General features: G+C 37.2%; 3 protein-coding genes and 1 long non-coding RNA gene across 9 annotated transcripts; 2 read left to right on the forward strand and 2 right to left on the reverse strand.

Annotated features, from left to right (window-relative positions):
- The first annotated feature begins 2,877 nt into the window (after positions 1-2,877).
- On the forward strand, positions 2,878-81,523 carry LOC129751154 (cytochrome P450 315a1, mitochondrial). Of its 6 annotated transcripts, none has more exons than XM_055746529.1 (10): positions 2,878-3,088; positions 3,149-3,329; positions 3,378-3,595; positions 7,785-7,991; positions 8,073-8,272; positions 11,175-11,381; positions 11,439-11,575; positions 79,463-79,675; positions 79,736-79,951; positions 80,011-80,206. In XM_055746529.1, the coding sequence occupies exons 4-10, from the start codon at positions 7,882-7,884 to the stop codon at positions 80,119-80,121; spliced, it is 1,194 nt and encodes a 397-aa protein (XP_055602504.1). In that variant the 5' UTR covers positions 2,878-3,088; positions 3,149-3,329; positions 3,378-3,595; positions 7,785-7,881; the 3' UTR covers positions 80,122-80,206. The 6 variants fall into 6 exon arrangements, 5 of the variants coding, with proteins under 5 accessions (XP_055602504.1, XP_055602490.1, XP_055602497.1 ...); XM_055746515.1 differs by having other exon boundaries at positions 3,149-3,324; XM_055746522.1 differs by having other exon boundaries at positions 3,149-3,320.
- LOC129751187 (uncharacterized) lies at positions 53,176-53,758 on the reverse strand. Its single transcript, XR_008738642.1, has 3 exons — positions 53,603-53,758; positions 53,391-53,484; positions 53,176-53,322 (listed from the first exon to the last, which is right to left on the reverse strand). It is a non-coding gene; the product is annotated as an uncharacterized LOC129751187 (long non-coding RNA).
- A 2,253-nt stretch (positions 81,524-83,776) lies between the features above and the next one.
- LOC129737710 (uncharacterized) lies at positions 83,777-85,528 on the forward strand. Its single transcript, XM_055728869.1, has 2 exons — positions 83,777-83,958; positions 84,271-85,528. The coding sequence occupies exons 1-2, from the start codon at positions 83,777-83,779 to the stop codon at positions 85,526-85,528; spliced, it is 1,440 nt and encodes a 479-aa protein (XP_055584844.1).
- A 46,555-nt stretch (positions 85,529-132,083) lies between these two features.
- On the reverse strand, positions 132,084-132,854 carry LOC129756272 (UNC93-like protein MFSD11). The gene is made up of 2 exons (XM_055753097.1): positions 132,399-132,854; positions 132,084-132,338 (listed from the first exon to the last, which is right to left on the reverse strand). Exons 1-2 carry the CDS (start codon positions 132,687-132,689, stop codon positions 132,159-132,161), a joined length of 471 nt encoding a protein of 156 aa, XP_055609072.1. The 5' UTR covers positions 132,690-132,854; the 3' UTR covers positions 132,084-132,158.
- Between the last annotated feature and the right edge of the window lie 6,486 nt (positions 132,855-139,340).

Genomic DNA, 139,340 nt, shown 5'->3' on the forward strand with positions numbered 1-139,340 from the left:
TAGCGATGTTACTCCGCGGTAGTTAAGAACTTCTTGCTTGTCACCTTTTTTTGTGTACTGGGCTCATAAGCGATTTTTTCCAGATGGTAGGAAATTTTTGCTGTTGGAGAGACTGATTGAAAATGCGCGTAAGTGGTTTTACCAACAAAGCGCGACAGTTTTTCAGTACGCATGCCGGTATTCCATCCTGACCAGCTGAAGTGGAGTTCTTTAAATTATTGATAGCTTCACGCAGAGAAAACTTGGATTTTGGAACAAAATAAAACTGACTTTGATTCAAAACATTCATTTTTTGGAATCAAACTCCTGTTTTCTTTGAATCGATGAATTATAGATTTGATTCAAATGAATAATTTTTGAAAAAAAAAATATTTTTCGAATCGAATAATTTTGGACTTTGTTTTTAAAGAAATTCTTTGATTCAAAAGACATTTGTTCAATTGCATATTTCTTTTGAAACAAAGTAAATTTTCATTTTACCGAAGAAAAGTGTTTTCGAAGGAAAGGAATAATTTCTTTAAATAAAAACTTCAAACTTAGAGTTATTTTGGATTGGGCAAGAAGAGTTTAAAACAGAAAAATATAATTAAGTTTGGTCGGTCGTGTTAAAAATCTTAACCAGTTAATCGGAGTTAGCTATAGGACAATTCAGGATGAAGAATGGTAAGTGAATCCGTTCATAAGAAAGTTAATATTTAAGAATTTCTATAAACGCTTGCATTCTTGCAGGACCACTGCTGATTTCGCCCCAAATTCAGCGGTTAGATTATCTTCGGCCCGATCTTCCGCGGCAACTACCAGTCGGATGGCAAGGAAAGCCAGCAACGGGACTTGCATCCGGAAGTCAGCCCACGGAGAAATGCCTTTACGCCAGACTAGTAAACTTTTGTCACCGAAATTTAGGATCGGTCATTCAATTATATTGTGAAGTGAAGTGTTGGTGTTAAATTTGAGAATAAAAAGAATTAAGATGTTATATTTTTCTTTTTATTATTTAAAATTCCTGATAGAAACTTATGAACAACAGAAAATATTTCTTCCAATTGGAATAAATGGGAAAGGGTTAAATGAATAAATGTTTTTAAATCTAAACTTTTGTTTCATTGTAGCAAACGAAAACAACTTCGCATTAAATGAAACTGTTTTTTGTTTCAAATGATTAGGATTTTGATTCAAAGATTATTTAACAGAAAAATTCTTTGAAACAAAGGAAAATGTATTTGAACCAAAGTAATTTTTATTTATTCCAAAATCAAAGGAAAAAATCCTTTGTTTTTGCGGCACTTTTCTTTAAAATAAAAAATCTTTTCGCTGCGTGTTCTAAAACCATTTCCTCGCGAACAGCAAAAACATCCAGATCCAACACATCGATGGGTAATCGTGTTAAGCGGGCCATAGACTACACAACATTTGTACAAATGCGATGAAATTCGATGAAATTTTGTCGCTGTGAGCACGATTTGCATAGTGTATGGCACTGCTTGAATGAGCGCCCAAACGGTTGGAGTAAAATCGGTTGGGATCGAAATATTTTGTACAACACATTCTCCCAGCCGGGGTGGAGATGGTTTTTTTTGTTGCTGTTGCTGTTTTCGCCAGCAATCATTTGTGTTCGCGTGAAATATGTTTGTATAGTGTATGGGCGAGCATAGATCAAACAATCGTCGTGGAATCATCGAATTTGTACAGGCCAATTTGTGTAGTCTATGGCCCGCTTTACAGCGGCGTTTAATTGATCGGCAGTTGGCGATTCCACTGAAAAGACACTGGCGAAATGCGTCGCGAAAAGGCAACATTTATCAGCGGGCGACGTGGCAATGCGATTTTTTAATTTGAAGATAGCTGGAAGCCCGGACTCCTTTCGTTTAGAGTTTACAAATCGTCAGCGTGTCAGCGGAATTAAATGCAGTTAACAAGGACAAATGCCGTGAAAATCAAAGTGGTATCAGGAGAGTCTGTAGTGAGTCGGTGGTGCGGTGCTGGTGGTATCGGTCGGTGCTGTGTTGGTTTCGCTGCGTTGGTGGTACGGTGGTACCTGTCGATGCAGTTGCTGTAGTTGTGGAAGCATTGCGATGCAAATTTGAACTGGATGCTAACCAATGGTTAGTAACCATACATCTGTCCGTCGGCCCCATCCAGGTTATTCTGGATTCTACGCCGTTTTAACCATTCACATCGATGCCACCGAAAAATTTAAGTTTGTGTATTGAGAATTGCACCGCTTAAGAAAAAAAAACATCCAGAAACAGCAGGAAAAATATGCGCGGGTCAATAATCAAATTGAAAGTGACAATAATTCAAGACTCACCACAAAAAATAAAAGAATTTGTTCTTACACTTAAGTAAAAAATTGTAAAACACGATAAGATATCAAATAAATCATTTACCGTATTTTATCTAAATATCATGCAGAATTCAAAAACCTACTTTTTTTTAAACATCAAATGATTAACGTCGGGAGAATCTCAAAGCGGGGGTAGGGGGTTAGCTCTTTTTATCCGACCAACTTCGCTTATCCAGTTACATCTGTTGCTACCATTAAAACACAAAATAAACGCAAACATATCGAATCCCAACAATTTTGTAACTTATACTACCGAGAAATAAGTCAAAAGAATATTATCTATTATCGAAAACGGTTTTCGTCGATGCAATTCCGAAATCTTCCGTGAAGGAAATGCTTTTTTCTTCCATTCAATTTTTTTGACAGCAGAATAACATACAGCTTTGACAACAACTAAGCGCATTAGTGTTAGTGGCTGACTGTTCATTCAGCAGCCTGATAGAAACCGATCGAAGTCAATTGGGAAAACAGCTGATCAGCTGTCAATCCATTTCAATTGATTTCGATTGAGTTCTGTTGAACACACCTACTGTGAGCATCAGAAACAGAAGTAGGCCACCCTGGAGTTGGGGAACGCTCAAAATGGCCCCACAGCTGCAGGATCTGCAACCACAAGGCCAAATAATTTTGGAAAAAGGCCAAATAATGGTTGTTTCTCGTAAGAAAAACAATGCCCGAAAACGGTCGGCTGGAAGCGGCTTCGGTAATGTGTCGGATCTTCACCGCCCTATTCGAGATAACTGGGTAAGTCTGGCGTTTTATTTACGATTCCAAAAGCTCTACATATCTTCAATATTTCCATAGGTGCAGGGTTTGTTTAAACAGAAACCGCGGGGTCAAATTTTTTGCGAAGATGGTCGACGAATTTTTGTGTTGCTGATCATGCATAAACCATCCCATCCGAAGAACAGTTCTCCGAAATCCACGACAGCAACCGACTCCGATTATGTGCCAGGTCATCTGCACCGTCTTTTCCGTTGGTTAAGTGTTGCGTTTTATTCCATATTTTAAGCTCATTTCAATTTTCTTTCAGAGCAAGATAAGTTAGCCTGGAAGGACCCTCTGTAACATGCAATGAAAAAACCAAAATAAAAATATTGAAGCTAAACATTCTGGAGTTTGAAACATCCGCTGAAAGGATTCTGAAATTTGACCTAAGCTAGAAGAAAATTCGAAATCACAAGGCTCAAATCAAGGCCCAGATTTATTTTTTCGCTGGTAGCCGTTTGAAATCTTTGCTTTTCCAACAAGGTAGGTTGTAAACTATTCTACACTGCAAAAAATCGACATTTAAAGCGTATGTTTCTCCACACATACGGTTTTGAAATTCTTTTACTGATTGAATTTATTTAATTCAAATATAAACCAATACTTCAACACATAAATTTTACGTGGAAAAATATTTTGGGCTGACCATATTAAAATAAGCGTGAGTAACCAGGCGAAAAATCATCGAACTTTCTGTTTTTGTTTATAAAATGGCGCGAATTAATTTTCAACCGAAAGGAATCGAAACCGGTAAAGAAATTGTAACCCTGCCTAAAACCGCGCTCGGAAGGGAAGGATGGCCTATTCGGGAATTACTCCGCAAGCTGTCGATGCGTCGCAGGGGAAAAAACTGATGGACGGTTGGAAATAAACCGTGAAAGTGACCAGCAACAAGCTCGAGAGCTCGAGAACCAGTTGTTCAGGATCATCATTCTCCGATCATTGAGACGCTGAATTCATTCTTGCAGGGCAGACCCCGGTATGTACCCCTTGATGGAAATAGACCGATATCCAGACTTGAGAGTGGGCGGTGGAGAGCCTAATCCCGATAGTCAATCCGGAGAGTGCATAAATTCCATGAAATTTTCAGTGAGTAACATTGTAACATTGAAAACTGTTCTAGTAAAATGTGAATTACGATTCGTTTTACTTTTTCCAGGTCTGGAAAGTTCTTTTTAACGTCAGCTGATGATGCAATTACGTTCAACGATGATGGAAGTGAGGTTTTAGATTACTTTTACCGTGCATCATTAAAACACAATTAATGCTAACCAAGACCAAATCTGTAAATTTATGAAAAAAAAAATTTTCTGCAAAAGGTGCCTTGAATTTGAATTGGATGGATATCACTCTATTTCATAATTTATAACAGAATTGTAAATTGAAATAAATAATTCAGAGCTGAAAGGTTTTTTGAATTCATGTTTTTAACAAATTACCACTATATGCCAAATTTAATAAATTTTATTGGTCTGACATGCCCTTCATATGTGTCACCACACATAACGTTTTCGATGTTTTTCAACACACATTTTTTTTATATGTGATACAAATAGCAAAAATGTATATAGGCTCTCACATAGCCAAAATGTGTCGATTTCGTTGAGTGTAGAATGTAAAATGTTTTAAACACAAGTGTGTATTCATACGCACTAATCAATTTTTTTTCAAGGAATTTAACAGCAAGCTGTCATTTTTCCCAATCCCGGCACTAATCAATGAATTTCTTATCCTGTTTTCTAATGAAAATTGAATTCTTTTTTATCTCTACAATGACTGATTGCTGTTCTATCTTTCTTTATAGTTTTCACAAAAAATCTTCCAATATGTAAAATATATAATAAATTTTGAAAACTGTGGTGGAATTGTGGTACTAACTTAAGGTCAGTGCTTAAAGCTTATGAAGTAAAAGAAATGCAGTTATGATTAATCTTACAATCGATGAAAATCCCACAATAAAGTGAAGAACTACTTCAGATGGCTGAAAAGACCTTAATCTTAAATTGTCTTAACACAAAAAGCATTGCGTACAAATTTTGTAAAAAAAAATTATAAAAGAAAAAATAAAAAAATAAAATAAGAAATAAAAAAAGATTCCAAGAATTGATATAAAATGAGTTCATTTTACTACTCAAACAACTCACAGATGGCACTTGAGTTTCCACATCTTTAATTTATCTGACAATCGTTAAACATTTATTTTTGTTTAATTTGATGTTTGTGACAACAGTAGCCTCGGTAACCTCCAACTCTGAAAATTGACATCAAAATGATCTTTTTAAATCTATTCGAAAAAAAAATACGTTTATTCAGTTAAGTCCATTTGAAAAAAAAAAAATACATACTAGCGTATTATTGTTGAAAAATCAGCGCATGCTTTGATTGCTAAATATTCCATTACGCACCAGAGTACGAGGTGAGATTTTGGTTGCTACAAGCCTTCTGAATATCATGGAACCAGCCTTGTTAAATCTACGGATTTCTCCGTAGTTCTACGGATTTTAAGCATTTTTACGGAGCTATGGATCGATGCTCAAAATCTACGGACTTTCAGCAATTTCTACAGATTTTCTACGGATTATTGAAAAAATTAACTGGTTTCTGAAGAATAATTCTACCTGACGAATGAAGAATGATTCATTTCTTCATCAGAATTCAGATTCAGAATTCAGATTCAGAATTCAGATTCAGAATTCAGATTCAGAATTCAGATTCAGAATTCAGATTCAGAATTCAGATTCAGAATTCAGATTCAGAATTCAGATTCAGAATTCAGATTAAGAATTCAGATTCAGAATTCAGATTCAGAATTCAGATTCAGAATTCAGATTCAGAATTCAGATTCAGAATTCAGATTCAGAATTCAGATTCAGAATTCAGATTCAGATTCAGAATTCAGATTCAGAATTCAGATTCAGAATTCAGATTCAGAATTCAGATTCAGAATTCAGATTCAGAATTCAGATTCAGAATTCAGATTCAGAATTCAGATTCAGAATTCAGATTCAGAATTCAGATTCAGAATTCAGATTCAGAATTCAGATTCAGAATTCAGATTCAGAATTCAGATTCAGAATTCAGATTCAGAATTCAGATTCAGAATTCAGATTCAGAATTCAGATTCAGAATTCAGATTCAGAATTCAGATTCAGAATTCAGATTCAGAATTCAGATTCAGAATTCAGATTCAGAATTCAGATTCAGAATTCAGATTCAAAATTCAGATTCAGAATTCAGATTCACAATTCAGATTCAGATTCAGAATTCAGATTCAGAATTCAGATTCAGAATTCAGATTCAGAATTCAGATTCAGAATTCAGATTCAGAATTCAGATTCAGAATTCAGATTCAGAATTCAGATTCAGAATTCAGATTCAGAATTCAGATTCAGAATTCAGATTCAGAATTCAGATTCAGATTCAGAATTCAAAATTCAGAATTCAGAATTCAGAATTCAGATTCAGAATTCAGAATTCAGATTCAGAATTCAGATTCAGATTCAGAATTCAGATTCAGAATTCAGATTCAGAATTCAGATTCAGAATTCATATTCAGAATTCAGATAACGCACAAACATCTGATCGAGGGAACAGAATCACCAGCATGTGAAACATGTGGCACTGAGCTGACGGTGAAACATATTATGATAGAATGCCAAAAATTCGACGAGCAGAGACGAAACATACTACCTAGTGGCAGTTTCGCAGATAAACTGGAGAACAACCGAAAAAAGGAAAAGCTAGTGATAAATTTTATAAAACAGTGTGAACTTTTTAATGTAATTTAAATTTTTCCTTGAGGGTGAAAACAACAGGTTAATCCCTCGTTAAATAAAACGAACAAAAAAAAAAGAATTCAGATTCACAATTCTGACTCAGGACACAGATTTCATTCAACTGTAGAATTTTACTCATTTGTGAATTATTTTGTTGGATGAGGTATCCTCAAACTTGATATTGAAATATCTCGTTTCCTAAAAATGCAAGTAAAATTCAAGTCTGACTGAGAGATGTAGTGGATTGAATGCTGATAAGATAAGAATGATATTATTCAGCTGTACCTGGCTTAGATTCAATTGCGTCAAAGACATTGAAAAGCGTAATAGAAACCATAACAAATGCATAAAAATCATCCAAAGGAGTATCATGAATACAAAATGTTATCCGTTTTGTTTTTGTTGTCTGCCAGGATCGGTCTTACAGGCGGCAAAAGAAGCATTTTAGCCATATGCCTGTTTGTTTCATTTAGCCTCTAGGTCAAAGTCGAGCCTGATATGATACGAAATCAGTCTGGTTTTGCCTGAGGGAGCAGCAACAACTCGAAATCGCCGCTCATAAATTGAAACATTCAAGCGGTCAAACATGTGTTACGCATCAAATCGACTGAGGCATTATGTTAGGCACTTCGGAACAAACAATATTCATGGCAGCGTGGCAAGAAACGAGAAAAAACGTCCGTTTGCCGAACTGCGCGGCCCATCGCATATCCCGTACATTGGATTTATCAATGATATTTTAAATTTAGGTCATCCAAAAGAGTAAGTTTGACAGTGCATTGATTGAATCCACGACAAATCACAAAGCATTATACAAAGCATATTATGACATATACTTTCAAATAAGTTCGTCTACGTCATCTCGTATTGATTTTGGGTATTTTTTCTTCTTTCAGCCTCCACCGGACAATTACAAAATATCACAAGCAATTTGGACAGATTTTCAAGATCAAGATAAGTACTATAGATGCTGTGTTTATCAGTAATCCCGAAATGATGCGCAACGTATTTGCCTACGAAGGCAAATTCCCCAGGCACCCGTTACCAAACGCTTGGACCTATTACAACCAAAAACACAACTGCAAGCGTGGCCTATTTTTTATGTATGTAGAGCGTTGAAAAATGCTCGTTCATGAAGTTGGATGGTGATGTTTTGGCTTTGATTAATTGAAGCATTCTTGTAGGGATGGAGAGGAATGGCTTCATTATCGGCAGATTCTCAATAATCTCATACTGCGGGATGCAAACTGGATGGCAGGGCCTGTGGAAAAGATATGTGATCGCACTATTAACAGCATGCTGGATGACGTTGATTTCGCGGATGGAAAACATTTGATTCGAATTGATAACATGGAAGAAAAATTATACAAATGGTCAATAGAAGGTACGTGTCAGTTTCTACAGAGATTTTAATCGAAGAACGGAATTCAAAGGAATTGAAACAACGCAAACACATTCACGAATCAAGCTTATGTGAAACATTTCGCTTCAAGAACTTCATCTGAATTCTGAATCTGAATTCTGAATCTGAATTCTGAATCTGATTTCTAAATCTGAATTCTGAATCTGAATTCTGAATCTGAATTCTGAATCTGAATTCTGAATCTGAATTCTGAATCTGAATTCTGAATCTGAATTCTGAATCTGAATTCTGAATCTGAATTCTGAATCTGAATTCTGAATCTGAATTCTGAATCTGAATTCTGAATCTGAATTCTGAATCTGAATTCTGAATCTGAATTCTGAATCTGAATTCTGAATCTGAATTCTGAATCTGAATTCTGAATCTGAATTCTGAATCTGAATTCTGAATCTGAATTCTGAATCTGAATTCTGAATCTGAATTCTGAATCTGAATTCTGAATCTGAATTCTGAATCTGAATTCTGAATTCTGAATCTGAATTCTGAATCTGAATTCTGAATCTGGATTCTGAATCTGAATTCTGAATCTGAATCTGAATTCTGAATCTGAATTCTGAATCTGAATTCTGAATCTGAATTCTGAATCTGAATTCTGAATCTGAATTCTGAATCTGAATTCTGAATCTGAATTCTGAATCTGAATTCTGAATCTGAATTCTGAATCTGAATTCTGAATCTGAATTCTGAATCTGAATTCTGAATCTGAATTCTGAATCTGAATTCTGAATCTGAATTCTGAATCTGAATTCTGAATCTGAATTCTGAATCTGAATTCTGAATCTGAATTCTGAATCTGAATTCTGAATCTGAATTCTGAATCTGAATTCTGAATCTGAATTCTGAATCTGAATTCTGAATCTGAATTCTGAATCTGAATTCTGAATCTGAATTCTGAATCTGAATTCTGAATCTGAATTCTGAATCTGAATTCTGAATCTGAATTCTGAATCTGAATTCTGAATCTGAATTCTGAATCTGAATTCTGAATCTGAATTCTGAATCTGAATTCTGAATCTGAATTCTGAATCTGAATTCTGAATCTGAATTCTGAATCTGAATTCTGAATCTGAATTCTGAATCTGAATTCTGAATCTGAATTCTGAATCTGAATTCTGAATCTGAATTCTGAATCTGAATTCTGAATCTGAATTCTGAATCTGAATTCTGAATCTGAATTCTGAATCTGAATTCTGAATCTGAATTCTGAATCTGAATTCTGAATCTGAATTCTGAATCTGAATTCTGAATCTGAATTCTGAATATGAATTCTGAATCTGAATTCTGAATCTGAATTCTGAATCTGAATTCTGAATCTGAATTCTGAATCTGAATTCTGAATCTGAATTCTGAATCTGAATTCTGAATCTGAATTCTGAATCTGAATTCTGAATCTGAATTCTGAATCTGAATTCTGAATCTGAATCCTGAATCTGAATTCTGAATCTGAATTCTGAATCTGAATTCTGAATCTGAATTCTGAATCTGAATTCTGAATCTGAATTCTGAATCTGAATTCTGAATCTGAATTCTGAATCTGAATTCTGAATCTGAATTCTGAATCTGAATTCTGAATCTGAATTCTGAATCTGAATTCTGAATCTGAATTCTGAATCTGAATTCTGAATCTGAATTCTGAATCTGAATTCTGAATCTGAATTCTGAATCTGAATTCTGAATCTGAATTCTGAATCTGAATTCTGAATCTGAATTCTGAATCTGAATTCTGAATCTGAATTCTGAATCTGAATTCTGAATCTGAATTCTGAATCTGAATTCTGAATCTGAATTCTGAATCTGAATTCTGAATCTGAATTCTGAATCTGAATTCTGAATCTGAATTCTGAATCTGAATTCTGAATCTGAATTCTGAATCTGAATTCTGAATCTGAATTCTGAATCTGAATTCTGAATCTGAATTCTGAATCTGAATTCTGAATCTGAATTCTGAATCTGAATTCTGAATCTGAATTCTGAATCTGAATTCTGAATCTGAATTCTGAATCTGAATTCTGAATCTGAATTCTGAATCTGAATTCTGAATCTGAATTCTGAATCTGAATTCTGAATCTGAATTCTGAATCTGAATTCTGAATCTGAATTCTGAATCTGAATTCTGAATCTGAATTCTGAATCTGAATTCTGAATCTGAATTCTGAATCTGAATTCTGAATCTGAATTCTGAATCTGAATTCTGAATCTGAATTCTGAATCTGAATTCTGAATCTGAATTCTGAATCTGAATTCTGAATCTGAATTCTGAATCGGAATTCTGAATCTGAATTCTGAATCTGAATTCTGAATCTGAATTCTGAATCTGAATTCTGAATCTGAATTCTGAATCTGAATTCTGAATCTGAATTCTGAATCTGAATTCTGAATCTGAATTCTGAATCTGAATTCTGAATCTGAATTCTGAATCTGAATTCTGAATCTGAATTCTGAATCTGAATTCTGAATCGGAATTCTGAATCTGAATTCTGAATCTGAATTCTGAATCTGAATTCTGAATCTGAATTCTGAATCTGAATTCTGAATCTGAATTCTGAATCTGAATTCTGAATCTGAATTCTGAATCTAAATTCTGAATCTGAATTCTGAATTTTGAATTCTGAATCTGAATTCTGAATCTGAATTCTGAATCTGAATTCTGAATCTGAATTCTGAATCTGAATTCTGAATCTGAATTCTGAATCTGAATTCTGAATCTGAATTCTGAATCTGAATTCTGAATCTTAATTCTTAATTAATCTGAATCTGGCAATTAATTTTTAAATCGAATTGTTTTCCATGCAGTTCCTTGAGCTGTATGACTGTTCTTTTTTTTTTTTTTGAACAAATCATCACCATAATCTATCCTTTGCAGTGATACTAAGCATTATGCTAGGAAATTCTTACAGTGATGAAACCGCTAAGAGGATCGAAAATTTAGTCAAAACGTTTGCTGGAACAGTATACAATATTTTCCTGTATAGTTCAAAATTGATGACTGTTCCCCCAAAAATTGCCGACATCTTGCAGCTGCCAGCATGGAAGCGGTTCGAGCAAGTGGTTCCTGAGACGTTGGAAATTGGTATTTTGTGAGTTTTATAACTGAAAGAAAGATCTTCTTTATTTCCATTCATTACAGCTAGCACGATCATCAATAATATTCTTGATGAAGCTGAGCATGGCGATGGTCTTCTTGTAAAATTGCAGAAAAATATTTCTTCAAGAGAAGTATTGATTCGAATTTTTGCGGATTTGATGATTGCAGCTGGTGATACGGTAAAATTGAATTGTAGTAAAAGTTTGTTTTAAGTAATTAAAACGATATTAGGTACTTTTCAACTGTACTTGATAAATCCCGCAAGATTGTTCTTAAGAGACGTTTAGGGACAAAACTTAGCTGGGCATAATTCCTTCCATTGTGTTCTAGAGTTGAAATTGAGATATTATTCACGATTTTATTGTCACCACTTGTCCCTTATTTATTATTAACGATAATTGATTGTGAACTAAATGCTACCTCGTCTGAGTTTTTGAATATCAAAATTGTTTGTTTATCCTTGTACAGTGAGCGAAATAAGAATAGCAGCACTATGTGTTTTGCTTGTTCAAATATGAGTGTTTGAAAATCACCAAAATTTTCTTCTATAAATTGTTTTGAATTGTTTAACGGATAAATCAAGCATAAGTTTACTTTTTTTGGACGTTGCAATTGGCGTTGAGGACCAAAACTATAGAAAAAGGGTGCGAAATAAGAATAGAACCACTTGTGTTTTTTCAACAAAAACAAGATTATTTCTAAAAATTTGCTGTGTAAAAGTGAATATTAATGCTTCTACGAATTATTTGAATAGTTTACTGCATTTTAAGGAGTTTTCTAGAATTACAAAGATTTTCGAAGGTTTTAAAATGGTTTTTTTAGAGACGCTCTTCTAGAACTAAGGAATTTGATATTTGAGCTGTAATTCTTTACCAAACTACTTACTTTCTTCATTAAAATGAAGTGAAATGATGAATCAAACATTTTCGGTTTATTTTAAATCAGAAAAAAAACAGGTTGGTATTCATAAACTTAGATTTTTTGTTCAATAAACATCACTTTTTCCAGTTTCAAGTCATAGATGGCCACTATCTTGCCGTTAATACCAAATTAAGTCTCAATATTGATTTTTCGGGTTTATTTAGGCCCATATTCATCATTTCGATGTAGTTTTCCAACACAGTTTTGTTGGAGTACACGCTGCAGAAATCTTTCCGGATTTGCAAAATAAAACACCAGCACAAGAATATAACACCGCCAAAATTCCTGCTCATCTCAACTTCCGATTCAATTTTAAATCATACCAATAATACTGCTAGTTATCTGGTTCATCAAGCTCCATCGGAAAGTACAAAATTATTCTGATTATCGGTCCAAGAAATTCACTTTTATGGGTTCATGATGAAATTCTTAGTTTTTGATATTGTGATCTTAGAATTTCCAAGGCGGTCACACGATACCAAGCAATGGTCCGAAAATCAATCAAAACAAACACTCAGGATGCGTTTCCTGTTGGAAACATTCCGATTGTATAATGGGATAGCGCCTCTCGCTACTGCTTCGCCTGGCTGGTATGCAATCTCGATCAGCGCTCCTATCAGCTATGCAAACCGAGTCGCATCATTCAGAATCATCGGTTCAGCAAAGATCGCATATCGGAGATGAGTGAGATACAAACTGATCCATTCTGAATGTAGCTCACTCAGTATCTGCCTGAATTATATGAAATTCAAAATTATTTTTTGCAGGACGAGAAAAATCAAACAGTTGTGCGGGACACCATAAACTCTCAGTAGTTTTAACGTGACGTACGACATTTTAATAAGAGAACTTGTAAAAATTGAAAAACACGGCGAAAGTGAACATCTTTCCCTCACAAACACAACTGCAATTTGATTTTGATCATAGTGATGTTAAAAAACGTTATAACAACAAATAAATTTATTAATTTGCTTTATATCAAATCAAACAAAATACGCTAATGATCGGCTTCATGTATCATTCACTCACTGCCTGATCCATTCACTCCTGATCGAAGACCAACAAGATTCGCCATATGCATTGCGCATTGGTGATATTCCAATTTGATGATGGTGCTGCACTGTTTTGACAGCAAGCATCGTGCGAGGTGATCTGTATTTTAGCGATGAATTGAACGATCGATGATCGGGTAGGTCCAGTAGCAATCAATAACGAAACCCGACCGCTGTACGTTCAGGTGCAAAGTGCAATCAGAAACATTCATTGAAAATGAGTGATATTCAGAACACTGATACCAAGTACTTATTTCTTCACCAAAATCATCCAGCACATCTGAATTAATCACAGATATTCGAAAATGAGCATCAATTCGGTTTAATTGCAAGATAGTGCTGCCATCTATGACATGAAACTAGAGAAATAGCGTTTGACTATTTAAAAATATTAGTATTTTTGAATTTGTCTGTTTTTTTATTCAAAATCAGCATCAAATCTATGTTTCGTCAATTTGCATCATACTTCTGAGTGATAAAGAAGAAATAAAGCAGTTTGATAAAATATTATAGCTCAAGTATCAAATTCCTAAACGCTAAAGGAGCATATCTTGAAACCCCCTTTTAAAACCTTTGAAAATCTTCGAAATTCTAGAAAATTCCTTAAAATACAGTTATCTATTCAGATAATTCGTAGAAGCATTAATATTCACTTTTACACAGTAAATTTTTAGAAATAATCTTGATTTTGTTGACAAAACACAAGTGGTTCTATTCTTATTTCGCACCCTTTTTCCATAGTTTTGGTCCTCAACGCCAATTGCAACGTCCAAAAATAGTAAACTTATGCTTGATTTATCCGTTAAACAATTCAAAACAATTTATAGAACAAAGTTTTGGTGATTTACAAACATTCATATTTTAACAAGCAAAACACATAGTGGTGCTATTCTTATTTCGCTCACTGTATTTCTGTCCGGTACTCAAGCAACGAGAGCCAAACTCGAACATATTGAACATGAGGCCTGTCCAGTAGGTACATTCAAGTTGTTAAATACCTAGATGCAAATGTATCTACCTAACGCTTTCTTCTTTAGCACCTGGCGGTCAGTAGATGAACTGCTGAAAAGTAAAGTTTCAAACCGTTTGAGTTTCATACGAGAATTTATAGCGCAGACACCAGATACCCAGACCGATCAGAGGCGGTTGAGCCCATATAACTACAAATCGCCCAGAATAATACGCCATCTGACGGGGCATCGTGAAACCATTGTGCTTCATCAAGAAAAAAAATACACTTGATAATTTACAATCCAAATGAAAACTGTTTTGATTGAATCTCCTATTAGTATTTGGAATTCTATCTAAAATACTTTCATTTTGGTTTTTGTCTTCAATGTTAAATTGTTTACTCTTTTTTTCTGTATCATAATGTTCATGTTGTTCAAACAATGATTGTTGATTGATTTAGATGAAAAAATACAAACGATAGGTTATATCGGTCCTTAGTTGAGAGGCAAATAATTTTAGGATTAAGTTTGGATTTCAAAATTCATCCGGCATAGTGACAGTATGAAAATTATAATGTTCATAATAAATAACACTAGTTTACAGCATTTTTGAACTCAGTAAACTGAAGGTCATTTCCAATGTAAAATCGGGCGCTGAATCCGAAAATGAAACTCAAAAAAATCTTAGTAGAACCGATTTTGAGTTATGCTCCAAATATGAAATTTCGAAAAAATTAAAAAAGTTCTTGTACTTAGATTAAAATATCTCGGACGGCATAACAGTAATCTGAAATCCCTCTTTTGCATATTGAAGTTGAATAAATTTTCTATCGATCATCTCAACACTGTTTTTGCGTTTGACCAACAGTATTGTTGATATTAGTGACTTTATGAGAAAAAATATTATAAAAAACGCATTTTTTTAGAGAAAATTTTGTTTCAACGAAAGTTTTAGACTCAATGATAGCATTTAAAAAATCTGATTTTCTTTTGCGCTTGAATGTCAATTTAAAATAAAGATTTCAAGTGGTTATTTATCAAAATCGGTTGAAAATTGAAGAAGTTATGACTACTTTACCATAACTGAAATTTTTGGAGTTTTTAATAATTTAACAAACCGCAGTACACTTATCATAGTATAGGAAGAATGAAACATGGTAAATCTCACTCGCTCCAAGTCAAAATTATTTATTAGCTTACCAGAAGGTCACATGCCAAATTTCAGGAAGATCTGACCATAGGGAGGGGTTGCTTAAGTCTCAAACGTGAATAAAATTTTGAAGTATTTTGCCCGAAAGGAACGAAAAATACTGGTTTTTCATCAATAACTTTTTTCATCACTAGCTGATTGTTTTTTATGGTTGATTTTCTTAAAGCCTAAGTTGAGACAAATATTTCACCCGAAGACTGTAACTCGATTGGATTTGAAACAGAAAAGTTATTGCGGTTCAAAGATTGTATTTTGGTCGAAAATTGTCATATAAAACGCAATGGGTAAAAAGTACTCATTGCGTGTTGGACAAAATTTGCGGCCTTTGAACCGCAATAACTTTTCTGTTTCAAATCCAATCGAGTTACAGTCTTCGGGTGAAATATTTTTCTCAACTTAGGCTTTAAGAAAATCAACCATGAAAAACAATCGGCTTGTGATGAAAAAAGTTATTGATGAAAAACCAGTATTTTTCGTTCCTTTCGGGCAAAATACCTCAAAATTTTATTCACGTTTGAGACTTAAGCAACCCCTCCCTATGTCCAGATCTTCCTGAAACTTCGCATGTGACCTTCTGGTAAGCTAATAAATAATTTTAACTTGGAGCGAGTGAGATTTATCATGTTCCATTCTTCCTATACTATGATAAGTGTACTGCGGTTTGTTAAATTATTAAAAACTCCAAAAATTTCAGTTATGGTAAAGTAGCCATAACTTTTTCAATTTTCAACCGATTTTGATAAATAACCACTTGAAATCTTTATTTTAAATTGACATTCAAGCGCAAAAGAAAATCAGATTTTTTAAATGCTATCATTGAGTCTAAAACTTTCGTTGAAACAAAATTTTCTCTAAAAAAATGCGTTTTTTATAATATTTTTTCTCATAAAGTCACTAATATCAACAATACTGTTGGTCAAACGCAAAAACAGCGTTGAGATGATCGATAGAAAATTTTTTCACCTTCAATATGCAAAAGAGGGATTTCAAATTACTGTTATGCCGTCCGAGATATTTTAATCTAAGTACAAGAACTTTTTTAATTTTTTTCGAAATTTCATATTTGGAGCATAACTCAAAATCGATTCTACTGAGATTTTTTTGAGTTTCATTTTCGGATTCAGCGCCCGATTTTACATTAAAAATGTTGGTCAGTTTATCAAGTTCACGATTTTTTTAAAATTTTGTAAACTAGTGTAATTAATCGAATTCTGAATTGTTTGTCTTAATCTGAATGGTTGATTTATAATTAACTATGACAAACAAAATCAACTACATACAACTTCTTGAAAAACTTGAATTCAAATTTATCTTAACTGTTTTTTGGCTCATAGCTATAGATACATTTGAGGAGTGAAATAACTTATTGACATTTATTTATTTATTTATTTATTATTATTAATTCATCGAACAATTGTGTTTAAATGAATAACTTCACGATCACAAAGAATGAAACGATCTTGAGTGGTGTAGCCGACGAACAAAACGACTTGATGGCTCTCCGAACTGATGTAAGTGCTCAACATCCTGGAATATGCGCATCATTGCGCTGATTGGTTCATTGTAACCGTAGGATGTCCTATGAGTTCGACTCGACAGCAGCGAATGAGTTCGTGACATTCTCGACGGAGCCCTAAAGCTGATCATCCTAAGCAGGTTTGGTGATTGTACTTCTCCGTTCAAAATTTTAGCGACAAATGTGGCCTGTTGAGTTTTTCGACGACATTCGAGAGAATCTAGTCCTAAAAGCTGGCACCGATGAGGATAAGGAGGTAGATCTTCGGGATGGTTCCACGGCAGATGACGTAAGGCGGATCTGATAAACCGCTTTTGCACTCGTTGGATTCGTAAGATCCAGCTTAGCTGGTATGGGGCCCATACGATTGAAGCGTGCTCAAGAATAGATCGGACAAGTGCACAGTACAGTGACTTCAAGCAATACGGATCTGTGAATTCTCGCGCTATTTTCAAGATAAAGCCGAGTTGTTTATTGGCTTTATTGATGACCGCAGTACGTTGATTGTTGAAGGTAAGCTGATCATCCAGGATAACACCAAGATCATTAACTTCGAATACTCTATTTATGTGCTCATTGCCGATGTAGTGGTTATGTAGAACAGGTGATTTTTTCCGGTGAAAAGTTATGACCGAACACTTTGAGACACTAACAGATAGTTTGTTACGTCTACACCATTCATCAAAGTTGTCTAACAAAGATTGAAGGTATTCACAATCCGCAGCGCATTCTATTGGAACGAATATTTTAAGATCGTCTGCATATGCAATTTTTGTTTCATTATCTAAGCTAGCAATCAAATCGTTGAAAAACAAAGCAAACAACAAAGGTCTCAAATTGCTGCCTTGAGGGACGCCGGATCGGTTTGTAAACGGAAAAGAGATGCTATCATCAATCTTAATCCTTATGCACCTGTCAGTTAAAAATGACTTCAGCCAATGACCCAGACAACCATTTGGTGGGTATTTCAAATTTGCAACGCAAATATACGTGCAAATATACGTGTAAACATATCGTATATAATGTAGCAAAACCAGTATATACGTATCATTTTGGAGGCCATATAGGTATATTAGCAAACATATTCTTGATTTGGATTGTATTAAATTACGATTTGCACGACTTGTCATGCGCATCATTTACGACTACTCTGATTCTTTTTGGAATATACTATGACAATTCACATCATCATATAGATGATTGAGGTTGTAATATACGACATTTTTCGTAACAATATGGAAAGCTTGACTTATTTGGTCGTCTTTTGCGACTTGAGTGCAGGGCTCTCATTTTCCGTCAGTTGAAAAAAAAATTTTTTTTTTGGGATTTTAAACTAATTGGTTTATTCATCCCCAAAAAATAATAAAAATAAGATTGTTTCAAAGAAATGTGTTTTTTTGCTGTCAAATTCAAGTTTATATCGTACACATTTATTATTTTCCTGTTGCTGATTTTTTCCACGTTCATGAATTTATTGTTAGCTCCTGGACTTGATCCCCTGACGATTCGATCAGCAGCTCATGATGGTTCCTCGACGCTATCTGGAATATATAAATTCAAGGGGATTTGCTTCAAAGGCATTAAACCAAAAGCATATCGTATATTTCTATAACTTAAATCTTTTAAATCGTAGAACACGTCATCGATGATCTAAAATAGACCAACTTTTTGAAGCCTCCTTTAATACGATTCCAATCATCGATGTCCCATTATCATAAACGATTTTATTGAACTTTTTTGCATTCTCTTACGATTGAATCAGACATGCGAATTAATTTGCAAAGGTATACGATTGCAGGCACATTATTACGAATCAATGCAGTTATATACGTTTTCTATTTCGAATTATTTTATGCATAGCACGACAAAATCTCTTAATCACGGCTGATCACCGTATATTGGTCGTTTCACGGATTTTTTGCGAACTGTCGTCCACAAAGGTCGAGTTCATATGTACATAAATACTTCTTGTCGTAATAAAATCATGCAATGCTTTTAAATACGATAAAGAATATGCATGGACCGCACATTGTAGGTGCAGATATACGAAAATGAGTATAAATAACATTCTATACGATGTAATCTGTGAAAGAAAATACGACTTCTGGTTGTCTGGGGAATCATATTGTTGTGGACACCGAGCTTGGCAAGCTTTGCAAGTAGAATTCGATGATCAATCGCGTCAAATGCGGCTTTAATGTCGGTATAAACAGCATCAACTTGCTTCTTATTCTCAATTTGATTCAAACAGAAAGACGTGTATTCTAAAAGGTTCGTACATACCGATCTTCCAGACATAAACCCATGTTGTTCCGATGAAATGTATTGCGAAGAAGCTTCTAGTAAGGCTTGACTAACTACAATTTCGAACAGTTTTGATCCAGCAGACAAGCTTGTTATTCCACGGTATTGTTTCACGTTACGACGTTCGCCAGTTTTAAAAATCGGAAACATAAACGAAGTTTTCCACAGCTCTGGAAATTTCCGTTGTTGGAAGGATCGGTTGAAAATTCGAGCCAGAGGAGATGATACTGCTTCGATACATCGACAATAAATAACTGAAGGGATTCCATCAGGTCCTGGGGCAAAGGAGCTTTCTAGTTTTTTAGCAGCAACTTCGACGACATCTTGATTGACTTCAAAGGTGTTAAAGTCTATGGCATCCATAGGAACATGGCGAATGGCATCGAAACACTCGCGTTCTGAGGAGGTCTTGTCTGAGAAAACTGACCGAAAATACTCAGCAAACAAATCGCAACACGTATGTTGGGAGTTAGCCTCAGTCTCATGGAAGAACACTGATGAAGGAATTGCGTTGGATTTCCGTTTTGATTTAACAAACTTCCAAAAACGTCGAGGATTACTGCGCAGACCGGATTGTAAACGCATCACATGAAGTTTGTAGAGAGAGGTATTGAGTCGACGATATGCTGTGCTAGCTATTCTAAACTGTGCTTGACAGTCTTCTGTCCGATTCTTACGAAGTCTACGCAAACAAACATTTCTTTCACGCCGTAGTTGTCGGAGTGTAGGTGTGCTCCAAGCAGGCGATACAGGTGGCTTGAATCTTGGAACATGCACATTCAACCAGTTTCTGATTAAGCTACAAAACGTTTCAGTCATGTTGTCAATCGATGAGGCATTTAAAACTGCACCCCAATCAATGCCTCTCAGATAGTGCGAAAGAAGCGCAAAATTTGTCTTCCGAAAGTTTAGAGGTCTTATTCTACCTATCGACTGATTCGGTAAAACTTCTCTGGCGGTTGAAGCAACAGGTAAATCGAAAACAATGGGAGGGTGATGCAAATCAATCGGTACTAATACTTCAGGAGCGCTACTAACATCAATCTTTTCCTCACTCGGGCCGAAAACTAGATCCAATGTTCTCCCAGTGTGATTCCTGACTGCATTAAACTGAGAAAGATTTAATGAGTTTGTGCCATCGATCAAGCAAGCAGCAGCAGCACTAAGAGGTGTCACGTTCAACAGTTCAGCTCCGATGTCGCATTTTTCCCACATCAAACGAGGCTGGTTATAGTCGCCACAAACCAGTACGGATTCATCACGAGAGGCCCTTGCGCACAATTCACGAATAGAGGCCACGTGGGACTCAACAATTTGGGCACAGCAGCTCTTTTTTTTTTTTTTTTTTGTTAATTCTTTATTTGAAACGGCTCATACCTTTAGGCTTTAAGGAGCCAAACTCTTTTTGTTTTTTTTACAATAGTTTGCTTACTTCTAGTTCACTTTTTTTTAAAGAAAAGAAAATAGATAGGGAAATATGAAAATAAAAAGAATTATAGACGAAGATCAATAGCTTTAAGGAAAAGATATATTTCGAACATGTAGTCCAAGTCTATCACTGCCAGCACATCTCTCACTGGAACATAGGGTGGTTTTCCTCGGGCCCGAAGGGAGTCTATGAAATTCGTTCTAGCGACAAGATGGACCTCGCACGACCAAACAATATGCTCGATGTCGTGGTAACCTTGGCCGCAACTACACAAATTGCTGCCAGCAATATCAAAACGATAGAGTACCGCGTCTAAGGAACAATGATTGGACATGAGACGGGAAAATATACGAATAAAATCCCGACTCAGGTCCAATCTATTAAACCATGGTTTAAGGCTTACCCTTGGGATAATCGAGTGCAGCCACCGACCATCCTCATCCTCGTCCCATTTGCGTTGCCAGTTGACAAGAGAGTTTCTTCGAACTAAAAAGTAAAATTCGTTGAAGGCGATTTCACGCTGATACGTGTCGCCTTCCATCGCCCCCACCTTTGCCAGAGAGTCTGCCTTCTCATTACCCTCTATCGAGCAATGAGAGGGAACCCAAACAAAGGTGATGGTAAAGCGACGTTTTGATAAAGCACTCAAACTATCCCGTATCTTCTCGAAGAAGTATGGCGAGTGCTTTCCCGGTTTTATTGAGTGAATTGCTTGAACAGAACTCAGACTATCCGTTACAATAAACAGCAGCTCTTATCAGGTGGGATATAAACAGCACAGAATAGGAATCTTTTTCCATTTATTGTGGCAGCAACACAAACTTGTTCTAGCTCATTACCATTTTCCGTGTGGATAAAACTGCTGGCGTGGCATTGTTTTACTGCGATCAGGACACCTCCAAAGCATTTTTTGACACTGTTTCGAGGACTACGATCACAGCGAAAAACAGCGTATTCATTTCCAAAAATCTGGGCCGAATCGAAGGAGTCAGTCAGGCCGGTTTCAGTCAGAATGATGACGTCATAACTGCAATCATTCGTTGCCAGATACAATTCTTCGGTTTTGGTGCGTAAGCCACGGACGTTTTGGTAGTAACACCATGCTTCATAATGTGAACGGCTTGATGAAACAATTCTAGATGATTGGTCTGGCACACTCTGGGCGGAACTAGAAAGCAGAGATGCGTGACTAGGCGATATGGTAAAAAATGACGAATACTTGCCGTTGCATGGCAATTGGAAGTCTCCCCCTGAGCCACCTGACCGAGAAACGGGACGACTTAATTCAGGAACAGTCGGTCGTTGGTGGCCAGAGTAGAGAACTTCCAAATTGGCATGATTGGTGCGTCCCGGTGTCCAGTTACTTGTCGATGAAACATCACTGCTGGCCGAGATATCGTGAATTGAACGCTGCAGCACTACGTTGATATCAGCATTGTAACGAGTAGCCGGTGCATCGCTAGAAGGCAGAGATGGGTGACTAGACGAAGAGTTCGATAAAAACAGATACTTGCCATGACATGGCAATTGGAAGCCTCCCCCTGGACCACCAGACCGAAAAACGGGACGTCTTTTTACAGGGACAGACGGTCGTTGGTGGCCAGAGTAGAGAACTTCCCAATTGGCATAATTGGTGCGTCCCGGTGTCCAGTTGAAACATGAAGAAATGGATTCGTTAGTCAGCTCATCGTCTATAGTATCGTCAGCACAAATGGATGGGTTAAGGGGTAGGGGGGGCCAATGAGTCCCGCAACTCGTCGGCAGATGGGGCACATGGTCATCATTAAAAAGGTCCACGAAATTGACCATTTCGATCATAATTAATGAACTCGCGAAAACTCAAACCATTAGGCCAAGATTCCGGATTTAGCGATTCGTTGCATTGATTAATACTTGTTTAGACAATTTTCAGGAAAAAAAACTAAAAAACAGAATAATAAATGTAAAGAATGTATTGATAAGCTGTCTGATTCTATTTGCCGCTGGAATGGCTTGTGCTAGAATGCTGATTGTTTCACTAAAAAATATAAATTTTTGGAAAAATAATCTTAGAAACGACCGTGTCTGTCGTCCGGTTATTTTTCCCTGCTCATTTGTACACACACAACAAGTCTAGCGTAACATTTCAAAAGGGCGAAACTAGCAGTTTTCTCGAAATGAGAAAAACGCGTTTGAAAATTCGAAACACCTATTCAAATCCTATTTAAAAAATCGACCACTTTTTGTTCAACAACATTAAAAAATGTGCATTATATTCCCTTATTGTTCGATGGTTATCAAGAACTTTAACTTTTTTCGCTTAATTTCAGAGATTTTCGAGTTTCACCATTTTATTGTTTTCGATTCCAGTTACGCTTGCAAGTTTCGCCCAATTGATCGGCCGTTTTTGTTTTTTTTTTATTAATTCTACAATTAACTTAACCTCTATTACATAGCCGGCCAAGTGTTGACTATTTAAAAATTAATTGTTTTCACATATCTATGTTACATTCTATAAAGAAATCAGCGATACTTTTATACACATTCAAATTTTTTGTTTTTAATATTATTTGAAGATCAGGTGCAATTCGCTTTTCCATCAGCATTTTCCAAACAGCGGCCGTTTTTGTTTTGGTTTTGAAGTTTCGCCCATTCGTCCTACACGCAAAAACTAATTAGGCCGTTCTGTCACATACGGTCAACTCAGTTACGCCTATTGGCCCTACACGAATAGAAAAATTCACTCCATTTTGAATAGGCGTAACTTCACGTTCCAACGAAAATGCATCAACAGGAAGTTTCGCCCAATTGAATTTTATCAATTTTTTTAAAGTTTTAAGTAATTTTAAAACGAAACCGCGTTTAATAGGTAAAGAGCATCCGCGTGCATCCGGAATGACCGTTAACTCGATTTGTTTACATTTGGCAGTTTCGCCCTTTTTAAATGTTACGCTAGAAGTGTGTCTGAGAAATGTCAAAAACAATAGTGATGGCCTTTTTGGCATAATTCTGGACTTGGGAAAAATTAACTTGAAAAGCGACCATTTTTTAGACTATTTTTCCCAACTAAATCCGTACACGAGTGCAAGTGTGCGTGAGAAATGTCAACATGAAAATCTTTAATTTTGAAAAAAAAAAATGTTGTAAAACAAGGGCAAATATCAACTGAACTTGAAACATTTAATTGATTCAAAGTTTTGTTAAAACTCCAGTCCGAAAGTAATTAGTTTACAAAATGAATCCATTCTTCAAAAACTTATAATTTTGAATAAGGTTCCTTAACCGCTGCCCAGTAAATAGCAATAATTTCGCTGTAACTAAAATTATTTATCGAATTCATTCCTTTTCAACATCACCAAAACGATTTTTAAATGGTAAAAGAACATTACAATCTTGATGCAAACGAAGGTCATTTTTATTTTCTTGTCGTAGCATGGAATGTCAAATATCGTATGGCTGTGTGAGTGAATTCATTCAATGTTTTGATTTTGATGAGACGAATTCACGTTCATTTTTTAATGCCCATTGATAAAACCAATTACACGTGCGATATTCAGAATGGTTCGAAATTTAACTAAAAAGAAAAATAACTTAACAACAGATCAGGAAAAGCTAAGCTGTTCTCATTAAACAGACTCGGATGCTTGAGATTGTTTGTCAATATTCATCATATTTCAACCAACGCACTTTGTTAAAAATTGTACTAAATTTGCGGGAAAATGTTTACAATATGCATCATCTCGGAGTCCAAATATTGTTTCGAAAACTGCCTCGTCCAGTGGGCGGTAAAATGGCTCATTTAATATCCAAAATTAGTTCGATATTTTGAAAAGCAGACATTTCTCGAATGTGACCAAGATTTTCATCGAAAGGAAGGTTTCAGGATTTATTCGAGAAAAAAGTGAATAAAAATCTGACACCGATTTTTCGTTGTAGATGGTGACTTGATAGTATATTTCATAGTTGCGGTTTTCATTAGTTTCTTCTGTAAACTACACATTGCTTTTCAAATTTTGTAAATATCGCTATTACTTTTGTTTTATTTATTTGCAATATACAATCAGTTGATTTTTTTTTGTGTCGTTACAGTTTTTTTTGGGATACTTGAATTTACCCTTGACGGAGGTTCCGGGGGTTAACGAAATCTTGCAGATGAAAGTGATCTTCACAAATGAAGCAATTGTTTTGCAGCCAAGGCAGCTTTTTATTTCCACAGTTCTTCCTGTGAATTGTGTATGTGTTATTTTCAACCACATTTGGTTATGCGCTCTAACTCAAAAATGGTTCTTTTTTCTATCAAAAGTAGGTAACCAAAAACGACCGTGTTCATCGCTAGATGTAAAAAAAAAACAAATAACACAATGCAAATGTGTGTGTGAAGGGCGTTTCAATATGCACACAAAATAAGTTATGTTTATGTAAGATGTTTCCGTTTGTGTATGTGGCCGTTAGTTTCACGATAACCCGTAGATAGCGCTGCGGAACAAGCGCCAAAATCAGCCTTCAGTCGCAGACACCAGATACCCAGACTATCCACTGAAGGCTGATTTTGGAGCTGGAAACTATCGCCGCAGCGCACATGCTGGATTGGCAAAGGCGACGGAGCTCACCGAAACAGGAGAACTGGAACGTGGAATCGATGCAATGCATGGAAAAGGGAAACTTATTCTTTCCTAAGTGCTTGACCGTATACTGAAATTTTGAAAAGAAAAGAATCGAATTAGGCACAAAATTAGCAATAAAACCATTATAACAATTACGAGTTCCATCCATGCCACGAAAAAAAAACTCAGGCCAGCACAGTGACGACATTTTCAGTCGCCTGAATCTGTTAAAATGGCCGAAGGCAGCCACGTTTTCGCTCAACAAGATGAACATCAGTGTTGTACATAGGGGGTTCATCTTGTTTTGTATTATACAGGCATGAACTATCAAAATGTATGCAAATATGTGGGACGGGCTGATTTGGCGCCAATTTCTTTTACACACTAATCCAATTTAACTTAACTTTTACAGTTGTTACGCTGTGAATAATTAGTTCTACAATTGATGACAGAGACCGGGTGTAAACGCACTGAGCGAACGTGAAAACGGAAAACGAACAAGAGTGGTGAATAAGGCATTTCCCCACTTGTCAGACGAACAGCTGATTTCTCATGTTTACATTTTCTCGGCATATCGTGGTAGGGTAAATATAACAATAACATTACGTATGTTCAATGATCAGATAGTAACGATATGATATTGGCAATGTAATTGTAGTGGTTTTGCAAGCGCACCTTGGTGAGGAGCATATAAATTCTTTATTTAATGATTTGTAAATTCATAACAAGTTAAGACATGAAGGATTGTTGATGCTTTTAATTAAAGAAGTTTTTAAAAGAATCCATTGAACAGTGCTTATCATCACAGATCAAAATGGCGACCAGTTGGTGTTTACATTTTTAACAACAAAAACAAAAAGCTACCCTACCACAATTAAAGCCCTACAGTAAAAGTGCGGCAGACTGAATTTCGCACCGATTCGGCAGCACTGAAAAAGCTTCTGTAACCCTTCAACACTGCCAATAACGAAAACATTCGCATGACTTCTTGTTGATGTGCAACTGTGCCGCAGATTGTGAAGTTGATTTTCGTTTTGAGAATATTATTTAAGTTGTTCTCCGTTGTGTCAATTGTTAAAATAAAAATTAAGTGCTTCTTTCCGTTTTGCTCCAATGAATTTTCTCAGCTTTCTTGATTAGTTTCAATTAAAAATTTGAAAGTCACAGTCACACAGATTGCAATACCTGCCACGAATTTGAAATGGTAAAAATGGTTATGCTCGATTGGAACGACTTTTGACAGTTCGATTGGAACTCCGCGATGACAGTCTGCCGCACTTTTATTTTAGGGCTTTAACCACAATCTGTCTCAGGAAATACTCTATATCTGGGGGAGGAAGACTGAATAAAAAAAGGAAAAAAAAATTCAATCGTCAAATTTCTCTCATCAATCTACCGACCAGTGCGAAGGTTCAAAATTTTACTTTCTTATTTAGTAATTTTTAATAAAACTTTTTTCATGCTGAAAAGCACTTGTTTTGCATAAAACAATGATTTAATTAGGTTTTGTTTTGCTCTGGCAAATTCCTACATGATCAGGCGTATTATGTCGCTCAAATTTTGTCAAAGTTTTGAAGCTGATAAATAAAAATGGCTTGATTAATGGTTGTTCTAAAAATATAGCTAAATCTAAATTTAGCACCTAAACAACTGAGTTACATGACTCACTACACGAAACTGATCATCTAATGTTAAAATTTGAACGATTATAAATCTTTTCAACAATTGCTGGCTTTTTGCCGAACAATAAAAAAACGATGCAGAAAACGATGCAGCAAATTTCAGTCTTCCTCCCCCAGCTCTATGGGTCGATTCACGATGACGTATTCTCCCTTTTGTGGTGACAGTTCGCACGTCCTGTTTACAAAATTTTACGAACGAGAAATGGGGTACGGCGAAATTTTCCGTGTAGCTGCACGGTCAAGAAATTTTACTCAAAACTCAGTTTAAGGATAGCAAAAAACCAAGTTCCATTTTGTGAATTAAATTTAGCGCATTTTTTGGTTTCTCATGTTTATCTCTTTGGAAATGAACAGAAAGTTGAAAATTCGTAAAAAAAATCGAAAAGGAGGTTTGTTTATTAAAATTTTTCAACATGTTTTCAAAACCCTTCTTCAACAAATTTGTTCTGGACCAACCCACTTTGCATTGAATATTCTGGGAAAGCGCATCTACTTGAAACAAAAAATCCCATCAAATGTCCAAATGTTGAAACTTCTAAAGAATTCGAATGTGCCGAATCAATTGTCCGGAAATTTCATGTGTTATTAAGACCGGAAGCTGTAAAACAAATGCACATACTTAAACGACAACACTATTCAGGGACAGAAGAATATAATATAGGAAAATTCTCCGGAAAACATTCCGAAAGAAAAGGCTTCACTAATCACACTGACATGAGACTTATAGAAAAAAATTTCTCCCAGTTTTTGGCTAGAAGCCTGTTATCGTCGACACTGCGCGGCAGCAATTCGAGCATGAAAATTTTACTGGTATCGACATTTTCTTTCATTTTCGAGCAGCGCCAAAAACCAAAATCGAGTGTCCAGTCATTGGCCAGTGGTTTAACTTTTAAGTTTAAGTTCATCTGTTCCAGCTGGATTAACAAACAAAATGATTGATTTTTAATTATTTGATACTGAAAACATCTAATTTTCTTTTTAATTTTTTATATCCCAAAGTTGAGCTGAGTACTTTTGCTCAAAACGTGTGAATGAGAATTAAATGAGGACCGAAATGTTTGCTTTGCTTCCGCAGCGTGTAGAATTGGAAAATAAGGAATCAAAACAGGAATCGCGAAATGTCAAAACCAGAGAGGCCAGGCAGTGCGTGAATTCCACGTTCATTTTCACGTCCGAATCAGCGTTGCCACATTTATATCTGTATTTTTGAGGCAAAAAATCTTTTTAATCTGTATAAAATCTCAAAAATCTGTATTAAAATCTGTATCCAAAATTTTGATTCCGTATACTAACACTGCACATGGCGACCTTTTTTATAATGCGTTGCACACTAATTAAGTTGCCCTCTGTAGAGAATAAGATGAGAGATATAAATGAATTATGTAAATCCAACAGAAATGTAGTCTAAACCAAATAGAACATAAGTGGAAATGATAGAATGGCAACCCTGCGGAAACTGGAAACGAACGTTTGTTAAGTTAGGGTAAAAGCGCAGACACCATATACCCAGACTGACCACTGAAGGCTGATTTTGGCGCTTGTTCCGCAGCGCTATCTACGGGTTATCGTGAAACTAACGGACACATACACAAAAGGAAAAATCTCCATATATCACACACACATTTGCATTACACTGACAAATCATTTGACACTTTAGTGTGTAAAATTTCACACATTTTGGAAATAAGTAGACCAACACATTAAATGTGTGAAGGTACTGCTGCACATTAATGTAAAACACCCTGTAAGGAAAAGAGATGTGTGCGTTTCACACATTATGCAGGAAGCGTTGAAAACGGTAAAATGTGTGAAATGTACATAGCTTAATAAGAAAAATGTGTTAAATAAAGCAATGTTTCAATAATCTGGGATGATTCGGAACTGAAATTAAAAATTTGTTGCTATTTCAATTGAAATCACTTTTATTTAATCAATTAAAACATTCGCAATGGATTGGCCCTATTCAAGAGCTGGTGTGGGAATAAAAATTTCTTCCAGCGGAAAACACGGGTGGGATCTGAAAAAAAATGAAAACGAAATTCGATATAGTTAAAAGGTTTGATTTTATTAGTGACGGTTACTTACCAATAATTGACTATATACGACTCAAGACGACGATTTGGTCCTAGAATTTCTACGAATTTCCGTTCCTACGGCTCTTTCTCGATTCGTGCAAAACTGATGAAGGAAAATCTGAAAGAATAAGTTTTATTTCACACAGTTTTTCCTTACCCGCTTATTTCGCATAATGTGTAAATTTGGGAGTTGCATGGTGTGTAAAAATCACAAATCAGTTTGACAGCTCTATATATTTGCCAAAAATGTGTGAATTGTTTTTGTAAAATGTGTGAAATGATTTATCAGTGTATGCTATTTGAGAATTTTGAGAAAAATCAATATTTATTTTACCTGTTTCTCCGAACAGCACTCGCAGGAGCTCCGCGCAGCGTAGACCCCACCAGTCGCCATTTCAATCAGATTGATTTGTTCTCGATGAGGCAGTGATGCCAAATATGCAGTTTGACTATTTTTTTTCTATTTAAATAATTATTAATAAAACTCCCTGCAATTTTTTTTAATCAAAGATTTTGTTAAACAAATAGTAACAACCGAAATGTATAATAATACTTAGGTATATGCTTTTCAATGTCAAACTTATAATTGATCGTTTATAATTATAAATGATTTAATAAATATATTAGTAATTTAATTTTATATGAATTAATTATTCTTATTAATATATTAAATCATTTATAATATGATAATTCCCATTTATATAATTTAAATTAATATAAAGCGATAACAAAGTGAAAAATTGCTTTGAGTTCACATATTTCACAGTTCGTAGATCTATATTAGTGCTCATTCGAAGCTAGGATTAAAATGAAATCAAACTGTACTCAATGGTGTGATAGTAATTATTTTTCGATGTATGAAATTTGAATAAAAAATGTTTTATTTGGCGAGGCAGTATACAATTTCATACAAGTTTCAAACTTGATTCTAGATAATTTTTTTTTAAATTTAATTTTCATTGAAATATTCTTGAATACAAATGAAACTTTTAAAATGTAGATACAAACTATTAAGCCGAGTCAAAATAAAATTTCATACAACTTTCAAATCTGCTAAAATTTGTTAAAAAAATGTTATTGGAATCACTGCATCTGTCTGCCATGTTTTCGCAGTGAACAAGATCAACATCGGTGTTGTACACGGGGGCGGTTCATCTTGTTTCGTATAATACTGTATTTGTTTTCTCCACTCGTGGAGTGTTCCACCGTACCCGATAAAAACAAACACAAATCCTCGCCAGTGTATTGCTACCTCGCTCACTCACACGCTCTCTCGCAACACTGGCAAAATTATCGGTGGGCCACCGTCCGTAAGCAGAACTCCGACAGGTCAAAACCAGTGCAACACCGTCCGAATAAACAAACAGTTTGACAGCACCTAGTGGTGCACCAGTGCAACACTAGTGCAACACTCGGCATAAACAAATACGGTATAATACAGGCATGAACTATCAAATTTATGATAATATGTGTAACGCGCTGATTTGGCGCCAAAAAATATTTCACGGTCATCCAATTATACTCAAATTAGACAGTTGTTACGCTGTGAATAATTTGTTCTACAGTTTATGGCAGAGTCTGGGGTTTTTTTACATCTAGCGATGAACACGGTCGTTTTTGATTACCCACTTTTGATAGAAAAAAAATAACACGATATATTTCGAAAACCACTAAAAACCCGTTTTTGAAATTGGAGCTCATTAACTAAATGTGGTTAGAATTCAACAATAAAGCTTATAAAAAATACATCGACTTCGACAGAAATGAAAATTGAATGTGAAAACTTGGGGTTTTTATGCTCCACTTCCTCATTGCGTTGTGGTTGAAAAATAACCATTTTATGACATCTTTGGCTTCATTTGTGAAGACCACTTTCAACTGCAAGATTTCGTTAACCCCGAAACCTCCGTCAAGAGTAAGTTCAAGTTTTCCAAGTAGAAAAATATTGTGACGACCCAATTATTTGTAAAACGATCTAGGACTTGTTGAGAAAACTACAAACGACATCGTAAAAACCTTCCACTGATTGTTTATTGCAAAACTACAGTATATGAATGTGTGAATCATTTGAATGGACGATATTCTGACAAAATTTTGTTGAACAATCTGATTCAGTTAGTCAAAACCCTTCACCTATTCGAGAGGTTTACAAAAACTGAATAAAACCAAAGAAGAGGTGAAATTTACAAAATCTGTAAAGCAATGTTTTGTTAAGAGAAGAAACTAATGAAAATCGCAACAACGAAATATACCATTAAGTCCCGATCTACAACAAAAAACCGGTGGCAGATTTTTTTCACTCTTTTCTCCAATAAATCCTTAAAATTCCCTTTCTATGAATAATTTAGTCACATTTCAAAATATCTAACTAAACTTGGATATCAAACTACCCCTTTTACCGCCCACTGGAAGAGGCAGCTGTGGAAACAATATTTTGGGCTTCGAGATGATGCATTTTCCTGCAAATTTAGTACAATTTCTAACAAAGTGCGTTGGTTGACATAATGATGATTCTTGACAAACGATCTCAATCATCCGAGTCTGTTTAGTAAGAATAGCTTAGCTTTTCATGTTCTGTTGTTTAGTTATTTTTTCATTTATTTTTTTTTTTCATTAAATTTTGAGCCCTTTGTTGAATATCGCACGTGTAATTGATTTTATCCATGGGTAAAATAAAACAAACGTGAATTCGTCACAACAAAATCAAAACATTAAATGAATTCACTCACACAGACATACGATATTTGACATTCCGTGCAACGGCAAGAAAATAAAAATGACCTTCGTTTGCATCAAGATAGTACTGTTCTTTTACCATTCAAAATTCGTTTTGGTGGTGTGGAAAAGCATTGAAATTGATATATAAGTTTAGTTACAGCGAAATTATTTCTTATTTACTGGGCAGTGGTTAAGGAACATTATAAAATGGCTCTTAAGCCTAGTCCACACTAGGCAACATGAACTGCGATTTTTGTTATGAGATGAACTTTGTTGTCTGTTGTTGTTGCTGGAAAGCTAAGACGGTCTCAGTGTCTCCCGAAGAAAATGGGAGACGCTGAGACCGTCTCGAGACGAGCCGTCTCCTAGTGTGGACTAGGCTTTATTCAAATTTTTGAAGAATGGATTAATTTTGTGAACTAATTACTTTACTATGGTTTAACAAAACTTTGAATCAAAGAATTTGTTTGAATATCAAAGGTGAACAAATTTTGGAAGCAAATAGAAATGGATTTGAAACATACATTTTAAAATATTTCAAATTCCGTGCAGTTTATCAACAATTTTTTTTTAATAAAAGATTTTTAAGTAAACATTTCTCACGCGCACTTGCTCTCGTGTACGGATTAAGAAGATGGGAAAAAGTCTAAAACATGGTCGCTTTTAAAGTTAATTTTCCAGTCCAGTCCAGAATTATTTCAAAATGGTCATTACAGTTGTTTTTTGACATTTCTGACGCACATTTGAGCAGGGAAAAATAACCGGTCGACAGGCAAGTCGTTTTTGAGGTTATTTTTCCAAAAACTTATAAGTTTTATTTTACGAACACTTCCATCGGCAAATAGGATTAAAGATCTTATCTATACATTCATGACATTGAAATATTATTCAATTTTTTTCTACATTGTCTAAACACGTTCCAATCAACCCAACGAGAATTTTAATAACTTTTTTCACTCCTCAAACCTTTCTAGGTACTAACCAAGAAATAGTTAAGATAAATTAGAATTCAAGTTTTTCAAGGAGTTATATGTAGTTTGTCTTTTTGGTCGAAGCCAACCATTCAGATTAAGACAATAAGCATTTCCGAACTCAATGAATTATTCATAACAGACATTATAATATTCATACTGTTCCTCAGCCGGATAAATTAATTTTGAAATTAAAACTGAATCTTATAATTAATTGGCTCCGAACTAAGGATCGCTATAACGTTGCATTTGTATTTTTTTCATCTCAATCGATCAACACTCATTGTTTGTATTACATTCGACTCTTATTACTGTATCATCAGTTAAAGTTAACAATTAACATTGAAGACAAAACCGAAAATGAAATTATTTTAGATAGAATCCCAAATACTAATAGGTGATTCAATCAAGACGGATTTCATTTGGCTTGATAATTATCAAGTGTATTTTTTTTTTCTTGATGAAGCACAGTAGTTTCACGATGCCTCGACAGATGGCGTATGATTCTGGGCGACTTTTAGCTGCATGGATTCAAGCGCCACTGATCAGTCTGGGTATCTAGTGTCTGCGGTAAAAGTTTAAGACTAAAAATAAGCTTAAAAAAATTGTAATGACAAATGAAAAAAAAAACAGAACCAGCAATTATTATTAAACGAAATTTAACAGAAGAGGAGATTGAAAAATAAAAAAAAAAAAATTAGAAAGAGTAAAAGTAAAAAAAAATGTTGAATAGAGAACAAAAAAAAAAGGTTGACCCAAGCAACCAAAAGTCGCATACTTACTTAAACATGAAACTCCGAAGTTCGCATTTGGCTGAACTTAGGTTTTACGGGACTTTCAGGTACCCATATCGCGTAAAAGTTACTCAGAAACTTCTATCGCCTTCTAAAGGGCGAAAAAAGCGATAACGGAACTTCAAAGCACTTTTAATGCGACTTCTTTCGAGAAGGATCCTCAGGTTCGATAAGTACTTTCTAACGAACCGTCAATGAACATTCAAGTTACTGCACAGAATCTGTTTGAGACTTTTAAGCGACATGTCAAATATTTCTGTCAAACATTGCGTTTTGTTTACATTCGAATTATCCACAATCCAGCATAAAAAGCAAAGCCGCCGTAGGTAAGAACGAATATACAAAAAGTTTTTCGGTGTTTTTATCATTTTGTTCTTAAATTTTCAGACATTTTATCAATCATCGCGGAAACAGGCAGTGGATAAAATCGGTAGCCCGCGCAAAGTGCGAATGCAGGTAAGCCCGCGGAACATAAACGCCCAGCAGCACCTTCAAACATGGAGAAGTTCGAGGAGGATAGTTATCATCAACACCTTTTCGAACCTGTCCGGCTTTTCGATGGAAACCAAATAGAGCTGCGAATGGTTTGCAGCAAGTATTTTCGTATGTGCAACTTGCCGACCGATTGCCGATTCGAACATCACCACAATCTCATGCCGCTCCTCATGGTCACTGGTTTTGAAAAGAAGATGGGTCTATCTTTGACCCATTTTGTTCATTGAATTTTACGTGAATAAATAAAATAGAACAAACAATGTTGTATTTATTTCCTCATTCATGCAAATATCATACACATCTTCAAAAATCCAAATTACACACTAGGCTATCCTCTAATATTTACTAGCAAGGTAAAATTTTCAGGTTCAGTTTATAAACGGCTAGAAACGATAATGCTATTAAAGCCGGTTTGGTCAAGAGGCTATAGAGTTTCCCAGCAACCTAAAGAGCATTGGATCGATTCTCGAAGCGGGTAAGTTCATTTGTAAGTATAAATTTAGTAAACATAAAAGTCAATGAGATAAACATAGATAGACCGACAACCTTACAGTCTGTCATCTGGTTGTCAGAGCAATCTGTCAATCGGATTTTTTTTTCGGCGCGTAGAAGTTCCTTGACATTCTTTTAGAGGCTGAATAGCGTTCTCTACAGCCACCTAAACGAACTTGAAAGTAGCTTTAAGAACTTAAATTTTGGGCTGATTAGCATTCTCTAGGACCACCTCCAGAAGCTGATTAAGCTTCAATGGTACCTCGTTATGGAACTTTTGGTCGCTTGGGGAGTTCTGAAAAAAATGAGTGTGCAAAATGAAGGAAAAATGGTAAATGAAAAATCAGAAGGGAAAATTGAGGACCGAAAAAAAAACTGAGAAAAAGGAAGAACGGAGAGATGAAAAATAGGAAACAGAATGAGAATTCAAAGATTTCAAAGAACAAAAGTGCAGAAGGAAGTAACAGTAAAGTTGGAGTTGGAAATCAAGAATAAAAAATGTACAGCAGGAGATAATCATCATTAATAAGTATCATAAAAAAACACTTGAGTGAAAAAGAATGAAAAAAAAATTTGAATAAGGGAAATTTATAGAAGTAGAGATTAAAAGAAAAGGAAGAATTGATGCAGAAAGAGCTAAGAAAACCAGATCAGGTAAAATTAGAAACGGAAAATGGAGTTTTGAAAATATATATGGAAAATACAAAAAGAAAAATGAGGGGTGAATAGTAGCAAGCAGAATACAGGACTCAAAATTAGAAAAAAAAAATAGAAAATAGAATAAGCAATAAAAACTGCAGAGCGCAAAAAATTGATTACATGATACAGGGAGTTGAAAATCAGGAATGAAAAATGCACAGTAAAAAATGGGGCATGAAAAATGAAAGTATTAGTTGGACTAATTTATGATTTGAAGATGAAAATATGCAACAGAAAAAATGATAACGGATAAAGTGAGTATGGACCAAGGGAAAATGAAGGTGGAAATGTTCAAAAAGAATTATTTTGGGGAAATTGATAAAGTGTCTTAAAAAGAGGGCTGAATAAAGATAGAGATAGAAAGTCAGTTTCAAAAAATAGAATGATAAATAGAAGATGAAAAAAAATAAAAGGAAGAAAAAAAACAATAAAGAATTTTTGATAAAGGAAGTTTTACCAAGTGGAGTTTGAAATAGGAAGAATGAAAGTAGAAGAAGTTTAAAAAAGAAATAAAGCTGAATGGAGAGCAGTTGTTTTCATAAAAGAGTGTGGAAATAGAAAAAAAAATGATTAATGAAATGTAAGAAGATCAAATTTAGCACCAAACCAAAAATAATATATTCCAAGATACCTATAGCTCTTAAAATATTTCATATAAACGCCAACGGACAATCTTTTTACTAACCTTAACACCATCTACTGACAGAAAAGGTCAACATTTCTCGATAATTTAATTTTTCACTTGTACCCCTCGTTCCGGGGGGTTCAAATGCACTCTAATATGCTTTTGTTCAAATTGGGAATACATTTGCAAAATGTACTCTGACATACTTTCGCCAATTTTTGGAGAAATGCTATGCCACTGACTCAATTTAATCGAGAACCTGACTCGTTTTTGCGCATTCAGATTCCTCAATTAAAAATAATAATCATCAATTTAAACAGATAACTTATTTGTATTGCATATCTGGTTGAGCCTGATCATTGATTCCAAATTCCACGGAACAGTGCTGAGGATATTGCGGTTAAAGGTTTTGATGACTTGGCCAAGTATTTATTTTGATTGGGATCCTGATTTATGTTATAACATGATATGTAATTCAGATTGTTTTACCAAGGTTTTAATTTAATTTAGTTTAATTCATTCAGATGAAGATAAATTTTATCTAGTTTTATTAAAATGTTTAATTCAAAACCTTAAAATTGCAAAGTTTTCCAGTTTAAGTACACGCAGAAAAAGAATGGGGATGGTTTCAACAAAACGTTTTGTTATTTTATTTTATATTTTCCATGCACATTTTTTGATAACTTTCACAGAAAAATCGATTGTAATTAATAACAAAATTTTATTATTTGTACACTCAAATTTTTTATTAGCTGAAAATTAAATTTGATTTAATTTAAATTCAAAATTCAGTTTTATTCGTTATACGTGTACACGATAAGTCGGAAAAAGGAAAAAAAATATATCAAAAAATTCGAGCCGGTGACTGTTAAAAAAAGAAATAAAAGTGCGTGCGGAAATTTGTTTTTTTTTTGCAATCGAACGAGATATGGAGCTGGAGGTCTGGTCCGCAATTCGCAAAGGGTCCTTGGATTCATTCCCGACGGAACAGTCAGTTACGGTAAGACGGTAAAGCGATTTGAAGGTAATTCGAGATAAGTAATTTTCATTACATGTTTTCTTTTCAGGAAGATGAACGGCCTATCCTCACCGGCAGAAAAAAAGGACGGCTGGAAGCGTACCGTTGCTGGCCGGAGCAGTTCCTGATCAGGCCAAAAGAGATGCATTGGGCGCGCCAGTTCCGCGGTCGCAGACTAGCCATTCCACTGCGCGGAACAGGTCTCTCCTGAAGCAGAAGAAAATTCATCGTTTGTATGCAGGTGCCAGCATACGAGTATAATAAGTGAAAATAACGAAATAAATGAAGTATTTAAGTGTTTTTTTCGATGTTTTTAATAAATTCTGAAAATTCTGTAAAAAATTTTTAAAATAAATTTAAAACTATATCACATTTTCATTTTAATTCTTCTATATAACCTATTTCAAACCTTAAAACTGTTATTATTTTGAACCGGACATTCATTCTCTTGATCCCAGACATTTTTATTCGTTTTACACACTTAATCCACAGAGAACAGACGTACAAGCTAGCCCACGAAACTTGTGTAAAATTTCCAGCGGCATTAGTTTAATTATTAGTTCATATATACGATTACGCCTTTTCGAAAACTGTACACTTGAGAATTTGATTTGTAACTTTTGAACGGCGCAATAGGTGCCACTGTTTAAAGTCAATTTTCAACATATTTTTTGGATGTCTGCATTTGAAATTTTACACACTTTTTTGAAGATTTTTAGTTCGAGCTTGTACGTCTGTTCTCTGTGCTTAATCTTTTTCCCTGTGGGCGGGACGATTTTAACCTGTATTTTCAACAGCTGAAATTACAGGACGAGTTCAGGACAGCAAAACAGCTCAGGAAAACAACTGTCAAATTATCCTGTATGTACGAAACCGATTTTCCCTGTGACTTACAGGGACTTTTGAAATTGTCCTGTGAGCTCAAAATAGATTTTTTCTGAGATTGATAGGGAATTAAGGATGGTTTTCTTTCTCTTGTTCCCATTTCTTTCTAGTTTTAATATTGATCCCAATGCACAGTTTTAAAACAAAAACAATAGATTTATAAAAAGCTGCATATGTATTTTCAGTATTTTCAAGTGTGTAACATAAATATGAAGAAAATACAGTTTTAGACATGATAGGCACATTTCCGCTATCACAACAATGCGTCTAAAATCGTGAAACTGATTGGGTTAATTACTTACTGATCTGTAATAAGTAGTTGAATTCTTGGTCCGAAACGATTATCGATCTTGACACCGCAAATTGAAAACTCCAACTGGGGCTTAAATCCTCCGGTTTCATGCCGACCGAGTTTAGTTAAATAAACCAGCCAGGTAACAAACCTCCCGAACCGTGGATGGATATTTCACCTGCATCGACGTTAGACGGGTTGCAGAAACTAGAATTCAAAGAATAAGAAAAACGTGACAACTATTTTAGAAAATTATCGGTCAAGCCAATATTACCTGAATCTTTGAATGGGAGACGGTTTGATATGTGCCTTTTCCCTCGCATCGTATTTCCGGAAGTTAAATTTCTCTATAAAGTTCTGTTTCATATGTTGCATAGCCAAGTTCATATGAAACAGGTTCCAGTTGCACACGCCTACCGATTCGATAAAGTTGAGACATTCTTCGCATGAATAAACTTGAATTAAGTTTTCTATTGGCGAGAGGAAACTACAAAAACTTGAACATTTTCTAAAAATCAAAAGATTTGAACTCTGCGCGAAAAACAACAATAACAAAATGCATCCGAAGAAATGACAGAAAATGCACTGAGCGCGAAACACATGGTGAGAAAGAGATAAAATATCTTATTGTTTTTTATCTACGATAGATAGAGACAAGAAATTTTACGGAACATGTGCCTAACGTGATTCAGGAGACCGCTGTCCCGACTTTAGTTGATTCGTTCGAATTCCTGTACTCTCCTAACAAGTTTGTCTCGGATTTCAGGAGAGATGAAACGTTCCGAGATTCGGGTGAATTCCCATTCGAATTTCGTGTAAATTGAGTAACTTCCCTGTGGATCGGAAAGTCATTATCCCGAGCGGAATAATTAGAATCTAAGTGTGTACCCAAAAAAATATTTATTCTGATAGAAATTTGGAATCATTTTTAAAAAGGGTGCATTTTATTTCCAATCAATCGATAATTTGAAATTAAATCGATATTTTTAGTCAGGGTTACCAAAAATATATTTGTGCTTTTTCCCAACCAAAATTTTTATTATTTTCGGCCGAAATCTTATTGTTTTCAAAATATATTTTCCTGCGTGTAGCCACTTGAAAGCAAGTGATAAATAACATAATTAAGAAATTTAAAATTTTGAAATTATTTCATATCAGGAAATGCTATTTCGATTTTTTTCAAAATTAGCCATTTCTATAACAAAAAAGCAGAAAGTAGTGTTTTCTAACTGTCAAATGAGATTTAGAAAAAAAATCTAACCTGTCCACGTGGACATCCGAGGACGGGTTTAGGGTTTGCCAAACGTCCACGCTTGTCCACGCAGAGGAAGGAGGGGGTCTAAAATCGCATTTTTCTATCCACGTGGTATCTGAACAGCCCCCAAGTAAAAAAAAGCTTTGAATAGCGAATGACGACTCTGATACCGAAAAACCGTGCTAATTTTGGAGAGGCAAGACCACGTAGAGAAAGATCTCAGTGTGTTTGTTGTGCAAATGAACCTTCAAAATGCTAGTTATTTCCGACCGTGTAATATAAATTGTTTTTTTTTCTTAGCGTGTTTTACTGAATAGTTGCATTTCTGCCGCAGCATTTGATGGTGGCGCTTTTGGATTTTGTCCGTCGATTTCTGCAAGAGTTCCGAATCTTGTAATGGATAATTTTTGACCAAACTCTAAGAAAAAAGAAGACAGTATGAAAAAAACTTTAAACTCAAAGATCAAATATGGTATGAATAACAAAGAAATCAGAATGAAAAATAGTATGCAGAAAAAGAAAAAAAAAACAAAATAAAGATTAAGAAAAAAAAAGAGCGAAAAATAAAGAATTGGAGAATTAATATACTAATTAATATATGATAAAAGACATATTCAAAAATTAAAGAAAAAAATGGAGATAAAAAATGTCCAGAATAATTACAAAAAAATACTGTCAAAGAAAATACAAACCCGGAGCAAAAAAAAAAAAAGAAATTTGGGGCAGAAAAGTTTCACAAAACTGGAGAAAAAAGAATAAAAGCAAAAGTAAAAAGAAATTGATTTTGTGAATGGAGAAGAAAAATTTGAAAGTTGAAAAGCAACAATGAAAATCATAAAAGGAAAAATAATGAATTAAATATCGGAATTAAAATGGAGAGCAAAATAAAAGCAGATGAAATAAAACAAGATGTACAATAGAAAATAGATTGAACATTGAAGCCAAAAAAATAAAATAAATAAATATGGATTCAAAACGTTTAAAATCAATAAAAAATAGAGAAAATGGAGCATTTAGAACAAAAGTTTATTTTATTTTTTTTTTATTTACATAGTATTCCGTCTCACGACATAACTTGACGAACATAATTCCTAAAATTCACTCGGTTCATAGCAACCGTTCTCCAATTTCTCGGGCACCCCACGTTCGCCAGATCACGCTCCACTTGGTCTAACCACCTTGCTCGTTGCGCCCCCGCTCGTCTTGTTCCTACCGGATTCGTAGCGAACACCTGTTTTGCAGGACAGTCGTCCGGCATTCTCGCAACATGTCCAGCCCAGCGTATCCGGCCAGCTTTCACCACCTTCTGGATACTGGGTTCGCCGTAGAGGCGCGCGAGCTCGTGGTTCATCCTTCGCCTCCACACTCCGTTCTCCTGTACGCCGCCAAAGACGGTTCTTAACACTCGTCGCTCGAATACTCCGAGTGTACGCAGGTCCTCCTCGAGCAATATCCATGTCTCGTGCCCGTAGAGAACAACCGGTCTAATGAGCGTCATATACAGGTTACACTTCGTGCGAGGGCTAAGTCTTCTCGACCGCAGTTGCTTGTGGAGTCCATAGTAGGCACGACTTCCGCTGATAATTCGCCTCCGGATCTCACGGCTGGTGTCATTGTCTGCGGTCACCAGTGAGCCGAGATAGACAAAGTCTTCTACTATCTCCAGCTCGTCGCCGTCGATCGTGACCTTGTTATTACTGGACAAGCGGGTTCGGTCGGTCTCGGATCCGCAGGCCAGCATGTACTTCGTCTTGGACGTATTAATCATCAACCCAATCCTTCCTGCTTCGCGTTTCAGTTTGCGGTAGATCTCCTCCACCGCCGCAGATGATCTGCCGACTATATCAATGTCATCGGCAAAGCAGATAAGTTGACTGGATCTGTTGAAAATCGTGCCCCGCATTTCGCCCACCGCTCGTCGAATAACACCTTCTAGCGCCACGTTAAACATCATGCAAGATAGACCATCACCTTGTCGAAGCCCCCTGCGCGATTCGAACGAACTCGACAATTCACCCGAAATCCGCACACAGCACTGCGTTCCATCCATCGTCGCCTTCCCAGCCAACAATTTGGTAGGTATATCATAAGATATACGTACATCTATGTCGACAATAATCATCGTATATTACGTTAGAAAAAAGCATATACCTACCAAAAGTGGAGGCGATATACATACATGTTTTCGTAATTTTCTGATTTACGACTTCGACAACATCATGTATGATGTTACTACGATGTTCGAAATACTTTGGTACTTTATGTCGCACTGGCGGCATGTTGTACGTTACATTATAAGAATCGATTCATTCACATTTACGATGCTGGGACGATTGGCAGTTCCAACCACACTTTAAGCGATGTGTGTTTTATACTTTTACGACTTTAAACGATCTGATGATAAATTGACGATTTAAGTCACCCTTTATGAGAAGTGTTTAACAGTCTTATACGACGTTCAGAGATTTGAACATCGATTGACAACTTAAGTCACACTCTATAGGAGGTGTTCGGTACTCTTGTACGATGTGAAGTAATTTGACCTTCGATTTATTGTTTAAGAGACACTTTATGCGAGGTGTGATGTAATCTTGTACGATGTGGAGCAAAAAACGATTTTGCGAACCTCTGTATGTAGCATGTTATGTGTAGTATTGTGATTAAAATACGATACTCACCAAAATTTCAAATGACTCCATTTTTTTCGATTTTCAGATTAAAAATAATAAAAACAAATGATTTAAATTATTTATTCATTTTTATTGTATTGAATGCAAATATGTATACATTTACCTTAAATATAGTGTATCATCTCGTTCGATGGTGGTAGCGGTGTAATCGAAACTAAAATTCCACAGAACAATCGTAAAAAAAATCGTCTGATAGCCTTGCACACACTACGATTGATTTTTTCAACCATCGACCGGCTGCAGTTTGCTTATAACGAGTGCTGAAACAAAAATCCTGTTATTTACTTTTTTTAATGTCGTTAAATATTCTACCAAATTACCTGTCAGTTGGTTGATTCGGAACGTTTAGTCCCACAAAGCTTGAGGGTATCTTTCGGATGGAAATGATTTGCAAATCATCCTTCCCCGAACCCGAACAACCGACCGAAAAAGTCGAAAAACAAACAAACTAATTTTAATCACTTTGTGCGATGATGATTGCCCGCTCAAACGCTACTACTCATTATGTGACACAAAACGACATTGATTTGTCCTTTTATGTGATGATCGTTTGCAATACACAAAAGTGATGATAAACGAAGCTTATGTAAAATTCTTTACGATTATATATGTAATCAAGTGCGATTTCGATACCAAAGGAATTTATGAACGAATAGAATGTAACGCAGAAATTTTACACGATTGTTGTAAGATTTCAACTGACATCGGTCGTATTAAATACGACTTCATTCAACATATCGAAACTAAATCGCATTACATTTCGTTTTAACATCTTCTACGATGAATATACGATATGATCGAATGTTAAGTGTACACATTTACGAATCCGATTTGAGTTATACCCATATAAGAGTTTGACGATGATTTCTTTTACGATTTTATGTTGGCTGGGTTGATCAGTCTGATCAGCTTCCCGGAAAAGCCGTTCTCGTCCATGATTTTCCATAGCTCGTTACAGTCGATCGTGTCGTATGCGGCTTTGAAGTCGATGAATAGATGATGCGTAGGGACTTGGTGTTCACGGCATTTTTGGAGGATTTGCCGCAATGTGAATATCTGGTCCGTCGTAGACCGTCCCTCCATGAAGCCGGCCTGATGACTTCCCACGAATCTGTTTGCTTGTGGCGTTAGGCGGCGGAGTAGTATTGATAATAAAAGATCATGAATCATGAAAAGGGAGATGAAGATTTTCAAAAAGGATTATTCATTTGGGGAAAAGAAATCAGGGTTAAAAAAAACGTGACTGAACAAAAGAGAAGACAGAAACTAAAGCTAATAAAAAAAATGGCAAAAAGAATATTGAAAAAGAAAAAAAGAGATAAAAAATGTTTGGATAAAAGGAGTTTTACAAAAGAATAGATTAAAAAAAGTAGAAATATATAAAAAAAATGTGTTAAATGTAAAAAAAGGAAGTTTAAATAGTGAGTATGGAAAACAGGGAAAGAAAAATTCTGAAGGAATAGTAAGAAAGGAAAATGAAGGACAAAAAAAGTAGGAAATATAATGAGAAATGAAAACATAAAGATACAGTGAGTTGAAAATCAAGAATGAAAAATGTACGACAGAGGATAAAGAACGGAAGTATTGATAAAAAGAGATTGATTGAGAAAGACAGATAGAGGAAGATGAAGAAAAAATGTATCTTGGATACAGGAAAAGTAGATGAATGGAGAATCAATATAAGAATTTTTCAAAACGTATGGTATTAGTTGAGAATAAAAAAAAGACATTCTGTACGCCAAAAAAAAAAAAGTTTATGAAAAAAAAGAGAGACAAAGAGAAATCAGTAAACAGTGTTCATGCAAAACGGGAATTAAAGGAGTAGCTCAGAATTAAATCAGCAAAGTAAAAAAAAGGGAGAACGAAAGTGCAAACTTCTGCTTGGTGGCATTGCAAAAAAAAAGAAGACGAAAAGTAGTCAGCGTTTTATATGAAGTAAGAAATGTGAATCAGCAATTAAGGCAGTGTTTGTATAGGTTCAATAGGATCGTGGAACAATTTGAAACAAGGAATAAAAATTCACAAATAACGCTGAAGTACGTTAAACCCTATCATCTGTGAGAGTCCGTCACCTAGAATTAGGAGCATTAGGATAAAAATAGGAGGTTGAAAAAAAGATTGCTCAAGGCAACTTATGCACACCTGAAAAAGAGTAACGCAATGAAAAAATCGAAAAAGTAAGTTTAAATGCTTAAAGGAAAAGTGCATTTTGCAATTGGATAACACATAAAAAACGAAAAAAAAAACATCAGAAAAGAGAAGTATAACAAAAAATCAAAAAGAAGACTTTTTCAAACTAGCTCAGGAGTATAGAGGCGGAGGCGAATGTAGAGAATAAGATGAGAGATATAAATGAATTATGTAAATCCAACAGAAATGTAGTCTAAACCAAATAGAACATAAGTGGAAATGATAGAATGGCAACCCTGCGGAAACTGGAAACGAACGTTTGTTAAGTTAGGGTAAAAGTTTAAGACTAAAAATAAGCTTAAAAAAATTGTAATGGCAAATGAAAAAAAAAAAAACAGAACCAGCAATTTTTGATAAACGAAATTTAACAGAAGAGGAGATTGAAAAATAAAAAAAAAGAAATTAGAAAGAGTAAAATTAAAAAAAATGTTGAATATGATAGATTCCGAGGTGGACAGGTTCGCAGCGGAATCGGCGATGGCCGTACAGAAAGTGACTTGATGGAAACTGGTTTTATCCCGGGGAAATAAAACGCACGCGACTGGTGTAAATACGTTTAATCGGGAGAAAAGCTAACTTAGAACTAAACCGTCCGTTGGCGTACGACAGTGTAGCCAAACGAGACGAACACGCTAACATTATTTTAGCGACAAGGGGTACACAGTAGCACATATTCTAACACTCCTCCTCTACTTGTGCCCCTTGGCTACTCTCAAGACCGATCAGCTCCGTAACCTTCCTCGCACGTTCCTGCTACTGCCCCATACACTGCTTCTCTGGACGAGATGCTGACGCAAGATTTACGCCGGCTCGCCCACCAGCAGCAGCTCCTCCGACACAGCAAACCACAATTGCTGCGGTTGTCCTGCGAGAACCTGGGTCACTGGCCCATTCAGCATCGACGAACTCCTCGATATTTCGGTCCTTGACATCATCGAGTTTCAGCCTCAAACCACCAGTCCTATGGCGAATCATCGGAGCGACCACTCCGTCGGAATTCATCCCGCAACACTGCTCATTGCCTCGAGCCACGAGACGCGCCTTGTACCTTGCCGCCTCACCAGACTCGATCACCCGAGCGTTACGTTCCGGACAATTCTTTGCTTCGGCAAACGACACTGGTTCCACTACTATTTGAGCGACCAAACCAGAAACCTCCGTGCCGAACCCATCGGACTCCTCCTTCACGCACAAAGGATTTTCTGCTGACATTCCAGGAGTAAACTGCTCCTCCTTACTTTGAGCTCCTCCCACATTTTCAAGCTGATAGCTTTTCTTCGGAACACTAACTTTTCCCGCTCTGTAAGCGAACTCTAGCTTACGGCGTCCGTTCTTCCGGTGCCACTGGTGTTGAGAGGATTTATTTTGCTGCTTGATCTCACACTTCCCAACAGTCTCCACCATCTTCAGGTGGTACAAATCACCTGACCGTATGCCCTTCACCACCACTTTCCCTGATTGATCACGAATGTCACAATCGTTCTTCCTGAAAAGCACTTCGAAGTTCTTTGCTGTCAACTTTGGCACAGACAACAGACTTGTATTCAATGAAGGCACATATAAAACATCCGTCAGCGTAATTGTCACTGTTTCACCGCAGCCATCAACACCAGTCACCACAACCGTACCACATCCGGCCGACTTCACTACTGAGCCATCCGCGAGAACAACATCCCGAGCACACTTTTCCTTGAGCGACGTAAACGCTCCTTTCTCGTTCCACATATGGCTGCTGGCCCCACTGTCAATCACACAGCACTTTGGCGTTTTCCTCCCAGCCATAAATAAAACAGCATTTCGCTCTGTTGCTCGCTCGGCTCTTTGCGGTTCGCTTTTTCTTTTGTTGCCCTCCAAATCTGGGCAATCGCGCTTGTAATGGCCCTTTCCCCGGCACTGGAAACATCGCACTTCCGATTTTCCCCCAAAAGCTCTTCGCGAACCCGATTCGCTCTTCAGCACTCTCGCTTCCTCGGATGAATCGCCCGAACGTTCCTTTCGGCGCTCCCATTCATCCAAGAGTTTGGATTTCACCAACTGAATTGTCAAATCGTCACTAAGCCACCATACGATTCGGGCAAACTTCGCAAAATCATCGCGATTTTCAGCGAATCTTCCATTTCCTGCCCCGCACTTTGCAACCGATCAAACAGCTCTTCGATTTCACAAAGGTGCGATTCCAAATCGCCACCTTCCTGCAGATTCAAGCTACACAACTTTTTCAGCACTGACACTCTGGAAGTCACGGTGCACTTCTCGTGATACCTCCGCAAACACTCCCAAAAATCACGAGCCGACTGGGATGCTTTCACCAAACCGTACTGGTTCTCTTCTATGCAGAGCCCCATTGTCGCTCGAGCCTTTTTGTCATCCGCTGACCACTTTGCCGTCACCGGTTCCGGCTTCCGCTCCTCCACCACATAAAATAATCCTTCCCTGGTCAGGAGCATTTCCATCCGGAACTTCCAGGATGACCAGTTCTGATTATCCAGCTTCACGAATTTGCAGATTGCTTCCATTTTTGCTGCCACGGAAAAATCCAACCGCACACCGCAAGCAAAAAACGCACTAGAGCAAATTTCTTCTCCCGCACCGAAATTTCAAATTTCGCAAAATGGCGGACCACCGCAACACACGCAATTAACTTTTCGCGAATATTCCGATCAGCACAAATCACTTCCGGAAAACCTCCACTGGGCCCATAACCTGATAGATTCCGAGGTGGACAGGTTCGCAGCGGAATCGGCGATGGCCGTACAGAAAGTGACTTGATGGAAACTGGTTTTATCCCGGGGAAATAAAACGCACGCGACTGGTGTAAATACGTTTAATCGGGAGAAAAGCTAACTTAGAACTAAACCGTCCGTTGGCGTACGACAGTGTAGCCAAACGAGACGAACACGCTAACATTATTTTAGCGACAAGGGGTACACAGTAGCACATATTCTAACAGAATAGAGAACAAAAAAAATGTTGAGTTCTGAAAAAAATGAGTGTGATAAATGAAGGAAAAACGGTAAATGAAAAATCAGAAGGGAAAATTGAGGACCGAAAAAAACTGAGAAAAAGGAAGAACGGAGAGATGAAAAATAGATAACAGAATGAGAATTCAAAGATTTCAAAGAACACAAGTGCAGAAGGAAGTAACAGTAAAGTTGGAGTTGGAAATCAAGAATAAAAAATGTACAGCAGGAGATAATCATCATTAATAAGTATCATAAAAAAACACTTGAGTGAAAAAGAATGAAAAAAAATTTTGAATAAAAACTGCAGAGCGCAAAAAAATGATTACATGATACAGTGAGTTGAAAATCAGGAATGGTGTACCTGTTGGGAGAGTTTCTCAACGAATAAATGTAAACGAGGAACACGCGATTGGCCAGACAGAGCCCATTGAAATACAAAAAAACATAGATTCCGCTCTGTTTAAATGTGTCCTTCAGAAAAGCTAAGCAAATAATTGGAAAATTCATTTATTTTTTTCAAAAGAAATGTTTTTAAAAAGAATTTAAGAGCAGCATAACTGGATAACCAAAAGGGAAACGATGCACTTCGATTGTTTCATTTTGATAAAAGTAATTTTGAAATCATCATTGGCCATTTTGTAGAAATTAACTAATGAATAATAATTCATAACGTTTTTTTCAATCCCGCATAGATAAGGATTGTAACCAAACGATTTCTTAAATAGTCAAACGACGATTTGATGAGGCGTGAAAAAACTTTTAGCAAACGATTATAGAAACTGTAAAATACATTGCTTGAAACGTGAATTCCCATTTGATTGTATTTTGAATATGTCGTTAGGTTATGTAATTGTTTAAAACTGTTAAAGCACTTATATGGAGGAACGGTTCATCAAACAGTTGAGACAACGTCCAAAAATCGCTCATGTAAACATATTTTGCTTTTCAAACCGTAATTGTTAAAGTAATTCTTGAAGTACGCTGTTAAAGAGACATTTACGGTTGAAGTCGTGAAATGATTTGTCGTAACGTTCTCCAATGCTATGCGTACTTTATCTGGTATCGTTCGTGAATGGCAGGCATTTTCGGATTGAAAGAACCAATAATTTTTGGATATTTATGTTTTATTCACTTAATCGTATTCTAAATTCATACCTTTAATATTTTAAATGGAAGCTTCACATGTTTATAAAATTGTATCCTCCATCCAGTTCTAAAAGCTCTTACGGCTTTTCGACTACTCCGAAAGATGTGGTAGCAGCTGGTATCTATAACCTGGAAGAAACAAAAAAAAAAAAAAGTTCTCAATATTCTGTAACTTTTCTCATTTCTGTTTTGCTACCTGGCCTTGTATTGTTGATCTTTTTTGCAAAAACTCAATCCACCTACCTGTTACAAACAGCAATCCGATGTTTCCATGGATGCTTTGGAGGTGAAATTTCTCCCGGCATCGCCGCTGCCTTTGCCGGAAGTTTTGATGCTTTTATGAGCCTCCTGGCTCCGTAGTTAAGGTGTCCGCTGCTGAGCTGCTGGAAAGTGGAAACTGGTGTTCCGTTTAACCTTCGGAACGTCCTTGGTAGTCCGATCCTTTTTTGTTACGATCCGGCCGGCGAGATGCGAAAAAAAACAAGGCAAAAAAAGAAAAACAAATCGCGAACAACTTCAAACCGTCAGTGGTGCCAAATATGAGGATTTTTCATAACTTAGATTTTTTTATTCCTTTGTGTTAAATAAAAATTTCAATATGGTTAAAGGAAAAAATCTGATATTAGAAATCATGCTGTAAAATGCTCAGTTTGACAAGTAATTACTCGATTGGAATTAAACTGACACTAAATTCCAATCACAACGGCACTTTTTGACTAGATAAAAAGCATAAAAAGTGAGAAAAACAAAATTGTCAAATACATATTAACATTAACATTTGGCACCTCTGACCTGCTTTTCGATCATTTTTGACGTGGAGTTTGACATAAGAATGAACGCTGCGGGTAACCGTTGGTGATCATTTTTACGATTAGTGATAAAATTAATTAATCGTTCATACCATTAATTCACCCTTTCAGATACCATCACATTTTCACATGAACGTTCTTGTTCCGTTCTTATCATTATCGAAGTAAAGTTGAATATAATAGCTACATTTATAGAGACAATCACTTTTTGTGGAGCAGTAGATGTATTGTATAGACTGTTTGAGATACAGTTTTTAAGTATGCGGGATAAGTTTTCTAAAAGAAACAAATCACTAAAGCTCGTTACTTCTTGATCGATAAATACATTTTGAAAGTACTCAAAATTTATAATTTTAGTTTAAATTCATTGTATTTACAGATAAGAATTTTTTTATATCAATCGTTTTCAAAGCTGAATATTGTAAACTTTAGGAATTCACGGGTCAACTCTGCTACACTGGTACGCTTAGGAAAACAGTCAACTTAGTCCACGAATTGCGCTTCATCTTTGTCTGGCGTTTCACGGAGGATATCGGCTTGACTGTTCGTTCGGCGTCTAAGGATCGACTGACTGAATGACCGTTGAACCGATGAGCTTTGCGAGGGAGAGCAGAGATGCCAATGTGCCTGATTTTTCAGGGATTGCCTGATTTTTCGAGGCTCTTCCTGACAACCTGATAAGCCATTGAATTTCCCTGATTTTTGAAAGTATGCCTGATTTTGCCTGATTTATTCGAATGTGATGAAAAATGGGTAGTAACGAACTGGATTAGTTACCATTGCTGAAGTTACAGAGTGAAAATGTAGCTGAATCAAAGCAATCGAAAGATTTTTCTTTAATAATTATTTAAAAAAGGGAATGAATGGGAATCTTTCTATTGCTTTGGTTGAGTAGAATTATTCAACCAAGTAGGCTCACAACACATAAAGAAGTAAAAATGTGGAGTGATGACTAAAAAATGGTCAACACTTTGAGTGAAATTTCCGTTACTTACGTAGCCTGATTTTGCCTGATTTTTATTTCACCAGTTCCCTGATTTTTGAAAAAAAATATTGGCAACTCTGAGGGAGAGAGAGTCCTTGGCTCTTGGAATGCTGTCAGATGATTGCGTTAGTATGCGTATGTACCCAGTGCAATAAACATACCACAATCAAGAGTACGGGCTTCACATTTGCATTAGATATGTATGCTAATCCAGCAAATTAAACATGACTCAATTTAGCATACCTTACAAATATGTTTTGAAGAAGAACAATAATTATTTTTGTTGCTTTATATACCTATTTGTTAAGAAATTTGAATTTAAATTTGAACATCGGTTCGACTAGTATCGATCAAAACATTGGTTGAATGATCTGTCATTTACCGATTGAAACTAATTTCTATCTGTCATTGAACAAACCTGTTGCTTCACGCAGAAAAATATATAAATATTTTTTTTTTGTAATTTCTTTATTTGAAACGGCTCATACCTTTAGGCTTTAAGGAGCCAAACTCGTTTTGTTTGATTACAATTGTGTGCTTATATCTAGTTCACTTTTTGAAGAAAAGATAGAAGATAGATAGGGAAATGTGAAAATAAAAAGAATTATAGACGAAGATCAATAGCTTTTAGGAAAAGATATATTTCGAACATGTAGTCCAAGTCTATCACAGCCAGCACATCTCTCACTGGAACATAGGGTGGTTTTCCTCGGGCCCTAAGGGAGTCTATAAAATTCGTTCTGGCGACAAGATGGACCTCGCACGACCAAACAATATGCTCGATGTCATGGTAACCTTGGCCACAACCACATAGATTGCTGCCAGCAATATCAAAACGATAGAGTACCGCGTCTAAGGAACAATGATTGGACATGAGACGGGAAAATATACGAATAAAATCCCGACTCAAGTTCAATCTATTAAACCATGGTTTAAGGCTTACCTTTGGGATAATCGAGTGGAACCACCGACCCTGCTCATCCTCGTCCCATTTGCGCTGCCAGTTGACAAGAGAGTTTCTTCGAGCCAAATAGTAAAATTCGCTGAAGACGATTTCACGTTGATAGGGGCCGTTCACTTATTACGTAAGCACACAGGGGGGGTGGGGGGGTTTCACATTTGCTTACGATCTCTTACCAGGGGGGTAGGGGGGGTTTCCAAAAATCTTACGTACGAAATGTTACATTGATAATTCGTCACAGCCATTCGAAACCATATTACTCAGGTTTTCCTCACTGCCTATTCATTGGTAATTTGTGACGTTTTGTTATTTATCTTTTAATGTCTATTAATTAATAAAAAAAAATTGCTGGTTCTATAAAACTAATAGAGATCCAATTCAAACCCTTATGCCACCAAAACACTAAATCACATTAATAAAACAGATCGTCACTTTTTGCGTTTCATCATAACAATCTTTTTAATTGAGAAATTTATAGAAACAAAAAGAAAAGTGACACGTTGTGACACCACTATTTGAATCCATCGAATTTCGAAAACGACTTCATCAACAAATAATCTCCAAAAGTCAATATGAGTTGTTTAAGATAATTAATTTCTAAACAGATTTTCCGGTAATAGACACTATCAACTCTAAATTTTACAAACGATTAACCAAAAAAAAATCCTAATACTTTATCGCTCACCACTGAAATGAGTCTGAGCTTTAAGTTTAGTTGACACCGTAATTGTCGTTAAACATTTTTGCAAAAATTTTTGTAGTTTAGAATGAATTTTTTTTTATAGATTTTTCTGATTTTCAGGTAAAAAACATTACAATTTTTATGGTACCTTGTGCTAACCTGATCTCTAACCCTTTTTTTCATCGGAATTTATATTTTATATTGTTTATTCGATTGTGGGAATTTATTGAAGTTTATTGTTACCTCGAACATACTATATCTAATATGATGGTTTTTAAAATCGTTTATGAAATTTCATCTGTTGTTTTGTATAAATTGTGCTTTTCAAATGCAATTATTAAGTTTTCCTTAAAAAGTGCTATGCCTTGAAGCATGGATGTCACATTTTTAATATTTTCAAGCTATTTTTGAAAAAAAAAAACGTGTCAATTTCTCAAACAATAAAAAACGTAAGATCTTACATGGGGGGAGGGGGGTTTTTGAAAAATCTTACTTTTTCTTACCAGGGGGGGAGGGAGGGTTGAAAATTTCCAAAATCATGCTTACGTAATTAGTGAACGGCCCCATACGTGTCGCCTTCCATCGCTCCCACCTTTGCCAGAGAGTCTGCCTTCTCATTGCCCACTATCGAGCAATGAGAGGGAACCCAAACAAAGGTGATGGTAAAGCTACGTTTTGATAAAGCACTCAAATTATTTCGTATCTTCTCGAGGAAGTACGGCGAGTGCTTTCCCGGTTTTATCGAATGGATTGCTTCAACAGAGCTCAGACTACCCGTTACAATATAGTAGTGTCCATCTGGCCGTGATGCGATACTGTCCAAAGCCCAGTGAATAGCTGCTAACTCTGCTACATATATAGAGCATGGTGGCTGAAGACTGTGAGAGGCGCTAGATATTTCGTTGAACACTCCAAATCCTGTTGTTTCCTCTATAAGAGATCCATCGGTAAAGTACATTTTATCAGCATCGACGTGTCTATATTTAGCTTCGAAAATTCTTGGAATCAGAAGAGGGCAGAAAAATATATTTTAAAAATAATAAGATTTCGGCCAAAAATGATAAAAATTTTGGTTGGGAAAAAGCACAAATATATTTCTGGTCACACTGACAAAAAATATCGATTTGGTTTAAACTTATCGTTTGATTCCAAATAAAATACACCCTTTTTGAAAATGATGCATGATCCTTATCAAAATAACAAAATTTATTTGGGTAAAACGCATAAAAACTCATTGATTCGAAAGTAAAAATAAAGTAAGGTTTGAAGCAGTTTAATTTTTCCAATTAAAATTAAATCAAGTTATATTTCTTTTAAATTTATGTTTATTGATGGAACTCAGAATTTACTAAATGAAATCACACAAACATTATAAAAAATCATTTTATTTCGGAATCAGCTCCGATTTGTTATCACTATCAGAGCAGGACCTATGTATCTGCGAAGTTGGATACCCAGCTTGCGGTCCTCTAATAAATACGGCACCTCCACAAACCACTTTGATACGGACCAGGCGATGAAATTGTCCAATGATCTGCGGAAAGTTTGTTTTACTTTAAAATTTGTTAAAAAGTATAGGTACGATGGTTTCAATTGACCTACCTTTTATGCAAACTGTCGTCCAAATTTTAAAGGGGCTGCAACAAATGGCTCAAGGCGTACTACTAGTTTTTCGGTGGCTCTTGGGTCGTAGCATCTGAAAAATGAAAAAAAAAAGGTGTTGGAGAAATGATTTTAATTTGCAGTAGAAGAATTGTGTTTTCCCGGACGGGCTTGGGTAGTTTTCAAGGTAAATTGAAAATTTCGAAACCTACCTTGATAGCTGCTGGCCGATGGACATGCCGTTGCTGTTGGTTTCGGATCATATTTTCTGTTTGAGCCATGGCCAGGTGTACTCCGACCATTTTTTTCACTTTTGTTGTTCTTTTTCGGTTTGTCTTTTTTTCTTCTTTCCCATTTTTAACTTATCGTTACACGCTCATTGAAATAGACCTATCACAAATAACAAAATTGTTTTGCTAATTTCATTCGAATAAATGTAAACAAGAACCATGCGAATGGCCAGAGTCCATAAAAAAGTAGAATCAGCTCTGTTCAAATGTGTGCTTCAGAAAAGGTATGGACATAATTTGAAAATACCAATGTTCAAAAATAATGTTTTTAAAAAGAATTGAAAAGCAGCAAAATCACAAGCAAAAGTAAACCGATGCATTTGAATTTCATTAAAAACTTTTCGATAGTTTCATTTGATGTAAAAAGTAATTTTGATAACCTTTTTTTAGCAAATTTTTAATCAAGAACAAAAAGAATAGGCATAAGTTTTTTTGTCTTGTCTTTATTAGTGACACTTATTTGCATAAGTTTTTCATCACGTTTTTTCAATAAGTTTTTCAGAAGAAACAAATCTCTTAAGCAAGTTACTCTGTGACTGGGGGAGGAAGACTGAAATTTGCTGTATCGTTTTCTGTATCGTTTTTTTACTGTTCGGCAAAAAGCCAGCAATTGTTGAAAAGATTTGTAATCGTTCAAATTTTTTGCTTTAGATGATCAGTTTCGTGTAGCGAGTCATGTAACTCAGTTGTTTAGGTACTTAATTTAGATTTGGCTGTTTTTAGAACAACCATTAATCAAACCATTTTTATCTATCAGCTTCAAAACTTTAACGAAATTTGAGCGACTCAATACGCCTGATCATGCAAGAATATGCCAGAGCAAAACGAAACCTAATTAAATCATTGTTTCATGCAAAACAAGTGCTTTTCAGCATCAAACAAGTTTTGTTAAAAATCACTAAATAAGAAAGTAAAATTTTTAACCTTCGCACTGGTCGGTAGATTGATGAGAGAAATTTGACGTGTGAAATATTTTTTTCTTTTTTTATTCAGTCTTCCTCCCCCAGCTCTGTGATAGGTAAATACTTTTTGAGAGTACTCAAAATTTATAATTCATAATTGTATTTTGGATTTTTTTTTTATACCAATCGTTTTCAAAGGTGAATATGGCTTGAAGAAGAATAGGTTTTATTTTTGGTTCGTTATATATTTCTTTAGAAATTTGAATTTAAATTTGAACACCGGTTCGACTATTATCGATCAAAACATTGGTTGAATGATCTATCATTTACCGATCGAAACCAATTTCGGTCTGTCATTGAACAAACTTGTCGCTAATTTGGGAGATTTGACCGATTTGACATTTCACTGCGGAATATTTTTCCACTGCACTGACAAATCATTTGACACTTTAGTGTGTAAAATTTCACACATTTTGGAAATAAGTAGACCAACACATTAAATGTGTGAAGGTACTGCTGCACATTAATGTAAAACACCCTGTAAGGAAAAGAGATGTGTGCGTTTCACACATTATGCAGAAAGCGTTGAAAACGGTGAAATGTGTGAAATGTACATAGCTTAATAAGAAAAATGTGTGAAATAAAGCAATGTTTCAAAAATCTGAGATGATTCGGTACTGAAATTAAAAATTTGTTGCTATTTCAATTAAAATCACTTTAATTAAGTCAATTAAAAGATTCACAATTGATTGGCCCTATTCAAGAGCTGGTGTGGGAATAAAAATTTCTTCCAGCGGAAAACACGGGTGGGATCTAAAAAAAAAATGAAAACGATTTTAGATATACTTAAAAGGTTTGATTTTATTAGTGACGGTTACTTACCAATAATTGACTATATACGACTCAAGACGAAGATTTGGTCCTAGAATTTCTACGAATTTCTGTTCCTACGGCTCTTTCTCGATTCGTGCAAAACTGATGAAGGAAAATCTGAAACAATAAGTTTTATTTCACACAGTTTTTCCTTACCCGCTTATTTCGCATAATGTGTAAATTTGGGAGTTGCATGGTGTGTAAAAATCACAAATCAGTTTGACAGCTCCATATATTTACCAAAAATGTGTGAAATGTTTTTGTAAAATGTGTGAAATGATGTATCAGTGTGTGGTGAGTTCACGTTCACGTTCGAGTTCACAAGAACTGTAAACCGGGCTTAAGGTGGTATAAGTGGATGGCCGGAAGTATTGCTGTTCCACTCTTTTTTTCTATTTCTGCGATAGCTGATTTGGGCTCCCGGAGGGTACCACTGTAAAAAAAAAAATTATAGTATTCAAGAAAAAAGTGAGCATTGTTCTACATAGGGTTATTTATCGCCTCAAATTAAATCGGCTGAACGAGCGAAGAACAGTGAAAGATGATTCAATAAAAAGTTGTAAAAAAAAAAAACATTTATATCAAATATTGTTATCGGATTATCTATTGTTTATAAAAAAATTGTTTGCATTGTGATTGGTCAATCATCGATAAAAATCACGGAAAAAATGAATAATATAAAGTTGCCAAAACAAACATATACACTACATATACTTATCCGATTATCTATTGTCTATAAACAAATGTTTGCGATGGGATTAGTCAATAAGCGGAAAAAATGACGAAAAAAAATGTAAACCTGAAGTTGTTTAACCCTCATCCGCATTAGGGTGTCATTTTGACACCATTGCAAGTTTGAAGGCTTGTAACTTTTTTCAGAAGCTCCAAAATACAAAAATTTCTTCGGGGACCTTAAATGAATTCAAAAGTTCTTCAATATTGCATCTTTACTTTTTTTATGGACGAACCCTGGAAGCCTGGACAAAAAAAAAACTCCCTTTTCCAACTTTTGGTGTCATTTTGACACCACAAAAGTAAAATCTATTTAAGTCGTTTGAATTATTATGAACTTCATATAATACTTATATCAATAGAAACCTTGTAATGTCAGTAAAATCTGTTTAGAACATTATATACAGCTAAAGCTACTAGTTTTCTCGTTATTCAGCATGAAAGAAAAAAAATCCGAAAAAACATGCCTCACGAAAACTGCTGTAGTTCATATGTTACACGTCCAAAAAATATTTGCCTTATGCATATGAAAGCTGAAGTTAATGCCTACATCATGGAGACAAGAAATATTTTTTTAAATTTTTTTTAATGAAATGGTCACAAAAAGTTTAAAAAAGGGGTCTAAAAAACCTACTTTTCATTCGATTGCTAGTAAATACTGTTTGAGCGATGGTAGAGTTTTGAAAAAAAATATGACTACAAAATCTATTAAAATTCCAACATTTTGCTGTCTTCGGATTTTTGATGCAACAAAAATTGAATTAACTGGAATTTTTCAAAGTTCACTACTTTGCGCGATTTTTTTACAAATTGAAATTTCATCTGTTTTTATGGTCCACTGTCAGGTTGTACCCAGATAATCAGTGCTTTTACTTTGTTTGGACCAATCAAGAGTATATTCATTGGAAAGCACATTTAATCTACATTCTAGTGAGGTGCTACAATCCACGCTGTGAGATTTCACAAAAATATGAAAATTATAAACGTAAAATCATTCCTGAATTTCTAGAACTACAAGCACCGCGTCCAGCAAAACGTGTTTGATTGCTCTCCGAGTAGGTACGGTGAGTGATGATTCGGCCAAGCCGAGAGACGAAATAACGATGCGTGTCGGTGCAGAGAAATATTGGATTTTTGCAACTCTTCCAAAAGAAGAAGAAAAACTACCGCAAGACGTCAAAGCTGTTGCACTGAAACAAACAATTCAGATTATATTTAGGAGTTTTTGCAGGCAAAAAAACTATTGTTTAAAAGTCAATTATGAATGATGCAGTGACATTTAAATCCGTTTTCAATGCATTTTACCAATTCTTAAATGATTTATCACATTTATTTAGAAAAGAAATGTATCTAATCATTGATTTGAAAAACAAAACGGGAACCAATCTATTTCTTTATTTATAAAAAAATTATAGTATTAAGGGATTTATTTTCATTCCAACTCAATCGCTCAAGCAGAACGGTTGTGTTCTCCCAACGTTTCGACCGGAGTGTGTTTTATTATAACTCGCTGCTTTTGTGAAATCGAACAGTGCAGTTAGTCCGAACGTGGTGGTTTGTTTTTCTACCGACCAAATCGTTTGCCGAATTCCAGAGACACGAAATCGAAATTGGCGTGAGTTTTATCTGGCCATAATCATCGGTACGAGTGTTGTCGCCATCGGGGAAGTGTTAATTGTTCCCCCGACAAACCCGAGTGTGGATAACGTGGGAGCTGTTACCGTTGGTTCCGGTGCTGTTTGCCGTGGGTAGCAGGATACAGGACGTCTCGGTGGATCGGTCGTTTGCGTTCGAGAGCGTCATCAGTAGCAAAGACTCAACTTGGTCGCCATCTTCTTCCAAAGAGAACCACGTGGTTGCTGAACAAAAGAAGATACATGCAATTGAAAAGTGCAAGAACCATTGTAAGTCTCTTTTTTCATTTTTTCACAATTCTCTGGTCTATTTATTTCCTTGTACATTTTTTGAATTTTGGTTGTTTCGGTCATATTTTAAACACGGGCGACATTCGTGTTCCCGTGCAAAAATATGAACGAAGGCGGGGGGTTTAACTCGTCATCGGTGGACGAAAAGGAAGCCATGTACGAGAATGAAGAGCATTTGGAGGATTCAGACGATGCTGGTCCCTCAAGTGCTAATCATTCTCGTACGTCCAATTATTCTTCATCACCCACAGATGACAGTGTAGCTCCTCGACTCCGAACCTACACAGATGGTTTGTCTTTTTCTGGGCCATGGGTGGTTTTCATCCGGCCCAAAGCTAACAGCAAACAGCTCAATGTAGTGCAGATCACTAAAGATCTGGCGAGGTGGCCCTCCGTAACCAGCGTTACTAAGGTGCGACCCAACAAGTTGCGCGTTGTCGTGGACAATCGAAAAACCGCTAATGAAATTGTTGCCAGCAAATTCATTAACTTAGAGTACCACGTCTACATTCCGTCTCGAAACGTAGAGATAGAGGGCGTGATCTCTGAAATGAGTCTGGATGCGAACTACATTAAATCCCACGGCGTTGGTAAGTTTAAGAGCCTTGATTCGACTTCGGTCGAAATCTTGGATTGCCGCCAACTCAACACTACCACCGTCGTAGAAGGAGTTAAAAAGTACTCGCCTTCAGCCTCATTTCGAGTGACCTTTGCGGGTACCGCCCTCCCTCACTACGTCTTGATTGGCGGAGTTTTGAGGCTTCCTGTGCGGCTCTTCGTGCCTCGCCCGATGGAATGCAAAAATTGCATTAAATTGGGGCATACAGCTTCTCATTGTTGCAGCAAGAAGCGGTGCCCCAAATGCGGGGAGGTTCATGGGGAAGGAGCGTGCTCAGCAATAGAACAGAAATGTATCTATTGCGGGGGCTCACCCCATGATATCTCCTTGTGCGAGGCATTTAAGAGCCGCTGGGATAGTCAAAAGCGCTCTTTGAAGGAACGTTCAAAACGTTCCTATGCCGCTATACTAAAGAGCGCGGCGCCTCCGATCCAACCGCAGTCCAGTAACATTTTTACAGCGCTGCCAGTTGACAACGAGGATACAACAGATGAGGAGAATCCGTTTATTTTTGTAGCGAACTCACGGAAGCGTGCTAAAACAAATATCAAGACCCCCAAGATCCCGAATAAAATCCCGACAATCAGCCCTCCAAACAACATCATCAAGAAAGCGATTGCTGCAGAAAAAAAGAAACAAATTCCTCCTGGATTCCGCGCGACCTTTTCACCACAGAGTAATTCAACAGCAGCGGGGACTACAAACGCCCCCATTACTGATGCGGTTTTGCCAGAATCAGCTCCTCACCCAGGACTTTTCAAGTTTGCCGACATCCTTAATGGAATTTTCTCGTTTTTCAACGTAACTGAATCCATAAAAAGCATTGTTAGTGCAATGCTTCCTGTTGTAAAGACACTTTTGAAGCAATTGATGCAAACTTGGCCCCTTCTTTCAGTGTTTATCTCTCTCGATGGCTAATTTACGCCGAGAGGTCGGAGATATCACTGTTCTACAGTGGAATTGTCGTAGTTTAATCCCTAAACTGTGTTACCTAGTGGATAGATTTCCCTTAAACTTTTAAGATGCGAATTTACCGCAAGCACTTATGCGCCAACCGCTATTGCGGATGTGCTAGCGGACCAGTTAATTTGCCCGGACTCTTACCCCAGGGGGGGGACAGTTTTTATTTTCGCGCTCTAAAAAGGGAAGAAGCGAATTGGCAATATCGTTGGGAATCAAGATCGGCTCTTTGAAAATTCGTGTAAGCGCATCTCAATCCCAAAAACTTCAAGAATGTCCAAAAAGTAAAATGACTTACCAACGTATTGCCAAGTTACGTCCTCCGGGTGTCCACACATAGGTCGTCGTAGTAGCCTCCGCTGGGTCCACGACCAGTTGGTTTCCTGCGTGCGGTTTCCACTTTTTACTTTTCACACTACCGCGATCTATTTTCTTGATCTTTTCGCGCTCAACATATGACAATCAGATTCAAGTTATCTGATCAATTGCTACGACCGACTTTCAACCGACAATTTTTCAAGTATCTACTACGCTTTTTCCACGACTGGCTTCTAGCAAGGTTCAAGAAATAGAGACCATATCAAAGTCTTCCTTGTTTTCAGGAAAACTTCCCCAACCGCTTCCCCTAGGAGGTTTTCCTAAAACCGTCCGCATAGACAATGCAAAAATAACGCAATTTCAGCATTCTTTGGGGAACGCAGCCGGCCATACGTTAGTTAGCCATTCCACTTTAAGGACGCCCTCTCTATCTAAGGTCAAGAAGCGCCGCTTACACTAAGTTTCCAAGAATCTCAAAGAGTTTCACTTATATTACTAACGATATTGCCAATAAACTTCGGGGGCATATTTTGCCACGCAACACTACCCCTCCCTTAAAAAAGAAGGACTTTGGGTTTTTCTTTTAGGACATTAGTGATTTCTACTGAGTAATTCAGGAGCAAAATTTATAAATAATTAAAAAAAACTTAATTTAATGTACGCTATTTAAGTAATGACTATATTTTAGGGATAAAAAAAATCAACATGAATACAGACGCTACAAGCTGATTCAAACATTCAGAATCTTCAGTTATATACTAACGTTTCCATGGTCAACTAAATGCTCAATTAACCATCGAAACGCTTGTATGACCGTGGTTCCCTTGTTCCAGGTTTGAAGACCGACCCCTAGGCGATGATCGGTTCTTGCAAGCATAGGAATACTGTCCCCTAAAGATCAGCTTAATCCCAGAAGGGGTTACACGCACACGAGCCCTAAATGATTCCGAATTATTGAATGGCTACATAGACATCTTCCGAGTTTCCTAATTATTCACTTCCACTATTCTACTTAACCCAACAACACCCATTTGTTTCACACTGAAGTTTCTAAAGCATAATTAAAATTAAAACCTTCGAAACTATTATGCGGCCGTGGCTCCCTTGCTCCAGAATTTAAGACCGAAGTCGAGGCGGTGATTGAGTCTTGCACGCATAGGAATACTTCCCCCAACATCCTCAGCTTGATTCCGAAGGGGGTGACACACACACGGACTCAAATTGGTGTTTTTGAATAAGTGAAAAAGCAAAAGCTAATGCAAAAGAAAGCGGAAAGACATTAAAATAATAAGGTCTTCATTGCCTATTCAAAATCTACATCCTCCAGTAGGTAATTCAACGAACCCATTTTTCGAAACGCAACAAATTCTATCGGTTGAAAACTCTAATTGCAATCCATGTAGACCGGTACCAATTTTCCTTTATTCGGGGTCATATACGATCATCGTGGTAAACCACTCCGTCTCTATTTCAACCATCGGAAGTCCGAGGTGTTACTGACCTTCAACGACTTTGACTCAGGTCTCCAGCAAATAATTTCCAATTGGCCAGCGTCGTACAAGATTTCTTTAATTCAACAGTATTTAAAAATTCATTAAACTATCAATTTAAAGGAGATAAAATGTTTTCTTCTCGGAATGCACTAATTCAATTATTTTTAAAGTATAGAACACTAAACTATAACGAAGAAGGAAAAAAAATAACCTACATATCTACAAAAAACCCGACACCTGGATAAAACTATTTACTTAAGACACTATTTTGTATGTATTAAAAAAAACTACTAGGTACTTAAATTGATCGGAAGCATTGACACTTCATTGACACTTGAACAAGCGCCTGCTTAGTGGCGTGATCCTAATATTTTCCAACGAACTCTGGGAAATTTTACCTAGCTTGAAAACAATGTTCGGCACTTATCATGAAAAAAAATCACTGTTTTTTTTCACTTAGGTTATTTTTTTGTTTTTCTTAATTTTTCTTCATTGCTTCCGTACTATACGCACCAGTTTTTTCCGAATCTACAGTACCGTTCATAATTGTATAGAAATTGGAAGCACGAGCACTGTCACTTCGACTTTGAACTTCCATTACTTTTTACTCTGATGATATTTTTTAATCAAATTTTCTGCAAAAGATAGATCAACTATCACACTATTTTATCACAAAACTTGAGCTTTCTGGAGTTTGTGTGGCCTGAGATACAGTAATTGTACGAAAATCGGACATTTTGGACTTTTCTCATTCAAACTGCAATATCTCAGAAACTACGCTACATATTTTGCTTAAATTTTGCAGAGTGATTGTTAAAATGTAAAGCTATAATGTCTGAAGTTTTTGAAAAGTTTTATCGATGGGATCAAAAGTTACGCGCGGTACAATATTTCAGGCATGAACATAGAAATTCGATTTCTATAGAATTTTGCACGAATGTTTCCATAGAAAAGTCCTATTTTATGTTTAACAACCAGTAAACCTATTTCAACCAAAAAATCTAAATAATATCACGAGATTTTGATTTCAAAACACAAATAGATCATTTATTCCATTTTTCTTTTCTTTATTGCTTTCACCAGACATTTTTTGACTGATTCGTGGATGGAAACGATTTGGTTCTCATGAATCGTCCGAAATTCTATAGAAATCGCATTTCTAGGTTCATGCCTGAAAAATTGTACCTCCCGTTACTTTTGATCCCATCGATCGAACTTTTCAAAAACTTCAGACATGCTTACTTTATATTTCAACAATCACTCTGCAAAATTTCAATAAAAAATGTTGCGTAGTTTCTGAGATATTGTAGTTTGAATGAGAAAAGTCCAAAAAGTCCGATTTTCGTACAATTACTGTATCTCAGGCCACACAAACTCCAGAAAGCTCAAATTTCGTGATATAATAGTGTGATAGTTGTCCTAACTAACGCAGACAGTTTGATCAAAAAATATCATGAAAGTAAAAAGTTATGGAAGTTCAAAGTCGAAGTAGCAGTGCGCGTGCTTCCAATTTCTATACAATTATGAACGGTACTGTATATCTTCCAATAAATATGTACTAGTTCCCATCTTCTTCATAACTTTACACTTTATATAAAGGGGACCTAATTTTGCGCAAAAATTCTTCGATGCATCTGACAGAGCAAAGTTCTTGCGCCACACAATTTCACCAACACTGTAACTTATTACGCGAGTTCGTAGATCATACCGAGATTTAGAATTCTCATAGGCTTTGCGAATATTTTCCTTCACTACTAACCGAATCTTAGAAAGCTTTTCTATGGTTTTCTCATGATCTCGATCTTCGGGCGACGGACGTGGGGAATCTTCTGATCTCATTTCCCTTCCAAAATTCAAATAGAAAGGAGTGAATTTTGTACTTTCATGGACTGATGTATTTATTGCACACACAATCTCCGGTATTAACAAATCCCACTCTCTCTGATCAGCACCCAAATAACACCTTATCGTCGTCCCTATTATTCGATTTGTCCTTTCGGTAGGATTTGCTTTAGGGTGGTAGAATGAATTTTTCCAGTGCTTGATATTCAATTCGGATAAAAGCTTAGTAAAATTTTGCGATATAAACTGTTTCCCATTATCTGTCACAACAATTTCAGGTATGCCAAAGCGACACTTGATTTCTTCCCGGAAGAACTGAATAAGGACTTTGGAATTTGCGGCTCTGTATGGTTTTGCAATCACCAACTTGGAAAACCAGTCCGTGACCACAAGAAGCACACAATTCCCGTCTCTAGATCTTGGAAAATGTGTGATAAAATCTAAAGATATCACCTGGAAAGGGTAATTTGCAGGTTTTTGAGCTCCCATCGGTGCTACTTCACAACGGTTGGTAGACTTAGAACGCTTACACACCTCGCATTTCGAAACATGCTTACAGACATCATTGTACATTCCTGGCCAAAAGAAAAGTTGAGCAATTCTTCGTACTGTTTTAGTAATCCCAAAATGACTCCCATTGGGGCTATCGTGGTATTTCTCGAGAATTTCCAACCGGCGGGACTCTGGGACAACTGTCTTCCACTCTAAAGAATCATCTGGGGTTTTGGTTGTGCTTTTAAGCTGTAAGCCAGAATCATGTATTCTAAACTTTGGATGCTTACCCGGGCACTTAACAACATCTTCCTTCATACCGATGTACCAACTATCCGAAGGAGAGAATTCCAAGGCAGAAATTTCAATCTCTGGTATTCTAGACAAAGCGTCAGGAACCACATTCGAAGATCCTTTTTTATAAACTACGTCGAAATCAAACGAACCCAACTTGAGCGCCCAACGCGCCAACCGACCATAAGGATCTTTTAATCTATTTAAACAAGTCAAGGCTTGATGATCGGTTACTACAACAAAGTGAGAGCCTTCAATGTAATGACGAAACTGCTCAATAGCCTTAACCACTGCCAAGCATTCTTTTTCCGAAACGTGGTATTTTTTCTGAGAACCTGTTAACTTTTTCGACATAAAAGCTATCACCTTTTCTTCCATGCCTTCGCCTTGACACAGAACTGCACCGATCGCGCCTCCACTGGCATCACACTCGATACGAAAAGGTTTAGAATAATCTGGAACAGATAAAATTGCAGCGGAAACCAAGGCAGACTTCAAAACTGAAAACGATTCCATTGCAGCTTCGGTCATTTGAAAAACATCGCCTTTTTTCGTCACATCTGTGAGAGGGGCAGCTATTTGTGAATAATTTGGAACAAAACAACGGTAATACCCCGCCATTCCCAAGAATCGTCTTACTTCGGTACAGGACTTGGGAACCGGGTAGTTAACTACGGCCATTCCCAAGAATCGTCTTACTTCGGTACAGGACTTGGGAACCGGGTAGTTAACTACGGCTGTCACTTTTTCAGGATCAGTGTGAATTCCTTCTTTGTCCAAAATATATCCTAAATACCGAACAGAAGGAACACAGAAAAATGATTATCCTTGTTTATCGTGATTCCAGCATTCGAAAGTCTATCTGCCACTATCTTGATCATCTGAATATGTTCTTCGAAAGACGAGGTTGCTATGAGGACATCGTCTAAAAAGTTCCAAACTTTGGGCTGAAGATCTACTCCTAGAATTTTCTGAATCAAACGACTTAATGTTGCTGGGGCATTAGTCAGTCCAAAAGGCATAACTTTAAACTGATACAAACCACGGCCCGGAATAGTGAACGCAGTCTTACATCTGTCTGTCTCTTTGAGCGGAACCTGCCAAAAGCTGTCACTCAAATCGATTGTTGAAAGAAACGCAGTGCCTTCTATTTTACTCAAAATATCATCGATATAAGGTAGCGGATACGCATCTTTTCTAGTAACCTCGTTCAGCTTCCGAGAATCCAAGCATAAACGCACCTTCCCGTTTTTCTTGGCCACACATACCAAAGGATTATTCCACGAACTAGAAGAGGGTTCAACAACATCTAACGACAACATCCTATCCAACTCACGGTATATTTGTTCCAATCTAAACTTAGAAACCGGATAATAACGCTGTTTAAGCGGCTTAGCCCCGGAAGTATCAATTTCATGTTCCATGATGTTAGTCCTACCTAGAATTTCTTCCGTGGTGTAGCGAAAATTTGAAACAGCAACTGACAACAAACTACGCTGGTCATCAGTTAATTCATTTGACCGAACTGGCTCAATTTCTGTACATAACGAATCACAATGTTTAGATTGCTTAAGTAAATTAACAAATTGAGGCATTATCCCATAGGCTTTCCAGAAATCACTTCCTAGTATTAATTGTTTCTTTATGGAGGGAAGAATCAAAGTAGGTATAACGCAAGTTTTTCCTTCGACTTGAAACGGCACATTGACATATTCAACCGCAAGATGCTTTGTTCCATCTGCTGTAACAACGGATTGATCTACAGGGTGCTTGGTTAACGCTAAACTGTTAAGTCTCATCAAGCCATCTGAACCGATAATGGTACACATAGCACCCGAATCGAGTAAACCTACAAACGATCGACCTAAAATACTAACTTGCAAGTGGGGACGATTATCGTTCGCCACATACGTGATTAAGGATTCTACACAAAAAGATGAATTTCTTCTGAAATTCCCAAGAAGAGGTTGAGTGTCATCTGCGAAACCCGAGGCCTCTCCTATTTCCTTGGTCCCGCTGGTCCTTTTCCCGAGGGGTGATCATCCCGATTAGGACAGTTTCGAGATATTACTCCCTTGTAGCCACACTTGTAACAAATTATCTCTCCTCGGGGACGTGGACATGAATAAAAGAAATGGTCTTCGGATGCACAATTCCAGCATTTGGCTCGCGGTCTCTGTTTACCTGATTCCAACGAAGCTATACCAGCCGCTTCATCTAACTGCTCAGGAATCTCAACTACCTCTTCAGAACAATTTACATTCGCCCCTGGGGACATAGAAGAAGTAGGGTTCCCATCACCACCCCCCACATCTAAATATGAAGTCTGAATAGAGTGAACAGCTCTAGATCGTGCAGGAGTAGAAAGTGATGGTTCCAGCATACACGAGTATGGCAATCTTCGAACGTAACGCCCTCTGTCTAAGAGGAATTTGGCCGACTCAACTTTCTTACAAACTTGCGATAGCTCTTCTGTTGATTTCGGATCTTGCAGCATCACCTTCTCCATATAAAAAGAATTGAGATTTTTTTTCAAGTAGAACAATTTCTGACGATCTGACAAAGGGAATCTTATCCAACGAAAAAGAATATTCATGGCTGAAAAATACGACGTGAACGACTCCTCCTCTCCCTGAAGTCGAGCTTCTATCTCTTCCATTAAGAGTTCGTCGTAGTCCTGCGGTAAAAACTGCTCGCGAAACTTCCGCTGAAAATCATCCCACGAGATAAACGACATATATTTCTCCCGGTACCATCGCTTAGCCGTTCCCGACAACAAATACACCACAGACGATAGCATTTCCCCATCAGTCACTTGAGCTGCCCTTTTATACAACGCCACCGTATCCAAAAAATCATTTGCACTTAAACCATCATCGTTACTAAACTGTACATTCCACTGATGGATGGGTTTGGATTTCGAACGACCAAATGAAGAAGGGGGTGTATCCTGAGCGGCTAAGAAATCGATTCGTTGCTGCCTGTTCACAACAACGTTTTCCAATGATTGTAAAGTTGCCTGTAATTGGGCAATCCGGTCAAAAATCGCAGTGTTTTCGGGAGGACTCTGTTGAACAACATGTCTATTAAAAGCCGACTGCCTCTCCGGTGGATTAGGAAGATCTGCGACATAAGTTGTGGAATTCTGCCGAGCATGAAAAGGTTCACCTCTAAGATTTCGATTCGGTTTTGGTACCGCACCTAAACGTACGCGCGGGGTAGGCGGGTTCTCGTATGGGGGGAGATCATCATCGGAGTTATCGAAAACTCCCGCCGTAGAAGAGCAATGGGCTGCTAATCTTGAAATTCGATCTTCAAGATCATTGATTGTTTGATTTAACTCAGGTTCTTGAAATGTAATTTGTTTTGGTTTTACTTTATTAGTTTTCAAAAGTGATTTTTGTGTTAAATCACCAATTGCAGAAGGGAATAATATCCTCTAAAATGGTTCGAGCTTGCAAAAGCAATATCTCCCGTGATGATTTTAATGATGAATCATCAGTAACAATTCTCTTAACGCGATCAGCTAAATGCACAAATTGGGAGAAAAAAGGGGAGACATTATCAAAATTTTTGGTTACCATTGCCTCTTCGAGCTGAGGGTAGAGAGTATCAAAGTATTCGCTCATTTTCTCTATTTCCTCCTTTACATCAACAAATGGGTCGAGAATTGGGGACGATATTTCCCCACATTGCTCCTTGTGGAGAGTATCATCAAGAATTCTCTCTCTGAGTTCCCTACTCATTGTGTTAGTTATTTTCCTGATGGAGCATTCGTAATGGAGCTGCTCATCGCTAAGATATTTTACCTCCATGTTGGCTAATTTCACAAAAGTAGAAGTTCAACTTACAAAAAATCAGTTGAAGCTCCAAAAATAATTTATTAAAATCAATTGAAATGAACAATTATAGAACAACCGGGAAAATGTTTCTTACCTTTAGTATTCCTCTAAGTGTAGATCTATTATGAAACTGGATAGATCTAGTTTCAAACTTTTAAGTTCACTCCACTTTTGCTATTCAACAACACTACCCAGATTTTAACCTTCTTCTTATTCCAACCATCAATTCTTGATCACACTTTTGATTATTTTTTCCACTTAAAACAACCAAACCCACCTAAAACGGAAAAGGATTTGTCACGCTAAACTAGGATTTTAAATTTTTTCTTCTTTTTTCAAGTAATCCACTAAAAAAATATTATTTACACAATCACATCAAATTTATATTATTGGAAAAAAATAAACCTTTTGAAATCTCACACTTGGAGCATTAATTTAATCTTGCAAATTTTCTTCTGATTCCACACGTACCTACTTTTGATTTACTGGATACCAACTTCACAGGATTCACTTTTTACAGTAAAAATTTCTCCACCTTTGCATTGAAATGCTTACAACAATTCAGGCACAGTCAGTCAACTTGATAAGGTTTCTTCTTCTTCACTCCACAGAATGGGTTCTGCTCCAACCAAACTGGTTAGCAAATTCTCCAGGGGTTTTTATAAATTTGCAAAGATATAACCGAAACAGAGTTTAGAGAAATTTTGACCGTGACCATACGAAGTTTTGTTTAATAAGAAATTATCTTACGATTTAATAGAAAAGTAAGATCGCATGCCACCGAAACTAATCTAAATATTCCACTAATAAACTACTTCTAGTTTTCGACTTAAAGTATTTCCCGACGGTAAGTTTGCAACTGCTGGGATCTGTCGAAAATAGAATTCTCGCACTCTCCTGCTATAATTTTGAACCAAAGAATTGAATATATTTTATCTCCAATTATTATTTAGTGCTCTCCAAATGATTATGGCAAGGTTTGACTTCAATTATGAAAAGAAAATTTCTTTTTATTTTATTTCTGAATAAATGATGATTTCGAAACAAAATGTAATATATAATAAGAAACAAAATTAAATTAAAATTAAGCCGATTTATTGGGCGCCATTGTTACCTAGTGGATAGATTTCCCTTAAACTTTTAAGATGCGAATTTACCGCAAGCACTTATGCGCCAACCGCTATTGCGGATGTGCTAGCGGACCAGTTAATTTGCCCGGACTCTTACCCCAGGGGGGGGACAGTTTTTATTTTCGCGCTCTAAAAAGGGAAGAAGCGAATTGGCAATATCGTTGGGAATCAAGATCGGCTCTTTGAAAATTCGTGTAAGCGCATCTCAATCCCAAAAACTTCAAGAATGTCCAAAAAGTAAAATGACTTACCAACGTATTGCCAAGTTACGTCCTCCGGGTGTCCACACATAGGTCGTCGTAGTAGCCTCCGCTGGGTCCACGACCAGTTGGTTTCCTGCGTGCGAATTCCACTTTGCCGCAGCCCGTGGCGTAGAGGATAGCCTTCAAGTCTTCTAAGCCAGCGGGTATGAGATCGAATCCCGGTCACGGCATACATAGTACACTTTCTGTGGGTTGGTGGTTTTAGCATTTGTAAGATGCTAGCCATCATATCCTCGAAAGATGTACGTTTAGAGTTAAGAAAAAGGAATCTCTTCGAGGAAACATCAAGTTTCATTGAGATCCTGTATGTGTTTGTGTTCGTTAAAAAAAAAAAAAATTTGTTTTTCTCTTTAAAAAAAAAGGTTCAAGGAATAGAGACCATATCAAAGTCTTCCTTGTTTTCAGGAAAACTTCCCCAACCGCTTCCCCTAGGAGGTTTTCCTAAAACCGTCCGCATAGACAATGCAAAAATAACGCGAGAGCAATTTCAGCATTCTTTGGGGAACGCAGGCGGCCATACGTTAGTTAGCCATTCCACTTTAAGGACGCCCTCTCTATCTAAGGTCAAGAAGCGCCGCTTACACTGAGTTTCCAAGAATCTCAAAGAGTTTCACTTATATTACTAACGATATTGCCAATAAACTTCGGGGGCATATTTTGCCACGCAACAACTGGATCCGTTCAAATTTCTTCTTCATGAAACTAGTTGCGATATTTTTGCCCTTTCTGAAACATGGCTTTCTTCTCAATCAAACATCTCATTCCACGATTCTAACATTATCCGTTTCGATCGCAACGATTCTTATGGAGGGGTGCTTTTGGGGATCAATAAGCGCCACTTCTTTTACAGAATCCACCTCCCTTTATCAGGAGGAATTGAAGCTGTTGCATGTCATACAACTATAAGAGGTAAGGACTTATGTGTTGTCAGTTTGTACTGGCCTCATCGAGTTACAGTGGATCGAAGTCACCTAGAGAACCTGTGCTCAGTGCTTGCTGAGCCAAGGTTGATCCTGGGTGATTTCAATTCGCATGGAAATGTCTGGGGAGAACAAATTGACGATAGTCGTTCTACTCTTATCTATGACATTTGTGACAGTTTCAATTTAACAATTTTGAACACGGGTGAAAAAACACGGGTACCTAAACCTCCTGCAAGACCAAGTGCAATTGACCTCTTACTCTGCTCAAATTCACTATCATTGGATTGCCAGTGGAAGGTAATCCCTGATCCCAATGGTAGTGACCACTTACCAAACAAAATTACAATCACCAATGGGGCCAGCACTTCGAATCAAACAAATATGGCATATGACCTTACAAGACACATCGATTGGAAAAAGTACTCGGACGAAATAACAGATGCCCTTGATTCTATGAATGTTTTACCTCCTTTGGAGGAGTACCACTTCCTTTCACGTTTGATCCATGAAAGTGCACTTTACGCTCAAACAAAACCCATCCCAGATTCATCTATCCTTCGAAGACCCCCAAATCCATGGTGGGACCAGCAGTGTTCCAAGCTTTATAAGGATAAATCAAAAGCATTCAAAGATTTTCGAAAACATGGAACCCTCGTCCTTTTTGAATCATATATTTCCCTTGAAAATCAGTTTAAAAAATTGATCAAAGGGAAGAAAAAGGCGTATTGGAGGAATTTTGTGGGTGGTTTATCACGGGAAACATCTTTGAGTACCTTATGGAAAGTTGCACGAAGCATGCGTAATCGATCATCTATAAATGAAAGTGAAGAATATACACATAGATGGATATTCAACTTCGCACGGAAAGTCTGTCCAGATTCTACACCTGTGCAAAAAAAAAATCCGGAACGTGCCTCCTGATAGGTGTGGTCTGGATTCCAGCTTTTCGATGGTCGAATTTTCACTTGCCCTCCTCTCTTGTAACAATTCAGCTCCAGGAATTGATAAAATAAAATTTAACTTGTTGAAAAACCTTCCGGACGCCGCAAAATTTCGCTTGTTAAATTTATTTAATCAATTCTTGGAGAACAACATTGTTCCTCAAGAGTGGAGACAAGTGAGAGTTATCGCTATCCAAAAGCCCGAAAAACCAGCCTCCGATGTGAATTCGTACCGTCCTATAGCGATGTTGTCTTGTATACGCAAGTTGATGGAGAAAATGATTTTGTTTCGTTTGGATAAATTGGTAGAAGCAAATGGTCTCCTTTCAGATACTCAATTTGGGTTTCGAAGGGGCAAAGGGACAAACGATTGTCTTGCTTTGCTGTCTTCAGAGATACAAATGGCGTACGCAAAACGTGAGCAAATGGCTTCAGTGTTTCTAGACATAAAGGGAGCTTTTGATGCAGTCTCAATAGAGGTGTTGTCAGACAAGTTGCACTCCCGGGGTCTGCCTCCACTATTGAACAACATCTTTTACAGCTTGCTTTGTGAGAAACATCTGAACTTTGCTTACGGAGATATTGCAATTAGAAGAACCTCCTACATGGGCCTCCCGCAGGGTTCATGTTTGAGTCCACTTTTGTACAACTTTTACGTAAGTGACATTGACAGTTGTCTCTCTGAAGGCTGCACGCTAAGACAACTTGCAGATGATGGCGTAGTATCTGTAACAGGTAATACTGAGTCACATCTGCATAGACCTTTACAAGATACATTAAACAGATTTTCATCCTGGGCTTTGGGGCTTGGGATCGAGTTCTCTCCAGAGAAAACTGAGTTGGTGGTTTTCTCTAAAAAGCATAGACCAGCTCAACCACAGCTCCAACTTCTTGGCAGAACGATCACTCAATCGAGGTGTTTTAAGTATCTTGGGGTTTGGTTTGATTCCAAATGTACCTGGAGAGCACACATTGAGTATCTGAAAAGAAAATGCCAACAAAGAATCAATTTTCTCCGATCAATCACTGGCACCTGGTGGGGAGCCCATCCGGAAGATCTTTTAAAATTGTATCGAACGACTATTCTTTCAGTGATGGAATATGGTAGCTTTTGTTTCCAGTCGGCTGCCAAAACTCACCTCATCAAACTCGTGCGTATCCAATACCGTTGTCTTCGCATCGCTTTGGGCTGTATGTCCACAACGCACAACATGAGTCTTGAAGTTTTGGCAGGAATACTTCCTTTGAAAGATCGATACAATCTACACACAAAATTTTCGAGGCCGGAATTTAGCAAAATTTTGCTCAAATTTGACCAGCTAGAAATTTAGCAATCAATTTTGCAATTTTTTTCTACTAAAATTTCAGCAAACCAGAGAAAAAGTTAGCCGCCGGAATGTTTTACTAAAATTTTAGCGAAAATCGGTGAAAAATTTAGCGCCGAATCTCAAATCTCGAAATTTATTTATTTTTTCTCTACAAAAGCGGAAGGAATGTTTGATTATTAACTAAAAAGCACAAATCACTTTACTTTTAATTTATTTTCCAAATTTTTTTCGTGACAATATTAAACACTTTTTTTAAAATGGGTTTAAATTAGTGCCGTTCTTTAAAATGCACCTTCCGGCAAGCGAAATGCCAAGTTTCCGATCTTCACTAACTAATTCACCGGATGCAACCCTCGAAATTTCCGGACGGTTGAAAAAATCCGTCTTTGTCGCTGGCAGTTGTAACCTGTTAGAAAAAACAAGAAATTTAAAATCCAAAATTAGCACTTTATATGATCAGCCCTTACCTGTGCGCATCCGGTGTCGAATTGGCTACCATTTTGTCGTTGACTTAGCCACCACAAGAACCGTCAGCATCGAACTCCGGAACCGCACTTAATCGCGTCAGGTTGTTATTTTTTTCTCAACCGGCGGCGGCTTCTGCCTGTAAACAAAGCGGCTAGAAAAACTTTGTTTTGCTAAAATCAAGTAAAATGAACCTTTTTATTGCTAAAATCAAGTAAATTGAACTTTTTGCTAACTCAACAGTAAAAAAACATTTCTGCTGAGGGAAAGTAACAGCCAAATTTTGCTAAATGGAGTCCCGAAAATTTTGTGTGTACTATCACTTCGGTTCCTCATCAGGTGTGAGGTCATGAACCCATTGGTGATCGTTAATTTTGAAAGGTTACTAGAGCAAAATCTTCATACCAGATTTATGTCTATATACCATGTCCTCATGTCAATGCAGGTAAACCCTTCTTCGTACTCTTCAACTCGTGTTTTCATCCCAGACTACGATAATTCTTCTGTCCAGTTTGATTTGTCTATGCAGCAGGAAATTCGTGGAATCCCGGATTCGCATCGCCCACTTCAGATTCCAAGAATTTTCGAAGCTAAATATAGACACGTCGATGCTGACAAAATGTACTTTACCGATGGGTCTCTAATTGAGGAATCAACGGGATTTGGAGTTTTCAACGAAACAACTAGCGCCTCTTATAACCTCCAGTCACCATGCTCTGTATATATAGCAGAGTTAGCTGCTATTCACTGGACTTTGGACAGCATCGCCTCACGGCCTGTTGGGCACTACTACATTGTAACGGATAGCCTAAGCTCAGTTGACGCAATACGCTCAATACGACCGGGAAAGCACTCGCCGTTCTTCCTAGAGAAGATACGGGATATTTTGAGTGCTTTAACAAGACGTCGCTTTTCCATCACCTTTGTTTGGGTTCCCTCGCATTGCTCGATAGTGGGCAATGAGAAGGCAGACTCTCTGGCAAAGGTGGGGGCGACGGAAGGCGACACGTATCCACGTGAAATCGTCTTCAACGAATTCTACTTCTTGGTACGAGGGAACTCTCTTGTCAACTGGCAGCGCAAATGGAATGAGGATGACAAGGGTCGGTGGCTCCACTCGATTATCCCAAAGGTAAGCCTTAAACCATGGTTCAATAGATTGAACTTGAGTCGGGATTTTATTCGTATATTTTCCCGTCTCATGTCCAATCATTGTTCCTAAGACGCGGTACTCTATCGTTTTGACATTGCTGGTAGCAATTTGTGTAGTTGCGGCCAAGGTTACCATGACATCGAGCATATTGTTTGGTCGTGTGAGGTCCATCTTGTCGCCAGAACGAATTTAATAGACTCCCTTAGGGCCCGAGGAAAACCACCTAATGTTCCAGTTAGAGATGTACTAGCTGTGCTAGATTTGGACTACATGATCGAAATCTACCTTTTTCTAAAAGCTATCGATCTTCGTCTATAATTTCTTTTTTATTTTCATATTTCCCTTTCTATCTTACTTTCTCCTCTCACAAAGTGTTAAGTTAAGAAAACAATTGTAAACAACAAAATCGATTTTGGCTCCTTAAAGCCTAAAGGTGTTTCAAATAAAGAATTGTTAAAAAAAAGGGATTTATTTTCTAACTTTAACACGTTCGTCGCCACGCTTATTTTGGTAGTTTTACTAGCCGGGCCCAAAGAAATTTTCAGAGAAAGAAAGCAAAGAGGGAGAACTCCCATATTTGAAACGTGTGGCGAAGCTGAGCGGTAAACTCAAGTAAGAAAGCGTCACACACTTTTTGATGTGACGGGGCCCCCAGGAAATACACCCGTCACCCGAATATGGGGGCCGTGGCGACGAACGTGTTAAGGCGAATGGTATAATAAGAGCGACACGTCAAGAAACGCGACGGAACAAACATCACTTTGCCCATGTCATAATTACAAAAAAAATATAGTGAAGGGATTGTTTTCGACGTCTCAAGAAAAAATCAAATTCCATTAATTTGCAGTAGAAAAGTTGACTTCAGCCTTACATATTTACCATTCCGTAACAAATTGAGTTATAAAAATATGAACTCTTATAGTTGTAGAACAAAATATATTTCAAAAACTAACTCTTTAACAATTAACATGAAATGTTTTTTTTTATTACCTATTTTCGTGATAAAACAACCTGAAACAACCACTGATTTAAAAAAAATGGATGCCTAAACCAACCCAAAACATTTTTCAGATTTTTTTTTCAATATCTTTTTTAAAGAAAACCATTAATATTTTAGAAACATTTATTTAATTAAACAAACAATTTGAAAACATTTGGCTACTTTATTTCTACCGAACAACATCCAACGGAAGTAAAAAATATAAAAATATTAAAATGGAATCAAATGTGATCGACATCTGTGCAATCGGGAATTTCATTGACTACTTCTAATGAAAATGAATTTTCCGATGGAGCAATCGTTGTTGTTGTTGGAATTGTTGAACGATCCACTTCCGCTCTGTTTCGGAAAATTTTAAAAAGATTTTTTCCCTGTTGCATCTGTTAACCGTTCCGTTGAGTTTAAACTTGCTAACCCCATTTCCGATTGTTGTTGTAAATTTTGGCAAGCTCTACTTTTTCCAGTCCCAAAAATAGTACCCAAACAAACAATTGTATTAGGAGACGCATGCTTCTCCATTTCTGTTCTAAAAAGCGCCATACCTGAAGGCGATTTTGATTTTGAATTTGCAAAATCATATTTCACTTCTACCTACCTTTTTATTCTCATATGCTACTCTTTATCATAGGACAACAAAAAACACCACCAGAAAAGAAGCCTCAAATATAAGATGATTATTTTCTTCAGTGTTACTCGGTCACACTGACAAAAATGCAGCCCATCAATCGAGCTGTCAAATTTCGGGTCTAACTACTGTTGCGTGAATCCAATTTTTCTCTGAATACGCAATACCGTTTGCGCGGTTAGAAAATATTCCAGTAACCGCAATATTTTTGTCGTGGAATAGCAACCGCCGGAGGAGGAGAAATAAGTGCCCGCGATGGCATTCCGATAGCCTGATGTTGCTGACGTACATATTTGAAATTGTAGTGAAAATTATGAGTATTTTCATTACAAAGGGAGGGACGGTGTTGTTTTGAAAGTGATTAAACTTGAACTTTATAACCAGAAGAAATGTTTGGTGATTGTGGATGTATGTATGTATGTATGTTGGTTATCCACCATGGGTGCACGGATTCACCGCAGTTTCTGCCTAAGTATGGGCTCACATGCATTCTTAGATTATTAGGTTCGACAAATTTCCAATGCAGTGCGCACACCATACCCGGACCCCATGGCTTCGTATGAACTGTTATGGGGTGAGTGTATTTTGTTGATGTGATGTATATTTTGGAAGAACGAGTCAATCAGGTGGACTAGTTTACTTACAGGTATTCCGGCATCCGTGTATATACCTGGCCAGCTGGCAACTGATTGAATATTCTTATTATATAGTCAAGGAAACACATCTTACCTGTCGGCCACTTATGGGATTCGAACCCAAAAGTTTTCTCGCCGATACCGGGAATCGAATCCAGTACGCCTGGCATACCAAAACCAGACTCGCACCAGTCTATCCGCTAGGCCACATCGGCGCTTTCAGAAGAAATGTTTGGTGATTGTGAAGCCAGAAAATGATTACCAAGTGATTATAATTAATGAGGTCGACAAGAGAATATGTTTGTTTCGATTTTTCGGGGTTCCTTTAATCGTGCAAAACCTTGATATGTTGAACTATTAAACAGGGGTGCCAGGTGGTTTCGTCAAAAATCAGGACAACGCGAAGTAAAAATCAGGATTTTTCAGGACACCTCTTGATTCATGAAAATAATAAGGATTTCTGCTTAGATTGCATGAATAAAGGTGCAATACAGGTGCTGTAAACGCCTTGATTTATGCAACAACAGTACGCAGTTTGTTTTCTGGCCGGAAGTTCATATCGAAAAACACCATTTGAATATCATCTGAACCGAAGATTACCATCTGTTAAATGGGTTTAACTATTTTATTACATATTTATTCGATTTTCATAGTTTAACTACAAATTCGATCATATTTAAGAAGTTTTCATGAAAATCAGGACAAATCAGGACATTTTAGGGACAACTTTTCAAAAATCAGGACAACTTGAGAGTTTTTGAAAAATCAGGACGGTGTCTCGAAAATCAGGACAAATCCTGATAAATCAGGACATCTAGCACCTCTGCTACTAAATGCTAAAATTTCACCAGAGATATGTCCGGTATTAGGTACATTTAAGATTTCGAGTGGTGTTAATATAGCAGCAGATGTATTTAAAATGAAAGCTATAATTAGCAAAAAAAAAAAAATAGTACGTCGAATGAGAGTTAGGTACCTCATGATGGTCCACGTTTCTTCTGTTCCTGTGTTCCAGATTTCTAGGAGTTCTCTGCCCCACTTAATGTTTTCGATTATTTGTAACCTTTATGTTAAAATAAATGAAAACATGGACAAAGACAAGAAGAATAATTACATTTTTATCATTATTTGGGATCAGACATATCCCAGCCAACATGAAATCGTAAAAGAAATCATCGTCGAACTCGTATATAGATGCAACTCAAATCGGAATCGTAAATATGTACACTTACCATTCGACCATATCGTTTATTCATCGTAGAAGATGCAACTTCCCAATGAAATACGACTTAGTTACGATATGTTGGATGAAGTCGTATTTAGTTCCGCCGATGTCAAATGAAATCTTATAACGATCGCATAAGATTTCTTAAGAAGCATTTTATTGGTACACAAATTACTTTCGAATCGAAATCGTAAATGACTTCGAATAAATTCGTAAAGAATACTACGTAAGCATCGTCTTTCGTATCACGTTGTATGTTTACTAGAATGTCACATTAGTAGGCAAATTAACACCGTGTCTTTCCGATATAGCTACAAATATTTTAACAAGTATAATTATAATCGTATAATCGGTCACTTTACCCACGATATAAATATATTTATTGCGATCAAATCAGATTCGTATTAACAGATACTTAGCGTTCGCCCACATCTCATCATGATATTAAAACTTCATCGTGATAAATCGTGTTCAGTGGATGTGCAATTTTGCGATCGTGCTTGCAATTTTGTATCAGCATTTGAATTTTGTGAAAGTTGACGACTAAAGCAAACAAGCAAACGGATGAAAAAAGGTAGGTTTTGGAAAAACAACGTTGGACAGAAACCTCACTAACATTTTCCTTTAAAAAATAACAGGATTACTCTCCCCTACTAGGCTCAGATAAAAAACCCGCCGGATAATAACCCGGCGATTTGCATGTGCATACTACGAGTATCGAGGAATGTTTAAGGACAAAATTGTGGCCCGGCAATTTCCGCTGTAAACCCGGAAGAAAGAGGCGTCAAAGATCCTGAGGGAGGCATGGAGGCGGTGGCAGTTAGGAAAGTAGCGACAATGCCCAGTTACGATACCTACGAAAATATATGTAGTGCATTTCAATGTTAGTTATAATAAAAATCAGTTAAAATCATCAATTAATTTTATTTCTTCCTAGCGTCGTATTTCAATCACAATATTACACATAACATGCTACATAAAATGGTCTGCAAAATCGTTTTATGATACAAATCGTACATGAGTACATCCCAACTCACATAAAATTTCGTTTAAAGAGTCCATCAAATGTCAAATCGCATCATATCGTACAAGCTTACAACACACATCTTATAAAATGTGACTTAAGTTGTCAATCGATGTTAAAATCTCTGAACATCGTATAAGACTGCAACACATCTCGCATAAAGGGTGACATAAATCGACATCCCATCGTCAGATTACTTCAAGTCGTACAAGAGTTCGGCACACCTCGCAAAGGGTGACTTAGATCGCCAATTCATCGTCAGATTGCTTCAAGTCGTACAAGAGTTCAACACACCTCGCATTAAGGGTGACTTAAATCGCAAATTTATCATCATATCGCTTCAAGTCGTAAAAGGGTAAAACACACATCGCATAAAGTGTGGATGGAACTGTCAATCCTCCCATCATCGTAAATGCGCATGAATCGAATCCTTTAATGTAACGTACAAAACGACGCCAATGCGACATAAAGTACCAAAGTATTTCTAACATCGTAAATGACATCACATATGATGTTGTCGATGTCGTAAACCAGAAAATAACGAAAACATGTACGTATATTGCCTCCACTTTTGGTAGGTATATGCTTTTTTCTAACGTCATGTACGATGATTTGTGTCGACATAGACGTACGTATATCTTTTGATATACCTACCAAATTGTTGGCTGGGATGTAAGTTCTGGCTGTTGAAGTACGATTAGTGATTAGTGAAACATCAAAAGCTTTTATTTTAACTTTGAGACGGTTTCATTCTCGAACGATTTTCTTTTACTTCCAGACTGCATTTTCAACATTATGGAGCACTTATTTACTGGCAAAAAATTTAGAAGTTCAGGAGCAAGTGAGGTCTGGCATCGGCGAAGGTGAACTCGAATCATCACTTATTCGAGGAACAGTGCGCGAGGCTTTGCGATTGTACCCTGTAGCCCCATTCATTGGACGTTTTCTGGATAGCGATGCCGTGATTGGGGGATACTGTTTACCCGCCAATGTATTTTAACTGAAGATGATACAAACAGAAAAGATACAACTATATTTTTTTTAATTCCAGACTTTAGTGCTGCTATCGCTGCATACTGCAGGTAGAGATGCTGATAACTTTTACTCACCTCTAAAATTCCTGCCGCAAAGATGGGTGAGAGACAGCAACAAAGGATATCCGTTTTCTCCATGTTCTGTCCATGCGTCGTTACCGTTTGCTATTGGAAGTCGCAGTTGTATAGGGCGCAAAATCGCTTTGTACCAAATGCACGTACTATTGACCAAGGTATCAATCTATTTTCGTAAGTACCTATATTTTTAATCATTAAAATATATCAATTTTAGATATTGAAAAGTTATCGTTTGTTGTTAAAAAATGAAACCGGCGTACATTCTGAATTAAAGATGGTTACAGTTCCTAATACCACAATTCAGTTGAATTTTGAAAAGCTGTGATATCTATTATTGGTTAATACCTAACCGAATTGTTAATAAAATTAAGCATGCAAAACTTCCTTACAATAAAAACCTTTAAAAAATACACTCTTTCGAATCAATCTGTTAAAGATATCTATTTGACAAATTCCACGCGCCTTATTATTTTTAGTTTCGTAGTATTCCATCTCACGACATAACTTGACGAACATAATTCCTAAAATTCTCTCGATCCTTGGCAACCGTTTTCCAATTTCTCGGACATCCCCCATTCGTCAGATCACGCTCAACTTGATCTAACCATCTGGCTCGTTGCGCCCCTGCTCGTCTTGTTCCTTCCGAATTCGTAGCGAACACCTGGTTTCAGGACAGTCGTCCGGCATTCTCGCAAAATGTCCTGCCCAGCGTATCCGGCCAGCCTTCACCACCTTCTGGATACTGGGTTAGCCGTAGAGTCTCGCGAGCTCGTAGTTCATCCTTCGCCTCCACACTCCGTTCTCCTGCACGCCGCCAAAGATGGTTCTTAGCACTCGTCACTCGAATACTCCGAGTGTGCGCAGGTCCTCCTCGAGCAATACCCAAGTAACCATAGGCCTTAAGCCATAACCCTCAACATTAAATCAACATTTCTAAAGGGTGTCCACGGCGAAATTGCAACACATAAAATTGACAAGCAAAATTCGAATTTTCATCTGATTGCCACCAAATTTTCAGGGATTGAAAAATAACTATTAAACTTCATTTTAAAATTTAACTCGTATTTTATTTACAGTCCATACGCAAATGCCCGCACCTTGGCCTTAATCCCGGCCATAAAATTCTGCACAACCTGTGAATCAACCGTTTTTTGCATGTAACCCATAATAAACAAGATAATGCGAGTGGTAATACGATGCAACCGATATACTCCTAGTGCTCTTATGCTTGATATGTTGCAATGGTTGTCAGTAAAGCAGAGGATTGCGTATAACAGTATGATTTTTATCTACAAAATTAAAAAAGGAATGTTACCATCTTATTTATTGGAAGGTCTGCAGTACGGAGTTGACATACACGGATACAATACAAGGAGAGCCCAAGATTTCAGATTACCAAATACGAAAAAAGAGATGACCAAACGATCTGTGTTCTACAATGGACTGAAAATGTATAACAGCCTACCACGGAGCATCAAAGACAGTTCAAACTTGAATATTTTTAAGAAGCTGACAATAGATTATATAAAACATACAGTTTGAAACAAGGACTAATCCTAAAAAGGATCATACAATAGTGATGAAGATCTGGCGGAACATCAGATAGAAATTTGTACGGTGATGGACATACGCGGGAGTAAGACGAACAAGTCGTACAGAAATTGACAACATAAGTAAACAAAACATATTATCCTAAGGATAAACTGTCTCTCCTTCTTCAAAAGATGCGTATGGGGTGGAGGAAGGACCCAGTTGGGCCTGTGGGACCATCACTAAAAAAAAAATTTCTCGAGATTCTCAATTGTCTTCACTACCTTAGGTCGTTTAAGAAGGTGCTGCTTTATAATCACCCAGTTCAACAAGGCCAAAACTAAGGCTGGGCTTCGAACGTTCAAAGTACAAAAGGCCCCTGATCGCGACGAGAAGCAGAACAAGTCCGCCAAACGAGGAATTTCTTCGCAAATTTGGGCAACTTCTGAGGGCGGCATGCTCCGGAACGCTGATCTCATCCTTGGCCGTGAAGAAAAGGTTACCGGGGATCTTTTTGAAGTCGGCCTTCACATATCTTTCGTCAGCATGTTGGAGTACAACTTCCTGGCACGGGTTTTGGCGGACTTGTTCTGCTTCTCGTCGTGATCAGGGGCCTTTTATACCTTGAACTTTTGAAGCCCAGCCTTAGTTTTGGCTTTCTGGAACTGAATGATTATGAACAGCACCTTTATAAACGACCTAAGGTGGTGAAGACAGTTGAGGAACTGAAGAAAGTATGGGTTTACAAGCAAAAAAACGGTTGATTCACAGGTTGTGCAGAATCTTATATCTTATGGCCGTAGGAACGGGGGGGGAGGGGGTTTTGGGGGTTAAACCCCCCATGAGGGTCCAAAAATGCAAGCGAGCTATTCTACTCTACACTCAAAATTTTAAATTCATAATCAAATTATGATATTAGAGCAAAGATATTCAAGTGTAACTATCTGAACTAAAAACTAATACCGAAGCCTCAAAAACCCATTCCAAGTTCAAAATTCTGCTACAGATTTTCAAATTTTCTCACTTGTTCATAGAATAAGGTTATCAGATTTTTTTTTCCGCACGTATCCGGGCCGGACAAATCGGGATGTTTTATAAAAAAAACCTGGCAAATTCGGGTATTTGATTTCAAAATTGTCGACCAAATCCAGGCAAAAGCGGTCAATTTTGGTCAATTTTGGAAATTGCTCATCAAAAATCTAAAAAAAAAAAACTTTAAAAACCTTACATGATAATTTTTTTAACTTGCTGCAAAAACTTTGGACGCATAAATAAAAAAAAAAATTACAACACAATTTGTTTATTTTTAAGTTTGATTTAAGAATGATAATGAGAACAAACCCATGCAAAATCCGGGCTTTTCCAATGAAATCTAGGCAACCGGGTCAACCGGACTTTTCCAAAATTGAATATTAAATATCCGGACCAATCCGTTTAAAACCGGGCAGTTTGGCAACCTTATCATAGAAATCCAGGTCTGAATATTAAATTTTCAATTCAACCCATTTTGGAGGTCCTGGTTCCATATTCCTATAACCAAAATTGTATTTCTACATATTTTCGTATTTCTAATTTTGTACCAAGTTTTGATTTTCAGTTCGAATAATCATAAGAAATCTATATATATAAAAAGCAATTTCTGTATGTTTGTTTGTTTGTTTGTCCTCTATAGACTCAGCCGTCTTAAGAGCTAGAGGTCTGAAATTTGGCATGGATGCTCATTAGGACCAGGAATGATGAAAAATGTTTTCAGATTTTCGGGTGATCCCTTCTGAAGGGGGTCGTCCATACAAGACAAATATTGTTTTCGCGATATTGATGTTAGTTTTTGTCGGATTGTGTTGAAAATTTGCACATGAGTGTTTTGAAAAACGAGAAATCGATTTAAGGTGTCAAAATTTGTGTAAGGGTCAGCCAAAGGGGTCGTCCATATAAACTGTTCACTGTTTATAATACATCAAATTCAAATGAAAATTTGCGCAGTGACGTTTTGAGTGACGTGCAATCGATTTCAGGTATCAAACTTTGTGTAAGGGGCCGGCAAAAGGCGTCGTCCTTATAAACTTTTCCATATCTTTGTGATATTGACGTTTTTATTCATCGGATTGGGAAGAAAATTTGCACATAAAAGTTTCAGTTAAAAGGGACAAACAATTGATTTCATTTATCCAAATTACAATCAGGGGTCGGCCAAAGGGGTCGTCCATATTAACTATTCACTGTTAGTGCAATATTGTCGTTATTATACATCGGATTCAGATTAAAATTGGTACACGAGAGTTTTGAGGGACGAGCAATCGATGTCAGGTATTAAATTCAGTGCAAGGCCGACGATTGTGGCGACGAGGTTCTCCAGCCTGCATCTTCAGGCAAGTATTCATCTGGTTTGATAACTTTTTCCCTGTGTGATGAAGTTTCACCTAGCCACAGATCCTGCATGCGCTGTCAACATGCCACGCCCGTTACTTCACCTGCCTTTACTTGGGGTTCAACACCAGGACGCATCGAAAGGAGCCTTTTGGAGACCCCGGAGCCCTTCGACTCAGTCGCGCTGTTTCCTGCCCGCGTCATCAGTCATCCTGGCCCTGAGTTCGTTGGAAGGCGACGGGGTTCTCCAGGCCTTTTTCTACAGGCAAGTACCAGTTTATGTCTAGAACTTGCCATTCGCGTATCCTGTTTCCGTTCCACCACAGATGCATCCCGCTAGATCTTCTGAACCTTGTTAATCCTACGACTTCTTCCGGGCCTCCAGCACCGGGACGCAACGAACTAGGAACTACGGTGACCCCTGAGCCTTCGACTCAGTCGCGCTGTTTCCTGCCAGCGTCATCAGTCGTCCCGGCCCTGAGTTCGTCTGTGGCGAAGGGGTTCTCCAGCCAGCGCTTTCTGGCAAGTATGATATCACTAAGAGTTTTTCCCCGCGTGATGGAATTTACCTTTCCAGTGATCATCGATCCCGCGCTACGTTCGAATCGTCCGAACCCTTCAACATTTTCTATCAGAACGTCGGTGGTGTTAATAGTTGTTTGATTGACTACTTGTTGGCGACTTCATGTTCTTGCTACGACGTCATTGCCTTCACCGAAACCTGGCTCAACGACCGGACCCTCTCTAGTCAGATTATCGGCCCAGATTACGCAGTGTTCCGTTGCGACCGTAGTCCTCGTAACAGCAAAAAGTCTACTGGTGGTGGAGTGTTACTCGCCGTGAAATCTACGTTTCCAGCTAAGCCAATTGAAGACGATTCCTGGGCCAATTTAGAACTTGTTTGGATTCGCATTGATTCTGGAGATCGGAAACTTTATTTGTGCGTAGTGTACGTGCCCCCTGACCGTTCTGGAGACTTGGCTTTAACTAAATCTTTTCCGCTCTGCCTCTCTAAAGTAAGCTCGATTTGCTCTCCGGCAGACGACATACTCATCATCGGCGACTTCAATCTACCCGGTTTGAAATGGTGCTCCTCCCCAAGCGGCTTTTTATTTCCGGATCCTGCTCGTTCTTCATTCTCAGCATCCTCTAATATCTTCCTTGACTCCTTGAGCACCGCGACTCTACGACAGATCAACAAAATTGAAAATGAAAACGGCCGTATGCTTGATCTCTGCTTCGTGAACGAAGGGATCAAGAATCCGACGATCGAATCTGCTCCTGCTCCTCTGGTTAAAACTGTCCCGCATCATCCAGCCTTAGTGATTTCACTCGATATCAATAAAATACTTGGCTCAGAAGAGAAAACTGCGTCTTTCTATCACGATTTTAAGAACGTTGACTTCGAAGCCATATCCCTCGTCCTGCAATCCATTGATTGGGAGGCTGAGCTCAATTTTTCTAATCCCAATGCAGCTGCCGAGACGTTTGCGAACATCCTGAACTATATCATCGATCGACATGTGCCGAAACGTAGCACGGCTACCAATCTATGGACCGCCTGGGTTACTGGAAGTCTTCGTAGACTCAAGACGGCTAAACAGCGCGCACTACGCAACTACAACAAACACAAGGCCCTCTACACTAAGGACAAATATCGCAAATTGAATTCTGCCTATAAGAAAGCCATTAAGCGTTGCTACCAGAATTATATTAATCGGTTACAACAGAATTTCAAGAACAGTCCGAAATCTTATTGGAAGCACGTGAAAAATCAGCGGAGAAGTTGCCGAGAAGTTCTCCAGCATTTTTACAACTGGATCCATTTCTCCTGAGCAACTGGCTAGAGCTGTGAGAAATATATTGCCTACACCTTCTTCGTTTAACGGTATCACAATCGACGATGCATCCATATCGAAAGCGACAGTTAAGCTGAAAAATTCTACATCTTGGGGCCCGGATGGTATACCTGCTACTTTTTTGAAGCGTTTTATGCCACTTCTGCTGTTTCCTATTCGGCATATTTTCCAATCATCGCTGGATGTTGGAATCTTTCCCTCACTATGGAAGGAAGCTTACATGTTTCCTGTTCACAAGAAGGGTGACAAGAGAGACGTTAACAACTACCACGGAATTTCAGCTCTATGCGCTATGGCCAAATTGTTTGAATTGGTTATCCTGGATCCCATTAATTCGTTCTTCAAGCATCAACTTTCCAATGATCAACACGGGTTCATACCTAAACGATCCACGACTACCAACTTACTCACCTTCACATCTTTTGTGCAAGACAGCTTTGCTATGAAAACCCAAACTGATGCCATATATACAGACCTTTCTGCTGCATTCGACAAGGTGAACCACGATATCGCTATCGCAAAGCTGGAACGTCTGGGTTTCTGTGGATCCCTTTTGCACTGGTTCCATAGTTACTTAACAGGTCAAAAGTTATCCGATCGTATTGGTGACTCCTTTTCAAATCATTTTATAGCCTGCTCCGGCGTGCCTCAAGGAAGTCATTTAGGACCACTAATTTTCGTGATATATTTTAATGACGTACTCTCGCTCCTTGACTGCAAAAAACTTGCATATGCCGACGACCTGAAACTCTTTCACACCATAAACGGCCAAGAGGACATCAATTTTCTGCAGCAGCAGTTCATTGTGTTTGCTCAATGGTGTGACCTGAACTGCCTGCCCCTGAATCGCAGTAAATGCTCGGTCGTATCATTTTCTCGTAAGCGACACCCTCTTTATGCGGAGTACGCTCTCGGAGACGGAATCATTTCTCGGGTGGACCACATCAACGATCTGGGCGTTATTCTCGATCAACGGCTGGAGTTTAAGACTCACACAAACTACATCGTCGACAAAGCATCCAGAAACCTCGGATTCTTATTTCGCATGGCCAAAGACTTCAAAGACGTGTACTGCCTGAAGAGTCTTTACTGCTGTATAGTTCGTTCCATCCTCGAGTATGCTTCAGCTGTTTGGTGCCCTTTCTACCAGAATGGGGCTGAACGAATCGAGGCCATCCATCGTCGCTTCATGCGGTATGCCCTACGTCATCTGAACTGGCAAGACCCGTTCAGTTTACCAAGTTACGAGAATCGCTGCCGCCTCATAAACCTAGATACGCTTCAAGCTCGCAGAAACGCTACGCGCGCTCTAGTTGTTGCTGATCTCTTAACGTCCAGAGTCGACTGTCCCGTTTTGCTGGAGGCCATTCCTCTCAGCGTGCGTCCCCGAGGATTGAGAAACCAGCTTTTGCAGCTCTATGTACCTATTTGTCTCAACAACTACGGAGCGAACAGCGCGTTTATCGGCATATTGAAAACGTTCAATCGCTTTTCTGAGCATTTCGACTTCGATGTTTCGAGGAACGTGTTCCGGACAAAAATTTTAACTGTTTCAAGAACTGTATAGACCTGTGTTAATTTTTTATCTTGTATTGTTATTATCTACTATTAAGTTATCATTAGGATCTACATATGATCCTGTTGAAAAACGCAGGTTTCAGTGGTGGAATAGAGTTATCTTTATTCATGTTTCGTCTGTGAGGTCAATAGTGTAGAGTTTGGATGTACTTGGTTTTATATTAGCTTTCTATTTCCCCTGCTATTAGACCGAGAGAGAATCAGATAGTAAGAGAGCGTCGGGGAAATCAAGTAGCTCTGGAAGCGACTTGGCTTTAAGTGTTAGTTGCTAACGAATCTCGGTATAGGACAGTGGTAAATCCTTCCACAGCCATGTGAAGATCGTAGGATGGTTTTAGATTGTTCCCGCGGATTCTACAATTGGCGCAGTCGGTACGATGAAGTATGTAAAATAAAATTGAACGGAGTGATTTTTTTCGCATGGGTTACGTGACAAATAAACCGAATGTTTTGCGTTAAATTTTGGTGAGCACATTTTGAAAATGGCGGCTTTTAGAGAAACGCGTGTATCAGATGATGAGCGACGTTGGTTGCTTACGTTGTCGTAAGATGTTCGACCGATCGGAGTTCAAGTTGTCTGGAGAAGAGCAAGTCTAGGTCACCAATACCAATGAGAAAGCCGGTTGAGGACTGTGCTTTATAGATGATGATGATTTTGATGATGCTGGCTGAGGGCCGCAAAAAAGAGGATGTTGAGGAAGATGCTGGCTGAGGGCCGCACTAAAAAAAGAGGATGATAAGAATGGTGCTGGCTGAGGGCCGCATAAAAAAAAAGATGATGATGTTGGCTGAGGGCCGCAAAAAAAAAAGAAGATGATAATGATGCTGGCTGAGGGCCGCACTAAAAGAGGATGATGAGAATAATGCTTGCTGAGGGCCGCAAAAAAAAAGGATGATGAGAGTGATGCTGGCTGAGGGCCGCACAAAAATAGCGAGTCTGACTTCGGTCAAAGCGCCAATGATGATGATGATAGTGCTGGCTGAAGGCCAGACAAAAGGAAAGAAGAACAAGTCTGACTTCGGTCAAAGCGGCAATGATGTTGATGATGATGCTGGCTATGAGGACCGTACAAAAAACAGTGAGTCTGACTTCACTCGAAGCGTTCAGTATAAGGGAAGTGATGTCATCTGAGAGCCGCGGAAGAAAAGAGCGAGTCTGACTTCCGTTAAAGCGCCATTCATGTTGATGATGCTGGCTGAGGGCTGAGCAATCCTGAAAAATCGAATCAGACTTAAAAGCGTCAAAGCGCATGAAAGCCGGTTGAGGACCGCGTCATTAAGATAAGAGCGAGTGTGATTTCGGCCGAAGCGCATGCATATTGATGCCAATAGTTGAGGTTTGAAAAGAGCGAAGCACACCAATACGAACAAAAAGTTGATTGAGGTTCTAGTGAGGAAAGCAAGCAGCCAAATGTAACGATAGTGATGGTGACTGCGGCCTAAGTAAACCAGAGTGAGAGCATTCAATCTTACGAGTCAAGGCGACGATGGATGGAACGCAGCGCTGTGTGCGGATTTCGAGTGAATTGTCGAGTTTATTTGAATCGTGCAGGGGGCTTTGACAAGGCGATGGTCTATCCTGCATGATGTTCAACGTGGCGCAAGAAGGTGTTATTCGACGAGTGGTGAGCGAAATGCGGGGCACGATTTTCAACAGGTCCAGTCTACTTATCTGCTTAGTCGATGACATTGATATAGTCGGCAGATCATCTGCGGCGGTGGAGGAGATCTACCGCAAACTGAAACGCGAAGCAAGAATGATTGGGTTGATGATTCATACGTTCAAGACGAGGTATATGCTGGCTTGCGAATACGAGACCGACCGAACTCGCTTGTCCAGTAATAACAAGGTCACGATCGACGGCGACGAGCTGGAGATAGTCGAAGACATTGTCTATCTCGGCTCACTGGTGACCGCAGACAATGACACCCGCCGTTTGTGTTTTTGACTAATTTGAACAGAACGCTGTGGAAGAGTCGGGATTGTCAATGAAGATGAAAACACGTCATTCAACACCAGGAGGACCACATTTGGCATTCAAACAGGTTAAAACGATGAGGGCTAGTAGAATCTGATGGGAGATCACAGTATTACTATATTATTGACATCTTAAAAGTATTATAAGTTTTGTTGACCTTTTCAACATTTTGACGCAACAAGTTCTACCTAAATTTGTTTGGTTTGCCGGTTCCAAAACTTTGCAGTGTTTCTAAGCAGGACCGATTCGTTAACTTTACAATGGAGGGTGCATCAAGCCATAGACAGTTTGTGCATGGCGGTGGAATAGAAATGTTACTGATAGAACAATGATTATTCTGGCCCCGGAAATTTACTGCATCGATCGAAGATATCAGGATGTGAACAGCAGGGATATGTAGTTGATATCACAGTCATTTTGGTGGTTAATTGGGATCATGATCATGATTTATGCGATGAGCAGGCAATGATACAGTGCCAGTTAGATCTTTTGAAGGCGTGTTTTTTTTCTGGAAAATTTATTCCGATACATTTGCCAGCCATGACTGGATGACATATTCAAGCAGGGTGCATTGTGGTTTATATGTTCATGAAGGATATTCCAGAGATTTGGAACTTAGGAGATGGTCAATGCTAGAGAGGAGATTAGAAAGGTTGATATGTGTGTCTGAATAAGCTGTTAATTTTGGTTGGGTTTTGCGACGTGTCTTGCCGGTGCGGTTGTGCGGAAGCTCATTGGATTTGGGATTATGCACAGGAAGGTAGCACAGGATGGTAAGCATCTTGGTCATCCAGGTGGTTGTACTCAAGTCTTATTGAGTGGCAGCAGCCCTTGATCGGAGGACAAGTAAAAGTGGTACACCACCAGTGGATTCGATACATTTGAAGTGTTGATGTTATGTGGATCATCTCGAAAGACAGGTTTTTACTTTCCATGTGGCTGATGAGATGAAGCATAAATTCGAATTTAATAAGTGGGTGAAAGGATGGAACCTCTTGAGAAATATTATGCCTGCTATAGTCGTAAGAAAATAATGATTTCTTCAGAAAATTGTAAGATGCACTTTTCTAAAGAAAAGGCGCAAAAGAGCTCTTAGAGGATTAACAAATCAATGTTGTAACAGAATGAAGGTTAAAAAGAATTTACAACTAAACGCACAGACCTGGTGGCACCACCTGGTGCCTGGTTGGATTTAGCAGTATTTGTGTCGTCTATGATCAACCTGTTTTTATTTTGGAGCAGACAAGGGATTGTAGAGTTTGGATGTACTTGGTTTTATATTAGCTTTCTATTTCCCCTGCACGCTAGAAATTATTGAACCATTTACGATTCAAAAATAACCATTTTTGACCTTTTCCCTGGAAATGTTATTTTATGAGTTCTCCATGAGAACCCATAAAATGACTTTTCGGGGAGAAGTAGAAATATGGTTATTTTTCAACCTCAACAAGAAAGAGCGGAGAAGAAAAAAATGGTTATTTCTTAAAGCAAATTCAAATTTTAGAAGCCAAGCTGCAAAAATGTTTTTTATTTCGTCTTCTTGCATCTGAAATTGAAAAACATGATATTCAAGAATCCTGGAATATATATTTCTGCCAGATAGAAATTTTGAGGGCAAAAATTTAATGAGAACATGTTTTTAAAATAATTTTGATTGCGTGTTCTTATATATGATATCACCTGCTAGCTGTTATAAAGTTCTGAAGTTCTCCCACGATTGTCACCGGAAACGGAATCTAACGACGAATCGGGGCAGTGCCGGAAGTGGACAGATGTAGAATTCTCTTGCTAACATTTGTTCATCATTATAGGCCATAGCCCTAGCTGAATTTAAGTACCAGTTGCACTAATCCGCTGTTTTCCAATTCCGGAATATTTTCAACGTGGGAATCCCGAATAGCTAAAATGAAATCAAATATATTAAAGGAAATACTAAAAAAAACGTCAGAAAAAGAATTACCTCCACCCGAGCTTGATACCACTGGAATCGGAGTGGATTCATCCATTCGGTGCATTGAAATTAAAAATTTTGTTTTGTTTGGTTGGGACCGTGGCAATCTTCTAAATCAGGCACGGCAACTTGATTCAACCATTTCTTCGGACTGAAACGGTAAACGTGAACATGTCCTTGCCTCGGTCGCTCTCATCGAATCGGTTCGAGGCAGGTGCGGATCCGGAGCTAAAGCCAAGCGGTAAACCTTTGCCCAGTGATTCACGACCCGCTCCGATGCCTTCGTCCTCCAAACTAAGTCGGGGGAAGATTTTGGCCGTCTGGGATCATCTTCGCTGTTTGGTTGCCATAGCGGTGGAGTTTGTTACAGACCTGGAACTTCTTTCGTCCATCCACTATTAAGAAAAAATCGGTAAGATTATCCGGTTCCGGCAAAAAAAAAAAAAATCAATTTTTAAAATTAATGTTATTATATAAAATTAATGTTAGAAAATGATAACTTACCTTGTCCATTAATAATTGCTCCAGTTTACTCTTGGAAATAACTGTTACGTTTACAGCAAATTTTAAAAGAGAAGATTCGCTTCAAAACGATCTTTCGTACAATTGCGAAAATGGACAATGTTTTTTCTTTTTTCCGATTGAGGTTAAATTTTCATCCTTTTTTTGGTTAATACCCGAAAACTAGGAATATGGTTAAAATTGTACCTTAAAATATTGATGAAAAATAACCATATTGGCAGTTCTGCAGGAAAAACCAGAAAATGGTTATTTTTCATTCAAAAATGGTTAAATAAAAATGAGCGTGTGCTATTAGACCGAGAGAGAATCAGATAGTAAGAGAGCGTCGGGGAAATCAAGTAGCTCTGGAAGCGACTTGGCTTTAAGTGTTAGTTGCTAACGAATCTCGGTATAGGACAGTGGTAAATCCTTCCACAGCCATGTGAAGATCGTAGGATGGTTTTAGATTGTTCCCGCGGATTCTACAAATAGAATACAACTATATTAATTAGCGATAGCTAATTGTCACTCTCCACTTCTTATATTCCCTAACCGGGAAAGTACTCATTTCTCAATGAGTAATTTGATACTCTTACCCAGAATATCTGGCAACACTGCAGTATAACTGCTAATCACAATATGAGTTAGCATCTGGTTGCGTGTACGATGATGACATTTGTATCGTGTACATCATCATCAGCCTATTGTTCTCAGCAATCATCAATTGCGAATTGAACAACAAGAAAGAGGAACCAAAACAAACAATGTTTTGGTTCTGCTCGCAGCAGAAATCAGTTGCTGCTGTAAACCTAAAGGTCGCCGGAAGGAAAACGTAAGTTTCAACACCTCCCCTCAATTCGTAAATTGAGAATGCTTAACAGCTTCGCATGCCTCGCCCTTGGTAACGCCTTCCTGAACCCATCAGCTGGCTGATCCTCAGTGGAGATGTGTCGCAAAGCGTCATGTAAGCGTGGCTCGATGCAGATCTTCGGTTATCGGTGTGGTAGATATAGCCTGAGGGAAAGATTTATAATAAAGTGGTACTTAAAATATAAAAATGTAATTATAATAACTTCGATTGAAACTTAATATTATATTTGTCTCAGTAGTCTTGATTGCTATATTCAATTGCTTGTAGAGTATCCACCTTACTTGAATGTGTAAACGGAAATGTATCTTATTAAGTTCACAGATTATGAAAAAAAGTTTGAAGTGGTTTAAAAATAATACAGTTTTGCACACGCGATTGGAATGTGTATTCCGAGTTCCGCGTGAGAGAATGAGTGAACGGAGAGTGAACTGAGGAGATCGATGGATTAACGAACGGACTGTTTTGATTATTCTTGGTTCGAATTTTTGAACGATAGCACGTATTTTGCTAGGTTTTTTAAGTGGTTTGAAAAAAAAAGGTGTTGAATAGTTTAGAGTAGTAAAATTGAGAAGTAAGGTGTGTAGTGAAAGGATGGTTACCACAATGGCGCAGCTTACGCTCCCATCGGGTGAGTACAATGTGTATTTAATTTGAATTCACAAAAATGGCGTCGCTTGCGAAATAATTGTAAAAGAATAACTCAAGCTACGATTCACAGGCAGGGGTGCCAAGCGTTAAAATATAGTTGTGTCTGTACGGATTATGTTGATATTATTCAGATGAACATTTGAAGGATTAAAAAAAAAAAATATTGCAATGAATTTGTAGTTTTTATTTTTTTTAATTGCACAGTGTGCTTTGTAGGATGTAAAATGTATAGACCACTAGAATATCATCTAAATAATTTGTAGAAAATAGACATTTTGAATAAAATTCATTGGAATAAGATTTATTGAAAAATGATTATGAAAAAAAGGTCATAGTTGGACTTGAAATATTTCACTTGGCTTTCGAAGAATTACACAAAGTATATTTTGGGGAGTTTCCTCAAGTGTTCATATTAACATTAATATCTTGTTTGTTTGTTACCTTAGTTACAGCAGTTAATTATTCTTGGTCAAGATTGTGAAGATAAAGTCAAAATTAAGATGGTAATTTATAGTTAATGCTTCAATAAATTTCATAGTTGTATAATAGAAGTATATTAATTCAGTACATAACATATCAAATATTCATTCATTCAATCATTTTGCAATGTAAAAGATGGAGTTTGGTGATATGTTGTTTCTACAATTTATGCCTGAGCTCATGTTTTATTGGTAATTCCTATTCCCGAACATATATTGAGTGGCGATCATACTATCAGTTTTATTATACAATCCTGCGTACTTTATGATACAATCCTGTCTTCAAGGTATGATTTTTTATTTGTTCGATTGAAGTTGCGATTGGGTACACATTTTTACTAACACTCTAGTTTACTCCATGATCTGAAAGTTACAGTTGAACATAAATGATGATATATAATTTTTAAAAGTATATTGACTAGATAAAATTGAATCACAAATAATGGTAATTTAAATTTAGTAAAATTCATTTTGCTAGACATCAAGTCGCATTCAGTTTGGGCGAAAGGTCACAAACTAATGAGATACGATAAAGAAATGTAAAGTAAATGATCACTGAAAGAATTCATCAAAAGATGACTTACGAGAGGTCAAGTCCCCATTAAGTTTGTGCGAGAGGTCACAAACTAATGAGATGAAATAAAGAAATGTAAAGTAATTGATCACTGAAATAATTCATCAAAAGATGACTTGCGAGAGGTCAAGTCCCCATTAAGTTGGTGCGAGAGGTCACAAACTAATGAGATGAAATAAAGAAATGTAAAGTAATTGATCACTGAAATAGTTCATCAAAAGATGACTTGCGAGAGGTCAAGTCCCCATTAAGTTTGTGCGAGAGGTCACAAACTAATGAGATGAAATGAAGAAATGTAAAGTAATTGATCACTGAAATAATTCATCAAAAGATGACTTGCGAGAGGTCAAGTCCCCATTAAGTTTGTGCGAGAGGTCACAAACTAATGAGATGAAATGAAGAAATGTAAAGTAATTGATCACTGAAATAATTCATCAAAAGATGACTTGCGAGAGGTCAAGTCCCCATTAAGTTTGTGCGAGAGGTCACAAACTAATGAGATGAAATAAAGAAATGTAAAGTAATTGATCACTGAAAGAGTTCATCAAAAGATGACTTGCGAGAGGTCAAGTCCCCATTAAGCTTGTGCGAGAGGTCACAAACTAATGAGATTAAATAAAGAAAAGTAAAGTTATAGATCATTGAAAATACTCATCAAAAGTCAAGTCCCATTAAATTTATGCGAAACGAGGGGTTGCTATGTAAATGAAATTAAATTAAAAGAAAAAATTATGTAATTGATCATTATAGTGGATTTTTCGAAAAATTTCTTGCTAGATGCCAAGTCCCCAAAAAAAAAAAATAAATTATTGAAAAGATGAAACTTCAAGTTGGATTGCTTGTAGACAACAAGTACTTGACAGTAGAAAAGAAATATTTCACGTCATCCGTCAATTATTGAATGGCCTTACTTTTAAGTGTTTGATTGGTGAAAAGCGGAGAACAAAGCAGCCTAATTTTATGTGACGTGGTTTGAAGGCACATCTGAAATGAATACGGTGGGCTCTTTACATTTTGTAATATGCACCCTGATGCCCAATAATTTTGATTCGAATTGAGCATTTAAACTGATTCGGTTCACCTGATCAGAAAGAAAAGTCAATTTCCTAGTTGGTTCATGGTAATTGTAGAATTTTAATTGTATTCTACATATCAGATCAAAACTCGATCACGTTGTTCCAATATACATTGATAGATCTACTCAGAGTACCGAAGGTTGTTTTAAATGTGTTGAGTTAGCATAAAAGTTATGAAATCGATCATTGAAAGTTTGTTGAAAGACGACATCCAAGACGTCAAGTCCCATTTGGTTTTGCGCGAGAGGTCAGCAAGTCACAAACATAATAAAATGAAATACCGAAATGTTTCATGTTCTTATTCAATGATTTTTACGATCCAAAGAAAATGATGAAATGTAAATAAGAAATTAAAAAACAACATACACAAACGGAAGTCAATAGAATTTGAAATTTCCCTTTTTATTATTTGTATTCTTCATATTTGACAATTTCAAATGAAATATGCAGAAAAAGAAAAATGGTTAGAAACAAGATCATAATTCGGAAAGACGGATACCACACAAATAACACAAAAAAATAGACTACGGATCGAACTATGATTGAAGTTTGTATAACAATTCGAAAGTAAAAAAAAAAAAACTAAACGGTAAAAATAATCGTAAAATGAAATATAAAAGACTATTAATTGAAACAATTATCAGTAAACATCTTATGTTAAATGACACAACACAGAACATACAAGGATTGGAACAAAACTGATTTCTTCTATGAAATAGTTGCATAACGTTGCACTAACTCAATTTTTCAGAAACCATATTTCATAATTCTCCAACTCCAAAAGTTGGTTTACATTGCCAACACAGGCAAATCTATCAAGGTAGCCACACAAAAAAATTTAACTAAGCTACTGACTTAGAAACTGTTTCCAAATTTTAATTTGATAATATTTTGTCATTTATTTCGATTTCTTAACGGGTTTTGATGCAGTAGCAAAGCACGATTTCAATGCGGATCGTAAACATCGGGTAGAGTACAATAGTCCTATTTGCCGCTAGTAGTATTCGTGTCATAATTCAGGAAGCGTCACTAATACTTTTCGATTTTGGGAACATTAACCTCAAAAACGACCGTGTTCGTCGACTGGCTGCCCAATTTTTGCACTGAAATTTGTACCGAGAGTTTTTGAGGTTAATTGTCCCGACCCATCTGTACACGCTCAGCAAGTGTGCGTAAGAAATGTCAAAAACAACTCTATATAAAATTAAAATCTAGGCTTCATGTTTACTACAATGTTTACTCTGAAGTCTGATTGAGGCAAGCTGATTGTCGTATGGTGTGTTCAATTGTAGGATCCTTTTGAAAGATATCGGTACCGAACAGAAATAAATCCATTCTCTGAATCGCTCTATAAATTCTTCTTGATAGAAGGTTGATTCGTTCTTGTTCGCTTCTTGTAGAATGTGAACTTCAGTTGAGATTTGTTGTTGTCGTTAAAGAGGCCGTCAAGGGTAGTTATGAGTTTGAAGTTTACACACATCCTTTATTAAGCAAGTTGTTTGAGCCTCCAGGTTGTTCCAGAAAGGAGCCGCTAATAATTGTCCGTTTGCTTGAATCATCGCCTCGACTATGACATGTTCCCTGGTTTTTTTTCATAGTTCCTGTGGTTTGGACTCTTAAGAGTTTTCTTACCCAGCTGATGTCTGGATCGGTTTGTTACCTCTGGCTGGAGTCGCTTCTTCGGTAATCAGTGGAGTTTCCGGACTATACCGCGGCTTTCTAAAAATATTTATAGATTTGGAAACTGTTGTTTTACAGACTCTTCATTTAAGTATAGGGTGTTTGAGCAAATGACTGATTGATGACATCGGTTTAGGGCAAAATTTACATAGCCAATGGTCAATCATAGATTCACTTACCATCCTGCAGCGGCTTATTCAATTCTTCAAATGGCAACACTTTGTTTAATAGGTTTCCTCGAGATTCTTTTAAAGTTCCATTGTCGCCCGAGTGGTTTTCGTGTGTAAGGGGACCTACAGTGACAGTCGTATAGAACTGGAACGGGAGACATTTTATATCCATTTATTTTTTGCAGGCGTAATTTTGGCCGGAGGACTTTACTTGTCCTGATTTGTGTGGTTTCTGGTTCTCGATGCATTCTGGGATGGTTCCTACTTCTGCTTATCCGCAAATTTTGGTGACGCATCGGAGTTTCCTTGTTCCTGATTCCACTAGTGGGGATTCGAAGATTTGTTTTTTGAACAAACAGAAACAAACAGAAAATCATCTTGTTTACCTGTCAAATGAGTGAGTGACTGAGAACGGCAGAACTCATGCACTCAGCGAAGTATATGATTTCAATGAGGTATAAAGAAAGGTGACGAACAAATTAGCATACTATTCCAGCAAATTAAAAAGGTCACTTGCGAGTATGTTTATGTAGACGAGAATCGTAAACAGCAGTTGGCAATGATTTTTTCTCTAGTTTTTGCTGGTACAGCGATGATGGTTGTTTGTTTGAAAATGCAACTGACGTCACGAATTGTCATAGTTACAATGTTTACAAAAAAAAAAAAATTACTAACACTTAGCATGGGATTTCCATCGCCACCTGAGATGTGTATACAAGGTTGATTTGATTTGACTCGATACGTAAAAAAAGGAATAAGATTTCATAGCGAGTTATGAAAATCATATACAGTTAGATGAATAATTTCAATTGCTTTCGTAAATATTTTTTACATTCCTTTTACAGTTATTTTTTGGTCGTTTTAGGAATTCTATAATTGTTAATTCTATAAGGTTATTTTTATCTTTTGGTATCCCTTTTTGTTAGTTAAAAAAAGAGGTTTTAATCTGATTTTATCCAGGATATATTTTCAAATAAGAAAATTGAATATTAGAGAATAAAATGTCTAGCATATCTTTTTCTTTAAAAGTAGAGTACAGAAGGAGGCGAATGTGGTAGATATAGCCTGAGGGAAATATTTATAATAAATTGGTAGTTAAAATATTAAAATGTAATTATAATAACTTCGATTGAAACTTAATATTACATTTGTCTCAGTAGTCTTGATTGCTATATTCAATTGCTTGTAGAGTAGCCACCTTACTTGAATGTGTAAACGGAAATGTATCTTATTAAGTTCATAGATTATGAAAAAAAGTTTGAAGTTGTTTAAAAATAATACAGTTTTGCACACGCGATTGGAATGTGTATTCCGAGTTCCGCGTGAGAGAATGAGTGAACGGAGAGTGAACTGAGGAGAACGATGGATGAACGAACGGACTGTTTTGATTATTCTTGATTCGAATTTTTGAACGATAGCACGTATTTTGCTAGGTTTTTTAAGTGGTTTGAAAAAAAAGGTGTTGAATAGTTTAGAGTAGTAAAATTGAGAAGTAAGGTGTGTAGTGAAAGGATGGTTACCACAATCGGCATAATCTGCATCTGCATATCCGATTAGTGGTTCCGGTGTCACGTTTCTGCGGTATACCAACGCCATAACTGCCAAACGACGAAGGTATCGCAGAATACGCTTCAGGCCTTTCCAAAGCCTATCAGCTGGGCTGGCCTGGTATTTACTCAGTGCGCTAACCACTGCACAAATATCTGGTCTCGATGATGTCGCTAGATACTGCAAACAACCGATCAACTCTTTGAACGGCTTTTTCGGTGATAATCTTACCATCGTTCAGCTTCGTCCAGTGCACGTTCATGTCACGAAACCTGTGATCTAGGGTAAGCCAACCGCCTCCCATGCCGCATACTTCTCCAGGGCTTTTTCGATAGCTGTCTTACAGAAGACCCATTTGTACGAGAAACGGAATGGGTTTCCTGTAACATGGGTTAAGCTAACTGCTTCCCAAATCTCGCTGTCATACAGGGCTGCTTGATAGTTGCTTAGTACGCTAACCGCAGCATTGATTTTCGGCCTCGAAAACTGCAAACAACCGATCAAATCGTTGAACGGCTGCTCAGTGATAACCTCACTTCGTTCAGCCTGAATCTCGTTCTCTTTCATGGCTGCGGTGGTCTTCCGGAAAAAGCAGTCCCTCTGGCCCTTGAGCTTGCTGACGATTTGAAGTTGCTCTTCCTCAACATCAGCGGCTACGTTAGCCACGTAGCGTTGATAAGCTTTTCCTGCTCGATGACTGCGTCTCTGGGCCGGTTCGGGATTGACGGAATCTAGATCATCATCGTCATCTTCGCCATCGCTACCGTTGGAGTCGCTCTCGTTTCGCGCCCTACGCTGACTGGCACCGGAACCGATGATTCGCTGATTCCGGTGGCTGATAACCTCAGCACGCGAACGAAAAGCATATTGCTTTCTCGAACATTGTTTTCTGGTAACCCCAGATAAACAACCTCTTGCCGCTTTCTTCGCGTTCCCTCTCAAAGCCTTCATTTCGCGATGACTTCGAGAATCTCCACTCTCGGCAGGAATCCGAAGAAAGAACTGGTTGACTGCGCTAGCAACTAACCGTCGCCGAAACCACCTCTTCCGGAACACCCGAAACATCAACCATCCGCCGAAAACAAGCTCGCGCATGCTAACCGCAGCGCAGCTACTAAGCACGAGATTAATCCACTCGACTAGCAGCTTCATGGCTTTTCGCTCCGTTGCATCAACGCTTCGAGCGCTCCAAAAAGGCGGAGAGCAACGTTCAGCAGCATGAGTCCGATCTGGCTCTGATGCGTTGCTGAAGTTGCTGGCAACTAACCGTCGCCCAAAACACCTCCAAAGCCACAGAAAAATTAAACTGCTGGCTCGGATGAGGTCACACATGCTGATTCCAGTATAGCTCCACATCCCGACAACCAGCTTAATCCAAATTCCGATCCAGGCTAATCCTCCATCTGGAGCATTCGGACCTGACCAATCCTGGTTGCAGATCCCGGGCGTCGTAAATGAACTCACGCTGCTTTCCGCAGCGCGGTTTGCATCGAGAGTAACCCTCTCGGAACCCGACTTGCCAGCCTCGAACTCCAGTGACACCTTCTGGCTGACCTGGAGCATCTCGTGGGCTTTGCACTGATGATCCTCTGCGCTGGTGGTCCTCTGCGCATGGGTCAGCTCATAACTGCTGACCATAGCGCACAACAAAAGCACGAGAGTAACCCTCTCGGCTATCAGCACCACCCAATTAATCAGGGATGTTGCTGCAGCTGGACCTGTCCATCTCTGCGCATCCCGGTTGCGAATCCTGGAACTCCTCCCGGCCGTCGGTCGTGAGCTCAACTTGCTAACCGCAACGTGGCTCGTGACGGCATCGAAAGTAACCCTTTCGATCCGCGAACCTCCCCGGACTCTGGCGTTACCTCCTGACTGATCGTGGACTTTTGGCGGCCTGGCCTCTGCCCTGGCTGGTCCATCTCCATCTAGGTTGGCTCGTCTCGGCGCTGGCTGGTCCCTCTGGCTAGTGGCTCTCTTCCGGGTGATCCTCTGGCTGCTGGCTGCTCCACTTGCTAACCGCAAGTTAAATATACTTGAGAGTACCCCTCTCACTAACTCGTTTTCCATTTTTTCAGACGTATCTGGGCCCATAACCTGTTTTTTTGTGTTGATTTTATTCTAATAAACAAAGAAGGGCCGGCAAAGCGGGTCGTCCATATTAACCTTTCAATATTTTTGCAATATCGTCGTTATTATACATGGGATTGGGATGATAATTTGCACACGGTAGTTTTCAGGGATGGGCAATCGATTGGTGTTTTCTAACCGCCAAACGAACTTTCTTGTTCACAGTTTAACGGGGCGGAAGCTCGTCCGGCGGTTAGAAATCACCTGGCCGCTCATTGGTACCGAACAACGATTAACTCTCCTTTCGCGATTTTTCTCGGGGTTCTTCTCGTCATCGGGGCGGCCTCAAAAGGGCCAAAGTACGGATCCATTTTTCAGAAACCCGTCCGCTTCTTTCCCAAAACGGGAATCAAAAGGAACTCGCGACCGAGTCTCATTCAGCTGGGCAAACAGAGAAAGGGTGGGTGGTCTTCCGATTGGAAGTGGCGCTTAAGCCACCTGCTTAGAAACAGGAAGCGTGTCGGGGCTCTCGTTATATTCGTACCTGATCTTCAACTAAAAAATCATAAGTTTAGTTCAAGTTTGCATCAAACGAATATGATTCGAAAATTTTTTATCTCTTACTGTTTTTTCTAAAATTTTATTTATTTGACACAAAACACACGACGTATTACAGGACACGACACTTAACGTTCTTACTTAACGGTTAAGTAAGAACGTTAAGTGTCGTGTCCTGTAATACGTCGTGTGTTTTGTGTCTAGTAAAAGTTCTTACGTGAGCGCATATCATTTAAAATGAGTTTTATTTATTTCCATCAAAGGTTAGAATCTTGGAATTTGCAAACGAGTTTAGAAGATTGGGCTTGTTTGATTTGAGTATAGAATAAGTTTATTTTTAAGAATTTGAAGGTTTACCCTAAAAAAAAACTTATTTTATGCTCAAATAAAATAACCAGACTTTTAAACAAATACAAGAATTTCAACCATTGATGAAAGCAAATTTCATATTCCGTTTCTAGAAGTTTCATTAAAAAAAATTAGCTCACCCTTTGGCTAAGGACCACTTTTCTAAAGTTCCTTTTTTTAAGGTTATATTAATGACACTTTACCATCCTTGTGGCATTCGTGTCTTCTCTTAAGTTACAATTTCATACGAAAACTATTAATAAGAACTTAAAAAAAAATAATCATATGGTTACAAACAAAATTTGATTTATTTCTTTTATTTGTGCGTTTTCAGACAAAAAATCATAGGTAAGTGAAAATTAGTCACCAAACGTTTTGATGGTGCTCTAATTCAGCATTTGTAATGTTTATTAAAGTGTATGTTGAGATAGCATTGATTCAGCCCGCTATTTGTCCTTTTTAGCGGTTGTACTCCATTTACCCGAAAACCATTGCCCAGAATAAAAAATCCCCAGAATTTCAATCGCCAGAAAAAACCATTCCCCAGAATTTTTTTCCCCAGACGAACCATTCCCCAGAAAAATTTTCGCCAGAATGTACCATTTCCCAGAAATTTTTTCACCAGAATGAACCATGTTCCAGAAATTTTTTCGCCAGATGAACCATTTCCCAGAAAATTGAAAACATTTATCCTTACTAGAAATTATTTAAAAAAAAATAAATGTTACAAAAAAAATGGGGTTTCATAACTTTATTCTTTTGCGGCAAAGCCGCAACTAACGAGGATGAAGGGGCTGAGGCGGCACAAAGCCGCCGAAGCTCCCAAATCCGAGGAGGCCGCCGACCCGCCATCGGAAGCGGCGGCCCTAAGACATTGGTCTAGGTCTGCCGGGGCTTCCTAGGTCTGCGTGAAAGCTAGGGGTGATCCCTTAGCCCCGTCCGCCACGCGACAGCGTGAAGGACAAAACGTCTTTCAAGTTCGAACGCGCAGCGTGAAGAGTCGGATACCAAAACGGTTTTTTAAAGGACCATGGTAAGCATTGAATCAATTAAAGTACCCAAACCATAAACAAAGCACAGTATTGGTTATAAAATAAATTTCGTTGGAAAACTTCAAAGTCGTAGTTTCATTTAAAAAATCATTTTGAAAAAAAATAATTTCGAATCATATGAAATATTTAAGAATTCATTAGAAAAAAAAAACAAATAAAAATACTAGGGGAAAAAATCTGGGATTTGTGCCATTCTGGTAAATGTTTCATTCTGGGGAAAAAAATTCTGGGAAATGGTCCATTCTGGGAAAAAAAAAATTCTGGTAAATGGTGCATTCTGGGGAATTTTTTTCTGGGAAATGGTTCATTCTGGGGTTTGATTTCGGGTATTTGCTATTCTGGGAAAAATTCATTCTGGGCAATGGTTTTCAGGTAAATGGGATACAATCTTTTTAGCATTAAATCTGCATTATATACGCATAAAACAAGCATTAATTCAGAGTTATATGGGAATATAGTGTTGATTGAGGGTTATGTTTTAGTGCTTATGGTTACTTGGGTATCCACGTCTTGTGCCAGTAGAGGACAACTGGTCTAATGAGCGTCGGTTATGTTAGAATACACGGAGAAAAATATATAGATTTATCAGTTATTTTACGCGTCTACATGAACATAAATATGGTTGTTTGGTTCTGACCCTAAAAAACAATCAAGCCAATAATCTGATTATACGTTGCCACAAATGGATAAATGGCTGATTTAGCGTGTTCAGTTTTACAAAAGGTAACTCTTGGGTTAGGGTTCCTCCCATCCGAAAACTCCCCCAGCCTAACAAACGCCCTGAGACCCAGGAACAAAAGAGGCCTTGGGCGCCCAAACCCATTAGTCCCCGTGGCTTTAGACCAGGGACTGGGTGTTGCTGGGCAGCCCCTTCTGGGCTGAACCCGTTCCTGGGGAAAAAGCAAAGTTTCACCTGGCGCCCAACCAAAAAGGTTCTCAGGAGAGGAAAAATATTCTTTGAATATTTTTCCTTTCACCTGGCGGAGGGGGAGTTTTCTAAATTTAGCTTTGTAAAAGTAAATGTCTCCTCTGGTCGCATCAAAGGCTTATTGAAGTGAATTTTTGATTTTCATTTCGCGGTGGGATACCACAATTAACAAGGCTGTTTATTCGGGTAATAGGAATTTTTAAACAAGCGGTAATTTTGGTAATCTGAAGTTGAGTGACACGTGAATGTTGACCTTGAAGTGAGCAGGGTGTAAAAGTGATTCGCTTTCTATTCATTGGCTATTTTAGTGAAGACAGCTTCCACGTGCATTTATGATTTTTCGATAGACAAAAATGCGTTCGCGCCGTTCTTCGGTTTCCGGTATCGATTTCGCGGTTGTGCATAGTGCTATGTGCCCAAACGATTTACAATCGGAGGAGCTCGACTATGAGCTTCTTCTTCGCAAAGTTATCGTCGCGGAAGATGCCTCTCGTCAGAAACGCGTGAGTTTGCTTAAGCAAATTTTGCGAGATGAAGGCGACGACGTGTCGAATGATAAATAATCACTTACCAACAGTTGCTCGTTAAATCATCGTAATAAATTTGGATTTCGACAACGATATCAACTAAGCAAATTCGCTAGTATAATTATTTATCATTAACACCAGCTCCAGGTATGTATGGGGTGTCTATCAGATGGGCTAGACCGCCTGAAACTATCAACATAACTAAGCGGAAGAGCCTTATGTACTAGTCATATTCCATGATTGAAGTCTGAGCTTCCATTCAAATCATTTACCTTTTGTTGGGAGCTTGCGATTCCTGCATCATTCGTTTTTTTTTTTGTAAATTCCTTATTGATTAGCCATTCGTATGAATTGTTATTCTTCGAGTCAGGTTTTCATGCTCAGTATCATCCAGACATCGGATCGAAACGGTGCAAATTTGAGCAACCTTAAACATCAAGCCATCCGGGAAGCGTGATCTTAATCTTAAAAGTGTGATCATATATAGGAGCCTCCATTAGCAGTTATTCAGTAATGGCCAGATTAAGTGTGAGTTGAAAATAATTAATCATCGTTTCGGAAATCCATTAATCTTCAATTCGTCAAGGTTTCTCCTCATTGATAAAATAATAAAAACCTTCAATATTTTATTCATTATAAATATAACATAATATAACATATTCATTTTAAAGAAGCATTACTTATTGTTAATTATATTAAAATCAATTATGGATATGTTTATGTGTGGTTGTGATCAACAAAAAATAACATTCAACACATGTGCTTCAACTCGTTAAACTTTAATCTCGAGTGCTGATTTACACCTTAAGATCAAGGGAGTTTCAGTTAAAAATGCCGGCTGGCTGACTAACAGGTTTTTCACTCACGTGGTCATTAATTCTAACTGAATTCGATGACATCATCGATAATCTGCATTAAAAGCCAACACCGGAGGAATAACCTTTTATACATAATCGGCGAAATAAAGATGGCACGATGAGTTCAGGATTTTAACAGTATCTTTTATTTCGAAGGGGAAAAAATACTGGACCATGGATATTTTGTATTAATTGATCAGACATTATTTAAAATAACAGCAATTTTATAAAAATTAGGTTCAACTTGTAACAAGAAAGCTAACTAAGTAATACTGTGGTAAAATTTGGCAGGTGTAAGTCTTTTCTAGATCCCAAAAAGAAGAACTCATGGAACAAACAAATGGGACAATTAAGGAAAAAATCTAACGTCTACCCCAGAGGGTTGATGTCATGAATACGGCTACTATTCTAATATTCAATATCTTGATAGGAGTAGGCGAGGAATTTGGCTAATCGCGGCTAATCGCAATCGCGTTATTCTTTCCGTCTGCGAAAATTTTACAAAATAATAGATTCCAGTATGTAAAACAGTCGGGAATGAACTAGAAATTGCTAGTGAAAGCTGGAAGGAAATGTAAAAGTGTCCAAATTAAGAGGCGAATAAGTGTTATTTCATAAAAAGAAATTGCAAACCGGTAGCTGCAGAAACGGAGTTTTTAAACATTGAATTTAAATTTTATTCTCGTGTGGAAGTTTGGGGATGTTAGCGTAAGCGCTAATTTATAATATATTGTGACGAATATTCGGGAGAGCTGTGTGAATGTTAAGAACTAATTTAGCCCCTCGAAAATAACATGCATTAATTAATTGTTGAAAACCTCTCCAAATAGGGAGAAATCGGCTTTGATGTGTTTTATTTGGCCCTTATGAAGTCTCCGCAAATGTATTTTTGCATGGAAATTTGGTCCTCGAATGTGTAGGATGAAACTGTCAACCCAAAAAATCGGTGAGATCATTCCTTGTATTAAATTGCAAGAAACATGATATTCATTCGCTATTAGGGGAAAGTGTTTCTGAATGCGCATATTGGGTAATATGCGCATACAGCCGAATGACGAAATGGCTAATAGATCAACACATCATATCAGTGCAGTTTGACGGAAATTCGCTTTTGACACATGGCATGACTTTTTTTTTATTGTAATATTAAGGCAATTTTTTTTTTATTGAACCAAGATTTCTTACAGTTTTTTTAATATATTGAACTTTTTTTTTTTTTTTAAATATATCTTTATTAGTACCAATCCATCATTACATTTATATTACATTAATACATTAAATTAGGTGTTCAGTTCAACAATGAACTTTCAGAGCCCTAGATATAGTTTAATAATCACTAAAATTTATTTATTCGACTTAAATTTGCTGAGCACAATCAAGCATTTTTATAAAGGAGAACATCCTGTAGTGAAAAAAAAAATATTTTAAACTAGAAACTAAAGCTATCCTAAAATTAAACTAATTGTAGAGAGAGCGAATCTCTGCGATGGAAGACTGCATCGATTTGCCTCTGAAGCTGGAGATGATTTTGTTGGCCATCTCTTCGATAGATTCAATGCCTGCAATCCGATGAAGATCTTCGGTGCTGTGCCAAGGTGGAAGCCGCAAAATCATTTTCAGAACCTTGTTCTGAATCCTCTGAATGGCTTTCTTCCTCGTCGCGCAGCAGCTAGACCAAATTGGAACTGCATACATTATCGCTGGTCGGAAGACTTGCTTGTAAATAAGCATCTTATTCTTCAGGCAAAGTCGGGATTTCCTGTTGATGAGAGAATAAAGAGATTTAGTGTATTTATTACATTTAGATTGAATATCTTCAATGTGATTCTTAAATGTAAGATTCCGATCAAGTGAAAGTCCCAAGTACTTCACGTGATCAGACCATTCTAATGAAACCCCATTAAAAGTTATGGAATGATTTTCATTAGGTTTTAAAAATTTAGCTCTTGGCTTATGGGGAAATAAAATAAGTTGAGTTTTGGAAGCGTTAGGAGAAATTTTCCACATTTTCAAGTAATTCAAAAAGGAATTTAAATTTTGTTGCAATCTACTGCGTACCACCCGTAAATTTCGACCTTTGGCTGAAAGCAAAGTATCGTCAGCAAATAATCTTCTACCTTTTCCTTCTGGGACATCAGGAAGATCAGAAGTAAAAATATTGTATAAAATAGGCCCAAGTATACTACCCTGAGGGACACCAACTCTAATGGGTATCCTTTCAGAGCATGAATTTTGATAGCTTACTTGCAAAGTTCGGCTAGTCAAATAATTTTGAATAATTTTGGTGAGATATACAGGAAAATCAAATCGAGCTAATTTAGCTACTAAACCTTTGTGCCAAACACTGTCAAAAGCTTTTTCAATATCAAGAAGAGCAACACCAGTTGAATAACCCTCAGATTTACTAGCGTTAATCATATTAGTTACACTCAAAAGTTGATGTGTAGTAGAATGTCCATGACGAAAACCAAATTGTTCATCAGGGAAAATAGAATTCTGATTAATGTGAATCATCATTCTATTCAAAATAACTCTCTCAAATAGTTTACTTAAAGAAGGAAGCAAACTAATTGGTCGATAACTTGAAGGCTCTGAAGCACTTTTTCCAGGTTTCAAAATTGGAGTTACTTTGGCATTTTTCCATTTATTGGGATAATAAGCCAAGTGAAAACATTTATTGAAGATTTTAATTAAAAAATTTAAAGTGCATTCAGGCAACTTTTTAATAAGAATATAGAAAATCCCATCTTCCCCCGGGGCTTTCATATTTTTAAATTTTTTGAAAATCAATTTAAGTTCATCAATATTTGTCTCACAAGAACTTTCAAACACAATTTGCTTAGAAAGAATATCATCAAATTCTATGGAAATTTGAGCATCAATTGGACTTACAACGTTTAAATTAAAATCATGAACAGACTCAAATTGTTGGGCTAATTTTTGAGCTTTTTCTGAATTAGTTAAAAGAAGTTTATCCCCATCTTTCAAAGTAGGAATTGGCTTCTGGGGCTTTTTTAGAATTTTAGTTAATTTCCAAAATGGCTTTGAGTAGGGTTTTATGTCCTCTACTGCTTTAGCAAAATTTTCATTACGAATGAAATTTAAACGACGTTTGATCTCTTTTTGAAGGTCGCAATAAATTAATTTCAAATAAGGATCCCTAGTTCGTTGAAATTGGCGTCGACGAATGTTTTTCAGTCGTATCAAAAACTGAAGATCATCATAAATTAAAGGTTGATTAAATTTATGTTTAACTTTAGGTATTGAAGCGGCTCTAGCATTGACTATTGAAGTTGTCAAATTTTCTACAGCCAAATCAATATCTTCTATTGAATTCAACGGAACGTTTACATCTAAATTACGTTCAATAAAATTCATATATCGCTCCCAGTTAGCCTTTTGAAAATTAAAAGTTGATTTTAAAGGGTTTTCAATGGGACTTTGGGATAAAGAAAATGTTACTGGAAGGTGGTCTGAATCGAGGTCCGCATGAGTAACTAATTGACTACAATGCTCGCCTAAATCCGTTAGAACCAAATCAATTGTGGAAGGATTTCTAATCGAAGAGAAACAAGTATGCCCATTAGGATATTCAACAGTATAATAACCTGCAGAGCAGTCATTAAATAAAATATTCCCATTTGAATTTGATGAAATATTATTCCAAGATCGGTGTTTTGCATTAAAGTCACCAATAATAAAAAATTTAGATTTATTTCTGGTAAGTTTTTGTAAATCTCCCTTCAAAAAATTTTTCTGTTCACCGCTACATTGAAAAGGCAAATATGCGGCAACAATTATAATTTTCCCCATAGAAGTTTCTAATTCAATTCCAATTGTTTCTAAGACTTTTGTATTGAAAGAAGGAAGAAGTCTAAATTTGAGACGACTATTGATGCCAATAGCTACACCCCCACCTTGTCAATCAAGTCGATCATTTCGTAAAATTTTAAAGAAAGCATTGCTTTTCAAGTTATTGTCTGGCTTTAGAAAAGTTTCAGTGATGGCAGCAATATGTATGTTTTGAGTTTTCAAAAATAAAAAGAACTCGTCTTGGTTAGCCAGCAAAGATCTAGCGTTCCAATTCATAATATTTAAACATCTATTTGGATGCATGAGGAAATCGTTAAGTCATAATAATTTTGTTAGCATAAATAAAGGAAGTTTGGAAAGCTTCAAACATTGAATTTGCTTTCAACATAAGTTGCATCATTTCCATTAAATTTTGATGCAAAAATTTTAATTTTTCCTCAGTAATCTCACCCAAATCAACAAAATTGTTAGAATCAGAAGAGAAAGGAGAAGAAAAAGTATTTGAATTTCGGGGATTTTCCCAAGCCTTCGCATGAACGTTGAGACTTGGTTTTTTCCCATTTTTATTAGTTAAACCTGAAGAGAGCAACCCATTTTCAACCACCTCTGAGAACGATAAACAACGAGTCTGTGGCGCAGAATCAGCCCAGGTAACATTAAAATCATTTCGGGTATTACCCAGCCGTGATTCCAAAGTAGGCCGAGGCTGACTGCGAACAGGCAGGTTGTTTGCCGGTCTGACGTGTGTAGACGAAAAAGAGGAAGGAGGAGAAGAAACTTTTCTGGAAACTTTGGGGTTTTTCCTAGAAGCAACAATTTTTGCCCTAACGGGACAATCTAGAGAATTCGAGGAATGATTACCTGCGCAATTCGCACACTTAAAAAATTCTGTTTTTGGCTTATCACCACCAAAAAGGCATTTAGATTTTTCATGATCGAATGAGCCGCAAAACATGCATCTGGCATTCATTCTACAATTTTTAGTGCCATGACAAAAAGCTTGACAACGACGACATTGCGTAATATTTTGTAAAAAATTGGTATGGGATTTACGAAAAGGTTCAAATTTTACTCGACAATGAAACATAAGACGAGCCTTTTCCAAAATTTTTAAATTATTAACCTGATCCTTTTTAAAATGGATCAAATAAAGCTCAGGAGCAAAACCAACACTACTGGTATTATTCGTGTTGGTTCTTTTCCTCATTTGAATTACTTGAATTGGAGAAAAACCTAACAAAGAATTTAATTCATTTGTGATCTCATCCGGTGTCTGATCGCCGGTGAGACCACGAAGTACAACTTTAAAAGGACGATCACCTCTAGTGTCGTACGTAAAAAATTGGTGTTTTTTATTATTCAAATAATTTAAAATTTTTTGAAAATCATTAAAAGATTCCGCCAATATACGAGCAGTTCCCCTTCGACCGATCTGAAAAGAAATCTTCACATCCTTGACGGAAGTGACGATTTCTTTTCGAAAGGCATTGAAGTCAGGAATCGTGACCGTTATTGGTGGAATCTTTTCGTTTTTAAGAGTATAAGAAGAAGAAGAAGGTTTCTTAGTACTCTTATCAGAATTAAATATGAATATTTCCTCATCACCGATGTTATGAAGGACATCGAATGAATTGGAAATTTCAACTTTTTTGGCAGATGGCCCTGGATTAGGTTCAGCAATCCGTTTTCTTCCGGCCCTTGAGCCGGCCGAAGACTTCCCCATGCTGGAAAGAAAAGAGAAAATATGAATAAAAGAAAATGAAAATAATTTTAGCACTGAAAAGTGCTGATAGAAATACAGGTAAGGAAAAAATAAATAATGTAAAATGTTCCTGCAGGTACACAGCAACGATACGATGCTCCGGCGTACGTGTTGACGGCTCAACGGTACAGATGGAAGTGATGATTGAACTTTAATACTCGTGCGTAAAGAATGTGCAAACAACAATGTAAATGGTTTTTCTTCTTATTCACATGGAAATAAGAAATTCAACAAATTGAAACTTTTAGCAAAGCAATGAATTACAAGATATTTGAAAATTGCATAATTTATGTATGTTATATATTTTAAACTTTATTTGGGTTAAATACTACACGTAAAAAATGAACCATATTCGTTCCCAAATTGACAATAAGCAAGCTATTTTCAAGAAAAAAAAAATTTCGGTTCAAAAATTTTGTATTTCACTGACCAAAATGTGTACCTCGCGTAAAATATTTTTAATACCAATGCCAACAAAAGTTGCGGATTTTTGTGCACTTTTTGCCACCAAAATACAATCTTTGAACAGCCATACCTTTTTTGTTTCAAGTCCAATCGAGTTGCAGTCTTTAGGTGAAATGTAAGTCTTAATGGATCTCTTTAAGCACCTCCTGCGTAGTTTTTCGCTAGAGAGATACAAATCTGCCATCTGTCGAATTTATTTAAAACCCTTTGTATTTTAATCAGATGGCGGTACTGAAGCGAATCAGGTTAGGGTGACATGAAATCATTAAGATTTTAGATAAATCCAACTGTAAATACAAATTGAATGCTAGTAAATTGATCGAATGACTGGCCATAACATTTTCATTCCTCAACTGTTGAATAAAAAACCTTTGAATTACTTCAATGGAATGAAAAAGATTATTTTTAATAATATTTTAAAAAACTTCTCAGATGTTCCAACTGACATTCAGCAATATTAAAATTAAGCTGGATTAATCTATTCAAATGTTTTTTTCTTAACCCTCCAAAGCCGTTCGGGTCAATATGACCCGAAGCGCACATTTCAAACTTCTTTATCATCATTCCAATATACTGATGAACTGGTAGTTTTGACAGACCAAGTATGTTCTATGAAAATAATGATCAAATTAACGCCAAAAAACTAAAATTTGAGTTTTTAAAATCGGTTCATTGAGAAATGAAATACAGCTAAGCAAAGCCAAAACCGGATGTCGTTTTTTTAAAGTAAGACTTTTTTCTACCGGAAGATCTGTCATAGCGGTAAAAACTTTCATTGGACCCCAACATATCTATACATTGTCGGATAGATGGATTCTTGACAATTTCAAACATCAATGAAATAATTAAATACAGAAAAGCTGTCAGAAGTTATGAGTATTTTAAAAATAAAATTGATTTTTCGGACTTTTAACTTTCTGAACCAGTTTCTGAAAACCTGGTAATACATATCGACTTTATTTTGAAATGTTGAGTAATTAGAATAAATTACCTACACAATGAATATAATATCATCAAAATCGGTTAACATTTACAGCTAGGAGAACGAAATCAAATTACAACTCATATTTCCCCGAAACGGAAATTTAGCGAACGGCTTTGGAAGGTTAAACAAGTGACCAATTTTACCTTTTCCTTCAAAACAATGATAATGATTTTAATTTAGCTATTTTTTCTTATGTTTATCAATCAATTGATTATACATAACAGGTCGACAGCAATTCGTGTCTGTGAAAGGATACTCAAGTAGCAAAAAATGTTGGATACTGATTAAAAACTTCCTACTTTGTTTTAAAACATTAAATGTTTCAACAGAGTCAGCAGTTAAACACATGGTAAAATGTTAAAAAAAAATATCTATCATTATTTTCACGGTAATTGATGGAACTCTGTTGTTTTTTTAACGCTGTAAAAGCATTTTCTTTTTTCCAAACAAAGCAGTGACAAAGTTTTTAAAAAATTTCTACAGTTTTATAAAAATACCTATGGATCATATCCAAACAACAATATTGATTGATGAATTTTGACTGGATTTTGAAAAGATGTTTATTCCAATTTGTTCGTTTTAATGTAAAAAAGGCAAATTGAATGCGATCACGACCTAGGTTGCGAGGAAAACATTCGTATTTTGGACAACAAAAACCTGTAACTCTATGAGACATTCACAAACTTTGTCACAGTGTGTTGAGATTTGCCTAGTCTAATAAAGTAATTTTTTTTTACCGTAAGATCTTTTTGTTTATCAAAACATATTTTTTGTATATCATTTTCATGAAAGACGTTTAAAACTTTTACTGAATCTGTAAAATCTGTACTTAAACCTGAATACTGTATTACAGGACAAAAAATCTTTGAAAATTATGAGAAACTTCTATATTTTCTGCAACCTCACAACGAAATTATAATAGTGAAATGACGATGATAAATTTTATGATTATCATGAAGATGATGATAGATTTATGACAAAGGGGTAATTTCATAAAAAAAATACAATAGCATATTTTTCAATCGAAAATATTACTGAATCTATTGCGTAATAAATTCTGAGCATTTTATGCTATTACAACTGCAATTAGACGAAAATTTTTCATGAAATCGATATGCTTTGAAAAATACCGGTTTTATAAATTTCAAATACCGAAATACCAGATTTGAAAAAACCGGTACATCCTACCACCCTACATCGGATTCAAAGCTTCAGGAAAGATTCATATCCGAAACGTCGCTGGAGAAGTTTTGGTGTCAACTGAAAAATGAATTTCAAATTTTATCCGATTAAGCAAAACTTATTCTTCTGCCGTTTTCCACAACTTATCTATGTGAGTCTGAATTTTCCAAGAATCTAGCAACGAAGACAAAATACCGATCCCGACTAAACTCGGAACCAGACGTCCGGCTACAACTGACACAAATTTAACTAAACTTGTTACAGCTTAAAAAATCGAAAAAAACGTATTTGTTATATTAAAATCTTTAATTTTTGATGACAAATATTTTGTTGATAAAATCAAGACTATTCAAAGAGTAGCCATTCATTACTGATTTTATAGACTACGATGATAAGACACATCTTATTTAAAAGATAAATAACTACTATCAAGTTTAAAAAACTCGGGTTTTTCATTCTTTCAAAAATGTAGGTGCTCCGCCAAAAATATTGGTTTTAAAAAGTGCTCCAGCAACAGTTTTTGTTACATTAGTGAAAATTATATTGGTAAACGTACGATTTGAAGAATGGGTTCTGGGAAGAAACAGATACGCTGTTAATGGAAGTGGTTTTTCAACTTTTCAATAAGAATACTGTTACAGAAAAGGTATTTTTTGTTCAGTGAAGAGAATAGTTTACCTTGTTTGAAAAACATCGTCTTATTTTATCACATTTAAATATTGGTTGCGAAACGAAGTTCGTACGGGATCAGCTAGAAATATATAAAGATGAGTTGGACTATATTTATATGTTTGTTGATTTGTTTGTTTGTTTGTATGCACCATATACAAATCCACACCGCTTAACCCATCATCCTGAAATTTGGTACAGAGATGTACTTGAACCAGAGTAAGGTTTTAGTAATAGTTCTGAGCCCCTCCTACCTAAGAAAAAATACCCTCCCATACCACTTTCAATTTTATTCCCACGAACCAAAAGTCATGGCATCCATTTTGTCAACCGACTTTTTTCCCCTTGGCGGGATGTTTTCACCATCACCATGGGTAGGTCATTAGAAACGACCGTTCAGAGCCTTGTGGTTTATCTATAGGTGGGGACAAGACTACCCTTGCACGAGTGTGAGAATCATATTTTTCAATATTTTGATTGCTACGTTACAAACGTTCATGAGCGTCTCGACGTTGAAGTCGCCATTCATCGACGACATGCAACGTTCCATGTTATTTAAAAAATCACAATCAAAGCACCCTTTTATTTACGCTTTTTCTTCCTGACGCCCAGTACTGCGCGCTATGAGTACTCAATAATAAACAAACTTATTTGCGTCCCAAACCTTCCTCCTAATAAGTTTCTATGGCTACATTCGGATGCCTAATACTGGACTCCGTGATGGCGTCGGTTACGTCACAATCGTTCATAAACAACTGTATGGATACAACAAACTAATACTAAGGTTTTTGATTGTCCCCACCTATAGATTAACCACATAGCGTTCAGAGTTCACGTGTACTGGAAAGCAAATCAAAGCTTGCATAGCATTAAAGATTTGAAAGGAGAAATTTTGGCGGGTGTTTTTGTACATTCTACTGCTGAAAGCACGTGGTACTGGTACGAAATTTTTGGATGTAATAATGAGCTTACATTATGGATTGAAAAATACAACTAGCCTGTTAGTAATATTTTGACTAGTGAACAGTGAATTTACTTTTTTAGCTGAATAACTATTTGGACTGATTGCTGAAAACAAATCAACCGATTTTCATAAATTCCAGCTTTTTAGAACCAACCATTTTAATATTCCTGGAGTTTCCATACACAAAGAAAAGTTACCTTTTTAAATTTAGAGTTATAAGACTGTGATTTCAACGCATTGATAGCCATCGGGGAAATCAAACGGGGGATTAGAAAATTTATTAGACAAATAAGTTTGAGGGTTTTTAAATTTATATAATTCAATTTCATTGGCCAATCTAAAACATTTGATTTATTATTCATCATCAATGTGTTCAATTCAGTCATCCAATTCTCATAATCTTTACATTGATCACTGTTCACAATAAGTAATGGGATAAAACTGGAACAAAAATCAATTTCCCCTTTTGTCCCCCTCCCCCCTCGAAATTAAAAAAAACCCGAAGGGAGAAATAAATAAAGTTTGACGTATTTTAAGTAAATTTCGAAAATAAAATCAAATTGCCCGATCAGGAGAGCATATCCAAATAATAACTCAAACGTATCTCACCAAGATATTTACATCTGATTCAGTTATAATTAAGTACTCTAAGTTTTCGATTTTAAGTTTTTCCAATCTGAATTCTATCTTATTCTGGTAGGCAGACTTGAACGTGGTTGAGCTCATTTTCAATGATAAAGAATTTTTTCGGATTGTCCTAAAATAAAATGATTATATTATATTTTGATATACGGGCACCTTTTTATTAAACACGGACATCGAAGTCAACGGCCAAAACCGTGCATTAATGAGTTTCGCTCAACAGATCCATGAAATGGAATCCAATTTTTGGGAAACCAAAAATGGAGCATGGTTATAGTATAAAATGTGGTTTATTGACATTCCACTAGAAATTTTTCTAGAAGCACTCATATTTTGATAAGTTATAATTTTAATAGGTTTTGTTCTGTCCAATATCAAACTACGCTATCTGAATGAGATATAATCTTGAAAGGAGCATATCTAAAAATGATATAATTTAGCTATGATCGCATAGATCTTTTGATATAATTTGAGATATTTTAACATCCTACGAGTACTGTATAATAACTCATTTAGATAGGAAAAAATTAGTATCAAAATATCTCATCTTGATATAATTTAGTTTTTCCCTCCTGATCGGGATCCTATAGATTACCCCGATCAGAAGTGTTGTATATGGAGCCACCCTAGAAGACGGTCCACCCTAGCACCCCAGCTAGCACTACTACATAGATGACATCAAGAAAATTTATATACCAGCAGTTAGAGCTGGCACGCCATTAAAGCCATACGCACTTTTATATTTTGCTCTTGCTTTCAAAATAAATCGTTAGTTTAGTAATTGCGAATTCAATCAATTACTTATCCGAAAGTCAGGACACAACATTTGGTGTCAGAAGTCGGTTACGGTTTCGCGAAAAACAAAGTCCGGTCGAAAGTAAAAGTATACGCGTTTTCGTCGATCGAAAATTAAAAACGAAACCCAAGATGGCTGATCCAGAGCAACATTTCAATTTTTCAAATCCAAAAACCGGGCAAAAACCGGGCAAAATTTGGGTGTGATTATATATAAAAGCAAAGAAAAAATGCAAAAAAAAAATTAAATTATTATTTTATTGATATAATTGCAGACTTCATAAAACTTTTTGGAACACTTAAATATTGGAAGGTTTATAAAAGTAAATCAGCGAAATTATTTGAAAAAACCGTTGAAAATTTCCATACCGTAATCTATTTTGCTGAAACTTACTCAAAAACTATGACTTTTTTTTGGTTTTGTTGTGAAAATTGTAAAAAAAAACCGGGCAATATCCGGACTTTTTTCACGATATCTGGGCAACCGGGCCGGACCGGACTTTCTCGAAATTCTGCATCAAATATCCGGGCAAACCCGGATAAAACCGGGCAATCTGGCAAGCTTAGTTTAGCCAGAGCCATTCGGTGCACCCCGTTATGTCATCAACCAACATGACTGCAACCGAACAGCAAGAGGCTCTTCCGCACCTACTCAAACAGTACGAGGATGTTTTTAGTGACACCGCTGGTAAGCTAATTGGTCCTCTTGCATCCGTGCACCTGAAGCCCGGAACTTCCCCTGTGTTCGCCAAGGCGCTCGATGTACCGCTGGCACTCAAGAGCCAGTACGCCAAAGAAATCGAAAAGAAACTAGCGTCAGGTGCCTACGAAAAGGTCGACTATTCGGAGTGGGCATCCCCGACCCACATCGTAGTCAAGAAGAATGGAAGCTTACGCATCACCGGAAACTACAAACCAACTGTAAATCCCGGGATGATCATCGACGAGCATCCGATCCCGAAGATTGAGACGATCTTCAGCTGTATGAAGGGAGCAAATATGTTCTGCCACTTGGACGTGACGGACGCATACACCCACCTCCCAATCGACGCAGAGTTTCAACACATCCTGACATTGAACACTCCAACCCACGGTCTGGTACGGCCGACAAGAGCAGTGTACGGTGCAGCAAATATTCCGGCAATCTGGCAGCGCCGGATGGAAGCTGTGTTCCAAGGTCTCGCAAACGTCATCAACTTTTTCGATGACATCATAGTCTTCGCCGACGGATTCGAAAATTTGCTCATCTCCCTCGCAGCAGTTTTCGACAGAATCAAGCAACATGGTTTACGCCTGAATCGTGCCAAATGTGTTTTCGCCGCCCCGGTCTTGGAGTGCCTGGGCCACAAAATCGACGCCGATGGACTTCACAAGTCAGACAAACACATTGTGGCAATCCGAGATGCCCCTCGTCCCACCACTCCAGACGAGCTTCAGCTATTTTTGGGAAAAGCGACATATTACAATTCCTTTATTCCCAATCTCTCAACTCGGTCCCGTCCTCTAAGGGACATGATGCAGAAAGGTGCTTTGAAGTGGACGCCAGAAAGATGTGCAGCCTACGAAGACATCAAATCAGCTCTGGTGTCACCGCAGGTGCTGATGCCATACGATCCAGCTCTTCCTTTGATCCTGGCCACTGATGCAAGCAAGTATGGCCTGGGAGCCGTTTTGTCGCACCGCCTGGAGAATGGACTCAAGCGACCAATAGCATATGCAAGCTGTGCCATGTCTCCCACCGAGCAGCGCTACCCACAGATTGACAAAGAAGCTCTTGCAATCGTGTGGGCCGTCAAGAAGTTTTTCCATTATCTGTACGCCCGTCGATTCACACTGGTTACAGACCACAAGCCGTTCACCCAAATCCTGCACCCAAGCAAATCACTACCAACGTTGTGCATCAGCAGAATGGCCAATTATGCAGACTACATGGCGCATTTCAACTACGAGGTTGTTTACAAATCAACGAAGGAGAACGTCAACGCCGATTATTGTTCTCGCTTCATCCCGAATCGATCAGCTGATTGTGTAAACAAGGTGAGTGCCCCAGCCGCCCTTTGTGAGGGAAGAGATAGTAGTGAAGACGACTTCGATGCATTCGTTTTGCACCAAATTGCACAACTACCAGTACGTGCCGACCACATAGCTCGAGAAACACGAAAGGATCCCGAACTAGGCACAATCGTACAACTCCTAGAAGCCAGCACAGAGTTGTCCCGTTCCGGTTACAAAGCTCCAGAGGTGAAATTTACGCTTGCAGCTGGTTGCCTCTTATTCGAGCACAGAGTGGTGGTACCCCCAGTTCTACGTCAGTCCATCTTGAAAGATCTTCACACCGCACACCTTGGCATAGTGAAAATGAAAGGGCTGGCTCGCTCGTTTGTTTATTGGTCCCGAATCGATGCCGATATCGAGCAGACGGTGAAATCGTGTGCTGACTGTGCCCGTCAAGCTCACTCGCCGCCAAAGTATTCCGAACACCACTGGGAGTATCCCAAAGGCCCATGGGAGAGAATCCACGTCGACTACGCTGGTCCCGTAGCAGGTTCGATGTTGCTGATAGTAGTCGATGCATACAGCAAGTGGCTGGAGGTGAAGGTAACCAACTCTACAACAACAGCCGCAACGATTGCCATCATGGACGAGATGTTCGCTCGCTATGGAGCGCCAGTAACTGTGGTGTCAGACAACGGACCACAGTTCACCACAGCAGAGTTTAAGGAGTTTTTGAAGAACAGTGGGGTCAAGTTTCACAAGTTGTCCGCCCCCTACCACCCAGCAACCAACGGACAGGCGGAACGGTACGTGCAGACGACGAAAGATGCTTTGAAGTCAATGAATACAAATGCATCATGGCGCCTTGCAAGCTGTTCTTACGACGGAATTACCGAACCCGTTTCGATCTACTGAAGCCCGAAGATGTCCAACAACGAGTGTCAACGAAACAGCAAGACTTTGAGCCAAACTATCGTACGTTCAGCGTTGGCCAACAAGTCTACTTCCTGTCCGGCAACCCCTGAATGGACAAATGGATACCAGGTGTCATCGCAGCACGTCTAGGTGACTTGCACTACCAGATTGAATTCAACGGCAAGCCATTCAAGAGGCATGTCGACCAGATGCGCTCCAGGGTCATCGCAGATGCGCAGCAAATGGTCGAGGAAGCTGAAAGCGACGAGCCAAGACGTGTTCACTTCTACGACAACGTAGCCAGGTTTCCTTCGTCGCCGAATCATCGTAGTGGTGCTCGTACTGCTCCGAGTTCCCCGGAGTATGCCACACCACCTAGCAGCCCGATTCAACAGGATGGTCCCCCGGTTGCCTTGAGATGGTCAACGAGACAACGCCTTCCCCCGCAGCTGTACTCTCCGTAGACGATCCATTCCCAAAGGAGGGAAGAAATGTTGTATATGGAGCCACCCTAGAAGACGGTTCACCCTAGCATCCCAGCTAGCACTACTACATAGATGACATCAAGAAAATTTATATACCAGCAGTTAGAGTTGGCACGCCATTAAAGCCATACGCACTTTTATATTTTGCTCTTGCTTTCAAAATAAATCGTTAGTTTAGTAATTGCGAATTCAATCAATTACTTATCCGAAAGTCAGGACACAACAAGAAGAGAAAAACTAAATTATATCAAGATGAGATTTTTTGATATTCAATTTTGTCCTATCTGGATGAGTTATAATTTAGTACTCGTAGGATGTTAAAATATCTCAAATTATATCAAAAAATCTATACGATCATAGCTAAATTATATCAATTTTAGATATGCTCCTTTCAAGATTATATCTCGTTCAGAAAGCATAGTTTGATATTGGGCAGAACAAAACCTATCAAAATTATAACTTATCAAGATATGAGTGCTTCGAGAAAAATTACTAGTGGAATGTCAATAAACCATATTATTTGCTAAAACCATGTTCCATTTTTGGTTTCCTAAAAATTGGATCCAATTTAAGGATCTGTTGAGTGAAATTCATTAATGTACGGTTTGGGCCGTTGACTTCGATGTCCGTGTTTCAGAAAAAGTTGTAAATATATCAAAATATAATATAATCATTTTATTTTAGGACAACCCGGAAAAATTCTTTATCATTGAAAATTATCTCAACCCCATTCAAGTCCGTCAATCAGAATAAGATATAATTCAGATTGGAGAAACTTAAAATCTAAATTTTTCAGTACTTAATTATAACTGAATCATATGTAAATATCTTGGTGAGATACGTTTGAGTTATTATTTTGATATGCTCTCCTGATCGGGTACAACACCAGGTATCAGGTATCAGAATGGGGGTAGGCTTAATAGCGGCACGTTATCCAAACATACGGGAAAATTGTGCCTAGCCTTTTTTATCCAAGATTTCATCATTTACCTGAGAAACCTGAAAAACCTATAAAAGGAAGAAATAAATTCAATCTATTTAAGATGGCATAAAGCCTATCCACTAGGGGTTATTAGCATTAAAGCTCTTTTCTACATTCGGTGAGGAATGATAGCATGTCTTTTAAGTTTAATTTCTTAAACTCAGATTCGCTTATAGCGTAAGATCCCAGAGTACAAAAACGTAGACAAACGTGAGGGACAGTTACATATAAGATGGAAGGGATCTTCCACATCTGATTCACAACTACCACATACTGGAAATTCAGCACGCTGAATGTTGTGCATGTGATAGTTTAGTTAACAATGACCGGGGAGTGCTCTGGTCAGAATGCTGCAATGAGATTTACTTAAAGTTAACAAGTAACTCGATAAGATTGGAGATGGTTTTTCTAAAAATAATTTAGTTTGGCGACAAGTGTCCAACTCTTCCCAGTATCGTTTATGCTGGTTAGAGGACCAAGTTTGAATTTGGTTTCTGAACCAACATGGCGATATTGGGACAGCCGGCTCTGGTCCCTAAAATTCCTTTTCCGATCCAGCTCTAGCGAGTTCGTCGGCGCATTCGTTTCCTAAAATTCCCTTATGTCCGGATACCCATAGAAGTTTTAATCCATTGTCTTCAGCAAGTTCTTCGATTGCTTTCCGGCATGCGATTACCAGTTTTGATCTAGAACTGGAAGCACTAAGTGATTTGATAGCTGCTTGGCTATCTGAACAGAAATAAATTGTTCTGAACATAATTTTCTTTTGAAGTGCAATTTGCACTGCATACATAATAGCATATTGCTCAGCCTGAAAGACTGTACAATATTTTCCTAGAGGTTGAGCATGTTCTATGTTCAACTCGTGACAGTAAATTCCTGCACCTGCACGGCCGTTTGATAATGAACCGTAAATATAGAATACAATATGAGAAGACATTTGGTCCTCTACAAAACCTGATAACCATTCTTGAGGAGAAGGAAATTTGACTTTATACCCCATGTAGGGACACTACTCGAGAGTGTTAAATCGTTTGGCGCTAAATTAAACTCGTTTAATCTAACTAGTTCAGGCCACACATTTGTATGACTCGATGATCTTTCGATATTTCCTGACAGCCAGAGACCAGCTGCCTGTTGACGAAAAGCACATGAGAAGGCTTCCTGTTTTAGGAACAAGTGTAGAGATTTGATAGAAAACAGAGCCTCTAGTGCTGCAGTAGGAGTTGTTGTGAACGATCCGGACATCCCTAAGAGACACATTCTTTGAAGGTGATTTAGTTTTGTCCGAACTGTTGCAACTTCTCCTTTCTGCCACCACACAAGACACCCATAGGCCAAAATTGGTCTTACTATTGTGGAGTAAATCCAGTGAATATGTTTGGGTTTGAGTCCCCAGTTTTTTCCGATTGCACGTCGGCATTGTCCGAAGGCCATGCATGCTTTTTCGATTCTGAATTCGATGTGATCTGACCAGTTTAATTTGGAGTCAAGAATGACACTCAAATATTTAACTTGATCAGACACGGTGATTTCGGAACCATAAAACAGCAGAGGGCGCACCCCGCGGGTGATATGTTTTTTTAGTAAATAATACAATATTAGTTTTTAGAGGATTAACTGACAGTTCTACATGAGAACACCATCGTTCAACAGAGCGCAGAGCTTGTTGCATTATATCAAATAATGTGCTTATGCACAAACCTCTTACCAGTAGAAGATAATCATCTGCGAATCCATAGATTGGTATTCCACGGTCATTGAGTTTTCTCAACAAGCCGTCTGCAACTAGGTTCCACAAAAGAGGTGATAGTTCACCTCCCTGTGGGCAACCACGTGTGCTAACTTTTGTAATTGAAGCCTGTCTAAAAGACGAATGAAGATTCCTGTTACTTAGCATCCAGTTAGTTATAACAATAGGCACTCCTTGAAGTAGTGCCGCATCCATTATTGATGTGAACGAGACATTATCAAATGCTCCTTCTATGTCTAGAAATGCTCCTAGACATGATTCTTTCTGTGAAAAACTATTTTCAATATTGTGTACTACGTTGTGCAGAAGAGTTAATGTTGATTTTCCTGTTTGGTATGCATGTTGTGTCGCATTAAGCGGATGTTGGACAAGGCATTCTTGCCTGATATGATGATCAATTAACACTAGAAGGACCGGTAAATTGAATATACCTATTCGGACCGTGACCAGTCAAAATGACTGGTAAAGGGGAAATTCTTTATATCACAATATTTTTAACTTTTTTCTTTTGACATTATTTTGTTATTTATTGGATAACATTTTTGTTATAAAATGGGAATATTTTTTCACCATGGGTGCACGGAATCACCTCACTTTGGCATAGTTGACGAATGCGTGTATGTCATAAAATGAATATTTCAATTCATTATCAAAAAATTAAAACACATTATCAATTTAATTATAAAATCATGTTAGATGGCTATGGGTGTTGACCATGGGTGCACGGTTTCACTTCAATTTTATTTTAGTAGATACTTTCTAGCATCCATTGCTCTGAAATTTTTTAACACGTTTCCTATAAATTATACCTGATATAGTAGGTTTTAAAGCATATTTTATTTATAAGTAGAGCAATTTACCATGGGTGCACGGATTCACCTCCATTTATCCAAAATCAATTTTTTTGCATGCTTAAGGTAAAAAATAAAGATTTTCCTAGATTCAAATGAAAACTGTGTTATATACATGGGTTTTCACCATGGGTGCACGGATTCACCGCGTTTTAATCAAATATTGGACTTTTTGCAAATTTTTAAAAAGAATTTTTACAAATCTTAACTAAACCAAAGTCGAAACCATGTCTTTCATGTTGAGATATAATCATTTAAATAACGATTTTTATTTTAAGTTCCTTTTTTTTCATTCTTGGAAAAGAAATATTTCAAAAATATTTGGAAAAAATAAATTTATTTATTTATAACTAAAGAAAGGTTTTTGCAATCGTATATTTATCTGATAAGATCTGATCAACATCCAATAAATTGGAAAACGGTTACCATGGACCGAGTGAATTTTGAGAATTATATGCATCAAGTTATGTCGTGTGACGGAAAACAGTGAAAATAAAAATAATGAATCAACATTGTCAAATGTACACGTTGAAAAGTTTTTCGATTGACCAATATTGCATTTTAAATACCTATCATATCTAACTCAAAAATATTTTGTGTTCTGAAGCAAGTTGAAAACAATTTATTTCTATATAATTTACAACGGCGAATTTACAGCCATTCTGTGCACCCATGTTGAAATATCTTAGCTCCGCTGTGGTGTATCAGATAGGCTTGCGCGAGTCTGTTCTAGGTATGCCAGGCGTACTGGGTTCGATTCCCAGTATCGGCAAGAAAACTCTTGGGTTCAAACCCCATAAGTTGCCGACAGGTAAGATGTGTTTCCTCTTATAATAAAAATGTTCAGTCAGTTGTCAGCTGGCCAGGTATACAAATACACGGGTGCCGGAATACCTGTAAGTGAACTTGCACTGGAAATTTGTCGAACCTAATAATCTAAGAATGCATGTGAATACATACTTGGGCAGAAACTGCGGTGAATCCGTGGACCCATGGTGAATATCCAACATATAAAAAATATTCCGTGCACTCATGTTGAAATATCATTTAAATTATTCAGTTTAATAGCTGTTGTCTTAAAATTTGAATAAATGAGCACACAATTCATAATTGTTTTACTCATTCTGGTTTAGTATAAAACATATTTATCACCTAAAACTACTCAATTACTCGAATGGACATGTATTAAATCTAACATAACTTTTACAATTCTTGATGAAATTTCGCCAAATTTTGACAGAAAGTTCGATTAAAGTTGGGCAACAAAACAGACCAAAAAAATTGGGAGTCGAGTGCTTGAAGCGCCACACAGCGGCCAATCCGAGAACTTTTTCTTCAAATTTTCATGACTTTGAATCGAAAATCAATAATTTCATAACTAATGACACACTTCTGCCCACCATAAATCAACTAGGGCTCATTGTCTTGAATGTAGATTGCAAATGAAACCAAAAGCAAGCGAAATTTTTTTATCAAGTTTGAGTTATAGGGTTGTGAATTTTACCAGTCATTTTGATTGGTCACAGTCCGAGTGTCCATGGCGAAATTTATCTCGCTTATTAAACGAGCTAGTGAAATAAAAAATACACAGTTTTGTAGAGATTCAAAATTCATGAAAAGTCATATTTTTTGCGAATTTTTAAAGCGAAGTATTTAAAAGATATTCAACAAACAAAGCGTCTACCAGTCATTTTGACTGGTGCGGTCTTTCTAGTGTTAAACGTTCGAGTGCTTTTAATAGAAATGAACTTAGACTAATAGGACGAAAGCTTTTGGCTTCGTCGTATGATGATCGTCCCCCTTTAGGGATGAATTTTACGGCTATCTGCCGCCAAAGTTTAGGTATATATCCATGAGCAAAACTGCTTATCATTATTTTTCTTAATATGTGTTTGAAATGATCGAAACCCTTTTGAAGCAAAACTGGAAATAAACCGTCACTTCCAGGAGATTTGTATTGAGCAAAACCATCGATTGCCCATTTGATCGATTCTGTAGTAACTATTTTCCGAGCAAAATGCAGGGAATCTAGACTTCCAGAAAAGAGCTCAGGCTCTATCGATGAATCTTGATCAATACATCCTGGAAAGTGAGTACCCGATCAGGAGGGAAAAACAAAATTATATCAAAATGAGATATTTTGATACTTATTTTTTTCTATCTAAATGAGTTATAATTCAGTACTCGTAGGATGTTAAAATATCTCAAATTATATCAAAAAATCTACACGACCATAGCTAAATTATATCAGTTTTTGATATGCTCCTATCAAGATTATATCTCGTTCAGATAGCATAGTTTGATATTAAACAGAACAAATTATATCAAAATTATAACTTATCAAGATATAAGTGCTTCGAGAAAACTTTCTAGTGGAAGGTCAATAAACCATATTATTTGATAAAACCATGCCCCATTTTTGGTTTCCCAAAAATTTGATTCAATTTTATGAATCTGTTGAGCGAAACTCGTTAATGTAAGGTTTGAGCCGTTGACTTCGATGTCCGTGTTTCAGAAAAAGTTGTACGTATATCAAAATAAGATTTATTTATTTATTTTTATCATTTTATTTTAGGACAATCCGAAAAAAATCTTGATCATTGAATATGAGCTCAACCCCATTCAAGTTTGTCAATCAGAATAAGATATAATTCAGATTGGAGAAACTTAAAATCGAAAATTTGGAGTACTTAATTATAACTGAATCAGATGTAAATATCTTGGTGAGATACGTTTGAGTTATTATTTTGATATGCTCTCCTGATCGGGTATTGAATAGACAACTTAATGTTTCTTCGTCGTTTGATGTATAATCACCACTAGGGGTTTTAAGGTATGAAACCTGATAATCTTTTGATTTGGCTAAGACTTTATTTAACCTACTTGCTTCGTGCAAGCTTGAAATGTTTGTGCAGTAGCTCTGCCAACTTGAGCGTTCGGCAGCTCTTGTTGCTTTCCGGTAAGCTCGGCGAGCCAACTTGAAAGCATCAAAACCTTCCGTGCGCCTTCGGTTCCAAGAGCGCACAGTTCTTTCGTAATTTACTGAGATTTGAGTTCCACCATGGTGTACTGTTTTTGTTGAAATTCAACGTTCGTAAGGGACACGCTTCTTCATAAGAATTCAAAATAATTTCGGTGGTTTTTGCAACCACTTCATCCATCTCAAAAGGAGTAGTAATGTCAGGTGTATAGGGGAGGAGCGGGCTATATGCGCCTATTAAGCAGAACACTGATTTTATCAAATATCACATCGAATATGTGTACGAAAACTATATACACGTGTGCGGGCATCTGTTTTCTATACAATGGAATAATTTTTATGTTAAAATTTTCTTCTGTTTCCAAGAAAACGATTTTATTGTAAGTGTTGTCTAAAATGCCGAACCTCAAACCGTACGGGCTAAAGGCGCCTATTTATGTTTTGAACAAAATTTCTATTTTTTGGGCAATATTTCCGTATAATTTAATTGAAACTGCTAGAAAGTAATAAGTTACTTTCGACAAAGCTGAAGTTTTATAAAAATCTATGTGTATTATCGCGGAATAGCCATTATCTCTTGCATTCCCAAGCTTTTTGAAGCAATTATAAACGAAAAATTATTTTTCCAAATTAAGAACCGAATAACTGACAGGCAACATGGCTTTTTCAAAGGCCGTTCAACCTCAACTAATTTGATTGAATTTATAGACTTTTCATTGAATGCAATGGACAATGGCAACCATGTGGAAGCTCTTTATACAGACTTTAGTAAGGCATTTGATCGCATAGACATACCAATGCTTCTTTTCAAATTACAAAAAATTGGAATAAAATCTAAACTCCTGAAATGGCTTGAATCATACCTGACGAATCGCCAACAAATAATAAATTTCAATGGAAAGAAATCGCTCCCTATTCAAGTCACTTCAGGAGTTCCGCAAGGATCTCATTTAGGACCTCTACTTTTCATACTTTATGTAAACGACATTTCCTTTATTCTCAAAAATCTCAAAATGCTCATTTATGCCGACGACATGAAGCTCTATTTGGAAATAAGAAATGAAGAAGACATCAGCATATTCCAGAATGAAATTCACATTTTCTACCTGTGGTGCAAAAAAAGCCTTCTGAAGCTCAATGTAAAAAAATGCAATTTAATATCATTTAGCAGAAAAAGAACAACACCAAACATCACAATTACACTAGGAGATCAGAATGTAGAAAAATGTGAACGAGTTAGGGATTTAGGAATTATCTTAGACTCTAAACTTACTTTCACAGACCATTACAATACTATCATCCATAGGGCAAATAACATGCTGGGCTTTATTAAGCGCTTTTGCTTTAATTTTCAAGACCCATACACAATAAAAACACTATATATTGCCTATGTAAGGTCTTTACTGGAATATTGTAGCTTTGTTTGGTCCCCTTATTCAATTTCACACGAAGAAAGAATAGAATCAGTACAAAAGCAATTTCTACTATATGCCCTTCGTAAATTAGGTTGGACATCATTTCCACTTCCATCATATAAAGCGCGCTGCATGCTCATTGACATACAAACACTAAAAGAACGCCGTGAATATACAATGGTTTCATTTGTAAACGATATTGTTTCGCAGCGTATTGACTCAAAAGAAATTCTATCAAAATTAAACTTTTATGCACCTTCTCGGCAACTCCGAAATCGAAATTTATTTTTCATTAATCACTATCGCACAAACTACGCGAAAAACGGGCCAATAAATCGCATGATGGCCTCTTACAATCAACACTGCGAAACCATTGACTTTACAATGTCTCGGCAAAAACTCAAACAATATTTTAATCGAAGAAATCTAAACTCTTAAGGAGAAATTGTAAAGCAGACACTGCTTAAACCTATTCTTAAAGAAATGCACATGTATCAAACTAGTCTACGTTACGGTTGACGAATAAATAAATAAATTTAAATAAATTTAAAATAAATTTAAATTTAATAAAAATTATAATTTTATGGAATAAAACAAAAGTTAGGGTTGCCATACTATGGAGGCAGTTCATCCATGAGAAAAACTTTATCAAATCTGTTTTTAGATCTCCAATTCTCTCTTAAGATGTTATTCAGAGCTTAGATTTGAAGGTTCAATGATAAAAATCATTTATTTATTCTATTTAACCTGTTATTTTAGGATGGAGGCATTTTAGAAACCTGATGGGAGCATACAAAAACACTCTATTATTCCACTATATAATCATTATTAAACCTCCACAAAAGCTGAAATATGTTTAATTTCTTAAGTTAATTCGAGTAAGAAACAAAAAACATCCTAGTTTTTGTTTTAAGCTTCTTTACGTATAATTTTTAAAAGTCGAAATATTACATCAAAATGTATCAAAACCTTGTATGATTTTTTTAAATTTTTATGAGTTTGTAAATTCATAAAATTCTTTCTTGCCTTATGTTCTAAGCGTATCACCCTCAAAATGCATTGGTCGGATAAGCTGTCTAGTCAGCCGTTTCATCAAACAGCCGTAGGGTCATTTAACCCGATAGGCCCATTTAGGAAACCTTTCCCCTATCCATGAAATTTAGTAGCAAGATGCTCCAAATATAGGTCCCAATTAGTTGTTCTTGGGTTTCTGAATGTAATTGTTTCTAAAAATTCACCTGAGTGTTCAAAATAGATAAACCTGTGGTCAGAAATCAATTCTCGTTAGGCACATGCCAATTTGAAATTTCCTGAGAAATTGTTCTAGAACAAAGTGTGATGTTAATCACGTCTTCTCTGTCACACCTAACAAAAGTTGGTTTATTTGCCCCCCTCCCTCCTCGAAATTAAAAAAAAAACCCGAAGGGAGAAATAAATAAAGTTTGAAGTATTTTAAGTAAATTTCGAAAATAAAATCAAATATCCTAAAGATTGCAACACCAAAACAGAATGGAAAGACTGAAGCTATTTCACCTTTTTAATTCTTGATTCATATGATGCAATGATATAGTATAAAATTTTGTTGCATACAAGCTTCCGTGCAATTTATTCCAATTGATTTGTTTTAGCATTATGTTTTATTATTTCCTTCATTTCCTAAAATTTATTGCCAATTGACACTGTTTAATCTGTTTTCATAATTTGCAGATTGGTATTCAAAGACTTCTTCACATTCGCGGTCGTTGGGTCTTTGATGTTCATGTATAAATATGGATTCAATCGTCGTATGAAAAGCCTCGTTTTTCCATGAAGGGTTTTGTGCTTCAATTACGCAAAAATCTTCATAAATGTTTGTTAGTAAAAGGTCCAAATAGTAAATTTGCTGGTTTTTTATGTGATAAATTAGATTCAATCCCAAATAAGCAATGTTGTCAAAAATGAACTGCAGAGTTTCATTGTTCTCAACGGCTGGGAGTTATATGCTTTTATTTTCATAGTACTCGATGAAGTCAGCGTGGCGTTGATTGAAATTCTCATAGATATGAATTTTGACCTCAGCAGATAGATGGGATATTACCTCTACTGCAGTGATGAGGAATTTTTCATAACTGTTTTTGTGAGCATGGTCTGGTGGAAATACACTGAGGCAAACACGTGTGTTTTACCTGCTATAATTGCTATGTGTGCCTTCACCCAAACCTGCTCAAATTCATTGAATTTTTGGGTTGGAATTATTTCAGAATTAAAGCTATTAGAAATAGCTATAACAACTCCGCCACCTGACTTCTTCTGAGACATTTGAAAATTTCTGTCGTCTCTGAATACGTTATATGCATTTCCAAAAATTTCTTCACTGCGAACGCTTTCATCCCAGCAAGTCTCACTTGCTAGAATTACTGAGAAGGACGAGCTTAGTACATTTTTATAAATATCCTTCATTTTTCATTGAAATGTTCGTATCTAATTCTACTTCCATAGAAGGCGTCCTTACTTGCGAAAATTTGAAGGGAGAGTGTGGAACTTATTCGTGCTTTCGCGAAGTTGTTGTAGTCGATGAGTCTGCTCGCTGACAAAAAATTGCTGATAGGATTGTAGACCAGCAACAGCGCCTGCCGCGCCCATCTCCTGGTGTACTTCTGTAAAGATGCGCTGCAGGTGGTCAGGAGCAGTATGTAGGCCCTCCGATCATTTTGATGCTCGTCGAATCATTCCTTCAATACAGGCATCTAAGGGGCGATGGAATCAAAAAGTTATTCTTTCTCTCCTTAAGAAACACCCGTAAGATCTGTCAAAAGTTGGGTGAAATTTTAGATGCATCCCTTTTACACTAATGCCAACACACACACACACACACACACACACACACACACACACACACACACACACACACACACACACACACACACACACACACACACACACACACACACACACACACACACACACACACGCGCACACACACACACACACACACACACACACACACACACACACACACACACACACACACACACACACACACACACACACACACACACACACACACACACACACACACACACACACACACACACACACACACACACACACACACACACACACACACACACACACACACACACACACACACACACACACACACACACACACACACACACACACACACACACACACACACACACACACACACACACACACACACACACACACACACACACACACACACACACACACACACACACACACACACACACACACACACACACACACACACACACACACACACACACACACACACACACACACAGGACAACGTAGGTTAACTTTACTAAGTTTAAAGAGTCCGAAGCTATGAAATGAACTACGCAAAACAATCAGCGTAGCCGATGGGACGTGAAGATGATGTTGGGCGATCAGGATGATATTTAATTAAAATATGAACTTCTTGGCGAGTGTTGCGAAAGTAGCGCTATGCGTGAATTAGACACCCCCTTACCGAAGTATTGCCTTAGGGCAGGTACCGGTTTGGGAATTAGTCTGACGCCCCAGGTTGGAGTTTTTTTTATATAACGAGTTGACCCATTGTTCCCATGTAGACACGGCACTCGACGTGCATTGGAAACAATTCGTAAAATTCCTTCTTCGAATTTACCACCTGGGAAACCAAAAAAAAAAACACACACACACACACACACACACACACACACACCTTCAAAAAGAGGGGTGTTCAGGTTTTTTAAAAGCAAAATTGAAAGAAATACGTCAAGTTGATATTGACCAAATTTTGACCGTATCACCCTTTAGTCAAGAACTGAAATTCTACATAGGTTTAACTAACAGCTTTTGAGCCGAATTCGTATTAAACTTAACTTTAATGCCATCTTTGAAACGAAAAATTCCGCGATGTATGTCATCGTAACATTCTTGATTTTTTTATCTTATACCCACTAAGCATTTAACGATCGACTTAGTATCAATTCAGATTGCTGATGGGAAATAAAGTCATATTGCAGCCTTTTTTTTATAAAATATAGACAATATTTTTTTCTTTCCAGTTCGTTTTGCTTTGTACTCTTCTCACGATGTTCACCTTTATTGTCACCGTTCATAATGCACCTGTACCAGAAAGTGCTCTGCCTAACGATGGCGGTAAGTACTGTAAACTCGAACAAGTTCTTCGCATGTGAAATAATTCCAATTATTGAGCGGTATTAATACTGTTTTTTTCAAGAGAAATTAAGGGAATATTAGTGATCACAAACATTAATTAATTGCAATGTATTTGTTTTCTCTGATGTTCAAGATTTTTTATTTTGTTCCATATCTTCCAGGAAAGCATCAAAACTTCATAATTGAGGATTCTCCTGTGTTTCAATTGCCAGCAAACGCAAACGGCCGTTTTGGAAAAAGTATTCGAGCATTCACGGTGAACGAGTTTGAAAAGTACATTGAAGGACTCATGTGATTTCAATAAATACACAATGGGCATTAAAATAAATTCTCATTTTATTTAATCTGTAAAATACATTTGAATGTAAGGACGGCTAAATATATAAGTAGTTCACTTTGTGCTCTCTGTAGTTTCATTGTAGTTTGCTATTAGCGCTCTCGATCGTTTAACTGACCATTCAACTATCACGAAACAAATTGTGCCTAAGATTCCACTGACTAGAAGGATTCCGAGCTGTATTTGAAGACCAAAGTGTGATGAGTATACGAAACTTATGGCGGACGCAACCGACTGGAAAGTTTAAAACATGTTATTGGAAACGTGGTGCAACAAAATCTTAACTATATGTACCTGTGTGAATTTGAAAATTGCAAACGCTTCGGCAGAGTTTTTGGAAAACACTCCTCCTAGCATGGAGTATATCTGCGTGTTGAAACAAGCATCGCCCAATCCGAGTAGGAACGAACATAAAATGGCCACCGTTGCTATGGGTGGGGAGATAAATGCCACATCATCTGTATCTCCGAACGGAGCCGCATCAGGAATGTTCATAAACACCAGAAAGTAGCTGATGATGTGAATGATGAAGCCAGCGATAACGATAGGATCTCGTCCCCATTTGGCCGTTTTTTTTCCCAGCATACCGAAGGCAACTCCACCAAGAACTTCGCCAACTCCTAAAAACACTCCATTCAATCCGACCAGTTGCTTTGCACTTTCGCCAAGCTGCTTGGTAAAACCTATGCTAGCGCCATACACTCCGCTGAAGAAGGACAACGAGAGTCCTGTAATGGAATGAGAAAAACCAAATTAGTGAATCGTTCATAAAATTAACATAAAAAAAAATTACTGTGAAGGTGCATTACAACTACTCGTGTTGGATAACTTCATACTGAAAATTTCAAAATAGCTTATCAAAATTTACTACATATGAAATCAAGAGTTGAAATCTTGACTCCAAGCTTAAATATAAAATGAATGAATGATTCTCAACTGAATTGTTTATTTTTTTTATTTTATGAGTAGTTTAAAAACTGAAATAGGTCTGCTCTAAAAGCACAAATAGTTTTGTAGTATACATTAAGGCGCTTCCTAATAGCTGAAATTATTTCTTACAGCATTTCGAGAGTATGTTATTCAATAGTTCGTTTGAATGGTTGCCTTGTATAATTCTTCGAGATGTAAAATTATTTTCAAAATGTGATCCCATACGAAAGTCTTCGTCTATCTCCAGCTCGTTGCCGTCCATCGTGACCTTGTTATTACTGGACAGGCGGGTTCTGTAGGTCTCGGACCTGCAGGCCAGCATGTACTTCGTCTTGGACGTATTAATCATCAACCCATTCCTTCCTGCATCGCGTTTCAGTTTGCGCGATTTGAATAAACTCGACAATTCACCCGAAATTCGCACGCAGCGCTGCGTTCCAGCCATCGTTGCGTCAGTCACAGCTTTCCGGAGATGCCGTTCACGGCACTGTTGAAGGATTTGCCGAAGTGAAAATCTGGTCCGTCGTAAACCGTCCCTCCAGGAAGCCGGACTCATGACTTCTCACAAATCTGTTTGCTTGTGGCGTTAGAAGGTTAGAGTAGGATTCGGGACAACACTCTGTAGGCATTTAGGACATTGATCGCTCGGTAGTTTGGTACAGTGATCTCTAGGTGAACTTGTGTGGGAGGAGTTGTTGGAAAAAGGTACTACGTACGGCCATTGGTTTGGAGGCGGTGAAATCTATAAGTCTGAGGCCGTTTCCGTTGGTCAGCTATGGCTAAAACAATATTCGTTGAATAATAAAAATCCGAAAACATTTTTTTTATCATTCCTGTCCATAAGCAATTCCCATGCCAAATTTTAGCTCTCTAGGACTCAAGGCGGCTGAGTTAATCGTGGACAAAAAAACAAACAGGAATTGCCTTTTGTTTTTAAGACTATTTTTAAATAACACAGCAGAAACGTACAAAAAAGTACGATGTCTCTGAATTCCATACGATTCTTCTGTATAAACAAAGTTCAAATTCTGCAACAGACGCGGCTATAGGTACTCTAAAAGAATGGAACACGTGAAGTATACGCAACTTTTCTGCAATATTCTCTTTGTTGAGTCGTTAAATATGTATTGTATAAAATTAAAAGTATAAGTGAAAGAGCTTTTTAATAGCAGCAAATGCACAAGTTGTATAAAGTAATACATAGTAAGTTTATTGATATGAAAAAAAAATTCAAATTGTGATTTCTTAATTCGATCTCATTGTTTATAAAGCATGGATCATCCAAAATCTGGACGCACTGTTTATTATACCATAGTGCTCCTAGTTGTCTGATCTGGAATGTTTTGACAGTACTTTGTTCGGAAATGTTTCCTCTATCAGTGCTAAAAATTTCATAACGATTCGTTTTGTTTTAATAAAGTTACACGTAATGGAAGCCGCGAGGCGAAAATTAATTTTGGAAATCCACGTCAAAAGCCTCACGTGGTCTGGTTCAAAAATCGTGAAATCTGATTTTGGGCGGCTTCCTGGCCAAACATTTTACAAAGCCACTGGTTGGGGTGATGTCCCCTACAAGTTCAAATTCGTTTTTGCCGATAAGTTGGCAAGAAAGTGTTTGATCTGGTAAGGTATTTGCAGCTGCGGATGAAAAACTCGTTGACTCGGGATGCAACAGTGATGAAGAGATTGTGGAACAAAATGGCCGCTGGGGGCAGTGAATGTGCGCTGAGTTCAGTGAATAGGGTGTCCAAACTATGATGAGTGGTTCTCGACGAAAAGTTCGAAATTTCATCAAAACAACATCGGAATAATTTTTTTCTTTGAATTGCTATAAAAACCCAACATTTTGATAGACCCTTTTTAATGCGTCCAGATTTTGCGTGATCCATGCTTTATTGGTATGCACCGCAAAAATATCTAATAACGTGCATGAAAAATGAGGATTTATTCCAATCACTTTTATGTATTTCTAACAGTCTCGCCAATTTATTTTCTTATAATATTTGATTTAATTTATAAATTCTGCGGCAGAACAGGAGTCTTTTGTTGGCCGATCTGGTAGCACTTAATTTGCCGGAAGCGAGTTTCAGTAACGCCATAACCAAATTTGAATAAAAACAGATACACTTCTTGAGAACTTGTTTTGAAATCTTTTTTTCTTCTTCACATGGTCCAATTTCGTATTTTTCAATTTTTCAAATAACGCTTCCTTAGTAAAAAAAAAATCTATCGAGATTATTTTCACGGAGCTGTCATAAACACAACCGATAACTTTTTTTTTTCTCATGGCCCACTCCCGCGAGGGGGGGACAATAAAAAATAATGAGAAACACAAATAAATTATAATAAATTGCACAAAAGCTTGTATGCAACAAAGTTGCATGCTATATCGTTGCACAAAACCTATAAATCAAGTCAAGGGGTGACAAAATAAGAAACTGATATATGGTCCAGCCTTATTTTGTTTCCTTTGTGAAATTCTAATCATTCTGGTTTTTATTTCAGAACTGCACTGTTCTGGATGACGGTGACGAAAATATGCCGTTGATTGAAACCGGATTTACGGTGGTGGATGGCAAGGTTACTAGATCACAAGGTTCTCTGACTTTGTCATTAAGTAGGCGAGGAGAGCGCGGTGAGGGAAGACGCGTTTTTATGTTTTCTCGTTGCGGTTGCGCTGATTTTTTTTGTTTTTTTTTTTCTTTATCGTTGAAATACAAGTGATTTGAGAAATTATTCAAAGTGAAATTTACAAGGAATTAAAGTATAGTATAACGTTTAACCCTGTCAAGAAGAGCTGGCGTTCAAAGTTGAATTGAAAAGAACTTGAGTGTCTGGAAAGAGGGGAATGCGAGCAAAAACAGCTGCCATATTGCGGAGAGCGGTAGTCGGCATGAACAACAAGGACAGGAAAAATCGGTGAGATCTTTCCGATTATTTAACCTTTATAACTTAGACACTTTCACTTTCCTATCGAGTCTTCTAATACATCAATTAGAGATATTCTGGGGCAAACGGATATGCAAACAATGAAGTTGATATTCGAATTTTTAAAGAGTGCTGGCTTAAAATTATGAAAAAATCAAGATCTTTCAAACGAATACCTGGAAAACTGACGAAAAAGGAAGGAATGTACACGAAGACGGAATACTCGGAAACTGAAGAAATACCGTGGAATATCCTGGAACTACAAATGAAAAACATATAACTCAAAGTTAATCAGTTATATTTTTATAAATACTAAAATTAAGTTTGTAAAAGTCTTCGGCTCAAAATGATCCTGAATCAAGAGCCTTTAATGTATGTACATATTTTGTCAATAAAGAAAAAAAAAACTTTCCTATCGATTTGGCTGCTGTGCATTTTTTCAAATTACTTAGAATAGGTCCACACTGTGTGGAGCAGCATTCTCTCGGTTAGCTATCGTAAGGGCATCCGCAGCAATCGCGAGCAAAGTGAAAATGCTCACGAGTTTAATCACTTCCATACCGCACCGGGGGTTAGTATGAAGGTGAGCAAAATAGGGCCGTTGCCGTCGGGACCGACAAAATCACCAAATTTGCTCACTAGAAAGGGGCGAGATCAAACATGCACTGAAAAAATTCTACCGTTTTAAGCAGAATTAAACAAACGAACGGAAAGCGGAAACTTTTTTTTATTGCGCAAAAACTAATTCCATGAAATATTTCCGAAAAGCCCTTCAAGTCCGACGATTGCTTTCTGAAAATTTAGATTGTGCATTCCGTGTAGTAAACATTTTACTGACTTTCACAACCTTGAGTGAAGCTTCAAGGATTTTTCTCGGAGTAATAATAATCGAGACCAGTGCGCTGTGCAGGATTTTTGTATCCAATCGTATGGGTGGCATTCCATTACTGTCCCTACCAATTCGGCTTTCGAAACGAGGTCTCTCAATAAGTTTGCAACTAATGGGACCCAGTTTTTCGGAACAGCAACTATTTCAGTCAGCACGTTGGACAGAAAAAAGAAGTTAAAGATTTAAGCAGAATTAAACAAACGACGTCGCAGCGTGTGTATGTTTGTTGATATTCATTTTAAGAAAAAATGTGTATGAGATTAAAATTGTGGATGGATTTTTTTAATAACCAGTTGAATTAGCAATTTCGTTACATTTTTTCGGGTTTATCCAGGAATTGAACGAGAAAGTGCAATTGCTGGTTCTGATGGTGAGTTATTCATTTTGTATTTTATATTGTTCAGGACTCTCTCACTCAATTTCAGATAAACAAACTCGAAGCATCGTATTTTATGACCAAAAATGATCATGTAACATAAGAAGAGCCGTTTGGTGGACGACTTCGAAAATTTACTCGGTCCGTATTAATTTAAGATTAAGATTTTCTTCAAAAGTTTTCTCAGTGCAATGCTAAATTTAAAAATAATTCTGCTACCGCCCGGTGCGCGAAAGAGTGTGTATCCCAAAACCGGTCCGCTGAAATGAGCAAAACCGGGCCGCGTATACTCACTTATTGGTGCGTTTGCTCTAAACGTGGGTTTTCTTAATTTTTTCCCATACACAAATACCATTCCAAACAGAATATCGATGAAAATCCAGGTTATATAGAAAGAGAAAGATTGTATTGAATAGTATATTATGCCGATAATATTGACTATCAGAAGTTTGGTATACAAGAGAGGACAGCCTAAAATTTCAGAAATGGATTTTTCCATGGTTTTTTCTAGTAACGGATTTCATTGTCACAGGCTTCGGTTGCTTCGATCGATTAGAAACAAGTGCTGACAGCCAAAATGTAAAGTAACATCTTAACATTTTTTCTCTAATAATTATTTCACGGGATGATAAAAATATTTCAGTTTTTGAGTAAAACGCAGAACTTGACCTGAAACAAAGTTTAGTAAACGTGCTTCACTGGACATTTTTATCTTGTTCTTTCTATTTTTCGTGGGTTTGTGTTTTATTATAACATTTTCTATTCAGTTTTGGTCAGTAATTTATGTTTGAAAATATGTATGATAATATTATCTGCATGAATTGCTAAAATTTATTAAGTTTATTTATTTATTAGTTTAGCATCGCATCGATTGATCACAACTATCTTCCCAGATTTCTACTATCGAATGATGAAATTTCATTATGGTTTTCAAACAGACAATCAAAACCAAATTCAAATCGAAATATTTAATGAAAAATCTACATGAGGCCTTGAGTCAGAGTAGGGACTTGAATTCATGGATTTAAGACAAATTCTATTCGATTAATTAATCATACGAAGTGCAGTAGGGAACAGGAAATTTAGGGAGATTGAAACCAGTAAATGTATGAAATGATGGAACCAAAGAATGGAATATTAAATTTAGCAAATGCAAAACAGTTTGTTGAAACCTTCTTTTTAGTTTACAATTGGATACTTTTAACCTTCTGAGGCCTTAAGAATCATTTAGGAGTTTTAATAGGAAACTTAGGCATTTCAAGAAAGTAGGAGAATAGGTTTCAAGTGGTCACATCACTTACCAAGGTGATTTCCATACCATATTCCCTTGCCCCATACATTCAGCGTGAGATTTGTGGAGGGATGGCGTACAGCTGGTCTCCGTAAAACAAATCAACACATGTGCTGCTCTTCCCTTCCTCTTATCGACTACACGGACTTGGCCGGCGTCGTTATTGGTTCATTTAAAGTAGGAGGTTCTCAAAACTGTACAGTGAGATTGTGTTGGTTGTTCCCAGCAAACTTTCATTTGGTTCATTGTGCAATGTTGATTATCTCGAACCAATCACGGAGTGCAACCATTATGCCATTGGCCATGGGGCCGTAGGTGGACCGTAGTTGATAACAAGCTCAAGCTCAAGCACAAGTAGGCGAGGAGAGCGCGGTGAGGTTCAGTGAGTTTGTTTGTAAACATCGGAAAATTTGTTCGAGCTGAGGGCTTTGTTAGTAAACAAACTCCACGAACTCCATAGTAGCCAAATCAAAATGGCTGAATCGGAAGTTTCTCAAATCGTTACAACTCCTAAATATATACCCACCTTGGTGGATGGTAAATTTAAAAAAAATGATGAAATTTTGGGGTAGCCAAAAGTTAGAGTGCAATACTATAAAAGACTTTTTGACTGGAAAAAAAAAATCAAAATGGACTAAATGAAATGGAAAAAATAATAAAACTTAATCACTTTGACATACCCATGAAAAGCATATTTTAGCGAGTTTAGTGTGATTTTTTAACATAAAATCATAATTTAGTTTATTCTCTACCGATGTATGTACATTAAATATTTTCTGATTCGAAATCTGCTGCAGCATTTCTGCAGATTTTTTTGGTATT

This window comes from Uranotaenia lowii, chromosome 1 (assembly GCF_029784155.1).
Source record: "Uranotaenia lowii strain MFRU-FL chromosome 1, ASM2978415v1, whole genome shotgun sequence".
NCBI lineage: Eukaryota > Metazoa > Arthropoda > Insecta > Diptera > Culicidae > Uranotaenia > Uranotaenia lowii.

Bases quoted from the DNA above. Each gene is read 5' to 3' on its own strand.
- LOC129737710 (XM_055728869.1), top strand. From the start codon at position 83,777: ATGCCACGCCCGTTACTTCACCTGCCTTTACTTGGGGTTCAACACCAG. The intron at 83,959-84,270 runs GCAAGTACCAGT...TTACCTTTCCAG, and splicing joins CTCCAGGCCTTTTTCTACAG to TGATCATCGATCCCGCGCTA.
- LOC129751154 (XM_055746500.1), top strand. From the start codon at position 7,475: ATGTGTTACGCATCAAATCGACTGAGGCATTATGTTAGGCACTTCGGA. The intron at 7,651-7,784 runs GTAAGTTTGACA...TTCTTCTTTCAG, and splicing joins AATTTAGGTCATCCAAAAGA to CCTCCACCGGACAATTACAA. The intron at 7,992-8,072 runs GTATGTAGAGCG...GCATTCTTGTAG, and splicing joins AAGCGTGGCCTATTTTTTAT to GGATGGAGAGGAATGGCTTC.
- LOC129756272 (XM_055753097.1), bottom strand. From the start codon at position 132,689: ATGCTGGGAAAAAAAACGGCCAAATGGGGACGAGATCCTATCGTTATC. The intron at 132,339-132,398 runs GTACATATAGTT...TAAACTTTCCAG, and splicing joins CAATTTTCAAATTCACACAG to TCGGTTGCGTCCGCCATAAG.